The sequence below is a fragment of the Panthera pardus genome, unplaced genomic scaffold, assembly GCF_024362965.1.
Source record: "Panthera pardus isolate Hobbes unplaced genomic scaffold, ASM2436296v1 HiC_scaffold_27, whole genome shotgun sequence".
Taxonomy (NCBI): Eukaryota; Metazoa; Chordata; class Mammalia; order Carnivora; family Felidae; genus Panthera; species Panthera pardus.
The window spans coordinates 119,422,525-119,547,552 of NW_026526843.1; the positions used below are offsets into that span (position 1 = coordinate 119,422,525).

At 47.5% G+C, this 125,028-nt stretch overlaps 4 protein-coding genes across 9 annotated transcripts; 2 read left to right on the forward strand and 2 right to left on the reverse strand.

The window, feature by feature from the left end:
• Window positions 1-10,999: 10,999 nt before the first annotated feature.
• Window positions 11,000-43,450, forward strand: GYG2 (glycogenin 2). Of its 4 annotated transcripts, none has more exons than XM_019431171.2 (11): window positions 11,000-11,271; window positions 12,465-12,620; window positions 17,660-17,801; window positions 25,318-25,492; window positions 26,488-26,650; window positions 27,317-27,443; window positions 29,538-29,760; window positions 30,950-31,078; window positions 37,746-37,850; window positions 38,995-39,102; window positions 41,627-43,450. In XM_019431171.2, the coding sequence occupies exons 2-11, from the start codon at window positions 12,614-12,616 to the stop codon at window positions 41,786-41,788; spliced, it is 1,341 nt and encodes a 446-aa protein (XP_019286716.1). In that variant the 5' UTR covers window positions 11,000-11,271; window positions 12,465-12,613; the 3' UTR covers window positions 41,789-43,450. The 4 variants fall into 4 exon arrangements, with proteins under 4 accessions (XP_019286716.1, XP_053747854.1, XP_053747855.1 ...); XM_053891879.1 differs by lacking the exon at window positions 11,000-11,271 and adding an exon at window positions 11,569-11,674; XM_019431173.2 differs by lacking the exons at window positions 11,000-11,271; window positions 12,465-12,620 and adding an exon at window positions 19,731-20,001 and having other exon boundaries at window positions 17,698-17,801.
• Window positions 43,451-47,280: 3,830 nt separating this feature from the next.
• Window positions 47,281-72,145, reverse strand: ARSD (arylsulfatase D). 3 transcript variants are annotated; one of them, XM_019431155.2, is made up of 10 exons: window positions 71,715-72,145; window positions 69,736-69,885; window positions 63,484-63,605; window positions 59,998-60,120; window positions 57,613-58,036; window positions 56,857-56,993; window positions 55,411-55,545; window positions 53,071-53,233; window positions 51,312-51,433; window positions 47,281-48,548 (listed from the first exon to the last, which is right to left on the reverse strand). In XM_019431155.2, exons 1-10 carry the CDS (start codon window positions 71,756-71,758, stop codon window positions 48,184-48,186), a joined length of 1,785 nt encoding a protein of 594 aa, XP_019286700.2. In that variant the 5' UTR covers window positions 71,759-72,145; the 3' UTR covers window positions 47,281-48,183. The 3 variants fall into 3 exon arrangements, with proteins under 3 accessions (XP_019286700.2, XP_019286701.2, XP_019286702.2); XM_019431156.2 differs by lacking the exon at window positions 71,715-72,145 and adding an exon at window positions 70,319-70,546; XM_019431157.2 differs by lacking the exons at window positions 63,484-63,605; window positions 71,715-72,145 and having other exon boundaries at window positions 69,736-69,848.
• Window positions 72,146-73,014: 869 nt separating this feature from the next.
• ARSL (arylsulfatase L) lies at window positions 73,015-92,009 on the reverse strand. Its single transcript, XM_053891882.1, has 12 exons — window positions 91,834-92,009; window positions 91,466-91,711; window positions 90,420-90,464; window positions 89,082-89,231; window positions 88,192-88,313; window positions 86,862-86,984; window positions 83,910-84,333; window positions 82,350-82,486; window positions 79,162-79,296; window positions 78,289-78,451; window positions 75,981-76,102; window positions 73,015-73,459 (listed from the first exon to the last, which is right to left on the reverse strand). Exons 2-12 carry the CDS (start codon window positions 91,612-91,614, stop codon window positions 73,101-73,103), a joined length of 1,929 nt encoding a protein of 642 aa, XP_053747857.1. The 5' UTR covers window positions 91,615-91,711; window positions 91,834-92,009; the 3' UTR covers window positions 73,015-73,100.
• Window positions 92,010-99,677: 7,668 nt separating this feature from the next.
• Window positions 99,678-119,451, forward strand: ARSH (arylsulfatase family member H). The gene is made up of 10 exons (XM_019431193.2): window positions 99,678-99,761; window positions 101,487-101,636; window positions 102,689-102,810; window positions 103,562-103,687; window positions 105,627-106,050; window positions 107,243-107,379; window positions 111,985-112,119; window positions 114,946-115,108; window positions 116,013-116,134; window positions 118,521-119,451. The coding sequence occupies exons 1-10, from the start codon at window positions 99,739-99,741 to the stop codon at window positions 118,886-118,888; spliced, it is 1,770 nt and encodes a 589-aa protein (XP_019286738.2). The 5' UTR covers window positions 99,678-99,738; the 3' UTR covers window positions 118,889-119,451.
• Window positions 119,452-125,028: the final 5,577 nt, after the last annotated feature.

Genomic DNA, 125,028 nt, shown 5'->3' on the forward strand with positions numbered 1-125,028 from the left:
TACTATATCTATCTATCTAGATATATGTATATCTGTGTATGTCTAGAGATATATATGTATACGTACAATGGAATATAATTCAGCCATAAAAAAAGATGAAATCTTGCCATTTGCAACCACGTGAATGGATCTAGAGTGTATTATGCTAAGAGAAATAAGTCAGAGAAAGAAAGAAATACCATATGATTTCACGCATATGTCAAATTTAAGAAACAAAACCTATTATTTAAATAGAAGTCAGTTAATTCATGGCCAGTGCAAGTTCACTCAGACCCTCGTCTGTCCCCTTGAAAGCAAGAAACAAGTTTCCTGTATGAAAAATACCTTCCCTTACTAACAAGTAACAAGATACCCATATTACCAGAAACTGGGGCTTTAAAGCTGAAAAAGCTGTGTATGCAAACCTTCCTTTTTCTGATCTGCCTCGGCCCAAATTCTGTTCAGAATTCCTTACTACTACAGCCCCTGAAATCTGGGTGTGTGTGTTTGTTTGTTTTTTATCTTGTCCATTTCTCACAAATGTATCATCTTCACCTAAAACGTATAAAAACTGCCTGCGTGGGGCGCCTGGGTGGCGCAGTCGGTTAAGCGTCCGACTTCAGCCAGGTCACGATCTCGCGGTCCGTGAGTTCGAGCCCTGCGTCAGGCTCTGGGCTGATGGCTCGGAGCCTGGAGCCTGTTTCCGATTCTGTGTCTCCCTCTCTCTCTGCCCCTCCCCCATTCATGCTCTGTCTCTCTCTGTCCCAAAAATAAAAAATAAAAAAAAATAAAAAAATAAAAAAAACACGTTAAAAACTGCCTGCGTTGGTCATTTCTTCGGGTATCAATTTCATTGGCCTCTGTGCACACGTAACAAAACTTCGAAGTTTTTTGTTTTTTGGTTTTTGGTTTTTTTCCTCCTCTGGTTAGTCTGTCTCACGTTGATTTAGTTCCTGAACCAGCTGGAACGCCTTGAAGGGTAGAGGAGGAATTTTTCCTTCCCGACACTTTGAAGGACTTCTCTTCTGGAATTCTGACGGGATGGTCCTTGCATACAGGTGCCTTGTCGTGCCTGCATCGGACTTCTGGACGTGCCCAAAATACACCTGCTAAGAGCACTGTGCAAAAGTGACATCTTCCTCATCTCCTTGGCCTCACTGCTGCGAACCACGGTGCGGACGGCTTCCCTGCGGGCTGTGAGGCGAGAGATTCTGCAGCTGTGTCAGGCATTTGGGTGCAGGTGATAATTGCTTTTCGAGACACCAAATGCTGCTGTCCCCAGGCTCCCCAGAGGGTTATGTTTTACATGATGCACTTGCAGACTCCTTAGAGAGTTCAGGGCTTTGTTCAGAGTGGAAGGGACGTTGTGCAGTGCAGAGCCACCGACTTTATGCCATGCGATCAAGTTCCCTCGCAAATGAGACCTTGGGGCTGAGGACAAACGTTGGGGTGCAGAATTCCACGTGGAGATAAGGTAGGTTAGCGGATGACGGCTCCTGTGTTGTCTTGTGATTCTAATGAGCTTTGGTGAAGAGAAAAAGATACATATTTTATGTATATATAATTATATATGCATTATACATATACATTATTATATTTGTTAATAAATTAGTATAGGAAAATATAATATACGGTATATATAATCTATAGATTATAAACACATCATATAAACATATAATTATTACATAATAAACATAATATAGACAGATATATATGTGATTTATAGTATATATTATTGATACATATCATATATAATATGTAATCATATATATCATATATAATTATATGTATTATGTTTATATATATAAACATATATAAACACATATTATATTATAATTATTACATAATAAACATAATATAGACAGATATATATGTGATTTATAATATATATTATTGATACATATATATAATATGTAATCATATATATCATATATAACATATAATTACATATTATGTTTATATATGTTTATATTATAAACATATATAAACATATATTATATTATAATTATTATGTATTAAACATATAATAGAGACAGATATATAGGCGATTTATAATATATATTGATACATATCATATATAATATGTAATCATATATATCATATATAATATACAATTATCTATATTATAATATGTGATATATAGATTTTATATGACATTATATATAATATCTTACATATATAAGATATACACACATGGGATATATAAGATATAGATATCTCCTATTTATATAATATATATAATATAATAATATAATATAATATAGATATACAGATATGGGATATATAATATAATGTATAGAATATATTTTATATTTATATATTTTTAATATATATGTATATGGCTTGTAAAAACATATTTAAGGAGAGCTAGGTCTTAGAGCTTCAGAAATTTCATTTTTTTCTATATATTCTTCCTAGGTCTACAGTCTTAAAAACCTTTTAAAACAACGTGCACAACCATGTCAGGAAATCATCAATAAAAGAGGACGTGTTGGTTATTTGTGTTTGCTAAATTTAACAATAAAAATTCGGAAGGAGTCACAAAAGAGAGACAATGGTATGTATGATTCATGCACCCCCCCCGAGAATCTTTTTTTTAATTTTTTAAATATTTATTTATTTTTGAGAGAGAGGGAGAGAGAGAGACAGACCATGAACGGGGGAGGGGCAGAGAGAGGGAGACACAGAATCCAAAGCAGGTTCCAGGCTCCGAGCTGTCAGCACAGAGCCCGACGCGGGGCTCAAACTCATTAACTGTGTGATCATGTCCTGAGCTGAAGTCAGACGCCCAACTGAACTGAATGAGCCACCGAGGCACCCCCGACCAAGATTCTTTTAAAATGACGTTTTTTGCCACCACAAAGGCCCATCATCGTTTCTTTTATTAATGAATTCAGTTAAGTCCTGCTCTGTTTTATGTATTTTTACACATACACATTTTCCATTTAGAAAATGGGCAATGATAGATTATTTCATCCAGCCAGTGGTGAATCCGTTGGTCAACGGGTAGCCATTTAGAATTCATAAAATAAATGACGTTGTGATGGGGAACAGTGAACGCCAGGACCTATGTGTATTCTATTTCAGTAGGAAAGCGGGCAATGACAGATTATTTCAAAATGTAAGAGTATCAAGGAGTCTTGTGACCAGAAGGCTTGAGAACTTCTGCTAGATTGTCTGAATTTGGATGCTTTTCTGTGGAAGCCACACAAAGCCATCTCGAAATGGATAAAACCATAAAGATATTATCACATAAGAAGACCTAGTGAGGTTTGAGCCTCTGGGGTGGGGTAACTTTAGGGTTCAATAATTTCCTCCCGTGGCCCAGTTGTCCATTTGGTGACCTCAGCTTTTGCAGCCCATTAGCCAGTTTTACTCATGGCACAAGACGGCTGCTGTAGCTCCAGTTGTCACAGCCTGCCTCCCACCAATCTCTAGAGCCCTAATTAAGACCCATTTCTTATCTGCATTCCGGTTTTATCTTTTATCCGTTTATGCTTTTGACTCGGGGCAGGGATGGAGGTTGAAAGTTAACCAGTAGATATAAGTCCTTTGATTATTATTATTTCTTTTTGTATCCACCGGCTTGCAATTATAGTTCTTTAGATATGACCGTGTCCTACAATACGGATATACAATTACAGTCGTTTAATTTGCAATTGCAATCATCGTGTAATAGGCATATTTTTTCTCATCCTTTTGCTTGTTTTTCAAGTTAATTCATTCGGCCTTTGTCTCAAAAGCGCGTTGCACAATCACACTGGTTGGCGGGTTTTTGTTTTTGTTTTTGTAGCTTCTGGGTTAGAAATCTACCCCGACACATAGTGACTATAAAAAAGGAAACCAGAAGAAGAAGAAAGGTCCTTCACGTCTGCAATAATACTTTTTCTGGTGTAGGACGAAAGTCACATTCTTGGGGCGCCTGGGTGGCTCGGTCAGTTAAGCGGTTAAGCTTCAGAGTCTTGACCTCAGCTCAGGTCAGGGTCTCCAGGTTGGGGATAGGAGCCCCGCCTGGATTGGGATCTGATGCCTGGGACTCTCTGTCCCTCTCTCTCTGCCCCTCCCCTGCTCACCGGCTCTGCTTCTCTCTCAAGATAGATAAATAAATTAACTTAAAAAAAAAAAGTTCCATTTTCTCCCCAGGGCTCCGTTGGGGAGAATACAGACTCCCTTGTGCAGTCAGCAACCGCAGCAACCGCCTTATCACAGGAAAGCAGAGGACACCACACCTTCCGCTGGGGGGTTAAAAATGGACCCACCCTCTGGCCAGGAGCCCGGCAGCTCCCCTGGGGTCACTGCCTTTTGTCCTGGTTTCCAGGCCCAAATTCAGGACTGCAAGGGTCCCACGGGGCAGGCAGGGGAGTGGGGCAGGGGGTACTGGGTCTCAGGATACAGGACGGCTGCTGGGGTTCCTGAACCTTCTCCTAAACCTCTCGGGTGATTGGCCATTTCCCGCTGCCTTTCATCCTGGCCCACCCTCTCCTGCCCCCAGGGTCCAGTGGCCCCCTCCCCACCTTCCCCAGGGGTCAGAACAGACCCTGTCCTGGAGCCCCCTCCCACCTCCCCCGGGGGTCAGAACAGACCCTGTCCCAGAGCCCCCTCCCACCTCCCCCAGGGATCAGAGCTGACCCCCTCCTGGGGCCCCCTCCCACTTCCCCCAGGGATCAGAACAGACCCCTTTCCGGAACCCCTCCCACCTCCCCCGGGGGTCAGAACAGACCCTGTCCCGGAGCCCCCTCCCCACCTCCCCCAGGGATCAGAGCTGACCCCCTCCTGGAGCCCCCTCTCACCTCCCCCAGGGATCAGAAAAGGCTCTGTCCCGGAGCCCCCTCCCACCTCCCCCAGGGGTCAGAACAGACCCCCTCCTGGAGCCCCCTCCCACTTCCCCCAGGGGTCCGAACAGACCCCGTCCCGGAGCCCCCTCCCACCCCCCCCAGGGATCAAAGCTGACTCCGTCCTGCAGCCCCCTCCCCCCTCCCCCACAGATCAGAGCTGACCCTGTCCTGGAGCTCCCCATCCGCCTTCCCCAGGGGTCAGAAAAGGCCCCGTCCTGGAGCCCCCTCCCCACCTCTCCCAAGGGTCAGAACAGACCCAGTCCCGTAGCCCCCTCCCACCTCCCACCTCCCCCAGGGATCAGGGTGACCCCCTCCTGGAGCCCCCTCCCAGCCTCTCCCTGCAAGCAGAGCAGACCCCCTCCTAGATGATGCATCTGGAGGGCTTGTGCGCACACAGCACCCCCTGGCCCCCAGACTCAGTTTTCTCTTCCTCAGGGTTCCGGGCCGGGGGAAGCGCTGAGGGTGTGCATTCCTGAGATGTTCCCTGGGTGGGGGTGGGGGGTGCCAGGGGGGAGGGGCTGCTCTTGCTGTCTGGTGGGGGCAGAGCCAGGGCTCCCGTTTGGTGGATGGCTTGGGGGCGGGGTGAAGCCCACCCAGCCCCTGGCCCCGTTTCTGGTCCTCTGAGAGCTGGCTGACACAGCAGAATTCCAGCTTCCCTTTGGGAGCGCTTATGTGCGACTCAGCACAGGGAAAGGTTGGCGCAGGGAGGACAAGAAGCCATCTGCGCGCTCCAGCCGGACCTCCCTGCCCCTCAGGCTCCCAGGGAGAGGGCCCCCCCGGGCCCCCCCTCCCCCGCCCTTAGCTCCTGCCTCTGGGTTGGGAGGCCGGTGGGCGGGTGCCCCTGGCCTGTGCGGGTGGAGGGCAGGACGCAGGGTGGACCCTGCTGTGCGCAGGACGCCCCACCCCAGCGCACGCTGGGCACGTGGAGAAGCCACAGAGGCCCCTGGTAAGTGGCCCGGAGGTCCGTGACGTGCGTGTGAATGGAAAGCTAGAGGCTTGTGCTCCGCTTGGACGGGGATGTGCCTGGGCCGCAGGGGGGGACACTCAGGATAGGCGCCAGGTCAGACTCCACTGCGCACGCAGACCCCCACGGTGCCCACTGAGCCTTCGTTCCGCGCGCACACACCCCTGGGACTAACGCCCACATGATGTGGCGTGACGCGGGGGCGGGGACGCCCCGGTTTCAGGGCCTGGCAGCCGGCTCTGCTTGGTGCGGCCCCAAGCTGGCGTCCACCCAGAAGGCTCTCTTGCCGCAGGACGGACATTCTCAGCCAGGCGTGATTTCGTTCCCGGAGGCCTCGGGGCAAAGTCTGGAGACATTTTCAGTTCTTACAACTGGGTGAGGGGGCTCCTGGCAGATGGTGGGTGGAGACCAGGGAGGGACGCTGGGCAACACGGTGCCCAGGACGCCCCGTGTCAAAGAGACATCCAGCCCCAGACGTCAGCAGTGCTGATGGCAAGAAACCCTGCCTCGGGACAAGAGACTCCATTCGTCTACCCATCTAAATATCCAACCATCCATCATATCTACCTATGTATCTATCCATCCATCATATGTATGTATGCCTGTATGTATGTATCTATCCATTATTTATCGATCAATGCATCGATCCGTCCACCCATCCATCCATCTGTCATCTATCCAACTATATCTATCCATCCAACGTATGTATGTCTGTATGTCTGTATGTCTGTATGTATCTATCTATTATCTATCGATCAATCCATTCATCCATGCATCCATCCATCCATCATATATATTATCTATCTATCTATGTATCCATCCATCCATCCATGCATCCATCCATCCATCTGTCCAATCATCCATGTATCATATCAATGAATGAATGAATCAATCAATCTTATCCATACATCCATCCATCCATTTATCCATCCATCTCTTCTATGTATCTATGTATGTATCTATCTATCCATCCATCCATCATATGTATGTATGTACCTATCTATTATCTATTGATCAATCCATTTCATCCATGCATCATCCGTCATCTATCTACACAACTGTTATCTATCTATCTATCTATCTATCTATCTATCTATCTATCCATCCATATGTATGTATGTATCCATCTATCTGTTATCTATCAATCAATCCATTCATCCATGCATGCATCCATCCATCCACCCACCCACCCACCCACTCATCCATCCATCCATCCATCTGTCCATCCATCTATCCATCCATCTATCCATCCATCCATCCATCATATGTATGTATGTACCTATCTATTATCTATTGATCAATCCATTCATCCATGCATCATCCGTCATCTATCTATACAACTGTTATCTATCTATCTATCTATCTATCCATCCATATGTATGTATGTATCCATCTATCTGTTATCTATCAATCAATCCATTTATCCATGCATCCATCCATCCACCCACCCACCCACTCATCCATCCATCCATCCATCCATCTATCCATCCATCTATCCATCCATCCATCCATCCATCCATCATATGTATGTATGTACCTATCTATTATCTATTGATCAATCCATTCATCCATGCATCATCCATCATCTATCTATACAACTGTTATCTATCTATCTATCTATCTATCTATCTATCTATCCATCCATCATATGTATCTATGTATCCATCTATTATCTATCAATCAATCCATTCATCCATGCATCCATGCATCCATCCACCCACCCACCCACTCATCCATCCATCGATCCGTCCGTCCATCCATCCATCCAATCAATGAATGAATGAATCAATCAATCTTATTCATCCATCTGTCAATCCATTTATCCATTCATCTCTTCTATGTATGTATCTATCCATCTATCCATCATATATATATATGTATATACCTATCTATTATCTATCTATCCATCCATCCATCCATCCATCCATCCATCATATCTATTATCTATCTATCCATCCATGCATCCCTCCCTCCCCTCCTCCCTCCCTATGGCTAACTACCTAGTGCTGATTCTGCCCCTCAGGGGACTGTTGGCCATGTGTGCAGCTGCTTGTGGTGGTCACAACTGAGGGAGGGGAGGGAAGTGCCACTGGCACTTATGGGTGGAGACCAGAGAAGCTTCTGCACACCCTACAGTGCCCAAGATGCCGCACATCAGAGCATGCCCTGCCCCACACGTCACCGGTGCCGGGGGGAAACCCTGCTGGTAGACAGCTTCCAACCCACAGAAAGGGGACAATTTGGGAACCTCACTGCCCCATGTAGTAAAGGAGGCGGGACCCGTCTGGGACATTTGCAAATGGATCTCTTACTGTTGGAGTCCCGTCCCAAGACCCCATGCCTCATAGGAGGGCCTTTGCACACAGCACTCCACACTTTGCTCACTGACAGGCCAGAATGAGGCCCAACAGAATGACCCCGTGGCTCACATGTGTGGGGACACTCGGGAAATAATGGAGCCAGAAGCAAGACCACCACAGAGGCCAGGGAGCCTCCCCCCTGCCCCTGGAAGCGAGGGGGGTGTGGAGGGCCGAGCAGGACTCACACGGGAACTCTTCCCCATGCTGTCCACCTTCCTGAGAACGTTTCTCCTCTTCCCACTGCTAGTCTGGAGGCTGCGGAGATTTCAGAGAACCTTCTAGAGGCTCAGTGAGCCCTGCAGATACCTTTCCAGACCCCAGAAGTGGTCAAGCAGGGGCACACAGCCCGTGGTGGGGGCAGGGAGCTCCATAAGCCCCTCTCCAGTGGCGTCAGACCCACGATACCGTCGTGGCTCACCAGGTGTGCGTTCTGGAGACCGTGAGCATGATGAGGCGTGGCGCTGCCCCCGAGTGTTCCAGATGGCGTTGCCCACTTCCCTCACCGGCTTGCAAGGTCTTAACAGCTCTGGGCCCCTCTGGGCCCTGGGGTGAATAACCCCACCAGCACCTGTGCCCTGAGGCGGATGGTTACCCATCAAGCTGCTGCCTCTGTGGACACGGGCTGCTGGAACCTGGGTCCCTTCCCTTCTCCGTCTCTGCCATTGTTACGCCCAAGGTCCTTCTTTTCCAAGCCCCCTGAGGCCTGCGGCTTTTAAGGATGCAAAGCCCCTGTTCCCCATGCAGTCACTAGTGGGCCACTTATCACAATGGGGAATCATGAAATCCACCAAAGTCCTGTTGTGGGGAGGTGACCTCCTCTGTGACTCTTCTGTCCTCCTCCCCTACCCCAGGTGACTTCGCAAAGCGGGAAGCCCGGTTCTGTCCCTGAACAACAGGCATGTCAACTCCCCCTGCAGATATATGCCCCCTGGACCCCAGAGCCAGAAGGACAATGACAGCTCATTGGATCCAGGAAGGCCACAGAGAATGAAGAGTTCCAGAAGGAACTGCCTGCTCTCTCTGACCACTGGTCCTTAACGCTCTCCCATGGCCCCAGTCACGAGCTGTCTGGTCTCAGGAGTTCTTGGCCCATCTGGCTGCCATTTCCCTCCCTCTGCGACTCTCCATGGCTCACGTGTCTCCTGTCCTAACGCTAACTCCTACCCTGCATTTGTCTGCTGACCCTTCAAGTTGTGCGTCCAAGACGTTCGTCTCTTCAGGGCAGCATTTCTGGGTACCCATGTTCCCCTTTCCCCATCCACCCAGTGATGGTGCGGGAACTCACGCCTTCATGGATACGGGCACCCCTCCCCCAGTGACGGTGCAGGAACTCACGCCTTCATGGATACGGGCACCCCTCCCCCAGCGATGGTGCAGGAGCTCACTCATGCATGGATACGGGCACCCCTCCCCCAGTGACGGTGCAGGAACTCACTCATGCGTGGATACGGGCACCCCTCCCCCAGTGACGGTGCAGGAACTCACGCCTTCATGGATACGGGCACCCCTCCCCCAGCGACGGTGCAGGAGCTCACTCATGCATGGATACGGGCACCCCTCCCCCAGTGACGGTGCAGGAACTCACTCATGCGTGGATACGGGCACCCCTCCCCCAGTGACGGTGCAGGAACTCACGCCTTCATGGATACGGGCACCCCTCCCCCAGCGATGGTGCAGGAACTCACTCATGCATGGATACGGGCACCCCTCCCCCAGTGACAGTGCAGGAACTCACTCATGCGTGGATACGGGCACCCCTCCTCCATCGATAGTGCAAGAACTCACGCCTTCACGGATACGGGCACCCCTCCCCCAGCGATGGTGCAGGAGCTCACTCATGCGTGGATACGGGCACCCCTCCCCCAGTGACGGTGCAGGAACTCACTCATGCGTGGATACGGGCACCCCGCCCCCATCGACGGTGCAGGAACTCACTCATGCGTGGATACGGGCACCCCTCCCCCAGCGACGGTGCAGGAACTCACTCATGCGTGGATACGGGCACCCCGCCCCCAGCGACGGTGCAGGAACTCACTCATGCGTGGATACGGGCACCCCGCCCCCAGCGACGGTGCAGGAACTCACTCATGCGTGGATACGGGCACCCCGCCCCCAGCGACGGTGCAGGAACTCACTCATGCGTGGATACGGGCACCCCGCCCCCAGCGACGGTGCAGGAACTCACTCATGCGTGGATACGGGCACCCCTCCCCCAGCGACGGTGCAGGAACTCACTCATGCGTGGATACGGGCACCCCGCCCCCAGCGACGGTGCAGGAACTCACTCATGCGTGGATACGGGCACCCCGCCCCCAGCGACGGTGCAGGAACTCACTCATGCGTGGATACGGGCACCCCTCCCCCAGCGACGGTGCAGGAACTCACTCATGCGTGGATACGGGCACCCCGCCCCCAGCGACGGTGCAGGAACTCACTCATGCGTGGATACCGGCACCCCGCCCCCAGCGACGGTGCAGGACCTCACTCATGCGTGGATACGGGCACCCCTCCCCCAGCTATAGTGCAGGAGCTCACTCATGCGTGGATACGGGCACCCCTCCCCCATCGATGGTGCAGGAACTCACTCATGCGTGGATACGGGCACCCCTCCCCCAGCTATAGTGCAGGAGCTCACTCATGCGTGGATACGGGCACCCCTCCCCCAGCGACGGTGCAGGAACTCACTCATGCGTGGATATGGGTAGCCTTTTCCCCAGCGACGGCGCAGGAGCTCACTCATGCATGCACTGCACGCACTCCTATACTCATTCATGGATTCCCTCCTCCTTTGACTGAAGCGTGCGTTCAGTTATTCCCTTCGTTCACTCACTCACCGGCGGATAGGCTCGCTCACTGTTGCATCCATGCCTGAGGCCGGTCACTTACATATCCAAGTCTTAGACCCACCCTCTGGCGCTTTGCGGGGTCACAGGCACACCCCTGCGTGCGCAGGTGCGCCCACTCGCGCGCACACTCACAGGTGCCCTGGCCCAGGCGCGCACGGATTCAAGCGCTGAGGCGCCAAGACTTCATTAATCTTGTGGTCCTCTCCCGCCTTCCTGCGCGCGCCCGCTTCGCTCTTCCCTGCGCTCGCCCCGAATTCGGTTAAGATCCAGCGTCGCGGTCCCTGCGGGTAGGTCTCCAGCGTGGCCTCCGCAGGGCAGCTCGCTGGCCTTGAGCCCAGGCCGGCCAGGCCACTGCAAACATTTACTTTGGGGCGGGCTGGTTGAAGGTTAAATGTGCAAACCTCCAAACCTGGGGCTCCAGGATTTGGCAAGGAGGGGGCTTGGGGGTGGGGTGGGGTGGGGTGGGGGCAGGGGCGGGACGGAGGGCTGTCGCGGCTCAGTCTGGCGCTGGCCCGGGGCGGGGGGGGCGGGGTCTGCGGCGGAGGTGGGGACCTGTGCCCCTGCGGCCGAGCGGGGGTGGGGCCTGGCTTCCGGCTAGCGGCCAATCGCGGGGCGCGGGCCGCGGGGCCTCTCAGCGCCTGCCCGGCCAGAGGCTGCCGGAGCGCAGGAGGTGTGGGGGGCGCCCGGAAGGTATGGGGGGGCGGGACTGAGGGGGCTGGGCGGGATCTGGGGAGGGGGCGCTGGGCTGCCGGAGTGCGCAGGAGGTGTGGGGGGCGCGCGGCTGCGGGGGCTGGGCAGGGATCTGGGCAGGGGGCGCCGGGCTGCCGGAGTGCGCAGGAGGTGTGGGGGGCGCGGGGTTGCTGGGTCCTGGGCAGGAGTCCGGGGAGGGTGTCTCCGGGTTGCTGGTGCGCTCGGGACGTGCGGGGGCGTGGAGGCCGCTGGGGCGTGGCGGGGACCGGGCGGGGGACGCTGCGGGGGAGCCGAGGGACGAGGGGCGGGGTGGCGCACGCTGTGGGGGACCCGCAGGGAAGGAGGCGACAGGGGCGCGGGGCCAGGGTGGGGCCGAGGCCTCCGGGCGCTAGTAGGAGGGGCGGGGCGCGGCGGGGCCGCAGGTGACTCGGGAGCTTCGAGGGGTCTAGGGGCCCCCGGAGGGAGCGGGGGGCACGGTGGAGGCTGGAGGGCGGAGGCTGGAGGGAGTGCCGGGCACGGCGGGGACGCTTCTGCCACCCGGGCGGACGGGCTAGGGCCAGAGCGAGCCTGAGGGTGCCCCGGGGCGCAGAGGGGTCGCAGGTGACTCCGGGTCGGGGAAACAGGGTCGAAGGGAGTTTGGCTGGGGGACAGAGGCTGCCCACGAGCACGGACGAGGACGTGCAGGGCACGGGGGTCGTGGAGGGGGCTCGGGTTCAGCAGGGCCCAGGGTCGGGGCGCGCCGGGCTGGGGCTGCAGCTGTGGGTATCTGGAGTGCAGCTGTCGCCTGCAGGCCTGGAGCTCCGCGCGGGTCCCCTGGAGACGACGACGACACCGCCGCCGCCTCTGCTAGGCCCTGCTCCAGCCGGCGGAGTCCACCCGCGCGCCCAGGAGAGCCCAGACGGTCAGCCCCACTGTGCGCCAGGCGACGAGCGCGGAACCATGCCGGGTGAGTCGGAGAAGGCTTTGCGTTTAGCCTCTCTGTTCCTTCTGGCACCTGTGAGATCCATCTGATCTGGAGAGACCCCCGCTGTGCCCCCACAGTCTCCCCAAACCCCTCGCCTCCCCAGTGCTGGGGCTGCCAGATGGGCGGAGTTGGGGTGAGTCTCACCAGCGGGGAGGGGCCATTTATAGCATGGGCAGGGGCCTTGGAGACTCCCGAATTTCCCTCCTGTCAGTCGTTGCCCGGGGAGTTCCAGTGGGCTAGTTTCTTGGCCACAGGATTGCACTGTGTGGGGTTCTCAGCAACCGGGCGACAGATAGCAGGTTCCGGATCATCTCTTCGCACGGCAGCAAGCTTAGGGTGGGTGCACACCTGGGACTTAAGGCTGGGCCTGACCCGGAAGGCTCAGATCCAGCCCTTTGCACGTGGCCTTGGGTTTTGTGGATGTCAAATGTGGACACTTCAGGGAGCCACACAATTAGGTGATTAGCGTGTGACGTTCGCCCCCGAGAAAGATGCCTGTCCTCCTGCTGGCACAAAGCCACCTTCCGTCTTGCACCAGACCAGACGTGACCATGCACGAGCCCATTAGAGAAAGAAAAAAAAAACCACGTTACTTTTTATTCAGAGGTTGGTAAATCTGTGTTTTCCTCTTCTCTGGCCTTAGAAAGGAGACTTGTTGAGCGGGGACGCAGGACCATGGTTCCCTGTGGTTCCCGCTGTTAAGAGTCTGTTCCCAGGAGGAGGAAAACAGGTCCTGTGTTGCAGGGAGAGGCCTGCGTTCCTGCACAGGGGAAACCACCTTCCCGAAGCCTCTGGGGCCTGTGGATAATGGCAGCATTCAGCGAGAGGCGTTGGGACACATCCCGGTCAGCCCTGCAGTGTGCTCCAAGACCCCAACTGTGGATTCCACATTTTCCTTGGGTGGGGGCGGGGGGAACAGAAACCAGCTTTGAGTAAAAGCGGACGGGGCGGAGGAGGGAGCCAGCCGGCTGTGTTATTTCGGAGGGGGGCGGATGGAAGACAGGTCAAGTGGAGGACAGGCCAGGAAGAGACACGGGTAAAAATAAACGGGTTTCTTCCAGACCCATTGGGAAACTCTCAGCTGCCACGTTCGTCCGGCTGAACTCGCTTTTGCAGGAATATCTGTTTTGTTTGTTTTTCTTAAACCCGCATTGGCTGATGCCTTATGGAAACTTGGTCGGTGCTTAAAAGCAGGACTGCGTGGGTGGGTGAATTCTCATCCTTGTCAAGGTGGAGACCCATTGGTCTGCGTTGCTTCCTCTGATGGGGGTCCTCCCCGTGAGTGATTTTGCGCACTCCCGTTAGCGGGATCACGAAGCCGTCCGTCCTGAGCAGAATCAGGCCCGGGTCCTTGTGTCCAACCCGCTCAGTGGTCCCAGCCCCGGCTGTGACTTCTGTAGGAAATCAGCGAACGAACTGCCTGTCCGCAGAGCGTCATTTGGGGTTCCCGGAGACCCCGTGCCTCACGAGGAAGCCGCTGATGTGTCCAATCCCGGTCGTTCTGAAACGTGAGATGGTTGGAAATCTAATTAATTGTTCTGGGCCTGACGGTTGCCTTAGGTACAGGGCAGCCGGGCTCCTGATCATCGAAAAGATCAATGAGTAGGAGTAACCTAGTTGGGTCTTTGTGAGGTCATGCTGTTACTTCCGCTCGGCCAGAATTTGATGTTCTTTTTTGGGTGCTATCCGAGCAAGCTTCGTTGGGGATTTTCTTTTTCTGTGAGGAAGGGTCACTGGGTGATTTCTCTGCTGCGTTTCCCCCGGGCTGGGTGTGCCATTACCGGACTCCTGTGACAAATACTCTCGATGACGTGTCTCAGATAACATACGTGTCTTTTCTCCTGGTCCTGGAGGCTGGGAGTCAGATCCGGGCGGGGCTGAGACTGGTTCTTCCTGTGGCCTCTCTTTTTCGTGTGTAGACCATCTTGTCCCCGTGTCCTCATATGGTCGTCCCTCTGTGCCATTCTGTATCCTAAACTCCTCTTATAAGGATCTCAGTCTTGTGGGATCACGCCCACCCTACTGAGCTCATTTTACCTTACTCTCCTCTTCAAAGACCCCATCTCCAGATATATCCATATTCTGAGGTCCCGGGGGGAAGATTTTGTGTGAATTTGACGGTGTGACGTAATTCAGCTCATAACACCCATCGATTACATCAGGTACATTTATGTCCCTACAAAACGCTGTAAAACCAGTGTGTGCCGTTACCAGTTTTTGGACTCTTTCGTGTTCTGTTCCACCTAGGACCTTATCTCGGGCCAGTTGAGCAACACTTGCCTCTTGTCTGCATGGCCATCCTGTCACAGGGTCATCCGTTCTGGTCCGGGGCTCTCTCTTGTCACCGTGAGGTCTCTGGGGGACCCCAGTCTTTGTTCCCATGTCTCAGACGTCACAGGGGTGTCTCCTCGGCCTTCCAGCACCTCGTGGCAAAACTACCCTCCTTGCTTTTCCCACGACATTGTTTTTTGTTGTCCATATTTCTGTGAGTGCTATCCCTGTCCCTGCAGACTGAACAGCATTCAAAGCCAGTTGTGTAAAAAACAAAACAAAACCAAAACAAACTAGATTCATAGAAAAAGAGATAACTAGATGATGGATGGATGGATGGATGGATGGGCGGATAGATAACAGACAAACAGATATGATGGATGGATGAATAGATAGATAGGTGATTGTAATAAATGGTTGACAGATGACAGGTGGTGCATAATATGTGGTAAGTAAATGATAGATGATGGATATATAGATAGATGGTAGCTGATTGATATGTTGGCGATATAGATAGATGATAGATAAATAGATAACAGATAGAACGGATTGATGGATAGATAGATATAGATGGATAGATAGATATGATGGATCGATGGATGGATAGATGGATGGATTTATTGATGGATGGATGGATGAATGGATGGATGGATAAATAGATGGATAGATAGATATGATGGATAGATAGATATGATGGATAGATGATAGATAGATAGATAGATAGATAGATAGATAGATAGATAGATATGATGGATGGATGGACAAATAGGCAGACACAGAAATAGATAGATGGTTAGAGGGATGGATGGGTGGATAGATATAGATAGATAGTAGATAGATGGATAGAGAGATAGATAGATGATAGTTAGATGGATAGATACATAGATATATATGATGGATGGATTAGATAGATAGATACATGATAGTTGGATGGATAGATACATAGGTATGATGGATGGATAGATAGATAGATAGATATGATGGATGGATGGACAGATAGATAGACACAGAAATAAATGGATAGTTAGAGGGATGGATGGGTGGATAAATATAGATAGATGATAGATAGATAGATAGATAGATAGATAGATAGATAGATAGATAGATATGATGGATGGGTGGATAGATGGATGGATTTATTGATGGATGGATGGATAGATAGATAGATAGATAGATAGATAGATAGATAGATATGATGGATGGATGGACAGATAGATAGATAGACAGACAGACACAGAAATAGATGGATGGTTAGAGGGATGGATGGGTGGATAGATATAGATAGATGATAGATAGATAGATAGATAAGATAGATAGATAGATAGATAGATAGATAGATAGATATGATGGATGGGTGGATAGATGGATGGATTTATGGATGGATGGATGGATAGATAGATAGACAGATAGATAGATAATGATGGATGGACAGATAGATAACAGGTAGGTAGATGGGTATTTCGTGCCTAGAAAGTTGAGTTCTCAAATGTGGGGTAAGACTCAAGCCACAGAGGAGACCATTCGCCCACTCCTCTTAACGCAGCAGCAGCAGCCACGTGCAGACGGGATCCTGTTGTGACAAATGCACCTTGGAATGTAGCCCTATGGCATGTAAAGGTCAGGGAGGCGCCCCAAGAAACAGGCCTCGCTCAGAAGCTTGCCTTTGTCACATTATATTTACTGTGAATGTGAGTCCTTCACGCCCTCCTTTGGGAGCCGCCAGCCCTGCTGGGAGGGGAGGGGAGGGGAGGGCTCCGCTCGGCTCTCTGGCCTTTGAGAACCGAGGTCTGTGTGTTCGGGCCCCACGCTGCGTGCTGCGAATTTTAATTTCTGCAGACAGCACGGAGCCTGCCCAGGATTTCTTTACGCTGTTGTGTCTCTCCTGGCAACGCGCTCTGGGCGGACCAGGAACTAAGTCTGGAAGTCCCAGGAGACACGAACACCGGGAGAGACTATGCACTTGGATTGCAAATGGCCCTCAACGGGATCTGCTGTTACCGTTTCCTCCTGTCCTGTCCACGCGGTGGGAAACCGGGCGTAGCTTTTTTGTGGCGAGTCTCACGGGCATCTAGAATGTAGCTCAGATCATCGGACGGTGGCTGACTCGTTTCCATGTGCTTGGGCTCAGGATCAGATATTTGGAGCATCAGTACCTTGTGATCATATTCTGCTGGGCTGTGTTTCACGGGTGGGGTCTCCTTACACTCCATGGGTGTCTGTGTGATTTTTTTTTTAGTTTTTTTTTTAATATTTACTTATTTTTCAGAAACAGAGAGTGTGTGTGAGCAGGAGAGGGGCAGAGAGAGAGAGAGAGAGAGAGAGAAACACAGAATGGGAAGCAGGTTCCAGGCTCTGAGCTGTCAGCACAGAGCCCCACGCGGGGCTCGAACTCACGAACCGTGAGATCGTGACCTGAGCTAAAGTCGGACGCTCAACCGACTGAGCCCCCCAGACGCCCCTGTGTGTGTTTTGCAATGAAAAGGGACGTCGGGGAGCCCGACTGGGAAGCGTGTGACTCTTGATCTCGGGGGTGTGAGTTCAAGGTCCACGTGGGATGTACAGGCTATTAAAAAAAAATAAAGGAAAACATAAAAAAAAGGAAGGATGTAAGGAAAGTGTTCCCAGGGAACGTTTGAGAAATATCGAGCAGTTTGCGATGATTCAGAGGCAGAGACAGGGCTGACCTCGAACCCGGCCACCTGGGGAGACGCCTCGGGACGTCACTCTGGTGTTTTTGTCCACGTCCACAGTGTTGGACCAGGCGTTTGTGACGCTGGCCACCAATGACACGTACTGCCAGGGCGCTCTGGTGCTGGGACAGTCGCTGAGGACGCAGCGGGCGACCCGGAAGCTGGTGGTTCTCATCACCTCACAGGTGTCCAGCCTGCTCAGGTAAGACGGGGAGATTCTCACGCGCTCGGCCGCTTCCTGCTGCCGTGCAGGGACGCGAGGCCGCCGATGCTCAGGGAGGTGCGGGGGGTCCGGAGCACGGGCCGTCACGGGGGGCGTGTGACTCTGGTACGCGCCAGTTGTGATCCACGTAGGCAGGTCCCCCAAAGGAAGATAGAGATGTCAGTTCGGGAGTCGGGGGATCCTCAGGCGGTTCTGCAGGAGCCTTGGGAGGGCGGAACGGGGCTCTGCTTCCCGATGAGTGCGTACGTGCCCCCGTGTTGCACGCAGATTTCCGGGCGTCTGTCTGTCGTGGTGGTGAGTGCGTGTCTGGGTACGGAGGAGAGCTCTGGGTTTCTCGTGGTGACTCTGGGAGAGAGAGGCTGGGGAGGGTCGGCCAGCAGGCCCAGGGATGTCACAACCAGGCGAGCCACGCGAGGGACGGCTGATCGAGAAGCCTCACGGTGCCTGATGGGTTGGGTGCTGTCGGTGCCCCTCTCTGGCCCCCTGTTAGCAGCACCCCTCGGGCGGGCGTACCAAGCTGGGATCCCAGCCTGCACATCCATGCTGTGCCTGCCACCTGCTCCCCGGGACGAGACACTGGGAGCGGTCGGGAGGTCGGCGGTACGCGAGGGTGGGGTTGAGGGTCCCATGAAGGAGAGCGGGGGTGGTGGGGTGGGGGCATTGCGGGCACACAGCACCAGCCCAGTAGAAACAGGACCCCCACTTGGCCCATGGTCAGCGGGCACAGTGTGTGTACAGGCAGGGACAAGGAAGCAGGTGCAGGAGGCGGGGACAAGGAAGCAGGTGCAGGAGGCGGGGACAAGGAAGCAGGTGCAGGAGGCGGGGACAAGGAAGCAGGTGCAGGTTCCTGCCTCGACGGGCCCCTGACGTGTGTCCTGGGAACAGGGGGCGCCCGTGCAGCGATCTGAATTGAGGCGTTCCACAGTCCGGGACCTTGAGATCGCCACGCAAGGTTTGCCACGGGAGATCGAGGACGATTCCAAGCTCAGATTGATCACGACGCCTTCACGGCCATGGGCGCATGCTTGCGAATGCAGACACATGAGCTCCTCAGACGTCCTGGTTCTGTAGAGCGGGTTGTGCATTCGCACCCGAGCGTGGGGAGGCTCCCGTCTGTGCAGACGCGTGTAGGGGTTGTCACCACACGGTCACGAATGGTGCTCGTTTGCATGGGCAACCCCGCGTTCCTTCTGGGTCATGACTCCAGGAGCAGATCCCATGACTGCCCGTTTTTCCTTTTCTACATTTACTTCTAATAAAGAGAATTCTCTTTTTTCTTCATCTTCCTACTAAAGAGAATTGTCTTGAAGGTGACTGTTGTCAGAACAGACTTGTGTGAATTCAGGGCTCCCGGAGGCACGGTCTGGATGTCTGCAGTTTGGAGGAGATGGTCATTGCGACATGGCGTTAGCATCTTGCATTTTTATCCTTGGCTGTGGGGGCCGTGGGGTGAGGTCAGAGGACGCCTTCCTGGAGGCAGGGGCTGGAGACGGGAGTCAGGCTCTGAGTGACGTTTATTTATTATTGAGAGACAGAGAGAGACAGAGTATGAGCAGGGGAGGGGCGGAGAGAGAGGGAGACACAATCGGAAGCAGGCTTCAGGCTCTGAGCTGTCAGCACAGAGCCTGACGCGGGGCTCGAACCCGTGAACCGTGAGATCATGACCTGGGGCGATAAAGAGAGTCGGACACTTAACTGAGCCACCCAGGTGCCCCTAGTTATCAGGTTTTATTTAAACCCCTGGATAGTTCATGTGTACTCTTATTTAGTATCAGGTGTCTAATATAGTTGTTAAACATGTCCATACAGGATCTGGGGCTCATCGCAACAGGTGCCCTCCTTCGTCCTTGTCACCTGTTCCCCAACCCCCACCCCTCCTCCTCTATCTGATATATTCATTTGATAAAGGATGGGCAGATGGATTGGATCACACGTACAAGGAAGGAAAAGCAGAGGCGATCAGAGGGTTTTTCCGAGTGTCAGGATCCAGGCAAGAGACGCTATCTAATCAAGTGGAGAATTCACACGTTACATAATACCGCTCAAGACCGTGCACCAACGATCCCTATACAAAGCACGTAAAAATAAAACCTATCTGATACACAGGCAAACGGAAAGAACCGTAGGGGGAGAGTCTTTTCATACCGTTTTGCTGGTTTTTAACTCACAAAGCAGACATGTAAGTAAGTTGATCTAATGAATAAAGCATAAGGTATCTCTTAAACGTTACACATTCTATAAACAATGGCCCTTTTTCTCATCTGCCATGGACCACTTAGAAAAATTGATTTTATACTCACGGCACAAGGAGGCATTTAATGTGTTACTTGGCGCAGGAATTGGATGTTATGTCCTTTGACTGTAATGTGACAAACGTAGACATTAAGAGCAAAACACATTTAAAAAACAGCATTACCCTCAGACATTTTATTTTTATTTTTATTTTTTTAAATTTTTTTAACATTTATTTATTTTTGAGACAGAGAGAGACAGAGCATGAACGGGGGAGGGGCAGAGAGAGAGGGAGACATAGAATCGGAAGCAGGCTCCAGGCTCTGAGCCATCAGCCCAGAGCCTGACGCGGGGCTCGAACTCACGGACCGCGAGATCGTGACCTGAGCCGAAGTCGGACGCTCAACCGACTGAGCCACCTAGGCGCCCCCCTCAGACATTTTAAATCAGAAATTCTCTGCTTGGGATTCTGCTTCCTCTCTCTCTCTCTCTCTCTGCCCCTCCCTGGTTGGCGCTCTCTCTGTCTTTTTCAAAATAAATAAATAAACTTAAAAAAAAAAACGGAATCTTAAAAAAGAATGCTAGAAGGCATAGAAAACATTGCTACCCAGTACCTGGGGGTGGGGAACAGAGACTTATCAGTTAGAAGGTCCTGAGACTGGGCAGTTGATCAAGGACGTTCTGTTACGTTGGCCACAAGAAATTCATTTCCATGTGATAGGAACTATCTCAGAACCTAGGGGGGAAAATGAACGTGTTCATTTATTTTAACAAACCGTCCTAAGCTTGAGACCCCAACTTGATTTACAGAGAAAGGCAGTGATCCAGTCCTTTTAATATAAAGTTAAACGTGTACCAGGATAAAATCCAGATGAGGAAGTGTAACATTTTTTAAAGTGTACACAAATCTTAGAAGTCGGTAGATCAGGGTGCCTTGGCTCGGGCACTACTGCCATTTGGGCCTGGATGTCTGTCTGTTGTGGGGTGTCCTGTGCATTGTTGGGTGCTGACCAGCATCTCTGGTCTCCATTCGGGATATGCCGGTAGAGTCACCACCCACGACCCTCCCTGCGGTTGTCAGAAAGACACGTGTCTCCAGACACTGATATGATGGATGGGCCATTCATCCGAAAGCTGGGAAAACCATTCTAAATTAAATCAGAGGCTGAGAGCCAGACCTCTGTTGGTCAGAAATACCATGTGTAAACGTGAAAGATCAAATAAATAAACTAAGGGGCACATTAAGGAGATCTGCGGTGGGGACGAGGCTTGTTGTCTGTGCATGTTCAAGGAAGTCTTACAAACAGGACGCACAGACGGACAGGTGGACGTAACAGGGATGGAGGGTGGGAAGCATCACTATATCTTTGGAGGATATCTATAACCAGAGAGGTTAGTCTTGGTTGGGATTAAGATGGAAAACGTGGGGTACTTCCTGGTTGCCTCCTGTCCCATCAGTTGCCCCGGTGATTGGGGACAGTCATATTTTTTTAGAGAGAACAGTCCTCCAAGAGCCCAAAGCATCCCCATGACTCCCATGTGATTCCCTCCTCTGTTCCCGTCTCCTCGGGGTCGGTACAAGCTGTCCACACTGACTTTCTGGCAGTCTCTGGTCCACCGAAGACGAGCTGTAAAATATTCAGAAATGTTCAGTAACCCTGGGAAGGTCCAGTGTTGGAGAATCATGACACGGTTTGCAGGCGTCGGGAGAGCTGAGGAACGGTGCCCTGTGGTCCAGTAGAAGACAGACAGTGACAGGTGACCGCAAGTGACCAAGGGTGTGAGCATGGGGACCACCACTCTGCTTTTGTCCGCTGTAGGGTCCAAGTGCAGAGTGGAGTCATCTTTCTGCACAGAAACAAACCCAGGAGCACATGCTCGGAGCTTCAAACTAATTGTATTCGTGACACTCAACTCCAAGACCAGGGATTTATTCTGAGAAAACAAGCAGAACTGAACAAAAGAATTCAAGAACGTGACACCACCATCTATTTGTAGCAACACTGAGTGATGCTTTTTTTGCCCTCCACCCTCCTGGCTCCCAGATCTTTACACAACCCTGAGGATGCCATAAATTCCATAAATAACTGGGTTAAAAGCAAGGGGAACTTGGCGTTGAAATAGTACTCTTTCAGACACGTAGGTACTTTCAATACTGTTCAGTGAAGCACACAAAAAAACGTAAGGCACGAGCGTAAAAGCTGGTATGGGATACAACGGATCGACTGGGAAATGCCAACACCTGCCTAATAATGGAAATTTCAAAAAGAAAAAGAACGGATTGTAGGGAGGAACTCCTCTCCTATTTCTGCTTTGAGAAAGGATTTTAGGTTGCGAATGCCCCGTGAGCGTTGAGCACATGAATGAACCCAACAAAGAGCGGAGAAAGGCGCTAAGTGCACTTGAGCATCCGTCAGGTTGAGACAGTGGATGTCTCACATTCTCTGGAGCACAAAGTACTTGTGGAATGGGATTTCTCAGTTCGGCCACATTAATGCAGTTCGAAAGCAAAATAAAGATGTTCCAAATACATAAAAGCTTAATAATTCTACTGCTCAAAGACCTTTTGGGAACATAATGACTTCAGGATGTACTCAACCAGAATGAACTATGAATCCAGGCAGGAACTTGTAATATAAGAAGCATTGCTAAACAAATAACTAAGTAGAACTCGGATTAAATTGTAAATGCATTGTGCATAATTACGAAAATAGTCTGGGATTTACACTCCACAACAAGGTGATTGTGGAGTGCAGTGGGGAGGGACAGAAGTGAACATCAGGTGATGTTCTTGCCTCTTCTGGGGTGAACATACAGATGCCGACTATCTTCACGTTTGGTAGAAAATATATTTTTAAAAGAATTTTAAATGTTTTATTTTTGAGAGAGAGAGAGAGACCGTGCACGAGCTGGGGAGGGGCAGAGAGGGGGAGACGCAGAATCTGAAGCAGGCTCCAGGCTCTGAGCTGTCAGCATAGAGTCTAACATGGGGCTCAAACTCATGAACCATGAGATCATGATCTGAGCTGAAGTTGGATGCTCAACCAACTGAGCCACCAAGGTGCCCCAGAAAATATAAGTTCAAATATGTGTGTTGACAGTCTGAGGAAGACTATAACCACCAGAAGACTATAAAGGGTATGTATGCTTCCCAAGCATTAATGGAAAAATGCATGGAATGGAAAAAAAAATCTAATCCATGCAGTGGAAGGCGGGAAAGGATTACAAAGAAGAAAGTATGATAAATGTAAAAAAAAAAGGGAAAGAATAAAACTGCAGGGCTCAGTAAGAATATGTCAATGATGATACTAAAGGTGAATGGGTTAAAAATCCCTTTTAAGGGAGAGAGACTATCGCCAGGGGAAAATAAACATAAAATCCAGCCATATCCTGGATGTGTACAGGAGGCACCTTCAATAGCAACACAAAATGTGGAAAAGAAAGGATGTGCTTGATATTAGATGATTCTGTTCTCATCCAGGACCCTGCATTAATTATCACATCTGCCCTTGTGACTTCGCATCTATCACATTTTCTTTTTCTTTCCTTACGTGTCATGATCTTGACATTTTCAAATAGTACTGGTCAGTTATATTATAGAATTCCTTTCAGCTTGGGTTTGTCCAGTATTTTCTCGTTAGTAGAGGTTATGCATTTTTGGCAAAAAAAAAAAAAAAAGTCTGCAGGAGTGATGTACCTCTTTTAGGGCATCCTATCAAGGAGTATGTGATGTGGCTGTGTCCTGTTAGGGTGATATTAACCTTGGTCACATGGGTAAGGTTCTGTCTGTGGGATTATGATTTTTGTCTTTGTAATTGATAAATATCTTGGGGAGATACATTCAGACTATGAAAACATGCTGCTGCTTCTCAAAACCTTCACACATTGATTTTAGCATCCATCGGAGAACCTTGTCAACAGCAATTATTACTGCAGTGTTAGCCTAATGGTGATTTTCTTTTCTTTTCTTGTTTACAAATGTTATTTTATTTATTGTGAGAGAGAGGGAGAGAGGGTATGCATACAAGTAAGGGAGAGGCCAGAAAGAGGGAGAGAGAGAGAGAGGCTGAAGCAGGTTCCACGCTGTCAACACAGACCTTGATGCGGGGCTCGATCTCACCATCTGTGAGCCAACATCAAGAGTAGGATGGGGGCGCCTGGGTGGCTCAGTCGGTTAAGCCGCCGACTTCGGCTCAGGTCATGATCTCGCGGTCCGTGGGTTCGAGCCCCGCGTCGGGCTCTGTGCTGACACCTCAGAGCCTGGAGCCTGTTTCAGATTCTGTGTCTCCCTCTCTCTGACCCTCCCCCGTTCACGCTCTGTCTCTCTCTGTCTCAAAAATAAATCAACGTTAAAAAAAATTTTTTTTAATAAAATAAAAAAAAAGAGTAGGATGCTTACCTGAACCACCCAGCCACCCCCAATGGTGATTTTCTGTTTCCCTCATTCCTAATACATTTATTATTTGGAATTCTTCTGCTAGTCCTTCTTTCCCATTTACTTATCTATTAATTAGCATGTTAATACTAATATGAGATTAATATATTTTTGATACTAATATTAATACTAATATTGACCCATGAAGATTCATTTTATACTTTGGGTTTCTTATTTGTTTTCCTGTTCAAAGTGCTTCCAGCTTGGGCATGGGTAACTCTCCTGATTGGCTCCCTGTATCCTTTTGACCTTCCACCATCCTTTTTCTAGCTCTTCCTTAATTCTTTGCATCCCCAAACATTCTGGTCTATGATGGAGTAGAACGTAAGCAAAAAAATAAGTTAATGGAATAGAGGGAAATTTCATTTTGACAAAATGTCTTTCAACATTTGAGTGTTGAACTTGTATGCAACCAACAATGTAGGTTTTGAATACATAAAATACAAGCAAAAAGTAAATACATAAAATGAAAAAAATAAAAAATGATCATAAAACAAAAACTGATAGAGATGGTCTGTATCTGCTCAGCATTCATTCCCACAGCACACACATTTTTCTAAGAGAATTGCCTTCTTAAGGGATGACCAGAATCACTCTAAGACAATTTTGTATAGTTGTCAAACTTTTTAAGTTTGCGTAAGGCTTAAGCATGAGTGGGAAGTATACAAAACTCCATGGCAAAAATAAAGCCTGAACACAAAGATTGCTTGGGGTTTTGGATCCGTGCTCCATTTTGTGAGTAGCAAAGGGGTGTCATCTTGAAGGGATAGCATGTCCTGTGTTGAATATTCCCTTGCTCTCCTAGTATTTGGTGTGGCTCTTTTCCAGGGTTATCCTGTCGAAGGTGTTTGATGAGGTGATCGAGGTGAACCTGATGGACAGTGCAGACTACATCCACCTGGCCTTTCTGAAGAGGCCTGAGCTTGGGGTCACCCTCACCAAGCTTCACTGTTGGACCCTCACCCATTACAGCAAGTGCGTCTTCCTGGATGCAGATACTCTGGTGAGTACGGGGGGGGGGGGACAGCGAGGAACCCCTCAAAGACCCCTTTTAAGTAGCCTGCTGGTTCTTACTGCTGGGTCCCCACCTCCATCTCTGTCACCAGCATTGACATTCAGCGCATCGGAACCAGGTATAACACAGCACTTGCACTGCCGTAGTCCCCGTTCGGGACACTAAGGGACTTGAAGCCACGCTCCTTCCCTAGGAGGGATTTCTAATCACATCGTTTCATCTACACGAAATCGAATAATCAGAAAAAAGTATTTTGCCTTGATTGTATATTGAAGTGCATAGTCCCAATGGGACTGGAACAGCTGGCTTCTGAGGCTGCGGCTCCCTCCCTTTGTCATTTAGGGTAGTGACCCGAAGGGTGGGAACCTATGTTGGCTGCCTTCAAAACCAGCCATTGGAAAGCTAAAGCGTGAGAGGGAGTTGGGATGTCGCCAGTCCATTGTAGGTCGTCTTGGTGGGGCAAAAGCATCTCTATGGGAAGACGGGGAGGTGCCAAGGAAAATAAGACCCGTAGCAGCATGGGAGTAATGTTTTCTTTTTCCAAGCAGAGCACAGTTTAGAAAGGCAATGGGTGTTGGAGGGATTAATCTGGAATTAATAGTTAAGCTCTGGAAGGCAACATCACGTTGACTTGGAAACCTCTCCGTTCACGGGTTTGCAGAGTTTCGTTGGCCACCTTTGCTGGATTAAAGAGGATATTCAGGTGGGCAAGCTCTACGCAGGATTTTAAAAACCTTGACAAAATAATGTCGTCTCAGAGATGGTGTTACTTCAGGCGCCTGAAATGAGCCGGAGAGCAGTCTTACTCATAACGCTCTCCTGTGTCTGTTGTAAGCCTAACAGAAGAGTCGGTCAAAAAACATGCACGGCTTTCCAGTTGCTGGACATAGTCTGCCCGTCCTTAAGTGTCTGTGGCGTTTTCACCTGCATCCCAGAGGTAAGAGACGTGTGGCCATACGGTTTCCCATGCTGTGCTTTGCCAGGTGCTGTCCAATATCGATGAGCTGTTTGACAGGGCGGAGTTTTCCGCAGCCCCGGATCCCGGGTGGCCGGACTGCTTCAACAGCGGCGTCTTTGTCTTCCAACCGTCTCTCGAGACGCACGGCCTCTTGCTGCGACATGCCGTGGACCACGGCAGCTTTGACGGTAAGCGAGGGAAGCCGGACGTGGGTGGAAGAGAACGGGGGTCTTCCCAGGAGCCATATCCCTGCCTCATGCTCACCTTCCCCCAGATATGTGAATGGCAAATCGAAGTGAGTTAAAGACGGGTGTGGAAGAATAGGGCCAGGCAGCGTGTTAGGAATTAGTGAAGTCAGTCAGTAAATACGCAACGTAGAAAAGCATTGAAAACACCCGCAGTGAGTAGGAAGGATGGGTCCCCAATCCTGATCATACAGGAGGTAAGCCTTGGTTGGCCAGCCCCTGGAGTAGAATAAAGTGACCCAACGAGAAGCCGATATTTGGCTGGAACAGGCTTTAATAGAGGGGGAGCATGCTACGACTGTTGTCACGTAAAAGAAAACACGAGACTGATGGAGAGTTGCTACCAGATGGGGTTCATTGTGGGCAAGATGGAGAATTCTGGAGACAACGTGTGAGTTTATTATCAATGGTCTAGGTTATGGGTGGAGAATTTTGGAGACAATATGCGGTGTTAAGATTAACGGTGTGGGCGACCACTCCCTTTTGAGACGAACGGTCGTGTTGTAGTGGGCAGAGAGGAGACACGTAATGGGACCTCGCGGGTGGGTGTGTATATTAAGCCCTTCAAGCGAGTCTTGAATTCTCTCTGAGCGCTGTTCCGTCATCTAGGGGCAGATCAAGGCTTACTGAACAGTTTCTTCAGTAGCTGGTCCACGGCAGACATCCACAAGCACTTACCGTTCATCTACAACTTGAGCAGTAACACGGCATACACCTACAGCCCCGCCTTCAAACGGTAAGTTCTCTGTGTTCTAGATCCTTCTGGAGCAGCTGCTTTCCGGCAACCCTGTCTCTAGAATCTTTATCAGCTTTTGGCATTTGGGTTAAAAAAAATCGGATCCTGGGGCGCCTGGGTGGCTCAGTCAGTTGAGCGTCCGACTTTGGCTCAGGTCATGATCTCGCGGTCCGTGAGTTCGAGCCCCGCGTCGGGCTCCGTGCTGACAGCTGGGAGCCTGGAGCCTGCTTCCGATTCTGTGTCTCCCTCTTTCTCTGACCCTCCCCAATTCATGCTTTGCCTCTCTCTGTCTGTCAAAAATGAATAAACATTAAAAAAAATTAAAAAATATTAGATCCTCCCTCCATTTGCCTTTTGTAATTATAAATTATAGGAAGTCAAGGCAGGGAGTTTTAATGGTAGTGGTTCTCAGAGTGTGGTCCGAGGAACCCCCAAGGGGTTCCCCACAGTTCTTTTTAATGTCTGCAAAGTCAAAATGACTCGAAAAATAATTCTGAGATACATAAAAATAAAATTAAAAAAATAATTCTAAGATGTTATTTTTTTCTTTTCTTCTCACTTTTTCATGAGTGTATAAGAGTTTTACACTCTATGATGTAATAAAAAATGCACTGAAAAACAAAAAAACCAAAAACAGTGTCCTGAATGCACACAGATATAAGAAGCTGGCTGTTTCCTCTTGGGATGGCCCATGAAAATACAGTTATTTTTCATGAAAAAAGTATGAAATGAACATCAACATCTCAGGGGGTGATTGATTTCTAATGAATTGATTAAATCTGTTTTCAGATTCCTCAGTTTTAATTTCCATTGCAATAAATACGTACAGATAGAATCCACGTGAACAAATCTAGGCTTGTGGTCCTCCGTGCACTTTAAGAATTTCAAAAAGTCCTGGGACCAAAATGTTTGAGATTTGCTGCTCTGGGTGATGCTGTTATAAAGAAAAGTGGAAAATCTGAGCAGAATTGTAGGGACAGAATAATTCTAGAGTGTGCATTTTTAACAGGGGCCAGACTGCCTTCAAGGGGCAGAAATTGGTCCTTGGGGAGTGCAAACATCCTATTCTTTTTAATGTATAAACCAGAGATGTGCATACGGAACACGCATTACAGTGCAAATATAGTATTAAAATTTCATGGGAAGACGGATATGGAAAAAAATGTTTTAAAATGTTGAGAGGAGATGGGGCGCCTGGGTGGCTCAGTCCGTTAAGCGTCCAACTCCGACTCAGGTCATGATCTCACCGTTTCCGAGTTCGAGCCCCATGTCGGGCTCTGTGCTGACAGCTCAGAGCCTGGAGCCTGCTTCGGATTCTGTGTCTCCCTCTCTCTCTGCCCCTCCCCCACTCGTGCTCTGTGTCTCTCTCTCTCAAAAATAAATAGACGTCAAAAAATTTTTTTTTATGGGGCGCCTGGGTGGCTCGGTCGGTTAAGCGTCCGACTTCGGCTCGGGTCATGATCTCACGGTCCATGAGTTCAAGCCCCACGTCGGGCTCAGTGCTGACCGCTCAGAGCCTGGAGCCTGTTTCAGATTCTGTGTCTCCCTCTCTCTCTGCCCCTCCCCTGTTCATGCTCTGTCTCTCTGTCTCAAAAATAAATAAACGTTAAAAAAAAATTAAAAAAAAAATTTTTTTTAAATAAAAAAAAGGTTGAGAGGAGAAAATCCACAATCTTGAGAGGAGAGAAGTCACTTTTCTCATCTGGATCCTGTGCCATCCGTTATAAAAGTGATTTTGGTTTTGATCCCTACTGGTTTAAGGAGCTGATGCTTTGGGCTACATCCCCCAGTATCCATGTTTATAAGGTTCTCGACTGATTCTTCTGCTTTGGGGGGAATACCCCAGTGGGTTATGATTATGTTCCTTGGTATGTAGAAAACCAGATACTGCAAATGTGGAGTGTTGAAACCGTTATCTTTAAGGAAAGCTAAGTGTGGGTCCAATTAGTAGGGTTGAGACAGGTGTTTACTTGCTGCTGTCTTTGATGTGTCTCATGGCCGCGTGATGCTTTCCGTGTGTGTGTGTGTGTGTGTGTGTGTGTGTGTGTGGTCACTTCCAAGTGGAAAGTGGAATGCTGTGTGTTTCCTCCTCAGATTCGGCTCGAGTGCAAAGGTCGTGCACTTTCTGGGGCCCACAAAGCCATGGAACTATAAGTACAATCCGCAGACGGGCTCGGTGCTGGAGGACGGCTCCGGGTTGGGGACCCAGCACCAGACGTCCTTCCTCAACCTGTGGTGGACAGTCTACCAGCACAGCGTCCTGCCTCTTTACGAGAGCTTCCGGGATGCGGGAGAGCACGTGGCTCCGGGACACGCCGTAAGCGGGTGACGCCCTCTGGAAACAGGCGTTGGGCACGGGTAGATGCTGTGCGTGACCCAAATGCCCGGTGTACTTTCTAGAAGCTCAGGCTTCTGTTCCCACATGCTGTATTTCATAAAGGATGCTGAACAGACAGACACCCTGTGTGGTTATTGTCCCCCCCGCCTTTGGCGCAGAAGCGTGAATGTTTAATGAGCCAGAGTGTTGCTGAGATTTACAGGATTCGTGCATAAATCATTCCAATTAGCTGCCTGCGTCGGGGAAAGAGCCACTGGGGGATGAGTGGCCGCGGGGGATTGATTACCATGTCTTGCGAGGACACACTTTCCAATTTACATCATCACTTGAAGCACGTGTTGTGACGCGTGGGTGAAGAGTATTTCTGAAACTGTAGATTGGCGCTGATCTGTTTTTTTTTTTAATGTCACGGTGACTCTTAACGCACTACGTAACGATGTGTGTGCAGTCCGCCGACTAGGGGAACGGCAGGTGCCTCGCAAAAGAGTTTTTGGAATTCGGTCTCAGAGAACTTTCTTACCTGATCGTTGCTTACCGGCTCGTTCATTGCGTTGATGGGAAATCACAAAGAACCCGTCGTTCAGTCTTTGCTGCGGGTTCTGTCTGGTGGAACCAAGTGGTTCTTCTCTTTCTGAGGACTCGGGGTCTCGGGTCGTGTCACATGAGCGCATACAAGTTTATCTGCGTTCAGGTTGCCACCGTGCTCCCGCCGGGCGGTGAGCCAGGCGTCAGGTTGTGGGGGAAGGAAAATAAGACGTGGAGTCAGGTGCTTGTGGGAAATACGGCATCCAGAGCAGTGAGGACACAAGTGGTTTTCACGAGAACGGGCAGCTTGCTTGAGAACCACCTGTCACCTGTTTGATCACAGCTGACTTTTGCAGGTGTCTTCGTGGTCAGCAGCCCCTATGGCCCGAGGAGCTCTCTGTCGGCCAGGGTGTGTGGGGGTGCTGGGGTTTGTTTCCAGAGCAGTTAGCTGTCTGCACAGCTGACTCAGAACATTGGGGTCCTGGTTTCCCAGGTCTGTGTGCATTCCCTGGGCAAGGCTATGTTTACCAAGTTGGGGAGCACTGGCCTCGCAGGGCATGGTATGAGTCTTGGGGTCCCCAGGGCAGCTGCAGAGTGGGAAACATAGGAGGAGGACTTAGCTACTGTGTTCATCTTTCTGCAGACTGGCGTCGGGGAGCCGTGTGCAGAATCAGCAGGGTCCAGCCAGCCTTGGCCAGCTGAGGGCCCTTCGGAGGAGACTGTGGTCACAGAGGACGTCCCGCCTTCCCCCAAGGGATGCCGTTCGGAGGACGTGAGTACTCGACGTCCACACGGCTGTGATGGGAGAGTCAGACGCTGGTTCCCCGAGGACACAGAGCTGAGAGCCTGCTTCCAAGGCTCTGGCTTTGGCGTGGGGGGCGGGGGCTCCTGCGTTCATGTAGATCATTGCGCAATTATACGTGGATCATTGCACAGTTTTGTGGGGGGGGGAGGGGTTCTTACGTTCACATGGATCATTGCACAGTTTTACATGGGAGGGGCTTTCTGCATTCACGTGGATCATTGCAGTTTTATGTGGGGGGGCTCCCGCGTTCACGTGCATCATTGCACCCGTGGGTACATCAAATGATTCTCCCCGACCAACACGGGCACGTCCTGACTCTGGGAACCTGAAAATGCTACCTTATCCGGATGAGGACCTCGTGATCAGATGATTCTGAGCAAGGCAGAGACAGAAGACGTGAGCTCCGCTGGCTTTGGAGGAACGTGGCCACAAGCCAGGGCCTCCGGTGTCTCCAAAAGTGGGAGAAAGCCAGGAAACAGACCCTGTGTGGGAGCCGCTGGAAGGAGCTCCAGGCTGCCCACACCTCGATCAGCCCGGAGATACTCGTGGGGGACCTAATCCCAAAGGATTATGGGTAATCCCAAAGGACACCGGTGTTCCTAGACCCCGTATCTCCAAGTGAATACATTGCGATAATATCCGGTGTTGAAAGATTTCTGGATTTAAGTCTTCACGTTGGAAGGCACTTTTATTCCCCTTAAGTTCTCTGTGCTGCACACGGCTTTGGGGGAGCTGTTTCTCAGTGAGAAGAAGCAATGTCTAATTTTTTTTAGCGTGTATTTATTTTTGAGAGAGAGAGAGACAGAGCATGAGTGGGGGAGGGGCACAGAGAGAGGGAGACACAGAATCCGAAGTGGACTCCGGGCTCCGAACCGTCAGCACAGAGCCCGATGAGGGGCTCGAACCCACGAACCATGAGATCGTGACCTGAGTTGAAGTCAGACGCCTCTCCGACCGAGCCACCCCCAGGCGCCTCGGCGAAAAAGCGATGTCTAAAGTTTAGCGGACATTTTTGTGGAAGGCACTCTACAGTTTGTTGCACCTCCATGCCTCCGCGCCCCAGGCTTCCCAGACATCTCCAAACGGCGGGTGCCTGCCATGAGTAACCAGTGTGTGCAGATTGCCGAGGAAGGAGTCTAGAACCATCCACCTGGAGGTAGAACTTGGGTTCCCATTCAAGTGCTCAGGCAGAAGGGAGCCTCCAGACGTGCAGAGGCAGGAAGGGAAGACATCCGACTTGTCTGCTGAAATGTGTCATTATGGCCAGGGAGGGGTCACCTCTGAGGATCCCAGTGGCTCGATTCTCTGATGATGACCTTGTGTCTCTACAAGCGATGAAGTCCTCACACTTTTTTTTTTTTAATTTTTTTAACGTTTTTATTTATTTTTGAGACAGGGAGAGACAGAGCATGAACGGGGGAGGGTCAGAGAGAGGGAGACATAGAATCTGAAACAGGCTCCAGGCTCTGAGCTGTCAACACAGAGCCCGACGCGGGGCTCGAACTCACAGACAGTGAGATCATGACCTGAGCTGAAGTTGGATGCTCAACCGACTGAGCCACCCAGGCGTCCCCAGTCCTCACACTTTTAAAAGGACGGGACGCATCGGTAACTTCCAGTCCTGAAACCAGTATTATGCTCTATGTTAACCAACTAGAACTTAAAAGAAGAACTTGAAAGAAAAAACACCAAAGGAACGCGTGCCTTCGCTGTATCCGAAGTGCTTTATTTTGGAATTCATTACACAGCATCACTGCCACCTACCGGCCATGTATTGAATTGTTGACTCTGGGTCTTTGATCTGGGGAGCTGGAACCCAGTCGAAAAACAAAAAACTATTTTCATAAATTCCTATAAATGTACGAGAGCTGGGTCCTGACCTTGGGATCCCGATGGAAGACAGGAGCCTTTGTAAATATGGCAACCAGTACTGACAACTCGGTATCCGTTTCCAAAAGTTACAGCCGAAGGTCTAATTTTCTTCCCATGTACATTGATGTATTAGGCAAATATACTTGCCATTTATTATTTTCTCAGTCATGTGTTTTGTCCTCCAGTATCTTGGGTGGGGAAATGTAGTGAATGAAAAGACAAGGAATGCCGTTTATTTTTTTGAAGTTATCGGTTGTTTTTATTGTTTGTAGAACATCCTCCTCCCTCCCACCCTCCCTCCCTCCCTCCCTTCAAGCTGAGGGATAACATATGTGTAAAAAATGACACGTGATAAGTATATACCTTGATGCATTTTCAGAGTGAAAAAAATTCTAAATAGCCACAATCCGGACCTGAAAATTCACCCCAAAAGACCCCTTTCACCCTCCCGGTCACTAGAAAATGCTACCCTGACCTTGGCCCACCATTACCACTTACTTGTGAGTGCTCTTGAGCTCCTTATAAATGGGATCCTACAGTATGTTCTTTCTAGTCTGGTCTCCTTCACGCGACATATTTATGAGATCCTTCTGTCTTGCAGAGTGAGTCAGTAGTTCGTTTATTCTGTGGGTTGCATGGTGTCAAATTGTAGGAGGACACGATATATTGATTCTAGCGTTGATGGATACTACCATTTGGGGCGATACAGATAACGCTGCTGGGAACAACGTTGTGCGTGCCTGGCGTTGCCCTTGCACACGCTTTTTTGGTGAGGTGATACTTAGGGGCGGGGTCGTTAGATCAAAGGGTAGGCTTTTATGTACCCTTTTGCGTTAGTAGATTTCTGCCGAGGATTTGGCATGTGGCGGCACCCCTAGTGGGAGTCCTGGTGGCTTCACCTCGTCAGCAACCTTCCAGAGTGCCAGTGAGCACGTGGGGCGTCTCCTTGTGGTTTTAGTGTGCATGTATCAGATGAGGCTGAATTAACATGAGACAATTTTTGGATGCTTATCAAGCTGTGACGCTTTTGGCAATGCTCGTTCAAATATTTTGAACATTTTTTTTCCTCCAGGGTCTCCTGTTTTAAAGTTAGTCTTAACAATGTGTATATATTCCAGATACCAGCTCTTTTCCAGTAGTACGGTAAATACTTTCTCCTACTCGGTTACCTTTTCAGTCCCCAAATGGCATCCTTTGATGCCCAGAAATTCCTAGTTTACCCAGGTTTTAGTATTTCCTTTATGTAGAGTCTGTTTTATTCACCGTTCAGGAAAATCTGTCCCAAAACTAAGGTGATGAAGACGTTGCATGTCTTACAGAATTTGTATTGTGTCTTCTTTTTATATGTAAGTATATAATCCACCTGCAATGGATGTTGGGTAAGGAATGCGCTTGGGGTCAACATTCATTACTATTACATGTGGATCTAGAATGAACTCAGCACAGGTTAACAACAAAGCTGTTATTTCCCCACTGCTTTGTCATGTTGCCTTTGCCATCATTCCTGTGCCCATTTGTGGATGGATCTGTTTTCAGATTCTATATTCTTTTGTGTTATCTTTCCCTTCCTTGCACTAGTAACATACTGCCGTGATGACCATGGCTTTATTTTTTTTTTTAACGTTTATTTATTTTTGAGACAGAGAGAGACAGAGCATGAACAGGGGAGGGTCAGAGAGAGAGGGAGACACAGAATCTGAAACAGGCTCCAGGCTCTGAGCAGTCAGCACAGAGCCCGACACGATGCTGGAACTCACAGACTGTGAGATCATGACCTGAGCCAAAGTCGGACGCTTAACCAACCAAGCCACCCAGGCGCCTCCATGGCTTTAAAATAAGTCTTATTACTGGTCATACAAGTACCTCAACTTTTTTCTTCTTTCCCTGCCTCTTCTAAATTTCCCTGTGAATATTAGGATCAGCTTTACAGTGTCTTGAAAAACAAACAAAAAAGTCTTCTGGAATTTCAGCTGTGATTGCACTGAACCTACAGATCAGTTTTAGAAGGACTGATATCTCCAAAATGTTGAGCCCTCCATTCTGTGGACATAGTATATTTCTAGGTAGATCTTCTTTATTTTATGTCAATATGTTAAATTGTTTGGTAGGGATCTTGGATACATTTTACTAGACTTATTCCTCGTTTTTGGTGTGTTTTGAGGCTACTATAAATGGCATCATTGTAAAAACTAATTTTCTTACTACTTGATGTGGGTGTATAGAAATATGTTTGAGTTTTGAAATCCAGCTACCTTGCTAAATTTTTACACACGAACAGATTCTGCCTCGATTCTTTTGGTCAGTCGACATGCAAAATCACATCATCTGCAAGTGAAAAACTGTATAATAATTTCTTAAATTGTCATTCATACATGTACTATGTACCTTCATTTTAGGCCGTATTTTACTGGATGTGGAATTCTCCCCTGGCAGGTAGTTTCACAAGGGCACCCTAAAAATGTTGTTTCTTAGTCTTCTGACCTCCATGATCTCTTAGCAAGTCCGTCTTCCAGGATCCTGTTTCTGCACTTGAGGGCAGTTTGTCTCTTTGCTCTGGCTGCTTGTAAGATTTGTCTCTTGGGCTTTGGTTATCTGTTTCCTCACGATGGCTCTGGGTTGTTTATTCTTTGTGTTTGTCCTCCTTGGAGTTTGTAGCACTCCTTGACCCTGTGTTCCTTCTGAGCATTCTGTCTTTCTGTGTTCTCCCTCTTTCTCTCCTTCCTTCTCCCCACTCACCTACTCTCTTGTTATTGTAATTAGATCTTTAGTATGAGTTTTTATGATGTTCCTTGTATCTATGACTCACTTCTCTACATTTCCCTCCCATCTGGCTTTCCATGCTTCACTCTACTGGCCTGTTCTCCAGTTAACTGATCTTTTCTTTAGCTGTGTTTAATCATTTGTTAAACCCATATCCTGGACACTTAACTGCAGTTACTGTGAGCTTTTTTTAAGTTTACTTATTTGGGGGGGGGGGGGCTGCAGAAAAAGAGGGGGAGAAAGAGAATCCCAAGCAGGCTCCACGCGGTCAGTGCACAGCCTGACGCGGGGCTTGAACCACGAACCATGAGATCATGACCTGAGCTGAAGCTGCATACTTAACAGACCGAGCCACCCAAGCGCCCCAGTTACTGTGTTTTTAATTCCAGTAAACAGAAAATATTTAATAGGACAGTTTCTGGACTCCTTTGAAATTCTCTAATTTCCCCCTTTATTTCATTTAAAGTATTTTTTAGACTTGATTATTGATTATAGTGCGTGTCTGATAAGTCGTATATGTGGATTTCATGTTCTTGTGTTTTTTTTAAAAATTTTTTTAACGTTTATTTATTTTTGAGACAAAGAGAGACAGAGCATGAACGGGGGAGGGGCAGAGAGAGAGGGAGACACAGAATCAGAAGCAGGCTCCAGGCTCTGAGCCATCAGCCCAGAGCCCAACGTGGGGCTTGAACTCACAGACTGCGAGATCATGACCTGAGCTGAAGTCAGACGCTCAACCGACTGAGCCACCCAGGCGCCCCATGTTCTTGTGGTTTGATTTTGTTCCCTCTTGCTTTTCATTCATTTGATCTTGTTTTGCTCTATGCTAGTTGATTTTGAATAGCCTTCAAGACATTCATTGTACATGGAAAAATTGCTGGGGTCATTGGAAGCTCTGAATCATATTATCCTCATCCAGAGAGCATTGTGTTTTGTTCTGTTTCATCTTTCCTGGCGGGAAGTCTTCATACAGGTGGTGTGCCCACACCCTATGAGGGGTTGAGTTGGTGTGAAATCGGGCTTCTGTGTTTGTAAGAGTCGCTGTTTCTGGCCCTCCTTTTAGTGTGGTCCCATGTGAAAGCCTGTGGCGTTCAGAGGGTCCCTCTTGGATGCCTCATCACTTATGGGGTCCTCAGCCTCATGACACTGCTAAAATGTCTGCCCAGATTCTTCTCGACAGCGTCTTGGTTGCCTCAAGGGGAAACAAAGTAACAGGTGTATTTATAATATGCATCTTACAAGCTCAGCCCAGTCCACCTGCATGATTTTCGCAGTGTTTTTGCACAGAGAGTTGGGCACATACTTGGCGTTCTCTAGTCGCTGTGGCTGACTGATTAGCTTAGTCTTGCAGAAGACTTCAGAGCATTTATGGCCCCCAGCCTGTGGGTGCAAGCTTGCTTCCCGATTGTGAATTGGTCAGGCTTGCCGTGTAACAAACATCCCCAAATGAGGAAAAATCCGTGCCCATGTCCTAGTCAACTGTGGTGACAAAGATATGTGTGGCTCCATGCAGTCACCGAGGGGCCCAGGATCCTCCTCTTATTCCGGTCCAGCGTCTTCTAGGACATCCCTTCTCTGCCGTGACTCCCTGAGGGACAATTAGGATCTCCTGTCGTAGCCAGCCATTGAACACAATGCGTTATGCTGTCTCTCGTGCACCTGGAATGATCTTGGCTGCACACCATCCTTGGAAGAAGTGAGAAAATAGCCACTCAAATCACTTTCGGTCGGGGTTTGTTTTCTGGTGGAACCCCAGTTGAAGTAGGCTTCACCTGACCTGGGAGTGGAGAGGTGGCTCCACGTAGGGGCAAGGAGGCTGGGACGCGTGAGCCCGAGACTGAGGAGTAGACACAGGCATCGGTGAGCCCGGCAGCGTGTGTCCCACACGTCTTCCTTAACGGGCTGCCCTTGTATCATGGATGCAGAAAAAAAGACATTGGGTGTTTCCAGATACCTGCAGGAGGGCTGACCTAATTTGCTTTTCTTTCTTTCTTTATAACAGACGATAGGGTGGCCTGAACTTGAGACTTCCGCTGGAGTGAGGTGTGACCCATTATCACCACCCTCCCCCCAATGTGCAGACTCCACAGAGACCCAGACCACCTCGGTACACCTCATTTATACTCCTTACGCACATCTGTGTCTCCTAGTGTTGTTTTCTCAATGTGTCTGTGTCTGTCGATACCAAAGATTCCCCATGCTTTTCTTCTTCGTCCCATGACCTTTCTGAATGGTTTACCGCACCTCAAATACGTTGTGTGGTGACTAGTCTATAAAGGACCTGGTCATCTGTTCAGATTTTTTTTTTTTCTCCTCCATCTTTCTGTTTCCTGTCGGCCATTTGGTCACTCCATTTTCCTTTAGGAAGCATTAGAAACGACAAAGGTGTAACATCACCATGACATATATTCTCCCATATATATACTTTTTTTAAATAAAAAAATTTGGTACGATTTTGGACCCATGTTTAATATCAGTATTGAAGGATGAGGAGTCCTACCCCTGTTTTTTTCTAAATTTGCCCTCGTGAATCTGGGCTGTCATTTGCTTGCATCATCAGAAGGTTGAACCCAGAGGCTGCTGTGCTGCCCGAGAGGCGAGCTTAGTAAAATGCTCCTGTGGGCATTTGGTATAACCTGTAGTCAACCCTTGGATGACACGGGGTTGAACTGCGTAGGTCCACTTGTACACGGATTTTTTCAGTAAATGCAGTACGGTACCATAAATGTATTTTCTCTTCCTGGAGGATTGTCTTAATCACATTTGCTTTTCTCCAGCTTACATTTTGTAAGAATACAGTATATAATACATAGAACATGCAAAAAAAAAACAAACGTGTTACTCGACTTTGTATATTATTGGTAAGGTTTTTGGTCACTGGTTAACTAGTTGTAGTTACCTTTTGGGGGAGTCCACAGGTATACGTGGATTTTAGACTGTGTGCGGGTCAATGCCCCTAGCCCCGTGTTGCTCGGGGGTGAACTATAATTGAATCCCTGTGTGAAAAATTAGCTTTGGCACATCCCATAAGAACTTGCAGCATCTTGTGTTGTGCGAGAAACGGTGGGTGTCAGGGGAGAAGGTGGGAGTGGTGGAGCCCACGTTTCTAGACTTTGCAGAAGAGGCCATTTAGCACAACGTGTGCCTTTGATTTTATTTTCCCCTGGCAAAGAGTTCTCTGTCCTCGTGGTTAAGGCTGTAGTTGTCCTGAAGCCGTCCGCAGACTAACGATGGCCTGGTTGTGTTTCTAGCGGCCTGCGGATAAAGCAGAAAGTGGCCCGTCTGTGGAAGCCGTGGAACCGAGCCAGGAGCCCCCTGTGGATGTCACCGGGGACCCCAGTCCTCAGGATGCTCTGGAGGTGGTACCCTAATTGTCTTGTCCGGCACTCCTGGTGGATGCCGTCCGCCATGTCTGAGGCCAGCCGTATTCACGCACCAACCGCTACATCAATTTCCAGCCTGACTTTCTTGCAATAAGACTCCCCCAGCCTCTTTGGTGCTTTTGATCCGCGTCCTTGTCCTTTGCAGCACTTGCCTGGGTTGCTTGTGGTCACTTTCTTTTCCGTCCTTAATCACGATGGCCTTTCTCTCTTTTAAACGCCGTTCTGCAAAAGTTCACTGACCCATCGGGGGCTTTGCTGTTTTTCTGTATGGCGAGCGTGGGAATGAATGCTGAGGGAGCCATTGTCTCGAAGGAAGCAGATAAAAGCAGAAAATTCTGGGGGTGAGCCTTCTGATCCAAATGGCCCATGTACTGCTTTCCTTCCTCTTCCAGAACGTTCTGTTCTTAAATTTTCTTCTTTCTGTGCGTATGTTTAGTGAAAGCAATTGCTAATTTTTTTTTTTTTTTCTAACAGCCATTGAATGACATCTTTTGGTCTTTAAGGAGTAGTTAACACAGCGGAAGGGACGAGGGAACCCTCTGGGGTCCCCTTTATAAGGACACTCGTCGCATTCATGGGGACTCCACCCTTATGACCTGACCACCTCCCAAAGGCCCCGCGTCTTCATACCCTCCTATTGGGGGTTGATAGGAATTTGGGGGAACAAAGATATCTAGTTTATAGCAATATTTGGAATCTGGCTGACCATATAATACGGAGGACAGTCGGCACAAAGCCTGTACTAGCCGTTAGCGCTGGAGAAAACGTGAACGCCCTGTCTCGCTCTATGTGAAGGTAGTAAATGCCAAATACACTACTTTCAACCGCATTCTAGAGTGGTTGTTGATGGCGTCTCTTCAGTTCTGCTGGGCAGGATGTGGAATGTGAGCCTATTCAGCTCCGGGAGTACGGCTTTGAAGCTCTGTGATTCAGACGAATAGTGTTTAGAGGGGAACGTGGTTCGGGAGCGCTGCTCGGAGGACCTTATGTAACAGCTCAGCCGGGTGGTGGGTTTGGGACCGTAGGTGAGTCCACTGCCTTCTCTGAGCAGGGAATGGGGGTGGAAATTAGACCTAGGAGTGTTCTGCAAGAGTCCGTGATTAGTGCCTGGCTTCACTGGGGCGCATTCACTTTCTCGGACGATGCTCAGTATCTTGTATCCTTCCGTGTGTCACAGAATCAGGGGACTTTCTGGTTTTCTCAGATACGCACCTTCTCTGGTTATCACGGGCGATGCAGTCAGCACACCGTTTTGTGCTGGCATAGTGTGACATGTGTGCTATGGGTCCTGTTATTTCCAGAAAGCTTTAGTTCCCAGAGATGCACCGGGACCAAATCCAAGGGCTCACAGAGAAAAGAAGGTATTCTGGAAAAGACCTTTTTTTTTCTTTCCCACTCTTGCCGTTTCCTTGACCAGTAGGATGGCCTGAACACGACACACGGGGACAAGGGCAGAAAACAGAACGTTTTCCGTACAAACTCTTTAAAAACACGGTTGCAAATGGAGTACAGAGTACCATAGCCCACTGACATCGACATCCTCTTTTTTTATAAAATATTTATTTATTTTGAGAGAGACAGAGACAGTGCAAGCAGGAGAGGGGCGGGGAGAGAATCCCAAGCAGCCTCTGCGCTGTCAGCCCAGAGCCCGACTTGGGAGCTCAAACTCACGACCGATGAGATCATGACCTGAGCTGAGATCAACAGTTGGACACTTAACAGACCGAACCACCCAGGCCCCCCCAGCGGCATCTAAATTCGAATTTAGCCATCTGGCATCTAATATCATCCCGTTGACACATAGTGTCTGGTGAATACCCGAGTCACCTTTAGCGTCTGTGTGTGTGTGTGTGTGTGTGTGTGTGTGTGTGTGTGTTATTACCACATGCATATTTGTAGACATCTTTTCTAATTCTTGGTAAGAAATTTTCAAAGCAAACATATTTGCTAGTTTTGTTGACCCATTTGAGTGCCACACAAAAGGGGTGTGTGCGTATGTGTTTGCACACGTGTGTATCTATAAGGTGTCTCAGTTTTTTGCTCTAAGAAGGTAGAAACCCTACCGTTTGCGAGCAGAAAACCACTGGGATTATTATTTCGATGGCTTTGCCAGGCCGTCCAAACTACTATAGGCTTTATTCACATATGGTGAACATCCTCTTGATTTCACGTAGTTTGATTGTATACAAGTGATTCAAAACATTGAGGTTTGCGGTGGGCAGAAGCCTTAAATCAGTACAGGTGTGTGTCTCAAAAGGTTCAGTGGCTAGAAATTGAAACACCTCTTACGAAAAAGTGAACCCAAGTACAGTGATACTTTATAAGACTTCACAAAACGTGGCCAGCAAAACCATCTTCTTCTAAGAGTATGGTGTGAAACGCAGCACGTATTTGGTCCCAGAGAGCGGAGATTCATTCGTAGAACCCGTCGCTGAAGCGGATGGCATGTTGTGCCGCTGATGGCTCCAAAGACCGCCTCCTGTCTCTTTGTCTTCCCCAGGTTGACCTGGCCGTCTCCGTTTTCGAGATTTCCATCGAAGAGAAGGTCAAGGCCCCGAGTCCCGAGGAGGAAAGGAGACACTGGGAGGAGGGACGCATCGATTACATGGGGAAGGACGCATTCGCCCGCATCCAGGAGAAGCTGGACCGGTTTCTGCAGTAACCTGACCGGTTGTGTTGCTCCTTGTGTGGTTATAGACGGTGCTGTTGCATGGTCCCGTTGCGTGGACATCTCCTTCCGGCCCTTCAGAGGGAACAGGTGTTCAACTATGTGCCTCTGTTTGGGGCCGACCAGCCTGAGTGCCTCAAAAAAATAACGTAGACCATCCAAAACCCAGCTTGAAGCCCTCCCCGCCACCCCCGCCACCCCCGCCGATCCTAGCTCTCCATGCCTTCTTGGCTGCCCCCCACTTTCAGCAGTGGGAGCAGCAATAAACTTCTGGTAGACCCTTATCCGTGCTCCCTGGTCTTGCCCCAAGGAGCTCCGAGATGCCGCCTTGGGCAGGTGCTACCGTATCTATCCCACATAGCGTTAGACGTCACTGCGCGTTGCCTTCTGCCCCGAAGCTAATGACACCGGTATACCCGTTCAGGAACCCTCGAGGATGGAAAGTCCTTTCCTTGAGGATTAGGTAGACGTTCAGACATCTTGAGGGTGAGTCTCACGTAGACTTTGCAGAGCGCGTCTGAGAAACACTACAGCTGTTTCTCTTCTGCAAAACCCGACTGGACCGCCACGTGCCGTTGACTGACGCCCAATTTGGGAGACGCTGGAGATGATGTGGAAGGAAGATTCTAGCTGGCTTGCGGCAGGGAGCGTCGTCTCAGTTTGGAAGAACCAAGGGTTTAGTCCAGGTGGTTCTGGCGACACGTTGCTCACGCTAAGAGAATCTCCAGAGGTTCTTTTCCTTGTTTAGAGGCAGATCCATTTGTGGTGTGTCCCGCGTGACTGCTCGTTGCCGGATGTCACTACCTCAGCCTGAATAACGGGTCAGGTCAGCACGTTCCCAAACCATTTGAACACCGCTGTTTTGGGGACAGTTGTCAGTTTTTTTGAGACTGGAAGTTTCTTCCAGGAGAAATCCTCATCTTCAGAAGTGTCCTAATTTTGTGAATTCATGCCGCGTGTTGGAACAGCTCACAGGGTCGCTGCTTGTGGCCGCCACGATCATAATGAACGACGGGCATCGCTGAGCTAAAGAGAGGTAAATGTGACGTTTTAAAAGTTAGAATGGTTTGTCTTGCACGTACTGTGGAGCACCGAAGGGTCTGGTAGACCAGTTTGAACCACGTGGTGATGGTTATGTCATAACCCGGTGGGTGTGTTTGACCAGAGTTTCCATCCTGTCAAGCAGGTGAGCCCTTGGCTAGGGGAATCTGGGCACGTCCGTGACATCAGTTGTGGTGACAGCTTTTGCACGATGTGAGTGACGGAGGGTTTGCTTCCTTCAGCTCTGGGAGGCAGTCTTGGCCGACATCACACACAGGATGCCCCCGGGGCTAATTGAAGATAGCCATTGGGATATAGCCTTAGAGGGACTGGGTTGGGACGGTACTCAGCCGTCAGAGTAACACGGGACAGTTATTCTGGGGAAAGACTGGTGCTCTGTGCTGTGGTGTTGGGTTACAAAGAACAGGAGCCCAAGTCTGACACACTTCAGGAGGAGCCCAGGTGATGAATATTTGAGTCTGGCGTAGCCTCTGTGGGGAAGAGAACTCCTGTTTCTGGACAGTGGTGCATTGGCTTAAGACACACGCTCGACGAAGACTTCTGTTACGCATTCTGGTCTGCTCACGCATTTCAATTAAAAATTTAAAACAGCAATATGGTGTCCCTTCTGGTGTGTGTGTGCGCGTGTTGTGAGCAGCAGAATCATATTTTATATGTAACAGCGGGAAAGGATGTGGTTGCCTTTGTGTTGTACCAATTTAAATCACCAATTTTGTTTTTTTTTGTTTTTTTTTTTCAGAATTGCTAGTAGCGGTAAAATGCATATAACTATTTACTTCTCAGTGTGTGAAATTCCCTAAGGTCTGTCTATGGAAGCTGCCCATTTTCCTAGCATTGCTTCTCAATGTCACATATTCATTAATTTATTTAATTTATCCATCCGTCCATCCACAGACCCATGCATCCACCCACCCATTCACCTACCAATCCATCCATCCATCCATCCATCCATCCATCCATCCATCCACTCATCTGCCCATCGATCCATCCATCCATCCATCCATCCATCCATCCATCCATCTATCCATCCATCCATCCACCCACCCATCCATCCATCTACCCACCTACCCATCCATCCATCCATCCATCCATCCATCCATCCATCCATCCACCCACCCATCCATCCATGTACCCACCTACCCATCCATCCATCCATCCATCCATCCATCTGCCCATCGATCCATCCACCCACCCATCCATCCATCCATCCACCCACCCATCCATCCATCCACCCACCCATCCATCCATCTACCCACCTACCCATCCATCCATCCATCCATCCATCCACCCACCCATCCATCCATCTACCCACCTATCCATCCATCCATCTGCCCATCGATCGATCCATCCATCCATCCATCCATCCATCCATCCATCTATCCATCCATCCATCCACCCACCCATCCATCCATCTACCCACCTACCCATCCATCCATCCATCCATCCATCCATCCATCCACCCACCCATCCATCCATGTACCCACCTACCCATCCATCCATCCATCCATCCATCCATCCATCCATCCATCTGCCCATCGATCCATCCACCCACCCATCCATCCATCCATCTATCCATCCATCCATCCATCCACCCACCCATCCATCCATCTACCCACCTACCCATCCATCCATCCATCCATCCACCCACCCATCCATCCATCTACCCACCTACGCATCCATCCATCCATCCATCCACCCACCCATCCATCCATCTACCCACCTATCCATCCATCCATCCATCCATCCATCCATCCATCCATCTGCCTATCGATCCATCCACCCACCCATCCATCCATCCATCTATCCATCCATCCATCCATCCACCCACCCATCCATCCATCTACCCACCTACCCATCCATCCATCTATCCATCCATCCCCTTATCCACCCACCCACCTACCCATTCATCCTTCCTTCCTTCCTTCCTTCCTTCCTTCCTTCCTTCCTTCCTCCCTCCCCTCCCTCCCTCCCTCCCTCCCTCCCTCCCTCCCTTCCTTCCTTCCTGGTTATTGAGTTCTCTGTATGGCAGGCACTGTGACATGTGCTTATTCAATAAATGAGAAGTTCAAAAACATTCGGAGACTTCTACAAAACATCCACGTAAGAGGTATAATACAATGTATACCTGAATAAAGCCAGTGCCCGAATCTGTGCTATGTAATGTCGGGACTACACAATTGTATATGCTGAGACCCCAAGAGATGTGATGTGACGTATACCATCACAAGTATTTTGGTACTTAGAAGGAGGGTTGGCTGTGTGTGTGTGTGTGTGTGTGTGTGTGTGTGTGTGTGTTTACATTTTATGGTTCTATTATTACGGAGTTGTATTCATTTGGAAATGCTTCCCTTCCACCAGTGGCTTATCTCTTCTTTTGTTCATCTCTTTGAAGCACACGGGCTTTGAATTCTGCTAAAAGCTCAGGCTTTAGGTGTCTTATCTAAAACGTCTCTTCTAAGGGAAGATGATAAAGATCTTCCCTTGAGGTTTTTTTTTTTTTTTTTTTTTCTTTTTTTTTCCTGAAGGTTTGGCAGATTTCTCTTTCACATGTGGGTCTCTGGCGGATTTGTGAGTCCATTGAGAGATAAAGTGTCTAAATGTGTGGACGCCCCATTGGCTGTTTTTTACAGGCAGAGCTTGCATAAAGGTGAGGGGGAGGGACGGCCAGCCCTGGGGGTTCAGCAACAGCCTGTGCAAAGAGCCTCATTTGCTATGTCTGCAGACTGAGCAGCTGGGCGTGTGGGAGCAAACATTCGAGGGAGAGGTGTGTCTGGCCTCCGGGGCACTGACTTAATCCACAGCCGGTCTAACCGGTTAGGCCAGTGGCCAAGGTTTCACTGTAAATCAACAGACAGGAACCTTGGAGATTAAGACGGGGCCTGTTCTGTCTCTCCAGGGCCCCAACCCCCACCGGAGGGCATCCCGCGGATCTCCGTCTTGGGGCTGAGGGTCGGTGGGCGGCTCCCTTCCCCAGGGGTTCTTTCCCGCGTCCCTCCCGCCCCCCTCCCTGCTGCACTGACTTGACTTCTCTTATCTGACTTGGTTTTGCATCCAGTAAGATAACGCAGATCTGCAGTGACTGATGTTTTGTGCTCTGACTCACTAGAAGCCGACGAGAAAGTCATAAAGGATGGAAAAAAAAAGAAAAGAAAAGAAAAGCCCGGGGCGGGGGGTGGGGTGGGGGGTTCTTGCAGAAATTTCAGATGTTCAGAAGCCACCTGGAAACTCTACATTTGCTGAATCAGTAATTGGGCAATGAAATGATGTTTCGAACACCCTGGTCACGTCCGTAAAGATGGGCCACCCGATAGGCTGACGAGATTAACCCTGAATTTCCCCGGGGCAAGTAAGCGCCCACTTGAAAGCCCAATTTCTCAGTTCCCAGAGTTGTTCCTTGTTTTTAAGCTACTTTTTAAGTTTATTTGAGACAGAGAGGGAGAGACAGAGAGAGCAGGGTAGGGGCAGAGAGAGAGGGAGACAAGAAGCAGAGTATCCCAAGCAGGCTCCACAGTCAGCACAGAGCCCAACACGGGGCTCGAACTCACCACGTGTGAGCTCATGACCTGAGCCGAAATCCAGATTCCCAACCACTGAGCCGCACAAGCACCCCTTCTGTGGATGGGGAGGTGGAGGCTGGGGTTAGGAATTCTGCAGAATCTCCTTCACAAGGGCTGACTCAGCTGGGAGGAATACCCTTCCTCCTGCAGCTGAGAATGTCGATGTGCTGCCCGGAGCTGCGGCAGCTATATTGAGGCCCTGAGGTAGAGGCTAGGACGGTTAGAGACTAGGTGTGAGCCTGCCGGCCCTGGGTTGCTCCCCTCTCTCGTTTATGACATTTATTCCCAGGGTGTGTTACTAGCAGCCCCAAAATAATCTCTGAGAAGAGTAGGCAACATACTTTTATCTCCCATATTGAAAGGCTGTCCCCGGAGGCAACGCAATCCCAAATAGGCTGTACGATTAATGGCTACAGAAATCGGACACTGGTTCTTTGATAACCCCCGAGCTTTGGAAAACGATTAGGACTGGGGTGGGGGGGGCATGATTGGGTGTCCACTGGGATTGTCTTGTTTCGCAGATGAGAAAGTGGACACGCACTCCCTGCCCACGACATCCTCCTCGAGAAAGGGAAACCGAGCTCTGCTTTTCGCTGTGCCCCTTCTGGGTCCCCCGGCCAAGTGCTGGCCTTTTGGGGAGCTTGTGAACATTTATCGTCCAAGGGCGCCTGGGGGGGCTCAGCCGGTTGAGCATCTGACTTCGGCTCAGGTCATGATCTCACAGTTTGTGAGTTCAACCCCCGTGTTGGGCTCTGTACTAACAGCTCAGAGCCGGGAGCCTGCTTCTGATTCTGTGTCTCCCCCTCTCTCTGCCCCTCCCCTGCTCATGCTCGGTCTCTCTCTCTCACAAATAAATAAACATTAAAAAAAATTTAAGCATCTATTTCCCAGCTTTCTTGGGGTAGAAGTGACACATCAAATTGTATGTATTGACGGAGGACAGCATGACGATTCAATGCACGTGTCCATCATGAAATGAGTGCCCCAGTCTCGTTCATGAGCCCAGCTGCCACCTGCAGTCGTGATCGCCCCCTGTGTGCGCGGTGAGGACACCAGACATCTGCTCTCTGCAGAGTTCAAGTATATACCACTGTATTAGGAGCTATAATCTACGTGGACCGTGAGGCGGGCACAAGGTAGACCTCTTACAACTGGAAGCTCATGCCCTCCGACCACCCCCCTCCCCACCTCCCCCAGACCCTGGCAGCCAGTCTTACGCTCTTTTGTAAATCATACTTCATACTCTTGTGAATCAGGCTTTACCAATGAAGGAAACAAAAGCTCAAAAAAAGAGCATCAGAGACAAGGTCAAGGAGATCCGCTGGTTGCAACTTAGCGGCAGAAAGTCTAAAATAATCACCTCATTCGATAACTGTTTCTGACTCATCTGGGAACCGTTTCTCTGTTCTGTTCCCACATAGTGATAAAACGATGTGATCGGCTTTAAAAACTCTGCACCCCGGCTGTTCGGGGCTGCACTCTTATCAAGAGTGTTGGTCCCCATCGGTCAGCCTTGCCTCTCATTGTAATAAACTTTGTTGTGACTGTCACTGGTGCCCGTAGTGTTCTGTTTCAGGAGTCGTGTGGATGCAACACCGCGATCACTAGACTGTAGGGCATGTATGCTTTTAACTCTTTGAAGAACCGCCTTCCTGTTGTCCAGGGTGGCTGCACCAGTCTGCATTCCCAGCAACGGTGCACGAGCGCTCCTTTCTCTGCACCCCGTCGCCAACCTGTGTTGGATGACGGTCACCGTGGCCGAGGGTGAGGTCACGCCTCGCTGGGGTCTCCGTCCTGCGTGCACGCGCATAAGGGGAAGGTTCCGCAGCACGGCTGCAGCCACGGCTTCCAGACGATGTTGCCCAGGGAAAACTGGGGGGGCACAGGACTCAGGGTCCTCCTGTGCTGTTCCAACGCCTCCTGCACCCGCGCCAGCACCGCGTGGTACCGGGGCTCCGAGCCAGGGGGCAGGGGCCGCGTCTCCGAAGGGTCCCTGGACAGGTCGAAGAGCAGAGGCGGGCTGTGCTGGGTCACGCCGTCCCCGGAGCAGGGGCACACGCCTTGGCCGTGGCAGGCCCCCGCCCCCTTGGGGTGGAATCGCGGTGTCATATAGTGAACCTTCCAGAGTCTTCCGCCTAAAGGCAAACAGGGAGGCGGTCAGGGCAGGACGAGCCAGCAGAGCCAAGAGCCAGCCCTGGGGACGTCTTCCACGTCCCGTTCAAATGGAGAGGAGAGAATAAGCAGCGGGTGCTCTTGCAAGTTTGAAAAGACGTCACGTCCTCGTGTGTGTGCGCGTGTGTGTGTGGGTGCACACGTGTGTGCATGGTGTGCTCCAGGCACACCCAGGCCAAGGGACTCATCCCAGAGTGCTCAGCGACACACTGAGAGAACCGTGACAACAACATGGCAGAACAGTCAGGGGTGAGGCACAACTAACCACAGCACCTGGGGTGAATTTCACGCGTCATCGCGGCCAGCCTACAGCACCCAGACAGACACGTGGTCAAACACTAGCCTACGTGTCAGTGCGGCGGGGACTTTCTTGGGTTGTTTTTTTTTAGAGGAGATGAACAGTTCCATTAGTACACTACCCTCCATACTGTGGGTGGGCCTCACCCAATCAGTTGAAGGCCATAGGAGCGAGCAGACAAAGGGCCCCTAAAGAGGAAGGAATTCTGTCCAGAGCAGAAATTCTGCCTCAATTTCCAGCCTCTGGGCTCAAGATGGCAGCATGCATGCTCTCCAGGCTGCTGGCCGCCCCTGAAGATTTCAGACCTGCCGCTCCCCATGGCTGCATGAGACAATTCTTTAAAATCTCTCCCTGTTTCCATGCATTCATCCATCCATCCATCCACCCTCCATCCATCCATCCATCTACTACCTATCATATCTATGTCACTAGCTCTTAATCAATCTATCCTGTCATCCGTCCACAATCTGTCATCTAATCATGCATCCATCCTCTATCATTTATCTACAAATCCATCCATCCATATCTCCATCCATGCACCTGTCTGTCCACCCATACATCCATCCACCCATCCATGTATCCATCTGTCCACCCATCCATCCATCCATCCATCCGTCTATCCATCCATCCATCTGTCCATCCATCTGTCCATTCATCCATCCATCCATCCGTCTGTGCATCCATCTACCATCCATCCATCTGTCAATCCAACCATCCACCCTCCATCCATCCATCCATCTCTCCATCCATCCACTCATCTGTCTGTCAATCCTTCTACCACCCATCCATATCTGTCTTTATCTTCTGTTTCTATCATCCATCTATCATTTATCTGTCATCTATCCATCTATCCATCATCCGTCTATCACCTGTCTACCCTTCCATCCATCTGTCCACCCACCCATCCACCATCTATCCATCCATCCATCCATCCATCTGTTCATCCATCCACCGAACCATCCATCCATCCATCCATCCATCCATCCATCTATCCATTCATCCATCTGTCCATCCATCCATCCATCCATCCATCCATCATATCTATCTGTCCATCCATCCATCCATCCATCCACCCATCCATCCATCCATCCACCCACCTATCTGTCCATCCATCCATCCATACATCGATCCATCCACCTATCTACCCATCCATCCATCCATCCATCCACCCATCCATCCATCCATCCATCTACCTCCCTATCCATCCACCCATCCATCCATCATCCATCCCTCCATCCATCATTCCCCTATATTCATCCATCCATCCATCCATCCATCTAACCATCCACCCACCCACCCACCTACCATCCATCCATTCATCCATCCACCCACCTATCTATCTGTCCATCCATCCATCGATCCATCCACCCACCCCCCTACCCACCTTTTCATTCATCCAACCTCCACCCATCAATCTTTCCATCCATCCTTCTATCCATCTACCTACCTACCTACCCCTCCATCCATGCATCCATCCACCCACCCATCCATCCACTCATCTGTCTGTCAATCCATCTACCATCCATCCATATCTGTCTTTATCTTCTGTTTCTATCATCCATCTATCATTTATCTGTCATCTATCCATCTATCCATCATCCGTCTATCACCTGTCTACCCTTCCATCCATCTGTCCACCCACCCATCCACCATCTATCCATCCATCCATCCATCCATCTATCCATCTGTTCATCCACCATCCATCCATCCATCCATCTGTTCATCCATCCACCGAACCATCCATCCATCCATCCATCCATCCATCCATCTATCCATTCATCCATCTGTCCATCCATTCATCCATCTACTCTATATCCACCCACGTATCCGTCCATCCATCTGTCCGTCCATCTGTCCATTCATCTATCTGTCCATCCATCTGTCTGTGCATCCATCTACCATCCATCCATCTGTCCATCCACCCATCCACCCTCCATCCATCCATCCATCCATTTGTCCATCCATCTACAATCCATCCATATCTGTCTTTATCTTCTATTTCTATCATCCACCCATCATTTATCTGTCATCTATCCATCTATCCATCATCTGTCTATCACCTGTCTACCCTTCCACCCATCTGTCCACCCTCCATCCACCCTCCTCCCATCCATCCATCCATCCATCCATCCATCCACATCTGTCTTTATCTTCTATTTCTATCATCCATCCATCTATCTACCTATCATCCATCTATCTCATTAGCTATTAGTCAATGTGTCCTATCATCCATCCATCACTTATCTGTCATCTACCCATCTACCCATCATCTGTCTATCACCTGTCTACCCTTCCATCCATCCATCCATCCATCCATCCACAGTCCATCCGTCTGTCCATTCATCCCACACACTCTTGGTTCTGTCTCTCAGGGGAACCCTGACTAATGCAAGCCCCCTCCTGCCACAGGAGAAGGGTGTGTACTCACTGTCTTTCTCGTGCCAGCGTGCTGCGTGCAGATACTTCCCGCAGTAATGAAACAGGAATTCGTGTGCTGAGTGCTCGGCAGTCCCTTGCAACAAGGGCACCAGGCTACGGCCATCGATCACCCTGATTCAGTGAAGAGACACAGGAAGGAATCAGACCAAGGTTGTTCGTGCAGTGTTGCACCTGCAAATGAAACGCCAAGCTTGGAGGGGGCCCCCGCTGAGGGCAAGGGAGACGAGCCATCTCCCCAGTATCGTGCAGATGGCAGGTTGCTGAGCGGGATGCATACTGTTTTTAGACACAAAGTCACTAAGTCGTGGGGTCACTTCTTCCACACAAAGTCATCTTAAATTCTGGCTAGACTGCCCAGGCCCCTGATTTGAGTGTTAATGCAGCAGAATCATAACATAACATATTATGTTATGATTTAAAATCATAACATAACATAAACATGTTATGTTATGATTTTAAATCATAACAGATTCCAAGACATGTTGTCACATGTCTATAGGAGCTGGGTAGGGAAGCCAGTAACGGCCACGTGACCTGAAGTGTCTTCCTTACAAACAACTTATATTTTTAAAAAGTCCTTAATCTGGGAGCACCTGGGTGGCTCAGCCAGTTAAGCGACTGACTTCGGCTCAGGTCATGATCTCGCGGTTCATGAGTTCGAGACCCGCGTCAGGCTCTGTGCTGACAGCTCAGAGCCTGGAGCCTGCTTCAGATTCTTTGTCTCCCTCTCTTTCTGCCCCTCCTGCACTCACACTCTGTCTCTGTCTCTCTCTCTCAAAAATAAATATTAACAACAAAAAAAGTCCTTAATCTGAACTGAATGTAAAAATGGAGTTATTTTCCCTTTTATTTTAATTGTACCCTAGTTGTGATGGTTCTATCTTCTATATCTACTTGGCTGGGTTATGGCGCCCAGGGATTTGGTGAGACACCAGCCTAAGGGTTACCATGAAAGCGTTTTTTTAGATACGGTTAACATCCACAGTCAGTGGACTTAGAGCAATGCAGAGCATCCTTGATAGTGAGGGTGGGCCCCACCCAATCAGTTGAAGGAGAGTTTCAAGAAGGGAAGGATGCGTTCAGAATCTTGCCAAGAGCAAAGCCTGAGGTTTCCCAGAGAAGATGAAATTCCGCCTCAAGACTACGACACGGAAAATCTGGCTGCATTTCCAGCCTGCTGGCCCGACATGAGGATTTCAGTTGAACAGCCTCCACAGTTGCCTGAGCCAATTCCTTAAAATCAAAGTCTTACTTGATAAACCCACAGACACATACCTGCACATATTGTATTGGTTTTGCCCTTTTATTCAGAAGTGTTTATTTGTCGTCTTAAAATCAAATCATTGTGAAAAGATTTACTTTTTTGTTTTTACCCTGTATTAGCGTGAGACTTTGGTAATGTGCAGATATCGAGGTCACAGCCTCATCCGCCTATGGGCAAGACTGCCTTTTCAGGAAATCATAGGGGGATGTTTTCCAACGGACTGACTTCTACTGCTTTAATCTCCCGATTGTTACAGTTATCAAATTCTACCCACTCGGCAAAACCGGTCAATGGACCCAATAGTGTATTTAATCATGTTTTCGCGAGTATGGTTATTTTGTGTTGTTAGGCTGACCCCTACCTTTGAGGACGTGAGAACCTTTTAAATGTTCTCACGTTGTGGTCGTTTTTCTCCCCCACGTGTGAAATAGTGCAAGGGTAGCTGTCAGGAACTGGGGAACAGAGGGTCTCATTGCACGTGTACCTGTCCTGGGGCACGTGGCCGCCCCCCAGCTCGACCACGGTGGGGAAGACATCCATCAGACTGGTGGGCTCGTGGATCACTCGGCCAGCTGGCAGCACCCCAGGCCACCGGAAGATCCCCGGGACGCGGATGCCGCCTTCCCAGCCCCCCATCCCTTTGCCACCTGTAAGGAAGTGCCATTAGGGTGGTCCAGGAGACGGTCTCATCCACACACACACCTGGGCACACCTAGTGTTTCCCTGGACACCTACGCCCATCAACGCACTCCGCGGCAGGCTGCGTTCCCCATAAATGGTTGTGGCAATAATTCCAGAACCTCGTCACTCCCCCACAGGCACGTGGAGTCTGTGCACTCTCTCCTTGTGATTCAGGGTGTCTTTGTGACCGCCAGAAAAAACGGGGTGTGCGATGCATGGCATCAGGGGCATAATGGCCCTGGAGTTTCACACTGTGTACGGCTGGTGACCCCTATCTCATTCCATCCTTTTTCCTTCCGGAAGGACTGGGAACTGGGTCTGGGACCACCGTCCCTCCCCCACCTCTCCTCCTTTCCCACCTGCTCACCACACCATCCACCTGTTCCTTTACCCCTTGCCTGGTTCTTCCTCATTTCTGGCGTGCCTGGCAATGAGCTGGGACCCAGCTTGGCTCTTGGGGAAACACGCGCAACTACGGAGCATTAGGGAACATGCTTACGTTGCCTAGGAACTCTGCATAGGGGAGTTAAAGCAATCTTGTGTTACAGAAGGAGAGTTTTACGAAGGGAAGGATGCGTTCAGAATCTCACTAAATAAAGGCTTCTTTGCCACAGTTCAGATTATAATGTGTTTCCTTTCATTTTCTGTCGCCGTGTGACGAGTGACTGAAAATCAGCGGCTTCACTCCTGTGTATCTGGTCCCGGTTCTGTATGCTGGGTTGGCGGGTATTCTGTTCCCGGTCCCACGGTCGGAATTCAAGGTTTCGGCGGTTTGTAGAACATACTACCGGGAACAGTGAGAATCTACTGTAAATGAACCTGCTACATCTTGGACATGTATACGGTCGATCAGAAGAAAAATCCATTTGCAAGGGATAGGAACCTATAAAGTCAACCCTCATTAGCCCCCGGAGTGGTGTTCTACAGAGCCGTCAAAAACATCCCATGAGCAAATACGAAACCCCAGCTCCCAGGAGTAATACAGGGCTCGGTTCCAGGGAGACTCTATATTTTCATCAGTCAGTTGGTATATTTCTGTGCGTTTGGCTTAAACACACCTTACTGAATAGATACTGTGATTCATTGACATTGATGTCACAGCCAACAGCATTAGAACGCATGTCTCGACCAAGCGGATCTAACACACTGATTTTCTCCATGAGGCACATCACAGGCTTCTTGCCCTCGGACACAGGGCACAGCCTTCAGCGCTATGGTTGGGAGCCATTTGAAGCAGCAAAGTCGCCAACAAAAAGCAAACAAAACCGCAAAAACGTGGCCACGAAAGAGACCTGTGTTCATAGTCTGAGAGACGAAATATAGGCACACGGTCGCCTCATCCAACCTTAACTGGGAATGTGTGTGTCAGGTGACCAGTATTTTCATTGCTCTTTCAATGACCACAAATTCATCATAAGTATTGATTTGGGGGCTACAGATAAATTTTAGCAAGCAGGAGAATTCATAAATATGGAATCCATGAATCACGTGGAGCGATTGTGTCAGACTTTAAAAAAAGTTATGATGGGCTAAGTATCGCATAATATAGTCAAATACAAGGATGCATATAATTAGGGTTATAGTTACTGTACTGTCTTTTATTTAGGATGGCATTTGTTTTGTCTTAATCATTTATTTGTATATCTCGCACTTCTACTAAAATGTAAACTCTTCATGGGAAGGTCAGGTGTCTTTTTTTCTCTCTCTTGGCATCTGGTAAAATTTGGTGAATAGCTGCTACTCAAGAAATCCCCCTTTGAAAGCACACACTCTTGGGGTGCCCGGGGGGCTCAGTTGGTTGAGCATCTGAATCTTGACTTTGGCTCAGGTCATGATCCCAGGGTTGTGGGATTGAGCCCTGTGTTGGGCTCTATGCGCTGAGCGTGGAGCCTGCTTAGGATTCTCTCTCCCTCTGCCCCTCCCCTACTCACACTCTTTCTCTCACTTTCTCTAAAATAAAAAAATAAAAAAATAAAAATACAATGAGAGAAAGAAAGAAAGAAAGAAAGAAAGAAAGAAAGAAGAAAGAAAGAAAGTGAGTACACACTCTTTCCCCCTTCTGCTTCTTCTCCAGTCTCCACTGCTGGAGTCATTTGGTGGACCACGTATCTGCCTTTTCAGCCCCGATCTCCACTGGTCTCACCTCTGAATATTCCATTCCATCCCCCCAGCTGGCCGCGTTCGTCTCTTGCCTCCAAATGTCCTCCGTGATCAGAGGTAAAATACGTGAATGTCGTGTTTTTCAGACCGTTTTCTTCAATGGCCTGAAGGATTTCACCTTTAGGAAAAATAGAACATTTCAGGACAGAGCCAGTAATCCATCATCAGTGAATTCAACCCAAATTTCCCCATTCTTGCTAGAAAGCCCCCCAAAGTGGATTCTGCAGTCACCATAGACCATCATAATGCACGTTGTCAGAAAGGGTCAATGCCTATGAGATTATTCTGATGCCACAGGATTCAGAATCTTGCTTACAAAGGTATCACCAATGCAGAGAACATAATAAACACCCAAAGTCATAGAGTGTTCTGAACACGCATGGTTGGCACGCATACACGTGTCCATGATGAGTGCATGGGGGTGGCAACGTGGTGAGAAAAGGTTTGATGGGAGTCCCCTGTTGGGACACAAGGAAGCCAGACCTGTGAGCATCTATCTGTGGGTGTTGACACAGGGAGCCCAAGGCTCGGGAGTGCAGAGCCACGTACAAGCCATGTGCACATTTTATCCATGGAGACCGAACGTGCATCTAAAGCACTGAAAATGAAGATTTTAGAGCACATTGGCATGCGTAACAGTGGAAATGCAGAGTTTTAAAACATATTGTAATCCACCCTCCCATTTTGGGGTTGTTTGCCTCTTAACTTGGTGTACCACATCACTATGTTTCTCCCAGGACATCCCTCAGAGCCTGCAAGGATTTAGATGTCTACGTCTTTCTGAGAATCTCTATACAGTTGACACTAAGTGTGATACGCCATGTATCGGCTACACTCCCAAGTGAAAACAAATAGAATCTACAGTCTCACTGGATCTGTCCGGACTTTCTCGAGGCCACAGGAGGAAAGCTGTGTTGGTCTGTTGTCCTGAACAACAGTGTTCTTGCTTCACTTTCGGTAATGTCTCACGATGGCTTTAAATAACGCACTTCATGGAAGGATGATTTTGTGCAGAAGCAGACTGAGGAATCAGAAGTGCGGAAGGAGCACGTGAATGATATGGGGACGTTTCTCTCTCTTCTTTGCCTTTTTCATTATTCTTTTTAAAAATTCTTTTTTGATGTTCATTCATTTTTGAGAGATGGAGAGAGACAGAGTGTGAGTGGGGGAGGGGCAGAGGGAGAGGGAGACACAGAATCCGAAGCGGGCTCCAGGCTCTGAGCTATCAGCACAGAGCCCAATGCAGAGCTTGAACTCACAAACCATGAGATCATGACCTGAGATGAAGTCAGATGCTTAACTGACTGAGCCACCCAGATGACCCGTTATTCTTTATTGCAACCGGGTTAACAGTGAGATGGCCCATGTGTTTTCCAAACTTGAGCAGTGACTCCAAGAGTGAATGAGGCTCAGGTGTGCATTGACTTACCTACCAGCCAATCCATCTCCTCAACGTTGTCGCCATATAAGCCGTGCTGGCTTTTCCCGAGAAACTGTTTTGTGGTGACCAGGGGGATGTGCACATGTAGCAAGGACACAAAGAGGAGGAATGGCCCGTGCTTATTTCTGAAAGCAGAGAAACACCCTTCAGACACGATGGAACCTATTTCGACATTATTCGATCCACCTGAGCCCCTGAAAACCATCTCCCCATTGAGGCTGGTTGAGGAAATCCCAAAGATGATAAAAAGACTCAGGTGCTCTGACAAGTCACCTCTTCTTTCAAATGTGGTGTTTTTGGTGCTCCTGGGTGGCTCAGTCGGTTAAGCGTCTGACTCTTTTTTTTTTTAATTTTTTTTTCAACGTTTTTTATTTATTTTTGGGACAGAGAGAGACAGAGCATGAACGGGGGAGGGGCAGAGAGAGGGAGACACAGAATCGGAAACAGGCTCCAGGCTCCGAGCCATCAGCCCAGAGCCTGACACGGGGCTCGAACTCACGGACCGCGAGATCGTGACCTGGCTGAAGTCGGACGCTTAACCGACTGCACCACCCAGGCGCCCCAAGCGTCTGACTCTTGATTTCAGCTCGGGTCATGATCTCATGGTTCATGGGTTCGAGCCCCACGTCAGACTCTGGGCTGACAGTGCGGACCCTGCTTGGTATTCTCTCTTTCTCTCCCTCCTTCTCTCAAAATAAATAAATAAACTTAAAACAATAAAATCAAAGGTGATGGTTTTATTACCTTTCAATATAGGAAACTGCCTCCTGTAGCATGAGATGCGCAGTTCTTTCCAAAACCATGGGCTGCTCTGTGACGTCATGGTTTCTCATCAGGATACAGTTCCAACGACGCACAAACCCGAAGCTGGCATACCAGGAGACAAAAAAGAGGAAGACGAGGCTGGCCGCACCCAGGACGGCTTTCCAGGGCACGGAGATTAACCCGCAAATCTTGCCAAGAGCAACGGTCAGCACTCCCAATGCCGCCACCTGGGTGTAAAACCACAGCCTCCCTCTCGTGCTGGCGTCCACTTCCGGGGGCCTGCCTGGGTCACAGTCATTCACAAGCGTGAAAGGCATGCCATAGAAATAGTCAAATCCGTGGTTCAGTGGGTGGTGGCAGTGGTCAGTGCGGGATTCACAATTTACGCCCTGGTGCCATTTCCCTGAAAATGAGAGCAGGGCCTTAGAGAAGAACATACAAATAAGGTGCTCCGTCTGATACGAATCACCTTCTCAATAATTTGGATGTTCTGATGAAAAAAGATGGTATGCAACCAGCAAAACTTGAACGAGAAAAGCAACATAATAGGAGCGCCTGGGTGGCTCAGTCGGTTAAGTGTCCGACTTTGGCTCAGGTCACGATCTCATGGTTCATGTGTTTGAGCCCCACGTTGGGCTCTGTGCTGACAGCTCGGAGCCCGGAACCAGCTTCGGATTCTACGTCTCCCTCTCTCTCTGACCCTCCCCTACTCGTGCTCTGTCTCGGTCTCTCTCTCTTTCTCAAAAATAAACATTAAAAAAAAATTTTTTTTAAAGAAAGGCACACAATAGAAATTCAAAATAGAAAGGGAAGAAATGAACTCATTCGATATTGGGGTATTTTTAAATGGGTGCGTTACACTTTGCAAACAGTAATGAACATTACAAATACTCATGACGGTTATCAAGAGATTAAAGGTTTAAGATTTTCCGGACTGTGTGGAAGTATAAGTTTGTCACCCTGGACTATCCTATTAAATAACTCACATAATATCATTTACTGCTATTTCTTACTTAGAAGACAGCCGCTTGATAACAGGAGTTGGTTCTTGCAAAATCTCGAGACCGAGTAGAAGTAACCATCTCACTCCACCAACCAGTAAGCAAGAAATGCTTATAATAGATTTTTTCCCAAAGGCAAGAACTTTTGACAACAATATCATTGAGATGGAACGTGAGTAAGCCCGTATATCAAATTCCAGCAGGATATGCAAGAATTGGGTTCTCTATGGGCACTTTAAAAAAAAAAAAGTTTAACATTTATTCATTTTGAGAGACAGAGGGAAACAGAGCATGAGCAGGGGAGGGGCAGAGAGAGAGGGAGACAATCCAAAGTAGGCTCCAGGCTCTGAGCTGTCAGCACAGAGCCTGACGTGGGGCTCAAACTCACGAACCGCGAGATCATGACCTAAGCTCAACTCAGACGCTTAGCCGACTGAGCCACCCAAGCGCCCGTCTATGGGCACTTTCTATTTCATTTACTCCAGACCTTCAACCACCTTAAATTTAGCTACAAAACAGGATAGAAAAGGCTGCAAAGTACTATTTGCCATAATTTCCAAGCGCACAGGGTACACCGGGTCCTTGCCCTGTTGCTCCCTCCCGTGACTCACAAAGTGTCTTCAGAACCTATAGGAATGGGTTCTAACTCCAAGCCCGGGTATCTTCCTTTATTCCCCTGCTTTCATTTAAGGCAGCAAAACAGTTCGAACAGGGTGAGGGTGGTGGAGACGAAGAGTGTCCAGGAGGGTCTCCACCTCTCATGCTGTCAAGAACAGCCTTCTCTAAATATAGATGGCACGTGTGCACCAGAAGAGGCACAGAAGGAACCGGTACACAGGTCTGCAATTCTAGTCAACACAAAATAAATCTACTTTTCCAGTTCTGGGGTCAGGGACACTGATCCAATGGTGGTGAGTTGCTAATGGAAAGTTCTAGTCAATTTGGGTCGCTAAGAAGTTTTGCTCCATTTCTTGGGAGTGAAAAGAGAAAGCTGATAGTGTGGATGTGCAACGAGTCCTTGAAAATGTCCCCGAAGATGTGATATGCTATGTTCTGAATGTCTGTGTCGCCCCCAGATTGCTACATGGAGACCAGAAAAGTCATGGGTGCCGGGAAGCAGGTGCCTATGAGAACAGCCCCGAATGTAGAAGCTGGGGATGGAGGAAAGAGGGCCACCTCCCAAGAGATTGAGTGAAAAACTGCCTGTCAATAACAGAAGTTCCAACGGTGTGGCAAACCCAAGAGAGATCAGAAGGGTCCAGCCCCCGATTTTGGTTCTGACACACGACTTTTTTTTTCCCGCCTTGTAGGGAAACAGGCTCTCTTGATGGTTGGTCTTCCTGTTCACTAACGATATGAGTACCTATGAGGCCGGTCGCATAACCTTGTTGCTGCAGGATTCTTGCAAACGTGGTTTCATTCTCGGGGAGTCCACCCGATCCCCCGTTCCACTGGAGGGCGCGGTACCCATCATGGGCTTCCATGCCTGTGGAACAGAGCAGACAGCAAGTGCTCACTCTCCCTTGACTACAGCAGGGCTTCTCACCTGGGGAGGAGCCTGGCCCACACCAGTGGACTCGTCGCCGTGCCTGGGCTTGGCCTGGGTGTCACAATTGTGGGAGGGGTGATACTGGCATCTGGTGGGTGGAAAATACCCTACGGTGCCCAGGACGCCCCCACCACAGAGAATTATCTTGCCCCAAAGTCAGCAGTCCTGAGATTGAGAAACCCTGCCTTACCATGAGAGATTCAGTTTATCTATCTATCCATCTATCATCTATCTGTGTATCTATCCACCATTTATTGATCCATCTATCCATCCATCATATCTATCTATCTATCTATCTATCTATTATCTATTATCTATCATCCATCCATCATATCTCTCTATCCATCCATCATATCTATGTATCTATCTATCTATCTATCCATCCATCATATCTATCTATCTATCTATCTATCTATTATCTATCATCCATCCATCATATCTCTCTATCCATCCATCATATCTATCTATCTATCTATCTACCTACCTACCTATCCATCCATCTATCATCTGTGTATCTATCCATCACTTATCCATCCATCCATATCCATCATTTATCCATCCATCCATATCCATCACTTATCCATCCATCCATCCATCCATCCATCCATCTATCATCTATCTGTGTATCTATCCATCACTTATCCATCCATCATATCTATCTATCTATCTATCTATCTATCTATTCACCCATCCTTCCATCCATCCATTCATCTGTTTCTGTTTCTGTCATCTATCAATCCATCTATCTACTCATCCATCCATTTGTCCATCTGTCTGTCTATCTGTATCATCTATCTACCTTACTCTCCATCTATCAATCTATTATCTATCTATCTATCTATCTATCTATCTATCTATCTATTTATCTATCTATCTATCATCTGTCCATTCATCATATCTATTTACCCATCATACTTATCTATCTATCTATCTATCCATCCATCATCTATCTATCAATGTATGTATCTATTATCTATCATCCATCCATCCATCCTATCTTATGTATCTACCTATCATATCTATCTATCCATCTTATCTATCTATCCATCCATCCCTATTTCTATCTATCTATATATCTATCTATCCATCACACTTATCTATCTATCTATCTATCTATCTATCTATCTAGTATCTATCATCCATCCATCATATCTATCTATCTATCCATCCATCATATCTATCTATCTATCTATCTATCTATCTATCTATCTATCTATTTATCTATCATCTGTCCATTCATCATATCTATCTATCCATCCTATCTATCTATCTATCTATCTATCCATCCATCACTCTTATCTATCTATCTATCTATCTATCTATCTATCTATTATCTATCATCCATCCATCATATCTCTCTATCCATCCATCCATCATATCTATCTATCTATCTATCTATCATCCATCCATCCTATCTATCCATCTATCTTGCCTATCTACCTATCCTATCTACCCATCTTATCTGTCTATCCATCCATCCATCCATCCTTATTTCACTCTCTCTATCTATCTATCCATCTATCCATTCATCATATCTATCTATCTATCTATCTATCCATTCATTATATCTATCCATTCATCATATCTATCTATCTGTCTATCCATCATATCTATGTTTCTATCTTTCTATCTATCCATCATATCTATCTATCTATCTATCTATCCATCCATCCATCCATCATATTTATCTATCTATCCATCACCCAACATATATTCTATCTATCCATCCATCCATCCACCCATCCATACATCATATCTATCTATCTATCTATCTATCTATCTATCTATCTATCTATCATCTTTCCATGATCTATGTCAGTGTTTCCAACCAAAGACAATTCTGCCCCCCAGAGAATACTTGGCAATGCCTGAAGGTATTTTTGGTTGTCACAATTTGGTGGGGAAAGTGGGTGCTACTAGCTTCTAGCATGTGGAGACCCGACCCCTAATCACACAGAATGTGACTATGTTTGAAGATAAGGTTTTAAAGAGGTAAAATGAAGTCAGTAGAGTGGGCCCTGATCCCATAGGACTGGTGTCCTTTTAAGAAAAGAAGATGAGAACACAGACACGCACAGAGGGACGACCACATGAGGACACAGGGAGAACATGGTGTCTGCACGCTGAGAAGAGAGGCCTCAGGAGGAAGCAGCCTCAGCCCCACCTGCTTTTTGGACTCCCAGCCTCCAGGACTGGAGAGAAAATTCATCTCTTTTGTTTAGGCTGCCACACCTGTGGCGTTCCATGTGGCATCTCAAACAGCCTAATACAACAATATTCCAATACGTGAATATACCAGGTTATTAACCCACTCTTCTGCTGGTGAACTGTCTCCGTGTTTGCATCTTACAAACAGTGCTGCTGTGAACGTTCTCATTCCATCTTTTGTAGAACATGTCTGTGTGTCCATATTGGGCACATACTCAGGAACTGCTGGGTCACAGGGTACGCATGCATTTAGCTTAAGCAGACACTGGGAATCAAATCAGGGCCCCTTCCTACATCCTTGAAGTTCATCACACCAACCTCTTCCTTGTCCTTTTCTGACCCTGACCCTCTTGCTTCCCCCTTATAAGGACCTTTGTCATGACACTGGACACCTGGATAATCTAAGATAGATTTCCCATCTCAAGATCCTTGATTTAATCCTATCTCCAAAGTCCCCTTTGCCATGTAAAGGAACATTCGTCACTTCTGGGATTTACAATGTGGGATCTTTGGAGACCCTCATTCAGCCCCCTATACACTCACCCAGAGCCTGTCTGAAATCATGACTCCACATCAAGATTGACTAAAATATTTTTTTTTTTAATTTTTTTTTTTCAACGTTTTTAATTTATTTTTGGGACAGAGAGAGACAGAGCATGAACGGGGGAGGGGCAGAGAGAGAAGGAAACACAGAATCGGAAACAGGCTCCAGGCTCCGAGCCATCAGCCCAGAGCCTGACGCGGGGCTCGAACTCACGGACCGCGAGATCGTGACCTGGCTGAAGTCGGACGCTTAACCGACTGCGCCACCCAGGCGCCCCTAGATTGACTAAAATATTTAGACAACTAAGCACAATGTCAAACATAGTCAACTACCCTTGGAGAGTTTCAGCCTTTGAATTCCCAGTCAACCCAATCATTGCATGACTATATAAAACACAGTATTCTTCATGTAATTACAAGGTGATGCCTCTGCAGATTATATTTGCACCGTTTCCCCTGGATCTCAAGCATCGCTAATAATATTGAAGATGAGAAATGAGTGGCGGTAGGTAGACATACCGCTTTCTCGATTGTCCCAACAACACCGACCTGATCTGAAGGAGTGTCTCCCTGTGAGGAAGGAAGATCTGCTCGGGGTGCACAGGGGGGCGGCTGCCAAGTGCTGGGTGAGCCTCACGCCTTCCTCTGCAAGCCGGTCGATATTGGGTGTCCTGAGCAAACCACACAGACAATCACTGTCAGGACGGGGACATGCATTCAGCTTATGGGGATCCATGCACTGGAAGGTACTGGCAGAGTGCATTTCTATAGGTTTTAGAAGTAGTTGCATATGGTGTCTTGCAGAGGCAGATGGACTCACCCCCAAAACAACCAGCATGAGCACATGCACTGAGTACTGCTTGCTATAAAAGATGCGGGGCCCTTGTCCTGGGGTCCTCAGCTGGAACCCAACCCACTGCCTGTATATCCAACATCTGAGCCCACTGTGTCACCAGAGGGTCTTGGGGGTCAGGAACAAGCTTCCCCTGATACCCATTGCTGCTCTGTGAGCATGCTCTGTTCCACATACAGGAAATGGTCTTCCCAATCGAATGGGGACAAAGTGCCCCTTTCCTGCCTAGACCACCAAGTTTTTGCGCAGATGGGTTATAAATAGCAGAGAGCAAGTGGATTAGAGAGAGAGAGGACGACATGAAGACCAAGGTCCACTGGCTGGAACAGAATCTGCAAAAGCCAATACCTAAAACTTCCTTATGGGCAAGTGGTCCAAAAGCCAATGACCTCTAGGTGAAAGGGACCTTTGGACAGTATTGGAGGCATGGGTGGAGGACTTCCTAGCTGAGATGAAGATTATTGGTGGAGGATTCTGGGAGTCGAGTGTGGTCCACAACCATTATCTACAGGGGAGAAGAGCCTCTAAAGTTCCCTGTTCACCCAACGCTACAGGAGGATCAGGCTGAAGTGACTGTGGCTTTGTTGAGGGGGAATGGGCAGCCCCGGGCTGAGTCATGGCACTAATGGGCGCTATTTTCTTGTACATAAGGCACACCCCAAGCCCTGTGACACTGACTGCTTGCTAGTGGGGGGTTCCAGGTGTCCCAGAGTGTCTGTGTCCATAGGTTGTATGGACAGAGGATAGAAACAAGATGAGCTGTGAAGGAACAAGAGGTCAACTGAAGGACCTCTCTGAGTTGGTGGGCGTCCCAAAGTCCTACTTTTGCTTTTGTTTCGGTCCCTTTGATTGAACATGGTACATGTTGTCTGAAAAAAAAAAAACATGAAAAATTAAATGTATTCGTCAAAACCCTCAAAGCCACTGAAGCATAAAGGTAAGGGCAGGAGGATCGTTTTCAAAAGATGTTCGTTGTTAAGGTGTAAACTTCTGAGCTGGTATAGTAATATAATCGTATGATGATTTTGGGGGTCATTACAGTGAAAAGCTGCATTTTTGGACACCCTGTGTTATCTTTAGCCCTGGCGATTTCTCGGCCAATGGAGCGATCTCCCCGTTTGCGTGGAGACAAGCAAAGTTTGCAGGTTGAACCCCTCACCCTTGGTCATGGAGCTAGAAAGTGCCAAAGGAGGGCTTAATGCCAAATCTGTTTGACTTAAAAAAAAAATCCAGAGTGTGCCGTACTGGGCATTGTGACTCAAGCATCTTAGATATCGGGGGTCACATCTTGTATGAGTCACGGATTATCTGATCGTTTACAACCACCCAGCCACTTTGTGACCGTGGCAGCCTTTTTCCTGATCGCTTTGTTCCTGTTCGAAGCCAAGGAGTGCCCCTCACCCTCTTGTGTGTAAGCTGATACCTGAGCTCCATCAGCTGTGACTTCCAGGCCCTCCCTGCCTTCCCAGAAACCACAGGGGAAGCTCAGACACCTGCTCCTCAGGGCAACTGCTGGGGCCCTGCCAAGCCTCTGTTTCCAAAGAACAGCTGTGTCAATGTCATTCAAGATAGTTCTGGCTGCTTTTGACTCATATTTTAATTGCAACCAACTGAGATATAACTGTTGTTGTTAAAAAGCACCCATTCTGTACTCATGCTGGTTGTTTTCAATAACCCAATTATAGAAATTTACTTTTCTTTCTTTTTTTTTTTTTTTTTGGCTCAGCTATGAACATGATTTGCAAGGGGCTTATAGGATTCTACCAATTAAATATAATTTTGTTAGCATTGACCTATTTTTCACAGTTGGCAAAAAGTTCTCTCCAGTTTGATATCCCAAAGTCCAACTATGTATATATTATCTACAAATTTATGTATCATTTATCTATCCATCCTTCATCCATCTTTCCATCCATCTATCCATCCATCCACCAATTTTCCATCCATCCATCCATCCATCCATCCATTCATCCTTCTATCCACCTGATGAGGGAGCATAAGGCTGAGACTCGGCACACAGCTCCCTGCCCGGGTGGGACATGTGTGACGTTCCTCAGACACCCCTTGATGCTCAAAAACAAAGTAAAGGAAAGAAAACAAATGGTTAACTGATCGAGATCACAGTCATGCAAGACAGGAGTCTTGATCAATTTAAAAATGTCTTAGTACATTACAAGAAAAAGGCAACCCTATCAATAGCCTCATCTCCAGAACCCTATAGACTGTTTCCTGGAGTCCCAATATCACCCTCCCCTCCATCATGATGTAGGGAACAAAGGCAAGAAGGAAATGGTAGATATAATGACATTTCCTTATAACCTACAGCCCATTGACAGATACTTGAGGTAAGTACAGAGTAGAACATTTCTCCAGGAAACCCCTACCTCCCAATGTTAACGCCTTACTAGAGGAAAAACCACCTTAACTTGACAATAGCAAGGTCTCAGCTATCTTAGGAGTCCTCTTTAGCATATCAAAGTCCTTCTGGAGGCCTCCCTTCTGCTTTTACCTCCCCCACCTCCATAGTATATAACCAGTCACTCTTCACAACCCCAGTACACCTCTTTCTGTGGGTCCTGTCCTGTGCTTTAATAAAGTCACATTTTTGCACCAAAGATGTCTCAAGAATTCTTTGTTAGCCATTGGCTCCGGACCCCACCATCACTCCAGAATCCCATAACATCTCTCCCTCCCTCCATCCACCTTTCCTTCCATCCATCCATCCATCCATGTATCCACCCACCCATCCATCCCTCCATCCATCCAGCCAGCCATCTGTCCATCCATCCATCTATCCATCCATCTATCCATCACATCCAGCCAGCCAGCCAGCCAGCCATTCAGTCCGTCCATCCATCCATCCATCCATCCATCCCATCCAGCCAGCCAGCTATTCAGTCTCTCCATCCATCCATCCATCCACTAATTTTCCATCCATCCATCCATCCATCCATCCAACCTTCCTTCCATCCATCAATCATTTGTCTGTCTATCTCTTTTCTATCAAGTATTTATCTCTTACACATGTCTTTATGTTGTGGAACAGAATGTAAAACACTACAGGTTTCAACCTCAGCATGGAAATCTTCTCCTGCAGAATGTCATTCCTTCACTTGTTAAAAGATAACCTTAAAACAGGAAAAATGCTTATATATATGTGTGTGTATATATGTATATAAAAGTTGATTGCCAAATACAGTCTTACAGTATTACTCTCAAACGCCTTTCATTTTTTACACATCCTTTTTCTTTTAACTAGGTATTCCGAAGCCGGGGTGGGGTCACAGAGCCAGTCCTGGGACTCCCTCTTCTGTCCTGACCTCCTGTGCCCCCTCAGTGCCTACACACTCATTACACACCTCGTGGGTTCTCAACGTCCCTTTCTCACGAGGCCAAGTATCTGGGATATTGCGTTGCCACCACTGAGTGTCCAGTGTTTCAAACAGGCAGAAGTGAGTCTGGACGCACCTCTCTACGGGGTCCTCAAGGTCTGCTCCGTCCATCAGAGATACCTCGTAGTTTCATGGTTTAGAACAAAGTTCAGCCCACTATGGCCAAATCTGGCCCTAGCTCTGTTCTTAGGGGTCCCCGTGGAGCTAAGAACTTTTTAAGATGTGTCACGAGTTGGAAAAAATGAAAAGGGAAGAAGGGAGGGTGTGAAACACAGATCCGGTGTGGCCCACACAAGGTACCGGAGTGCTGTGTGGCTGACCCCTGATTTAGAACGCGAGCATCTTCTAGCGTATTTAGACACGCGCACCGAACGCCGAGGCGGCTGGAAAGAATGATATGGGGCTGATTTACTACCGGAGGGAGAATGGCCTTGTGCCAGATGGGTTGGAGGGATTTCATCGCAAATCACTGAACGATGTAGTGAAGGAATGGAACCACGTCGCCGTGAACCCAATGACAGTTTCTCTACATCATGTGGTTCTTACACAAAAGTTAAGTGTTCTAGGGGCGCCGGGGTGGCTCCATTGGTTCAGACGGACCTGGAGGGGCACGGCCCCCATGTCTGCAAGAGAACATCTTTGTGGGCGAATCCCAGGGTCTGGGTACTTTTGTTAATTAGTTTCTTTTTTTTTAAATATATTTTTAAGTTTATTCATTTTGAGAGAGAGAGAGTGTGTAAGCAATGGAGGAGTCCAACGCAAGACTCGAACTCACCAACTGGGAGATGACCACCTGAGCCGCAATCAAGAGTCGGATGCTTAACGGACTGAACCGACCAATTTCTTCATGGCGGTTTTCTGAGGCCCAAACCCGCAGGCCACAGAAGGTCCCGAGGGGTAGGGATGCATCGTATGAATTCTGGGGGCCACGATTCAGTCCATCACGGGAGGCGGGGGGGACGATGGTTAAGAGAAAGCAAAGGGTTCCCTGGAGGCATGAAACTGTCCTAAACTGGTTCGTGCCGATGGATGCCCATCTCTGAAGATCCGGAAGCCAATGAATTGTCCACGTTGGGTGGCTGAATCGTCTGCCCTGCGCGGGCTCCGCGTGGGAAAGAAGAAGCATGAACACAGGGGTTTCTCCTGGTGCTGGACAGGCAGCTCGGAAAGAGGGTGGCCCCGGTCTGTGTAGGTCAGCCCTAAGGTGGGCACCTACTGCAAGGCGGACGTGTGTGAATCTGCGGGTGGCGGTCGTCCTCAAGGAAATGCTCACGGAAGGAGTGAGATGCTTTCTTCCCTTTTGTCCTTCTGCACGGAGCCAAGCAGGCAAACGTGCCCCTGGGAGCACGCACACCCTGCCGTGGATGAACCACAGCCCCGGGGCAGATCGGCCCAGTCCTAATCCCCAGTGTTTATTTGGGAATAGGAATTTACCCTGGAGTGGGGACTTGAGAGATGTAACTAGTTAAGGATCTGAGATGAGCTCATCCTGGATGAAGGTGGGCCCTGAATCCAATGACAGGTGTCCTTGTAAGAGTCAGAAGAGAGACACAGACACAGAGGAGAAGCTGTGTGAAGGTGGAGGCAGAGACGGGAGGGACGTGGCCACGAGCCCAGGGATGCCTGGAGCCCCAGAAGCTGGAAGAGGCAGGAAGGACCCTCCCCTGAAGCCTTGAGACAGAGTGTGGTCCTGCCCCCCTGGATCTCAGGGGCCCTGCCCTGCCTGGATCTCAGTGGCCCTTCCCTGCCTGGATCTCAGCGGCCCTGCCCCTCCTGGATCTCAGCGGCCCTGCCCTGCCTGGATCTCAGTGGCCCTGCCCTGCCTGGGTCTCAGCGGCCCTGCCCCTCCTGGATATCAGTGGCCCTGCCCTGCTTGGGTCTCAGTGGCCCTGCCCTGCCTGGATCTCAGTGGCCCTGCCCTGCCTGGGTCTCAGTGGCCCTGCCCTGCCTGGATCTCAGTGGCCCTTCCCTGCCTGGATCTCAGTGGCCCTTCCCTGCCTGGATCTCAGTGGCCCTTCCCTGCCTGGATCTCAGTGGCCCTGCCCTGCCTGGGTCTCAGAGGCCCTGCCCTGCCTGGGTCTCAGTGGCCTTGCCCTGCCTGGATCTCAGCGACCCTTCCCTGCCTGGATCTCAACAGCCCTGCCCTGCTTGGATCTCAGGGGTCCGGCCCTGCCTGGATCTCAGCAGCCCTGCCCTGCCTGGATCTCAGCAGCCCTGCCCTTCCTGGATCTCAGCAGTCCTGCCTTGCCTGGGTCTCCACAGTCCTGTCCTGCCTGGATCTCAGCAGTCTGGTCTCCCGGATGGAGAGAGAATACAGTCCTGTTGTCTAAAGTTCCTCCTTTAGGAAGGAGGCAGCCCTAGGACAGGAATACACCCACTCACCCAAGTGCCGTGTTGTTTGAAAAGTTTGGGATCCTGCTTCCCTGTGTAAAAGCAATTTTTCAGTGTTCAGATCTGATGCTCTAAGGAATCACCACTATAGGCAGATTTTAAATACATCATTTGGCCAAATACACCCCCCACCACACAGGCAAACACAACAGCTGGACTGGGTACCTCAGGGTATTGTTTCCATAGCAACCAAGATCCCCAATGCCAAGATCATCTGCCATTATCAGTAGAATGTTGGGTTTAGAGGCATTTGCTGCTTGGAACCCCGAAGTCCTCAGAAGCAAACTGAGACCGAGTAGAACCCACCAAGAGTCCCTGGAGACAGAAACAAAAGGCGAAAATTAGGGGTTGGGACTGGGAGGGTTAGGGGAGTGACATTTCAAAGCAGGCTGCTGGGGAGGCTCGAGCATCTCCACCAAATTAGGATTCATCCCAAGGGCCTGCATCTGGGCCCTGGGTTCCTTTCCTCCTTGCTTTGTAACTCCCACCCCCAGAACACTTGAACTCGCTGGGGTCTGGTTGTGAAAGTTAGGGTCTGCCCGAGTGAGGTTTCTTCCCGTGAATTAACCCAGGCCCGTCCTGCCGACCCCTTGGTAATGAGGCCACTTCTGTGAGGTTCTTTCTGAAGGACTTGCGTTCAGGGCCTCGCCTTCCAGCCTTTCAGGGTGCCAAGCGGGCCCGGGTGCGCCAGGCGTCCCACAAGCGACCCCGCAGGAGGGAGAGGGTCTAGGCAGCCGGGGCAACTTACATTTCAAAAGGCAGAATGTGGGATTACAAGCACCCCAGGCGCGACAGGGAGATGATGGGACCCAGTAGTTACAACACGGATTTGAAACGCATGGCGCCGGGGAGGCCGGGGCGCACCGCTGACCCCGCGTGGAAGGGACCTGGAGCGTCCCCGACGCGGATCCCGGACCCTGCCCGCCCCAGAACCGCGGGGGGCGCCTGGGGGCCGGGGGCGCCCTGATCCCCATTCCTGGCTCCTGGCTGGCAGCTGGAGCGAGCGCCGGGGTCCCCGGCAGGGCCCCCAGGGCTGTCTGGTCCCTGCATTGCGCTCCGGTGCGCCCGCAGTCCGGGGAGGGAACAAGGGGGCAGAGGGAGCGCGACCGGACGCAGGCGGAGCAGGGAAGGGGCGGGCCCGGCGCGTCTTAGAGGGCGGCGTGGTGGTGGTGGCGGGGGGGGGGGGGGGGGGACACACGGTAGCGCGCGGGCTGGGGACCCGCGAGGACTGGGCCTGTGTCGCGTTGGGGGTGGGGACACGGGTGCGCGCGGGCTGGGGACCCGCGAGGACTGGGCCTGTGTCGCGTTGGGGGTGGGGACACGGGTGCGCGCGGGCTGGGGACCCGCGAGGACTGGGCCTGTGTCGCGTTGGGGGTGGGGACAGACGCCTGCGCGAGGGCTGGGGACGGGGCGGGACCGAGCAGGAGGGAGGAAGCGGCGCCCTGAGCGGGGCGGGGACTGGGGTTTGGACCGGACGTGTGTCCGAGGGGGGAGGGTGCCGCCGTGCTGGGGCGGGGGGCGGGAACGGAACAGGGTGGGGGATGGGCCGTGGCCTGGGGTGCCAAGGGGCTGTGCTCGGTGGGGACGCCGCCCGGCTGTTGGGGGGGTAAGAGACCCAAGGGGGGTGGGTGGGACCTGTCTCTGCCGTTTGGGGACATGGCCGCGCTCCGGGGGTAGGGGAGGGCTTTGGGGGAGAAGGGGGGTACTCGGGGCCCAGGGGGGTGTCCCAGGCAGTGGGGCTGGGGGACACGGCCGCGCTCCGGGGTTAGAAGAGGGCTTTGGGGGGGAAGGGGGGTACTCGGGGCCCAGGGGGGTGTCCCAGGCAGTGGGGGTGGGGGCACGGCCGGCCGCGCTCTGTCGGGGCGTGGCCTGTGGGACCCTCTGGGTGTTCCCTAGCCTCTCGAGGCCCCTCCCTCCCCTCCCCTCCCCTCCCGGCGTCTTGTGGCCTCCCCCCGACCCCCCAATAAGGCTGGCTCTCGGGTCCAGCAGCCGACAGCCGGCGAGAGGGGCCTCCAGCTGCGTTTTGGAGGCGTACCCCCGTCCGGCCCGCCCGCCCGGCCCCGGACTCGCGCTCGCCCAGGTGCACCCCCTCCCCAGCGCCCCCATCTCCGCCCCGAGTGGCCGCGTCCCCGGGCCCCGCGCACCTGGCAGCGGGCGCGGCGCGTCCCCTCCGAGCCCCGGGTCCCATGGCCGCGCGCGGGCCGGGCGCGCAGGACCTTGTCCCCAGCCTGCCCCTGCGGGGACCCGCCCCGGCAGCTGAGTCCTCCGGGGTGCAGGGTCGCGCCCCGCCCCAACCCGCTTGATCCGCAGGCGCCCGGGGGCCTCCGGGAATTGATCTCGGAAACAGGTTTTCCGGGATCCCGGCCGCCTCCGGGCGGACACTCCCCGGAGACTGGGGTGCAGGAGGGGAGGGGATGGTTCCTCCTGGCTGGGCCTGGGCACGGGGAGCCTCCAGCAGGCCTCGGCCAGCGACCCCCGCTTTCCAGCGAGTTCCGGAAAGGTCTGGGGACTGACGTGCGGGCAGGCAGGCAGGCAGGATGTGAATGCCAGGGTCCTGGACGCAGACTCCTACTCTGTGTCCAAGTTTTGGGGGTGGGGGGGGGGTGTGGAGAATGTGAGCGGGGCTACTTAGTTCCCGTGTTATCCTTCCAGCTCAGTTCTGCATTTGGGGCCGATAGGAATTGGGAATGAACGTTCCCCGCTAGCTTGGGAGTGGGCCTAGTTTGCCCTACTGCCCGCGCCTTGCTGGGGGGCTTCCGGCCTGCAGAGCTTTGAAAGAATACATTTCTGTGGTTTAAGCTGCGTCCTCCGTGGTTCCTCGCAGATGCTGGGCTCAGGGGAGGGTCACAGGCGGGGACTAGGTGTCTGTGTGTGTGCACCCACAGGTAGTTGCGCTCGGAGTCTGGAGTAAAGGCCCCGTCCTGCCGGTGTCCCGTCCTGGGCAGGTGCGGTGCAAAGCCAGCCAGCAAGGGAGGTTGGTCATCGCGCAGTGACCTTCCAACACGGGGCCGAAGGACGTGCAATTCTCAGCACAGCCCCCAATTTCTGGGTGTCCCTAAATCACTGGGGCATTTGTTCACCAAGAATAATGATCCGCCTGTGCCCTTTGAACTGGCCCGACTCCCACGTTTTCGGGGTCGTTGATTATATTGGGCGCGCACCTGCTCTTTGCCTGAAAATCTGTTTGGCACGGACCTCCTTTCCGCTGGGACTCGAGCTCTTGATGGGGCCAGAGTGGCCTCGTCTGGGTGACACTGAGGTCTGTGGGTGAAAGTCCCTGGGGTGGGGGTGGGGGGCTCTGCTCCTCCCCACTTCGTTGTGGGTGGTCTGAACACCCCCCCACCCCCCCATGGCTCCTTCTAGCTAGTGGTGACTGCACCCGGCTGCCTCTTCCTTATAACTTCCTGTTTTGAGACGCAAAACTAGGCTGCCCTCACAAATGGATAACTTAACCCGCTAGGGGAGGTTTAATTCCACCAGCAAAGACCTGCAGGGATCTGGAAGGGGGACCTGGTTCTCCCTGGAGGCGCTTATGCTTGGCCGTTTTCCCGATCACACCAGCAGAGGGGAAACGGGCCACAGCACGGCTGCAGCCAGGGTTTCCAGATGTTTCCCAGCGCGTCCAGCTGCATTGGGACTGGCCTGAGCGTCCGGCGATGCTCCTCCACGGCGCGTGAGATCGTGTCCATCACCCGGTAAAAGGCGGGCTCGGTGTCCGGCGTGAGGGCGTGCGCCTCGGAGGGGTCTCTGGACAGGTCGAAGAGCAGAGGTGGGTCGTGATGGGCCACTTGGTCCCCGAAGCACGGGCAGACCCCTCTCCCGTAGCAGGCGCCAGCTCCATATGGGTGGAACACTGGGGTCGTGTAGTGGACTTTCCACAGTCTTCCTCCTGAGGGAAGGACACGAATCTCAGAGGGTTGACCTGGAGAAGGAGGATGAGTTGAGGTGGAGACAGAGGACGGGTGTTGGGAGAAGCCCAAGTGTCTGATGCAATGAATGGAGGGGCAGATTGGGCAACTCAATAAAGCTACAAAGGAGTGAGTTCCTTGTGTGGTAGGTAGTTCCAGGCAGGATGCTCAGAGGCTTACAAGGGCACTAGCTGCTCTCATGAAGCTTGCTCCAGGGCGCTGGGCAGCTAGGGAAAGGAAAGGAGGGAGGGAGGGAGGGAGGAAGAAAGGAGGGGGCAAGCTATAGCAACCAACCTTCCTCTCTGGGAGGGCACCCATCCTAGTTCTGCCTCAGGAAGGGATTTTGAAAGAATAGAAGGAGGGACTGGGGAGGTCGCTGCACTGGCCTCCTGCCCAGAGTTGGGTTGTGCCAGCTGCACAGCCTGTCCTCCCGGCTTCCTGCTGCTCTGGGAGGGAGGCCCCCACGCGTGTATCCCGACAGTGAGTCGAGAAGCCATGTGTAACCCAGGGCGGGGGCAGTAGACAGGGGGCGTATTCCCAACGTTCAAGCCTCTTCAACAGCACCCTCCCTCACTGGCTTCCCAGAATCACCCACTGTCTACTGACCTTGAAAAAACATTGAGATATTCGCCCAGTTACTGTGAGATGAGAGGTCATTAACGGGCAGCCACAATGTAAAAGAACAAACTTGAGCCTGGACGTAGATTACAATAATATGGAAAATAATGGATGAAAAGGGAGGGACGTTTAAAGAAAACAGTCTAGGGGCACCTGGGTGGTTTAATCAGTTAAGTGTCTGACTTCAGCGCTCATGATCTCACGGTCATGGATTTGAACCCGTCATTGGGTTTGCTGCTGTCACTGCAGAGCCCTCTTCAGATCCTGCCCCCCTCTCTCTCTGCCCTACTCCTGCTCACTCTCTCTCTCTCTCTTTCTCAAAAATAAATAAATATTTTAAAACTGTGTATGTTATAGGGGGCACCTGGGTGGCTCAGTCAGTTAGGCGTCCAACTTTGGCTCACGTCACAAACTCACAGTTCACGAGTTGGAGCCCCGTGTCGGGCTCTGGACTGACAGCTTGGAGCCTAGAGCCTGTTTCAGATTATGTTTCTTCTTGTCTCTCTGTCCCTCCTCCGCTCACACTCTGTCTCTCTCTCCAAAAAATGCTAAACACTAAAACACTAAACACTAAACAACAACAACAAAAAATCTATGGTAACTTCCTCAAATAAGGGAGATCCCAAGAGGTATTCCTTCACCCTTGATTCAAATGGCTGGAGACTTCTAGAGGATGGTTTTGAGGAATGGAAAGATAACAGTTAAATCACAAGAAGGATACAGTCCTTCCCAAACAGTGGAGGAAGAAAAGAAACACAAAACCTATGCAGTCATAAAGTCACAAATCCAATCAATCCATAGGGCAAATCCAAAGGAGAGGAGAAAATGTCAAGGCACAGAAGAGTAATAGAAGGGAAATAGAAATGAAGAAAAGTAACTCAAATGAATGAAACCCTGTTACCAGAAGACAAAGGTGGCAGCAGAAATCAATTGTGTGTAAAATTCAAAACTAACAGTTCTACAGTAAATGCAAGAGCTGAATTAAACAAAAAATTTCTAACAATGGAAAACCTTTAGCAATGCCACTTAAGTGATGATGGAGATCAGATGCATAGAAATATGGAGGCAATTAAAATACAATGAAATTAGTAGGGATGGGAACAATGTGCTTGATGAAATCAATATTTTTTAAACAAAAAGACTAAGTAGAGGGGCATAATGTGACTCAGTCAGGAAAATCTGATATTGTAAAGATAACCAACCTTCTCTCAGAGTCAGTTTATACATGGGATGCAGAGCCAAATCATAGTCCCATCGGATTAAAAAAAAAAATCTTGCAGTGGATCCTGAGTGGCTCAGCTGGTTGAGCATCCAACTTCAGCTCAGGTCATGATCGCATGGTTCGTGAGTTCGAGCCCCACACCGGGTTTGCTGCTGTTAATGCAGAGCCCACTTTGGATCCTCTGTCCGCTCCCCTGCTTGCACTCTCTCTCAAAAATAAATAGTTATAAAAAAAATAAACAGTAAAAAAAAGCCCTTGCAAATGATTTTAGACTTCTTTTAAAAGGCCAGTTGGGCCAAAATAGCCCAGGAAGTTTTGAAATGCAAAAATTATTTGGTATGCATGTTGCTGCTTATATCATAAACTTGTGATTCTTACGAGGATGAAATCATGTCGTTGAGATAAGGTGGTTGGGACAGGTGGAGACCAATGTAGGTTAAGAGCACAGGTTTCAAAGATGAGAGGCAGACTAGAACACCTGTGTTCTGGAAGGCCAAATGAAATCCCCTAAACAATGGTACTATGGTGATAAGGTGACTGACCGCTTGCATCCGGAAGCTGTGAGGGGAAAATACTGTCAAGAGAGGGATAATAAGGGCTCGTGTGAAGCAGAGCCATGGGAGTACAGGCCAAGACATGACTCCGTGTTCCAGAGAACTCACCGTCACGTTGGTGCCAGCGGGCTGCGTGCAGAAAATTCTCGCAGTAATGCAGCAGGAATTCGTGATCCGAGTGCTGTGCTGTCCCCAGCAGCAAGGGCAGCATGTCCCGGCCATCAATCACCCTGCAGACGAGGAGCACAGGGACTCAGGGGTGCAGCAAGGATGCACGGAAGGCATGCTCGAGCCTTAGCAAGTTTAGGGAAGCACTGGGACAGGTGCCTCCATTCTTTGTCTGCCAACATCACCTTTGGCTAAAGTATCCCCAAGGATCCAGCTATTACCAGACCGACCTTGTTAGGAATGCAAACGTAAGCCGAAGGTTCTGTGACCTGACTCTTTGGTTTTATACTGTACTGGGTTCTAAGCCATTGCAGCCTACGGTGCATTCATCAAGACTGGGTACCATTTCCTTGCCTGCCACTCGTCCTGCTTTTGTGTTCCCTCCCCTAGCCCCACCTGTTGGGTTTTCCTCCCTCTTCCCTTCCTTGTCTTCTCCGGTTTCCAAGGTGTGACTCCATCCCACTCAGGACGAGGTCTTCTAGGGACTCCGGTTCCATTTTCTCCACACTTTGTAGGAGACAGCTGAAACCCACTACTTGTGATTTGCAGGGATGGCCCTGAGCATTTGATGTCCTAGTGACGGGGTCCACTGCTTCAGGGTGGGAAACAGGTCTGTGTTTCTTTGGGACTTGCCCACCAGCGGTAAAGTTTCGTGGATGTATCGGGCCATTAACTTTCCCCATACTTGAAGGTAATCAAATGACTTTATGGACAACTGCAGCGATCTTTCTTGATTTTTCTTAATTGTCTTGATTACTTTTCAGAATCTTGTGGGTCATATGTAAATCACCGATACTGAGGATAGGTTTTGACAGATGCCCATGGAAAGGGGATCTTTTTCTCTAGTTTCATTAATGTTCTTCATCGTGTTTATATACACATAAACATATATATATCTTTATATATATTCTTATACACACACACACATATATATAATATATAGTATTGGTTTTGTACATGTGTGTATCCTTATATATATCCATATATACACACACATATAATATATAACATTGGTTTTGTGTGTATATATACACACACACATATATACACATAAATACATGTGTATATCCTTATATATCCATATATATACACACATATATATAACATAAATATATGCATTATATGGCTGCATTTCTTTTTTCATCTAGTGAAACACATTTGCAATATACATGTCAAATTTTTATTTTTAAAGCAAATGATAAATTAGAAATTAATTTAAAGATTAGCACCCAGTTAGAAAAAAAAAAAAAAATCAACCAGAGATATGATATTCAATGCAAGAAAAAACAGAAGAATGTTGACTAAAGGTATGAAATACTCAACCTCTCCAGGGATAAAATGGTGGAAATTATAATACACACATATATGTATATTTGTATACACACATATGAGTAATTTTATATAAATTACCTGTACAAAATTTACATTTATCTTAGCTCTGTTATGTTTTAAAGTAGACATCTCGCATATGTCTGCTTGTGGTTCCTAAGGAAAATTTTGACAAAATACACGAAGAGATTTATCTGTAAACGGCCATACGCTTTGACTCAGGAATTCACCTTCTAGGGGATTCTTAATAAGGAGGTAATCATGCCAGACAATAACATGATAAGACAGTATTTTTTTTAAAACAAGGCTAAAAATTATAAGGGGATGGTTGAAAGAAAATACCATGAAGGCATTAAATTTTTTGTCTGTTCAGAAAGATGTCTAAATATATATGTTTTTACATGAATATGCATAAAATATGGAAAATGTATCTAAATCATAGATAGATCGACATGATATATATCAATTTATAATTGTATGAGAATCATATATTTCTTATATTTTTGCATCATTATGATTATATGATTATATACATAATTAATTAGATTATGAAATAATATTATTTTCTATTTCCCCAAAAAGTCTCTATAATTTTTAAGACAAAACAATTGGAATCTGTACAAAATCTCTACCACACTACATGAAAAGTAATTTCCCACGATGAATTGTTAGATTTTTTCAATGGCCACCATAATAACATGGCTCCACTTATGAATCAGGAGAAGGGAAATAAACATTCTGTGTATCAAATGAAGCGGACAGCTGATCCTAATAGCTCATAACGGGGGGCCTGGAGTGTTTTCCCAGAAACTGATATCACGGGCATGTCACGCAATGCAGAAGTGACAATGACATTTCACATACACGTTTGTCTGCATGCAAAACTGAGCTGCTTGAGTTTCCTTGGGCTGTTAGGTACCTGTCCTGGGGCACCTCACCGCCCCCCAGCTGGACCACGGTGGGGAAAACATCCATCAGGCTGGTGGGCTCGTGGATCACTCGGCCGACCGGCAGCACCCCAGGCCACCGGAAGATCCCCGGGACGCGGATCCCGCCTTCCCAGCCCCCCATCCCTTTGCCACCTGTGTGTAAACACGAACAGAAAAGAATGTGATCGGGCCGTATTTTTTTGGCAGTGTGTTTTACAATCCTTGGGGTACATCTGATAATGATGTGTCTGTGGTTGATAGCATTCTAGTTTGCATATGATGTGGCCACCACGGGTACCCACCCTCCTTGGATGCATTGCCTAATTCCTGAGTCCCTCCCTCAATCAATGGGTAATCAAACTGTGGCCCCTCCACACAGTGGAAGCTTAGCCATAAAAAGGAACACGGCACTGACACGTGCCACGATGTGGGCGGACCTGGGAGAGGCATCGTGCTCGCTGAAAGAAGCCAGTTGTCAAGGACCACGTACTGCACGATTCCATTTACATGAACTGGTTAGAAGAGGCAGAGAAAGAGTTGGCGGTTGCCAGGGGCTGGGCACAGGGAGGACCCGGGAATGACTGCACATGGGTACTGAGTTTCTTTCTGAGGAATTGACCGTGTTTTGCGATTGAGCGGTGGTGATGTTTTCATAATTCTGTGATTCTACCGAAACCACAGCGTTGTGCAAAAGAAAAAAAAAAAAATCAAGTTTCAGTATGACAAATTATACTTTCTACCCTGAATAGAAAGGCAGAGTCTCTGGTGACTCTCTTGACATGCATGGCCCCATTCCAAGGGAAGGGTGGGGAACTGTAGGGTGGAGATAAAGACCAGACACAAGGATCTGGGACTCTCCCTACCTTTATAGATTCCATTCGACCCGCCATACTGGTTGTTTTGGAGTCGAGACTCTAAAGATCCCCCATGATCCGACGTAAAATAAACCAGGGTGCTGTTGGTCAAGCCTTCCGTGTCCAAAGTATCAAGGATCTTCCCTGCAAAGAATAGATGGCATGTGAGCCAGTCAAACGGGAAGGCCGTCTTAAAACAAAGTCTTCCGTGCGTGGTGGAGTATTTTGGAGCTCTCCATGAGAATAAGCCTTTAGTGTTAGCACATGAATGGGAGCGAATGCCAGTGTAGTCATGCTATTCTGAGCATCACCGACCCAAGGTTCATATACACCCTCGGATGCACCCCATTCTGTTTCCAACATGCTTCAGGCAAGCTACACAGAATATATTGCATAGGAAGAAAAATAGCAAAAATTTAAAAAGGAGGCAAAAGAAGATTATGGAGTCAACCATGCTTCCATTAAACAAAAATGAAAAACGAAAAACAGGGGACACCTGGATGGCTCAGTCGCTTAAGCATCCAACTTCAGCTCAGGTCATGTTCTCACGGTTCATGGGTTCGAGCCCTACGTCTGGCTCTGTGCTGACAGCTTGGAACCTGGAGCCTGCTTCGGATTCTGTGTCTCCCTCTATTTCTCTGCCCCTCCCCTGCTCAAGCTGTGTCTCTGTCTCTCAAAAAATGAATAAACTTTAAAAAAAAACTAAACACACACACACACACACACACACACACACACACACACACAGGAGAGAAAGAAAAAAGGAAAGAGACCAAGAGGGTCTAAGAAGCAGGCCGACAATGGCATTGGAGATATATGTCCATTAATGGAGAATAGTTTACCAGTGTGGCTCAAAGTTTCTCACAGTTACCTCAACAGGAAATCTTATTTCTTCCTAACAATAGACAGAACTTCCAACTTGCTTTGTCATGAGCACGGGGTGTCATGGAGGTTGACTATGGTCCCAAAGAGATCCCATTATTGGCTTTTCCTTTTACCTTATCATCTGTTTCTTTATATTTAACCAGTATCTCTTTTGGGTTGGGTTTTGCTTTTTCATACAGTCTGATGATCTCTGCATTTTAATTGGTTGGAGAGAGCGCAATCATGTAGCTTTAAATGAACCATGTCGCTATTTTTGTTTCTTTTTTTCTTTTTTTCACTCATTGTTCAGCCGTCTCTTTGTGTTCAGTTGCTTTGTTTTGGACAAAGATATTTAAATTTGTGGCTCTATTGAACCCCCCTCCTTTGATGGATAGATTTTATTTTTAGAATGGCTTTGGGTTTTATAGAGAAGTTGAGTCATATCAATGAGGGATACTGATAAACTGTTTTGTTTTTTTAAGTTTATTTATTTTGGGAGAGAGAGAAAGAGTGCCTGATTGACCACGTGCAGGGGAGGGGCAGAGAGAGGGAGAGAGAGAGAATCCCAAGCAGGCTCCACGCTATCAGCACAGAGCCCGACAAGGGGCTCAGACTCAACCAAATGTGAGATGATGGTGTGAACTGAGATCAAGAGTCAGATGTTTAACTGACTGGGCCATCCAGGCTCCCCTGATAAACGATTATTAACTGAAGTCTCCAGTTTAAACCATGGTTCACTCTTGGTGTTGTACATTCTAAAGCTTTTGATAAAGTGCATAATGCCATGTATGTGGCATTATAGTAACTGACAAAATAGTTTCTCTGTCCTAAAAATCCCTTGTCCTCCGCCTCTCTACGTGAGGACAATTATTTTCACTTAAAAAATGATCTTACCGGGGCGCCTGGGTGGTTCAGTCAGTTAAGCGGCCGACTTCGGCTCAGGTCATGATCTCGCGGTCCGTGAGTTCGAGCCCCACATCGGGCTCTGTGCTGATGGCTCAGAGCCTGGAACCTGTTTCAGATTCTGTGTCTCCCTCTCTCTCTGCCCCTCCCCTGCTTGTGCGCTCTCTCTCTCTCTCTCTCAAAAATAAATAAACGTTAAAAAAATTTTTTTAGGGGCGCCTGGGTGGCTCAGTCCATTGAGTGACCAACTTCGGCTCAGGTCATGATCTCACGGTTTGTGAGTTTGAGCCCCTCATCGGGCTCTGTGCTGACAGCTTGGAGCCTGGAGACTGCTTCAGATTCTGTGTCTCCCTCTATTTCTCTGGCCCTCCCCCCGTTCATGCTCTGTCTCTCTCCGTCTCAAAAATAAATAAATGTTTAAGATTTTTTTTTTAAATGATCATACTGTGGTTTGGTTGTGTTTGAAATTGGAGCACAGAGGCACTAAGGCTATAGAAAAGATTCCTTAAATGTATCTTGGGTTCCTTATCTTGATGGACTTAGGGGGTTCTTAGCTCTGTACTGTAGAATTTCAGATTCTATCACTCAGTAAGTGTTCGAGTACATACACCTGCACATGCATTCATTTAGCAGATTTTCCCCCAACCGTGAATGGTGAATTCCATTTTCAACACTCAATATCCAGGGTGCCTGGGTGGCTCAGTTGGTTGGCCATCCGACTCTGGATTTTCCAGTCATTTTTCATCTTTTCCACACAAGGACCGTAGTGGTAATGGTGAATGAGTTCGCCCTGAAGAAAATGGCATCACAAAGTCCCACGGGGGGACGCGATGTGACATCAATCTTTGCCTACAGGTCTCACAACCGTCACTGTTTTCTCCAACAGTTCATTCAAGTCATACATTTTCCTCCAAGGTGATGTTTTCGGCAAATTTCTTAAAGTACGTTTTCTCCTAAAATCTGATTCCCATCATTCTGCATCTCTTGGCCCTCTCTGTCCACCGGCGCGTCAGCCCGAGGGGACCCAAATCCTCGTGTGAGGAGCAGGGAAGTGTGTGTGTGTGTGTGTGTGTGTGTGTGTGTATCCATGTACTCATGGGACAAATGTGCCCTTTCTGTCATTCCGGGCATCATTCCAAACGCAGGGGATGCACTGGGAGAACAGGGCAAGACAATCCTACCCCATGGGGATTTTAAGCTCTGTTCTCCTGGGGGAAAATCCAACATCAACCCACCTAAGACAGTGTGACGAGAAGAAACAAAGCCATCAGAGAGATGAAAAGGCTACAATCGCTCGCAGCCTTCTTGTGCAATGAGATCGCACTGTTCACACTGCCTCTTCCGTCTGTAGTCTGCATTCATCTCCTTTCCTGCTGCTGTTTCCGGAGAAGCAACCATCCAGTCTGCACGGGGAAAAGGCACTTACTTACCCAGCATCCAGTCCATCTCTTCCGTGTTATCCCCGTACAGCCCGTGGACACTCTTCCCGCGGAACTTCTCGGTGGTGATCAGAGGGGTGTGCACGTGTAGAAAGGACACAAAGAGGAGGAAAGGTGTTTGCTTGTTTCTGAGAATAAATAACACGACTGGGTTTACTTTTACGTAAAGCAGAGACCGAGGCCCTAGAAGACGCAAAATAGGGATCTAGATCGTCATATCCTTAAAGAAGTCTACCTGCTAGTGTTTAATGTGATGGCGTCACCCTTCTAAAGTCTGTTGAGGGGCGCCTGGCGGGCTCAGTTGGTTGAGCGTCTGACTCTGGCTCAGGTCATGATCTCACGGTTTCTGACTTCGAGTCCAACATCGGGCTCTGTGCTGACAGCTCAGAGCCCACTTTGGATCCTCTCTCTTGCTTTCTCTCTTCCCCTCCCTTGCTGGTTCTCTCTCTCTCAAAAAGAAATGAAGAAACTTAAAAAATGGCACAGATATGACACGTATTTTTTTTCCTGGTTTTTAGCAGTTTATAGGTGTATGTGCCTCTGGATCTGAAGGTAAGACAATTCCAGGTGGCTGGAGTTTACTTAATTCAGTTATTTATTTCATTCAATTATGTCGGTATAGGTTCCCACCTCAATCCTTAGTGTATAGGATAAAGTGATATTGCATATTTGGCTTTCTTTTTTTTTTTAAGTTTTATTGTTAAGTAATCTCTATATACAACGTGGGGCTCAAACTCACAACCCCATGATCAAGAGTCCCATGCTCTACAGACAGAGACACCTGGGCTTCCCTAGCTCACTTTATTGTAAGAACACAGCATAGGATACATATAGCACACAAACAATGTGTTGATCGACACTTCATGTGATCAGTAAAACTTCCAGTCAACAATAGGCTATTAACAGTTACGTTTTGGGAGAGTCAAAGTTATTCGTGATTTTCCTCAGCACATGGTGTGGGCGTCTCAAAAGCCCCACGTTGTTCAAGGTCAACTGTACTGTCAACATCATTTCAGACTCACGTTAGGCACTTCCATGAAAAGAATGTTCTGGAACATGATCACAACCTCATCACCACCAAGTGAACTGGGGTTCACCAGGGGTCCCCCTGCCCCCACTTTACTGGAACACCCTTGGGGAGCATAGAAACCACCTCTGTTTGGCATAGCTTTTCATCAAGTCCCTCTGGGCTCTGACACAGTAAGTTCCTTGTTACTCAAACTCACATTTAGCATAGAGTTACCAAGAGGACAATGTAGTTCTGATGATAGAGCTTTAAAAATATTTAGAATTTATTGTAAATCTACGGGTGTTTCAGTTTGTTTTGTTAGTTAAATACGGCCGGTGGTGATCAGCGGGTGCTTACGCAATGCGACTGACTCAAGTGGGGCTCAACTGAACATCATCTATGACACAGTTTACCAAAAACGTCTTTCTGGGCTATGGTGATTTCACTGGTCTTATCCTCATTATAGAAAAAGACTTTTCAAAATGCATTTTCACCATGGACCAGAGCCCTAGGATGAAGCCAACCCTTCCTTGGATGCTCACCTTTGGATGAAGGATGAGACCTCTTTGAGAATAAGAGACGTCGTCCTTGGAAAGTGCATGGGTTGCTCAGTGATGGTGTGGTTTCTCATCAGAAAGCAGTCTGCGTGAACAATCAGGGCTCCCAGGAAATACGAGGTCGTGAAGAGTAACATGGCAGCCATGGTTGACCAGATGACTGGAGTCCATGAGCCTGACGTCAGGTGGGTGAGTTTCCCAGCGGTGAGCGTGAGGGCAGCCAAGGCCATGATTTGGAAGCAGACGTTGAGTTTCCGCTCCATACCTGCACGCTTCTCTGACAGCTCCCAGCGGATGCAGTCTCCCATCATGGAAAACGGCATTCCGTAGAAATGGTCGAATCCGTGGTTGAGAGGGTGGTGGCAGTGATCGTTGGAAGATTCACAGTTGAGACCCAGGTGCCATTTCCCTGAAAGGCAAAATAGTTGGGTCATTGGTTAGTGGGTACCGTGTGCTCGCCACATTCCAGGCACTCTGCTGGGAGCGGAAAAAGGGCAGGACAGCAGACGGGTGTGAGTAGTGCTCACTGTGATTTGAAGCACAACCTGGACCCGGACCTCATGTGGCAGCGTTAGGGCCGTATTGTTCCCTAGGCTGCTGTGACGAATTACCATAAACGTGGTTGCTTAAAACAACGGGAATTTGTGCCGTCGTAGTTCTGAGGCCAGAAGCCCGAAATCAAGGGGTGACAGGGTTGTGCTCCACCTGTAGGCTCCACAGGAGCATCTTTCCTGCCTCTTATGTCTTCTGGAGGCTCCAAGTGTTCCTTGACTTGTGGTCATATCCCTTCCATCTCTGCCTCTGGCCATACTGCCTTCTCCCCTTCTGTGTCATCTATCTCTCTACATCTCTCTCTAAAGGACCCTTGTCCTTGCACATAAGACCCACGTGGGTCATCCAGAACAATCTTGTCTTCTCAAGATCCTTATTTTATTATTTATTTTATTTTTTCATTTGTGAACATAACTGTGATGTTTATTTCATTTATTTTTTAAATTTACATCCAAGTTAGTTAGCATATGGCACAACAGTGATTTCAGGAGTAGATTCCTTAGTGCCCCTTCCCCATTTTTAGCCCATCCCCCCTCCCACACCCCCTTCAGTAACCCTCTGTTTGTTCTCCATATTTAAGAGCCTCTTCTGTTTTGTCCCCCTCCCTGTTTTTATATTATTTTTGTTTCCCTTCCTTTATGTTCATCTATTTTGTCTCTTAAAGTCCTCATATGAGTGAAGTCATATGATATTTCTTTCTCTGACTGACTAATTTCGCTTTAGTTCCATCCAGGTAGTTGCAAATGGCAAGATTTCATTCTTTCTGATTGCTGAGTAATACTCTATTGTATAAATATACTACATATCTTTCTCCATTCATCCATCGATGGCCATTTGGGCTCTCTCCATACTTTGGCTATTGTTGACAGCGCTGCTATAAACATGGGGATGCCTGTGCCCCTTCGAAACTAGGATACACCTGTATCCCTTGGATAAATGCCTAGTGGTGCAATTGCTGGGTCGTAGGGTGGTTCTATTTTTAGTTTTTTGAGGAACCTCCATACTGTTTTCCAGAGGGGCTGCACCAGCTGCATTCCCACCAACAATGCAAAAGAGATCCTCTCTCTCCGCATCCTCGCCAACACCTGTTGTCGCCTGAGTTGTTAATGTTAGCCGTTCTGACAGGTGTGAGGTGATATCAAGATCCTCAACTTAATCACATCTGCAAAGACCCTTTTTCCATAGAAAGTAATATTTTCAGCCTCCAGCATGTAGGACATGATCTCTGGTGAGCATTATTCAATCTACTGTGGCTGAATTTGCAAAGGTCTCTGGTAGGTCAATAAGGAAGGCACAGGATGCTCAGATTGCTCTAGAAAATGCAATCTGGGGGCGCCTGGTTGGCTCGGTCGGTTAAGCATTCGACTTCGGCTCAGGTCACGATCTCGCGGTCCGGGAGTTCGAGCCCCGCGTCGGGCTCTGTGCTGACAGCTCAGAGCCTGGAGCCTGTTTCAGATTCTGTGTCTCCCTCTCTCTGACCCTCCCCCGTTCATGCTCTGTCTCTCTCTGTCTCAAAAATAAATAAACGTTAAAAAAAAAAAAAGAAAATGCAATCTGCTGTAGTCAGTGGGGAAAAGATTTCTTGACTTTGGGATTGTCCCTCTCTTTGTTAAAGCACTGAAATGATGGTCAGGGTCATGGTGGACATTAGGTTCTACAGAACACAACTGTCAAGTTCAACCAATGACAGGTGTTTAGCTTCTCTACTGTCACTACTAGGGTATTGACAAAGAGGCCTGTGTATCTTCCCACCACCCCAAGTGGTGCCTCCCATCCAGAAAACCTCATCAATTTTCCAAGGAATGTTCCATGTTGGTAGACTTCTGTCCCCAAAACAACAAAGAGCCTATCAGATTTGATGGTCAGCGTATCAGGTGGTCTTGCTTTTTTTTGATCAATAAATGGCACTGTTAATAAAAATTATCAGTATAAGATGATAACGATAGTGACAGCTTGGTCCCCTCTCAAGAAACTGCTGTCCCTGATTGTACTTACACATGACATGGTTTGTTGACATACAGAAAAGTAAGCATGGTATTTATGGAAGCAGAGAGGGAATGTACTAAGAGGCACATTTCTAAGCGGAATTTAGGGGGAAATTGTTGGTCATTTGGTGACATTAGAAAAGAGTTTTCTAATTTTTTTGTGACAGTGCATCAGCAAATAGTATGACATGCTAGATGTTTCATTAAGCGGACATTTCTTGAGCATGTACTTTGCACGAAGCAACCTGCAGGTATTAAGGTCGTTCCTGCATGCACGGAGGGAGCTTTCTGTCCGGTGGACGATCCCAGTGTGTCATGACTACGTAATTTGCAAGCTTTATGGTTGAATATCCTCTTCATATAAAAGCAATGTGATTAATACTTTAAAAACTGCACATACCTATTAGCCCAGTGGCATAGCCTCTGTCCTTTAATATTTTTGCAAACGTTGTCTCGTTGGTCGGGAGCCCTCCAGATACTCCCGTCCACTGAAGAACACGATAACCATTACTGGAAACCATACCTTTGAGGAATCATTTTCAAAGAAATGTTACCATCACACATCGACATTTGCCATTATGGTTAATTTTTCATGTAAAACAGGCAGTGAAAAATTAATTGAACAATTAGCAAAAACACTTAACTGTGCTTCTGTGTGAAGGTTATACACACAAAGAGGATGAAAGGACACAGGAAGGGGAATTAAAATTGGTTTTATAATTTCACCAAACTCTTGATATAACCCAGGGGTTCTCAAACTTGTCTGCACTTTGGAATCATCTGAGAAGCTTCAAACTATTCTGAAACCTGGTCGTCAATCCAGAGAGCTTGATTTCAGTTGGTTGGGGGTAGAATTTGGGGTGGGTTGCAAGACGCCCTAGATGATTCAAATGTGCCAGCAAGGTAGGGAGCCACGGCTATAATTCCTACCAGCCCTGACATACCCAAGGCATGGACGCGAGTGTTCCAAAAGGTAGGTTAAACATTTTTCTGAAGTTCTGAAGTATACAGTTGAAAACCACTGACTTAGAAGGTGCTCTATGCCCCCTAGACCATTTTCACCAATGCAGCTCAGTCTTACTAGGGAAGAACCACCTGGTTCAAAGAGTGAACATAGTTCCCACTGATCACCTTTTGGGGACCTGGAGAATTCTGTCTGAGATTTTCCAAACCTTTGAGAATGCATCTGACTCCGCAGGAGACTAGGGGAACATACGTAGTTCTCGGCCATAACAAAGACAGGTGGGGTGTTTCAGCTTAAGTTGGCCAGGATTCCTTCTTCCCTGGGACATGAGAAGGTGCCAGAGACCCATATACAGGAGGGTCTGTGACAGTTCATTTGATATGTCACATGGCCAGGCCAGTGTCCAGTTATTCAAACATCAGCCTGTTACTTCAGATGGTGCTGTGAAGGCCTTTCAAGATACGGTTGACGTGTACAATCAATTTGCTTTAACCAAAGGGGAAAACCCTTGATATGGACCTTCTTCGTCCTTAGGGTCCAAGAACATCACACAGACTTCCAACTTTTTGTCTATTCCCTACCGAAACGCCCCATCTGAGTCACGTCATTATCAATGGGGCTCTATATCTGATGGTAAAACTATGGCGATATCAGATTATTCTCTCCCCACGATACCAGTGGACCCATGCTTTAATACCTGCGTTAGAGGAGTTACAGGGAACACGCTCTTCTCCAGAGCCATGGTGAGACATGAGGGAGAACAGACCTGATCGGAGAGGGTATCTGCCCGTTAAGAAAGCAGCCCTGCTTGGGGTACACACTGACGCGGCCGCGAGGTGCTGGGTGAGCATCACACCATCTCGTGCGAGGCGGTCAATATTTGGAGTCCTGCAGAAGAAACACGAACGGTTTTGTTGCTGAACAAAGACACACATGGGTTTTTTGTCTCCAAGAACTGCTACATATTTCATAGGAAAATCAGCCCATCATCATTTAGCACAGCAAGGTGTTCTTGGGAGTGGCCAAAAGGCAGTGGCCAGAACTTTGGACGTCACGTGAACCATGAGAGGACCTGAAAATTCGACCTCATGGCAGCCGCACGCTGTCGTTGGGACTCGAGGGTGGGATTCAGATGACCCTTCCTGGTGTTGGCTGAGTTCAGTGCCCAAGGGCAGTTAGAATGTGACCCAGGTGATGGAGTGAGGTCATTCTACGTGAGACGGGCTAGCGATGACAGGTGAGTGTGGTGAGGTATGTTGGGGTGACGGGGGCATGGATTTGTGTGACCGAAGCAGGGCTTTCCAGAGGGGAGCACGGGAAAAGTCATGCATGGTTGGGTAGGCTTGACTTGATGGACGGAAGTGGAGGGTGAGGAAGCCCTGGTGTTTGACTTAGACGCAACACCAATGAATCTTTGGACACTGTCCCTCATGGACTGTGCTGATAGAAACCACGTTTCAAAGTGAAATGAGGAGTCACACGTAGGAGGCATCTGAGCTGGGGTTAGCGCTGGTGAGGGCAGAACGAGGGGCGAGGGGGCGTGGCACGGACGTGTGCGGAATCCGGTCAAGGTCCGGACTGCACACGTCAAAGGTTTGACCCCCTGTCAGTGGGGTTTTCATCGAGACGCCAGAGGACCCGTTCTCAGATCCTTGCCTGATGGTGTCGTTGCCATAGCAGCCAATGTCGCCAATGCCGAAATCGTCTGCCATCAGAAGAAGGATGTTTGGACGCGAACCAGATAGATCCCTGCTGGCGGAGGGCGTCACCCTCAGAAGTGCGCCCACTGTCACAGCTAGCCAGGTCCTGCAAGACAAGGCACCAATGAAAGCTTAACGCTGCTTTCCAGTTAAATAGTGACGTTTGTAGGGGCGTCACTAGGGGACTTGGATATTGCATCGTGCTGTGGAAGGGTTTGACTACATTTCTCAGGTATTTGAGTTTTGTTTTAAAGTTGAAAACAATTCACCTTCTGGATGGTTTTTTTATTTTTTTTTAAATTTATATATTTATTTTGATAGAGCATTATGGAGAGGAAGAGAGAGAGAAGGATGGTTTTTTATTTTTTATTTTTTTTAATTTGTATATTTATTTTGATAGAGAGAGCATTATGGAGAGGAAGAGAGAGAGAGGGAGAGACGGAATCCCAAGCAGGTTCTGCACTGTCCACACAAGCCTGAGGTGGGGCTTGAACTCCTGAACGGTGAGATCAAGACCTGAGCTGAGATCGAGAGTCGGACGCTCAACTGACTGAGCCACCCAGGTGGCCCTTGATGATTTTATCTGAAGTGTAAACATTTTGTCTTTGGAAGCCCTGGGGTCTGTTATTAGGACTCATACCATGACTGAGGAAAGTCCTTTTTTGTGGCTTGGATCAGGTCCCCAGAACAGCTACAACTCTCTGCCTTTGCCTCTTTCTCGTTTTTCTTTAAACAAGTAAACTGTGTTGAACTTGGGTCTCTGCGGCCCGTTGGTGGGAACTGGGCCACTGAGTCAGGGCCCAAGTCAGGGCAAAAGCTCACCAATGCCATCTGGTGATTCTGAGTCTTTGAAAAGTTGCCGTATATTGTAGCATGAATGTGGAACTACCAAAGACTGGCACGGGGCAGGGGGGGTGGTGCCTTTCCTACCACTATCGCCACCATAACCGGGGCCTCTGTGGGGGCCCTCCTGTTTCTGGAAGTCTCTGTGGGCAGGTGCATATACAGAGGGACAAGCGTGTGCCCATCCCCGGGGCCATGAAATCAACATGGGATCTGAGTCTCCAAAGAAGATTTGCGGTATGGGCATCCCGGAAAACCAGACGACGCGGTTTGGGAAAAGTGGAATAGAATTCCTTCGAGTGGCTCCCAGATTGCAGAGTGTGGGACAGCGATATAAACCCCAATTACTAGGTGTGCCAGAGCGCTCCATCAGTGCGTCCTGAGCGAGGGGGCGTCAAGAAAGGTAGAGACGCAAACAGAAGACTGGCGACTGCACGTGTTTCTACCTTACCAAGCGTGCTCCAGACGTAACATGTTCTCTTTCCGCTCGTATTTCCTGTAAGAAACAAGGACGTATGTAATAACGATGTTCAACACGTAAGATAGTACCTACCTATCGAACGGGAAACTTTGATTCGCTCGGATCGTGTCAAGAAAACCTTAAAACAGCTACCGAAAACTCGTAAGAATGGTCTTCTCTGTCAGAAAGGCTTTAAGGAAGCTGAACGCTGTGTTAAGAATGTGCACCGTGCATCTGTCATGGGCAGGACGATAAATACTTGGGGCTTTTCTGCCCACGTTGCTGCTACCCCCACTCTGCCTTTGGAACGTGACTGGGTGTCACGGACTTCCACTGAAACAACGTTTACAGATCCGGTCAGCTTTGTTCGCCCCACGAACCGTAGATGCCCGGTCTTTTCATTTATTCGTTTGTTTTTAATGTTTATTTGTTTTTGAAAGAGAGAAAGACACAGAGTGTGAGTGGGGGAGGGGCCGAGAGGGAGACACAGGATCGGAAGCAGGCTCCAGGCTCCGAGGTGTCATCACAGAGCCCAACATGGGGCTCGAACTCAGAGATGGTGAGATCATGACCTGAGCCAAAGTCGGACGCTCAACCGACTGAGCCACCTAAGAGCCCCTCTCAATTTTTTTTTTTTAAAGGACACAGAGAAAGAAAAACCCTTCAATGCAGTGTCTTCTCCGGGTGGGAAGAAATTGCACGCAGCTTCCCGGCTGTCCTCCAGACCCCAGACAGCAAGCCTGCCTTCCCGGCTCTGCCTGGATCTGCTCCCAAAACCAGCTCGCTTTCCGATCTCCGGGATCCCAGCCACGTCCACAGGCTCTGAGACCCGTTCACAATCCCGTCTCCATGCTTCCCCACCTCTGCATGATTTTTCTGGTTCCTTTCAATCTGGTTCCTTTTTGCAATCACCCCAGCGGTGTGTGTGTGTGTGTGTCTGAGAGAGAGAGAGAGAGAGAGAGAGAGAGAGAGAGAGAGATGGGGTGGGGGGGGACCAGTCAGTGATACTTTCACGCTTCTGTGGGCTTCCCAGTTACCTGGCTGGCTGTGCTCTGTCGGGGCCGGGCCGCCTGGACCTCAGGGATCGGCTGGCGGTGCAGCAGGGGGCACGGCTGGTCCTGCGGGACTGTCCTGAGGTGGCCGCCAGTGCCCAGGCCTCCTCGGCCGGCCGGCCGGCCGCACGCATGTGCACAGCGTCTCAGTCCGTTCAAAGCCACAGCAAGGATGTGGAGGAGAAGCAAGTTCGGTTGTGCAGAGAGAGTGGCCGGGCCGTGGCCAGCGGCCTGTTGGTACAGGAGACTTTCTGTTACTCATTAGAACACGCAAGGCGCCAGGGGGGCAGCGCACAAGGCTCCCGCGGGGGCCGGTGACTCATTCGTTCCCCAGCGGGTGGCAACCTCCTGACCTCTGTCCACAGCTCAGGGCTCTGTGCTGGGTCTCCCTCCAAAGCGGCCAACCGGTTGCCTTGAAAATGCCTCTCCCCAGCTGCTCGCAGCCCGCGCCCCTTCCCCTGCAGCCTGCGTCTGCCTCCGCAAGGAAAAGGGGGAACAGAAAATAGGTGTGCCTTGCGGGCCAGCAGCATCACAGGCCAGGAACTTCGCAGCCGCCGAGGCGGATGCCCGCGCTGGGGAGCTGCTCTGGGGTTTGAGGCCATTGCTCTTGTTTGTGTCTGTTCTTTTCTACTCACCGGGGAGCCGGCTTCCTCCTGCCGGAGGCACAGCCGTCACACCAAAGACTTCCTTTCAAAGGCTTTCCTGAATCAGACCTTGCTGTGCATTCCCAGGCGTGCCGTCCCATCAACACGTCCCCCCTCAAAGCCCCTTGTGTGGGTTCACCCCCACCCCCACCCCACCCGGGGGCCTGAGCCTTGCAGACTTTCCACTGGGGGCTCCCGCCTGGCAGATAACAGCAGTCTTAATGGCTCCAGGCGTCCAACATTCTTTGTGAACTTAACAAAGGACAGGAACAAGGTTCCGCCCCCCGGGGATGCGGGTGATGGAGGAGGGCAGCGGGACTCCTTGTGTTTTGTGGACTGTTTGCTTTACTTTAGTTTTTTTAACCCGACTAAGAGGAGACACATCTTGGAATTTCCACGTGACCTGTGGTGCACCCCACCTCGCTCCCCGTTGAGGGGTAAGACCAGAGGCCAGTAACACCTCCCGCTGCCCAGGTTGTGACCGCCCCAAACGCCTGCAGACGTTGCTGAATGTGGCCTGGCACCAAGATGGCTCTTGCTGAGGACCCCCCAGTGATCCAGCACTTTGCAGAAGGCTTCCTGGCGCTACTGACCTTCCGCTGCCCTGTCACAGTCCTGCTGGGCAGGTCGCACACTGAAGCTGTCAACCCGGACTTACAGCCTCTCCCCGTTTCTCCCCTTGGCTACTTTTTCCAGTGCACGCCCCGGAACGGGATCCTTGCGTGTTTTTGGTCTGGAGTCATTTGGGGCTCTGAGGTGACGTGTCACTGTGTGGGTACAGAGTGTTCCCAAATTCCTACCAGGATCCCTTCTGATGGGGACTGTACCCCCTGCCCTCCGGGCCCTCGGGCTTCCTCTGTTGTATTTGCATTGATGCTGCAGGGAACTGGAGTGAGCTGTATTGTGTTCTCTTCCCCAACAGCCCAGGCGTCAGTTACAGGCGAGACGCGCTGCCCTGGGAGAAGGTCTGTGGGCAGAGAGGGCCCTGCGGGGGAGGGGGGGAGGGGACGGCGTGCAGGATCCCAGGACTGGAATGTCTTTGAAGTATGACCTCCTTGCAACGCTGGCTCCTTGGTTGTGTCTCCAGAAATTAAGGAGCTCTGGCTGAAGATCCCTTCCCAGGGATGATGTGCCTGTCTTGCCCACGGTAATGCTCGCGTGAACATCACTGCTTGTCTGGCTCCCGTACCCCGTTTTCACAGACATAATAAGACTGTAAAACAGGGTACAATCAAATGAGAAAAAAAATCTTGTGATAGAAGCAATTGTACCTATCTATCTATCCATCCATCATCTATCTATCTGTCCATCAATCATCTATATATCCATCCATCCATCTATTATCTATCTATCTATCTATCTATCTACTTTCTATCTATGTAATCTCTATCTATCCATCCATCTATCATGTATCTATCCATCAATCATTATCTATGTATCCATCCATCCATATATCCTGCCATCCATACATCTATCCATCTATCCTTCCATCATATCTATCTATCTATCTCCATTCATCCATCCATCCATTCATCCATCCATCCATCATATCTATATCCGTGTATCTATGTGTCTATGTATCTATCTATCTATCTATCATCTATTAATCATCCATCCATCCATCATCTATATCTATCTATTATCTCTGTCTATCTATGTATCTATCCATCCTTCCATCATCTATATCTATTATCTCTGTATCTATCTATCATCTATCTATCTATCTATCATCTATCAATCATCCATCCATCCATCATCTATATCTATCTATTATCTGTCTATCTATGTATCTATCCATCCATCTATCCATCCATCATCTATATCTATCTATTATGTCTGTTTCTGTCTCTATCTATCTATCTATCTATCTATCTATCTATCTATCATGCATCCATCCAGTGTATGTATCTATCTATGTATCTACTTGTGTATCTATCTATGCATGTATCTATCCATCTATTATCTATCCCCTATCCATCCACCTATAAATCCATCTAATATCTATCTATCTATCTATCTATCTATCTATCATCTGTCCCATCTATGTATCTATCTATCCATGTATCTCTTCATCTATTATCTATCACCTACCTATCCATGCATCTATTATCTATCATCTATCTATCTATCTATCCATCCATCCATCTGTATATCTATGTATCTATTCATCCCTGTATCTATCTACCTATCTCTATCTTCCCTCGAAGCATTTCTTCTATCATCTATTGTTCTTGGAGTGTGTAACTGAATATTGCATGCTGCCTCAGTGCCATTATGTCTCCAGGTATCAACGCAGCTAATGACCCTCACCTTCCTCAGAGGTGCGAGTTGCGGCCACACATGATGCAGTGTTGGTAAGACACATGTAGACCACAAGACAGAAGCTACTCTTGAAAGTTGGCGTCAGAACTGAAGATGGTGAAATTCTTGTACATCTACCCTCTCGTCGCTATTTTGAAAGTCTAACTGGAATCCTTGGTGGAGATTTTGGTTTTTTTAAATTATGCTGGCAGAAAACGTATTCGACTTAATTAAGTCTCCTTAATTATACATGAGTATTTGGTGGCAGTTGAAAGCTGAGATAAAATATTCCTTTGGTAAATAAGTATGTAACAGCTGCCAGGTAGGTTATATTTAAATATAAAGATAATTGACAGACTGGAGCAGGGCACAACCTTGGTACTTAATAAACGTTTAATTATAATAACGAGCGCAGTCTCTTGGAACCGTGGCAGGAGGCTGGACGCACAGGACCCGTGTCCACAAATGTAGGAATTGGAGAAACCCCTTGTTTCAAGTAAGTAAAATATGTTAAGTTCATATAATTAATGTAAAAGACGTTACGTTAAACTAATTCCAGTTTGGCGCGCTGAAATTTTTAACGGTCAACAAGGTTGAGCATGAAGGGTTGAGTGTTAGTTGTATTAAATCATCTCTCTCTGTCTCTCTCTCTCTCTCTGTTTTTTATGTTTTCTAGGATTTTATATAACCGGGAGTGTGAAATATTATATATTCTTTTTTGTGGCTTTTTTTTTTTACTCAGCCTAATCACTTGGAGATCCCTCCCTGGTGTTGCCTGTGTTATTGACAGTTTGCTCCTTATGGTGGCCGGATGGTATTCTATAGGATTCTAGATATCCCAGAATTGATTTACCCACTCACCTGTGAGGGGATATCTGTATAAAATTGTATTTTCTGGAGTGGATGTTAAGTGTTTAAGAGTATTTATGGTGTTTCCAGGAAGACAAGTAGGGAGTGTAATCAGAGGTCTTGGAGGTGGGTGACCTTTGCTTGGTAGTAAAATGGTAAAATCTCTACGAGTAAGTTTGTAAACTTTAAATTTTGCTCTTTCTTTCTTTCTTTCTTTCTTTCTTTCTTTCTTTCCTTTTGTTTCTTACCCTCTCCCCCCTCCTTCCCAATCTCTTCCTTCCTTCCTTCCTTCCTTCCTTCCTTCCTTCCTTTCTCCCTTTTCTTTCTTTCTTTCTTTCTTTCTTTCTTTCTTTCTTTCTCCTTCCTTCCTTCACTCCTTCCCTCCTTCACTCTCTCCCTTCCTTCCTCCTTCCCTCTTCTTTCTTTCTTTCTTTCTTTCTTTCTTTCTTTCTTCTTTCCTTGTTTCTTTCTTTCCTTGTTTCTTTCTTTCTTTCTCTCTTTCAACTATGTGTTATCCTCCTTGAATGGGATAATGTACCATTGCAGTGAATGAACAAACACTAAAATATTGAAAACCACAGGTGGACCCATACCATAAGAGTTTTGCCAATTTAGAAACCAGGCTTCTGGTCTCTGAATTTACTTCATAATGGTGTCATTGAATGTTTTATTAGTGGAGTTTTTCTTAGCTGAAAGCAAGTAATGAGTTTTTCTCATCCTGTGAAAAACGTGGGTTTTTTGTATGAGTTGTTAGTGGGGAAAAAAATAACAGACGTATTTAAATTTTTTTCTTACTGTTGCGTATTCCTTGTTATATTTTATCATAATGATGTTGCCAGAGTCACTGAAGATCAGGCAGGTTGGAGGAAGTTTGGGGATTGATGCGAATGTTTTTAGAAGTCTCTCGGATGCGTGAGGAGACCCAAGGTGATAAAGCCATACTCCACGTGTTCAATTCTTTCCAGAAGGACTCAGTAAAACAAAGCCCTCACAAAACCGTCGACTTCAGTTTTCAGTCTCATATATAAACTAGGGAAAACATAGAAGAGAATCACAGATGGTCTAGTCTCAATCCACAGCTCTGGATGAGAAAATCGGAATCTTGAAGGATGAATCAATAGCTTTCGATACCATGCGAGAATGATCTCCGATCAGGCTGCTTCAGTGCAGCCTGCCACGGAGACAGGACCGAGTCATGCCCCTGGGGGACACTGGGCGATGTCTGGGAGTAACTTCAGTCGTCATGTGTGGAGTGGGGGTTCTCATAGCAGGTGGCCGGTGGAGACCAGAGACACCGCTCCTCCCCTCCACGCGAGAGCCACCCAGCCCCCGATGATGCTCTCAGTGCTGACACTGAGAGATCGTGATCCGTGGGGACTTCTTTATGCATCTCTGCGTTGCCTGCCTCGACTCTCTCCGCTGCAGGGCTTGGCTCTGAGCACAGGGCAAAGAAAGGACTGGCTCCGATGCCTGGAAGGTCTTGGCTAGTGGGTCTTAATTAGAGAGAGTGTTTTAATTAGGCTGCAGTTGACTTTATTGGTTGACCCTAAGCTACAGCCCCACTCCTGGAGCCCACTGTATCCGCGGAAGAGTGGCACAAATCATATGATTATCCCCGTCCTCCAAAGCGTGAGGCCATGACACCCAGGTGGCATCTGTGTGCCCCTGGATGAAAGGTCCCGTCAAAGTAATTAGTGTTTTGATGTCAGCTGGGGTTGACGAATGCCTCGCAGGATGCTCCAGCTTTACCATCAAAAAACCCTAAAGGATCGACGCGTACATCCTCTCTATTTTAAGGAAAAGAGCACAGAATTCCGCACTAAGAGTGTATGGCGGGTTGATTAGCGATGTCACCGCAGCACGATTTCAGCCGGCTTCAGCATGGCATATTTGAAAGCAGTGTGATGGGGCGCTTGGGTGGCTCAGTCGGTTAAGCGTCCGACTTCCGCTCAGGTCATGATCTCGCGTGATCTCGCGTGATCTCGCGTGATCTCGCGTGATCTCGCGTGATCTCGCGTGATCTCGCGTGATCTCACGTGAGTTCGAGCGCCCCGTGGGGCTCTGGGCTGACAGCTCGGAGCCTGGAGCCTGTTTCGGATTCTGTGTCTCGCTCTCCCTCTCTCTCTGCCCCTCCCCTGCTCGTGCTCTGTCTCTGTTTCCCTCAAAAACAAATACACATTAAAACAAAATCTTAGGGGGCGCCTGGGTGGCTCAGTCGGTTGAGCGTCCGACTTCGGCTAAGGTCACGATCTCGCGTGATCTCACGTGATCTCTCGTGAGTTCGAGCCCTGCGTCAGGCTCTGTGCTGATGGCTCAGAGCCTGGAGCCTGCTTCCGATTCTGTGTCTCCCTCTCTCTCTCTCTGCCCCTCCCCCATTCATGCTCTGTCTCTCTCTGTCTCAAAAATAAACAAACGTTAAAAAAATTAAAAATAAATAAATAAATAAATAAAAGCAGTGTTGCCCTGAACACCCTCACTCCTGGGTGTTGCGCGCTGGCCGAGCATTTGTCCAGAGTTAGAAATCACAATATTTTTTTAATCTACTATTTAATGGCCACGTACCCCCACAGAAGCTTCCACTGGCAGCACAAGTGTCCGCTGTTGACCCTGGAGAAATTACTGGAGGTTTGATAGCTATACGGCCTGGTGATGCTTAAAACGTACCTGTTCCGGTCGCCAAAGAGGCTAAGCCTACAGCGATGTGCTCGTTAATCGTGTCTGTGTGCTGTGAGTTGCCTGTGGACAACCTATGTCTGATTTTTACGGTACCTTTATCCCTTGTCTGATCTATTTATAGAAAATATTGCAAGTGTTTTCTCCTTCTCTGAACATGCCAGTTTTGCTTTGCTGATGGTGTCTCTTGGCACAGGGAAGTTTTCTGGTCCCCCCCCCCCCCACTCCCCTACAATTACTTCTATTTCTCTCCTCGGGCTGGTGTAACAAATGGTCACAAACTAAGGGCAGGGCTGCTGAGACCCAGGCAGGGAAGGATCACTGAGATCCAGGCAGGGCTGTGCTTCCTCCAGAGGCTCCAGGGGAGGGTCCTTCCTGCCTCTTCCAGCTTCTGGGGCTCCAGGCGTCCCTGGACTTGTGGCCGCCTCCCTCCCGTCTCTGCCTCAGCCTTCACATGGCTTCTCTTCTGTGTCTGTCTCCTCTTGTCTCTTACAAGGACACCTGCCCTTGGATTTAGGACCACCCTGCTCCAGGATGAGCTCATCTCAGATCCTTCCCTTACTCCCATCTGCAAAGACCCTATTCCCATATAAAGCCCCACCCGAAGGTTCATCCTTATCAGTACCTGATAACCTCTCTCTCAGTAAGGTATTGATTGGGTACCATGGGTCAGAGAAAACGGGCCACCGCTGAAAGGTGGGGTGTGAGCCTCACCAAATGCCCCAGGAGAGTCAGCTTCTAGAACTGTGTCACTTGAGATCGCCACTGGAGGTCTAAGATGAGAAGGTGAGAACTGCACACACACACACACACACACACACACACACACACACGATGGAGAGGCAGAGACCATCCAAATGGGACCTCTCCAATTCACTGGCCTTCGTGAAAGTGTTCAAAACTCTCTCACCGCAGCTCCTTCTCCCATAAAACAAAAGTGTCATTAACCCTTCAAGGCAAGCAGGGTGAAATATTTTAAGGAGCCAATGGGAACATGTGTGTGGAAATGCCTTGGGGATGAGGAAACCCTGTAAACTCTATGGTGGGGTCATTAACCACGATTATATATCATTTTCCTTGGGGGTGGCCCATCAGCCTACAAAACCTCACCCACCTGGAGCCATCTGAGGGTCTTTGGCGGGGGGGGGGTGGGGGGTGGACACAGGACTCTACCAGTCTTTGGACTCTTATAAAATCATCATAATTACAGTGGCTAAACGTGCCTTCTTAACCTCAATGAGTTTGGCCAATGCGGCCACGGGTTCACGGTGTTGATCACTGTGCTTTTTAAGGTAGGCATTGATTAGGCACCTTGGGCAGAAAAATGTTCTTTCCTTTTTTTTTAAAAAAAAAATGTGTATTTATTTTTGAGAGAGTGCGTGTGGGGAGAGGGGCAAAGAGAGAGGGAGACAGAGGATCGGAAGCAGGCTCTGTGCTAACTGCAGTGACCCCTACAAGGGGCTCAAACTCACAAATGGTGAGATCACGAGCTGAGCTGAAGCTGCACACTCAACCGACTGAGCCCCTGAGGTGCCCTGAAAAATGTCAGTCAGTGGGTTGATGACTTATTTGTTCTACTGACTCTGGAATGAAGGGTTTTTGTGGCCAGATCATCGTTTGTCGGGAGTCTGCCATGACAAGTGTCCAGGAATGACTGGGTCATGCATGGTGTTTCTCACATTCTCTATGGTCAAACGCGACTTGTTTCCAATTAGGTATAAAGAATCGAGGGGGTGACCGCGTTCACGGGTGGGCTCGTCTGCCCATGAGAGAGATATCGCTGTTGCAGCCATGATGTGGCCATTCCATAAGTGGTAAGTATGCGACCTCGCCAACTGTCACTGTCCTTTGTATCCAGACGGAAGGGTTCGATGTCCCAGTGTTGTTCACCCTGGCTGATGTTAGCTCTGCTTCGTCTGCTTGACATGTGATGAGGGTCATGAGGGGTGTGCCGGGGGCTATGGGTTGATGGCATCCTACAGGGTGGCTTTTCTGAGGAATGCCTACCTTAACGATGACAGCATGGAGATGGGGGTTGTAGAAGGGCCAAAGTCACAGATTGTTGTAGGGATTTTAAGGACGTCCATGGAGGAGCGAGGGGTGGGGGGTGGGCAGAGAGAGGAAGCCATGACAGAGTAGCAGAGCACCATTTGCTGAGGCTTGTCAATCATGGCCCAATGGGAGGCCGTTGGAATTCTCTAGGGAGCATAGCAACCAGCTTTGTATATTGATAGGGTCGCTGTGCTTGGCTGCATTTTGGTGCAGCCCAAGTGGCAAAACCGGGAAGGGCCAGGCAGGCCATTCAGGAGAGTCTTCGGATATCTGAGTGAGAGACACCATGATTGGTGTGCCATGATTGCTCTGAAAATGGATGGAGGCCAGTGGATTTAAGATATTCTTTTTTGAGGTAGAACGAACAGGAGGTAAAATGGGTCAGATGGAAACTCCGGGGTTGGGGAACCAGCTTCTTGCACCGGAGAATGGTCCTCATCTCAGCTTGTGGGGATTTTGGTCAAAGGCTGTTTGTGCTTTTCTGCCCATAGGGTACCATTCAGCAGTGACAAATGGGTGATTCTACGGCCTAACGCTCAGTAGGATATAGAAGTAGGTTACATTTCCCCTTTCGGGTGTCAAAAGGATTCCCGATGCTATTTTAAATATATATTTTAATATTTTAAAAAGGACAGGTCAACGTTGAGAAAAAAAAGCAAAAGGCTTGACTAGCTGGTGGCTAGCCTCTGATTTTCCATTTTGAGTTTTTATTTAAATCAATCAAACTATTAGGCCTTGCACTCATGGTTAATCGCTATTAAGTCTTTTTTTTTTAAGTTTTGTTTATTTATTTTGAGAGAGAGAGAGAGAGCATGAGTGAGTGTGGGGGAGAGGGGCAGAGAGAGAGAGAGAATCTGAAGCAGGCTCCATACTGTCAGCACTGAGCACAACGTGGGGCTCGATCCTGTGACCCTGGGATCGTGACCTGAGCCGAAATCAAGAGTGGGACTCCCAATAGACCGAGCCACCCCCGTGCTCCTGCACTGTTGGTCTTCTTTGAGGGTTTCCTATCACAAAACCCTGTGTAACATGATAAGAATTTAAATATCACCAGACATATAAAACTAATTTGAACGTGAGAGTATGTTAACACAAAACATGAGTTTTAGGATGCTTGGGTGGCTCTGTAGTTGAGCGTCCGACTTCGGCCCAGGTCACGATCTCGCGGTTCATGAGTTCGAGCCCCGTGTCGGGCTCTGTGCTGACGGCTCGGAGCCTGGAGCCTGCTTCGGATTCTGTGTCTCCCTCTCTCTCTGTCCCTCCCCCACTCACGCTCTGTCTGTCTCTCTGTCTCAAAAATAAATAAATGTTAAAAAAAAAAACCCACATGACTTTAAAACACAAAAGTTGTGGCCTCTGAGCAAGCCCACTCAGGTCCTTGATGTAGTTGGAATGGGTGAGGAGTCACGGTGTTTCATATTTTCAGTTGCCCGATAGGCAGACGCAGTTGACTGTCCTCTGTTTGTCACATCCCCAAACGCCTCCAGGACCTGCTGGCTGTCCGTGCACCTCTGGTGCCTGTTTGGGGGCCTGAGCTCAGCGCTGGTGACGAGGAATTCGAGGCCCAATATTGTGCTCCTGATGGCGGATGACCTTGGGGTGGGAGATGTCTGTTGCTACGGCAATAACACAGTGAGGTAAGGAGGCCGCCCGTCCCCAGATGGTGACGCCCTGGTCCCTCGACTGCTAGTTGCCCATCTGCTTTCTGTCTCTCAGGATTGGTTTCTTCTGGAAATTTCACATCTGTGGAGTCCTATCACCCATGACTGTCCCTACCACATATGACCGCGGTATAACGGATATAGCATCCCGTCCCAGGGCCACCATAACAGACAGCACATCCCGTGTGGCCGTCAACAGCACGCGTTGATATTATTTGTCCTTGCAACGTGGGTCATGGACCAGTCCTGTATTTTAAGCATGGTTTTGGTCTTCTTAAGGGCAATTTGGGGCCACACGAGCACTGTTCTCTAGTCACCTCCTCCAGTCGTGGTTACGACGGCAGATACTGTCCGGGATTCTTGTGACTGTCAACCAGGCGGTGACTCTCTCCACACAAAGTACTGGGAGGTACACACAGATCGTCCCCAACACCGACGCTGAGGCTCTTTGGGCGTATCTGAGACCCTCCCCGATCACACCGCTGTGCGGTTGTGTCAGTAGTACGTCATCAAGACTGGGGACGTGCTTTCGTCATGGGAGAGCCTATAGTCTACTGTTCTCCCGAAAGATTTTGGAGACCTTAAAACATCAGACGACCAAAGCGGGCAACAAGGGACCATCCAAAATGTCACAATTCGGTTATTTTTTTTAACTCACCTTTTCCTAGAAGAATTACAGTAAAATTTAATGTGATCCAAGTTACCCCTTCATTTTGGGAATATAATATAACCAAACGGGCTAAGTTTTGCATGGACAGGCCAATGCGCCCTGGGAGGTAATAGTTAAATTGTACGCGCACTTGTGCCTGGAGACATATTCTTGTAAACTCTGTTTTCGTGTTCCTTCTGGGCATCGATGCGTCCCAGCAGGTGGATGGATAGAAGGTTAAAGAGCGTGTGTTTTATAAGTTTTGGTGGGAACAGAGTCAGTGGGACTCACGCCAGAGTGGATGGCTTCGAATGTCCCGTGCTTTGCTGAGAACGCGAAACACAGGTGCTGAAGCATCCGTCTGTCTGTCCGCCCGCAGCACACCGAATATCGACCGCCTGGCGAGTGAGGGCGTGCGGCTCACCCAGCACCTGGCGGCTGCGTCCGTGTGCACCCCGAGTAGGACTGCCTTCCTGACCGGCCGGTACCCCGTCAGATCAGGTGCAGGAACTCAACAGTCTTGTCTTTCTCTCGTGCTTCCTTCTTATTTATTGTTCGTTCCTCCTCGTAAGGATTCTCGAGATCGGTCATTTATGGGATTAAGAATCTCCGTGCAAATGGGGGTCATGTTTTTATACCTGCAGAGTTTACACAGCCGAGGGTCTTGACAAGTGCCTCCCAGGCTGCCCCACTGTGCGCACCCAGTGGCCGGGTTTGGCGAGCAGTGTCCCAGCTCCTTGTCCAAGTTTTGGACTCAGCAAGAACATAGCCCACCTTTTATGATGGAGAAGTTCCCAATGTTTCTTACCCCTAACTTTCAGCAAAATAGTTTAGGAAAGGTGCCGGGCTGAAAATAAAGCCAAGACCGAGATTTTGAACAAAGGGATGTAGTGTCCACCCGTCTTCATAAGAGTAATAGTGGGGACCTTCATGAGATGTTTTCACCACTGAGATTGGCAGAAATCAAGGCTCTCGTTTTTTTTTAAAGCCTTTTTTTTTAAAGTTTATTTATTGATTTTGAAAGAGAGAGAGAGCAGGAGGGTCAGAGAGAGACGTCACCAGAGTCACATGCACAGTTACATTTGAACCTCGAACAATCAGTGGATAAATTTTCAGCACAGATACGCCCTGCGCAATGTTCGGGGCACATGTCTGTACTGAACAGTCCTGCACAGTTAACGTGAGATTCCGGGTTTCTCGTGTCACCACGCGGCCTGTGTACGTCAGCTGCTCTCTGCTTCTGTGAGTTTAGGGATGGCGTCTCCCTTCAACCTGAACCGCGTCCTTACCTGGCTTGGAGGCTCGGGCGGTCTGCCCACCAACGAAACCACGTTCGCCAAGCTGCTACAACATCGGGGCTATCGCACGGGACTCATAGGTACGGGCTGTGGACACATGGGGCTCAGCCCTCCCGGGGGACGTCCGCTGGGTGCACGCCAGCTGCCTTCTGGGTGGCAGGAGACACGCGGGGAAGGAGTCGGATGCACGATTACTCAGGACCTTTCCGGAGTCCAGAGCAGGGTATTGGGGGAGTCAGCGGCAGGAACGACAGCTTGTAGATTCCTATCCCTAAGAAGGGATATTCTGTGTGTGTGTTGGGGGGGAGATGCTAGTTTTATGACATCATTAGTAGCCGGGAAGTGAGTGCTTTCTTATTTATTTTTTTATTTGAAAGGTTATTTATTTATTTGGAGAAAGAGAGAGAGAGAGTTGGCGGGGGGGGAGGAACACACAAAGAGAGAGAGATTCCCAAGCAGGTTCCACGCTGTCTGCACCGGGTGCAACACAGGGCTCGAACTCACAAACTGTGAGATCATGACCTGAGCCGAAGGCAGGAGTCCGATGCTTAGCCCACTGGGCCACCCAGGCGCCTGAGTGAGTGCATTTTTAAATATGTCCTGTTCAACCAAAAGCACGAATGCTGACCAAGTTACTACGTTTGACCTTTGAACGATGAGGCTCTTACGGGCACCAACCCCCCCTCACAGCTGATAATCCACATACAGCTTCTAACTCCCCTCCCCTCCAATCCCCCGCACCAAACTTAACTACTAATAGGTTGCTATTGACCGGAAGCCTTACCGATAACACAAACAATTGATGAACACATATTTGTAAGTTATATATAGTATATATTGTGTTCTTACAACAGAGTAAGCTAAAGAGAAGATATTTCCAAGTTGTAGATAGTATATATTGTACTCTTACAACAAAGTGTATACTGTACTCTTACAACAAAGTATATACTGTACTCTTACAACAAAGTATATACTGTACTCTTACAACAAAGTATATACTGTACTCTTACAACAAAGTAAGGTAAAGACAAGAAATTGGGGCTAGGAAATGTGTTTATACGGGTTGTTTGATATCTTACGCCCTCTTGGGGAGACCCATGACACTGTGACAGCATCCCATCTAGTTTTTTTTCCGTGGAATTTCCATCCAGTGCATTTTTCCCCCACCAAGAGATGAGCCAACAAGATGCCGCCTGCTCCCTGTACCCAGTCTCTTCAGGCTTCTTCGAGGATCTCGGCTGCCCTCGCTTGAAGCAGTCAAATAAAAAAAAAGAATGACCCTGGTTCCCCCGTATGTGACCTGTAGCGCAACCATCCCTCAATGAACCCCAATGGGCACCGTGTGGACGGAGATCTTGTACGCCATCTTTCAGGAATATTCTAGGACACGGCCAAACCTGAGTTCCCATTCAGCTCTGTCGTTTTTAATTAACATGACCTGAGGCCTGTTAATACGAGGGTGAATGTCTCCCTGGCAGTAAGGGGTCTGGAGTGGGTTAAGTACAATCACGTGCGTAAATGAATGAGCATATGTGAGCCATGTAGTAGGTGCTCAATAAAAGGAATGGGGACCATCACCTGAGTCCTTTTCCTCGTGGCTCCCTTATGATCCTTACTCAGGGCTCTTGGACCAGATCTTTGTGTAGAATTCTGGTTCCCTTTCGGGGGCATGGAACAAAGGAGTCAGATAACAGCATGTGCGGGCAAACCTACAACGAGCAGCTCGGAGGAGGGCAGAAAACACCCAGCACATGCGATCTGGCTTTCCGGCTCCTTCCAGACCCCTGGGAAGGGTCTGATGGAGAGGGTGGCTGTGCTCTGCCCACTAATTGTTGCCTCTGCCCCCAGCAGGGACTCCCGTCCCGGCAGCACGCGGACGGTTTTCTGTGGCCCTGTTTTCGTGCGCAAGGGGCGGGTGGTAGGGACCGCTGCGGAGTTGGTGAGAAATACGGGAACCCATGCGTTCTGCAGACGGACGGGTGTTCCTGGCGCCCCGGTGACGCGGTGTGTCCCCTGCAGGCAAATGGCACCAGGGCCTGAGCTGCGCCTCTCGGAACGACCACTGTTACCACCCGCTCAACCACGGCTTCGACTACTTCTACGGGCTGCCCTTTGGGTTGCTCAGCGACTGCCAGGCGTCCAGGACCCCCGAGCTGCACCGCTGGCTGCGTATAAAGCTGTGGATGTCCACGGCGGTCCTCGGCCTCGTGCCCGTCCTGCTGCTCGTCCCCAAATACGCCCGCTGGTTCCCCGTGCCCTGGAAGGTCCTCCTGGCCCTGGGCCTGCTGGCCTTCCTCTTCTTCGTGGCCTGGTACTCCAGCTACGGGTTCACGAGACGGTGGAACTGTATCCTGATGAGAAATCATGACATCGTCCAGCAGCCCTTGCGCGAGGGGCGGGTAACCTCCCTCCTGCTCAAGGAGGCCCTCGCCTTTATCGACAGGTACGCGGCCCCTGCCGGCCGGACTTCCTGCTTGGGGCTCTGGTTTGCACGGCAGAGACGTTGGCTTTGTCTTGGGGACACGGGCCTGTGCGTGTGCGCACGTGTGTCTGTGACGTTTGCAACGGACCAGACTCTCTCCTTAGAATAAGATTGAGGGGCGCCCGGGCGGCTCAGTCGCGGGAGCCCCCCCGCCTTTGGCTCAGGTCATGATCTCACAGTCGATGGGTTTGTGCCCCACATCTGGTTCTGTACTGAGAGCACAGAGCCTGCTTGGGATTCTCTCTCTCTCTCTCTCTCTCTCTCTCTCTCTCTGCTCCTCCCCTGCTCTCTCTCTCTCTCTCTGAAACTAAACTTTAAAAATTAAAAAAATAATAATAATAAAATTGAGAGTTAAATTTCCTGCCAAGTTCAAACACCAAAATGGCCAAGAGCTATATTTCGCTCGCTCTTGTTCATGCAAAACTGCTTCGATACGGATTGGTGTCTAAATGGATTCGAGCTTTGGGACGGCTTCTGAATTTGCTTCTTCTCAGAAACAGCCTGGAAATGCCTCCCTGTCCGTGAAAGATGGGGCCGTGATTCAATTTCTAGATACGTCGTCTCAGGTTTTATATGTTCGGTACAAGCTCCCTTCTAGATGGGGAATGGGGGTCTAGATGGGAGACGAGATTAACCCCTGACAACGGAGCCTCCTTCACTCCTATGCCTGCATGACCCCCACGTTCGTTCTTTGCCGTAACACAGCGGTCAGAACGTAGTCACTCAGCCCAGCTTTCACTCAGCCCCAGGGCTGTACTGGGGAGAACGCACCCCGTGTCTATGCACTTCACCCTGTATAATGCCCGCTTGTAAGAGTATGTGAAGGGGCAATTTGAAATGGCTACATGTGACGTTAAAATGCAGAACACAACAAACAACATGGACTGGCATCCTCTCTTGCGACCTGTGATTCTCTGCCAGCAGCCTCATGGCTCAAAGTTAATGCCAAAGCTCCAGCCATCACGCCTATGTTCCAGACAGCAACTGGGGAGAAAGAGGAGGAGGACGAGGAGGGAGTGAAGAACTGTCAGAATACTCACTCGCACAACCTCCATCCACGGTTGCAAGACCTTTCCACCTGTGCAGCGTCATAGCCAAGTGAAGGAAACGCCTTTGTCTGTGCCGATAACTCAGTTAATGTTCCACCCGTTAGGTATAAACGCGGCCCCTTCCTCCTCTTCGTGTCTTTTCTGCACGTGCACACCCCACTGATCACCAAAGAGAAGTTTGTGGGGCACAGTAAATACGGGCTCTATGGAGACAACGTCGAAGAAATGGACTGGATGGTGGGTGAGTATTGACGAAGACGGGGTTTCTGGGAACGGGCGGGCCCTTGCATGTCTTGGGGCCGCCGAGAAGTGTTTGCTCCCGTGAACCGAATTCAAATCTGGCCGTAGGTGCAGCAGAATCAGTGAGTATTCCCCCAAGAAAACGGTCACGATGACGAATATGGGGTTTTCTGTCTGGAAAACAGAGACGAAATTAGTAAAGTTACTAAAGGATACTGTCCTTCCCCGTTATTTATAACCTGTTATTCTTATTAGTTATAAACTAATTCTTACTGGTTCATTTTACGAGAAGTGCTTAGAAATGTAGGAGGGAATTCTAAACCCAAGCCATTCCATTCAAAGCTATACGATCAATACACAGAATAAGACAAATGGAATGAAAGACAAGGAGGGTATTTTGATTTTTTTTGCATTTATTTATGTATTTATTTTATTTTTGAGACACAGAGAGAGACAGGGTGTGAGCAGGGGAAGGGCGGAGAGAGAGAGGGAGAGCCAGAATCGGAAGCAGGCTCCAGGCTCTGAGCTGTCAGCACAGAGCCTGACACGGGGCCCGAACTCATGAACCTTGAGATCATGATCTGAGCCAAAGTTGGATGCTTAACCACCTGAGCCACGCTGGCGCCCCTAGGGTATTGTACTTTTGAAACACAGTACAATTTTCTCCCCCTCTCCTTGAAGCTTGAAATCTATTCTGTGCAGACTGCCTACACTGATATTCACAGAGTTTGAAATGTGTTTTAAAATATATTCAAAGTTCCTTAAATACAAAAATGTTAGTCTTACATATAGAATATGTATATATTCATTTAATATCTATTAACATTTAATATTAATTTCTATTTAATATTTATTCCATATCTATTTATATTTAATACCTATTTCATATCTATTTAACTTAATATTGATTTAACTTAGTATTCATTAATTTAGTATCTATTCAATTTATATTTAATATCTATTAATTTTATACTTAATGTATTTAATATCTATTTAATATCTATTAATATTAAATTATATATTTAATATCTATTAAATATATAATATATATCTATTAATATATAATATATCCATTAATATTTATTTAATATCTATTAATATCTGTTACTCTTTAATAGCTGTTAATATTAATATCTATTTAATATCTATTAATATTTATTAATATTAATTTATATCGATATTTATTAATATTAATATCTATTAATTTATTAATATCTATTAATATCTATTTATTTAGTACCTATGAATATTAAATCAACTATGCAATTAACTTAAGTGTTCAATATCTAATATCTATTTAATAGTCATTATTTATGAATATCTATTTATTTAATATCTATTTAATATCTATCAATATTAATACATTTGATGTATTTAATATCTATGAATCAACAGTATATCATTATGTTAATAAAATCTATCCATGCAAGTCAAATATTAATGTGCATATATGTATGGATACATGATTTATATATGTCTCTGTGCATAGTACAATATATATATATATTTTAAATTTCCTGGCAGATGTACACAAACACTGAAACTTATTGAAAGTTGCTACAAGTAAAGCCAAGCTGTAGGCTGATAACTTAGTGTCATTGCAACATTGTGATTTATTTCCTTGAAGTGTTTTATCCTTCAGGATAATCTCCTTTGCAAACAAGGCACTTGTATCTTAAGTCCAAGACCAGTTTTACCCGAAGGGGCAGAGTTTGCCACTAACAGATAATTAAGTTTCTTCTGCCGTCTATGTTAACTCCGAGTTACAGGTTCCTTGTAAACGTTATCAATTGCATTTAGTTCCGGGGCTCATCCGATGTATGTGGGAGAAATGCCGAGTAAGCATTTCCCTGCAGGACACCTGCCAAATACATTGCTGTATTTTTCCCTTCAGGGATTAAAACAGATTTTTTTTTTAATGTTTATTTTTGAGAGAGACAGAGGGAGTGTGAGCGGGGGAGGGGCCGAGAGAGAGGGAGACACAGAATGGGAAGCAGGCTCCAGGCTCTGAGTTGTCAGACCCCTATGTGGGGCTCAAACCCACGCACGGTGAGATCATGACCTGAGCCAAAGTTGGATGCTTCACCGAGGGAGCCACCCAAGCACCCCTCCCTTCAAGGCTTTTGAAAAGCGCACCAAAAACAACGGCAGGTCAAAAACCAGAGAGGCGTCTTGTGTGTGTGTGTGTGTGTGTGTGTGTGTGTGTCTAGTTGGCAATATGATGATACAACTTAAGATCATTTCGTAAGTTATTAACTTTCTCAAGAAGCCATAACAATGTTACAGAGTGACATAGAGAGTGAATGTCCTAAAATGTCCAGGGTTCGGGAACATTTTAGACTCTGTATTCAAGCAAACTTGACCTTAAAAAAATATTTCAGACGGTGTATTTTTGCAGTCTTTCCTCATATTTTGTCTTATATTTATGATTATGCTGTTGCCATTTGCACATACATATGGACACAGACATCTCTACGTTTTACACCTTGCATACACATAGGCTTACATGGATACAGTTCCAAAAAATAGCAGCATTCGCATCGGTGTCATTTACTTTGTATGCTAAACACGAGAGCCAGCTGCAGGGCTTTCAGGGGCGCCTGGGTGGCTCAGTCGGTGAAGCATCCGACTTCGGCTCAGGTCATGATCTCGTGGTCCGTGAGTTCAAGCCCGCGTCGGGCTCTGTGCCGACAGCTCAGAGCCTGGAGCCTGTTTCAGATTCTGTGTCTCCCTCTCTGTGACCCTCCCCCGTTCATGCTCTGTCTCTCTCTGTCTCAAAAATAAATAAACGTTAAAAAAAATTAAAAACAATAAACAAAATCAGGGCTTTCAAATATATTGATTTCTAGCTACAAGGTTTCTATAAAAAAAAAAAAAAGGCCAATGTGGCTTCAGAAACAAACCGCTTTTCAACAACGAAACAGAAAGGTTAACGAGTTTATGCTTCAAGGAGTTTTCTTTGCAGTTAGCCACGTTGTCTTTACATGTTTGAGTAGAACAGGAATGTGGCCGGGGAAGGGGCTCCTGTGTGACCCACAGAAGCCCAGGGCTGATGTCCAGCTGGGATCACAAATTAAGTCAACATCCTGTGGAGTGTGGCTTTCCATCTGTTTGTTTCAAACACTCGTTTGTCTTAAGAGAGTGTCCACACTTAACACACAATGTTTGCTGAGTCTGGGAAGATGTTAATTGTTGTCGGAGGCTTAGGACCTGCGGGTCGGGTGCCACCTTCAGAGAGCCGTGGGGACAGTACATCCTGGTGGGGGGTGGGGGGACAGTGCTGCTCTCTGGCACAAGGGTACGACTTTGCTTATTTATTCCTGCAAATGTCAGTGTTTCATCTGTTATCTCTTTTGTATTAGTGATTGTAAGGCTCTTCTAACTGCCAGACTTCATATTTACTGCCTATTAAAACTTTTGTCTTGGCTGTTTGATCTTTGAGCGATGATAGTATTCATATGTTCTCATACACTCTATGTGTATACGTAATGTATTTATAGAATATAATGTGTGTGCTATCATTACATAATTTCTAAAATAAATATATTTTCCTGTATATTATATATTACATATATTTCTTAAGGTATTATATAGCATACTTCTTATATTACATGTTTTATTTGATATATCATATATTATACTTAATATATGTTATATAAAATCATTTATTGTGTACTAAATGATATATTAAATGTATATAAAATTGCACAGTACAGAAAACATTATCCATCAATATTACATAAATAACTAATATATAATACTATCATATAATATATAGTTATCAAACATTATACAATATTTTAATATATATGTTACTTACATTATATATTATATACATTGTATAGTTACTAATATATCATTATATAAAATATTATATGCTTAATATAACATTTTAATATATTTTAAATCATAACTTTTATAGCTATACATATTTCCTCATATTTATATATCATATATTATATACCATTGGATGAACTTTATAATATAAAAAGCATATAGGATTATAATACATAAATTATATTTTCATATATTTACATACAGATAATACGTTTATCGTATAGTATATATTGTGGATTACAATTTATTATAATTTAAAATATTATGATATCTGAAGCATCTTTTATATTTATTAAATATATTTATTATTATATTATAAGTTATTATATAATATATATTATAATATATATTATACATATAATAATAAGTTATTATTATATAATAAGTTATTCCTATTATAAATTTACTATTTATTATATATTTATATGGAATATATATTTATATACATATATAACATATTACATATAATGTCAAGTATATGTAATAAGTAATTATAAATATATAAAGCCCAATTTTATGTTACATGCTACTTAGCATATATATTCTATGCTATATAGCATATATTTATGTATCCACTCTTAGTATCCTTACATATGCTACCCATGTACTAGAGTATATAACAGTGATTTATTATATATTATTACAACCTATACAATAAAATAACCCTTAGTTACACTGTTACGCTAACAAGTGCCTGATAATAAGCACCTCATGGAGATGACCGTGGTCACACTGAAAGTTGAGAGCTTCCTGTCCGCACCTGCACCAGGTAGGATCCTGGAGGCCCTGGACCGGGAGCGCCTGTCCAATCACACGCTGGTGTACTTCACGTCGGACAACGGGGGTCGCCTGGAGGTGCAGGAAGGCGGGGCCCAGCTGGGCGGCTCCAACGGCGTCTACAAAGGTGATGTGCGGAGAATCCGCATGTTTTAGTTTAATGCCCGAGTAGCGTCTACTTAGCTTTGCATGCACGCGTGTTCATTTGCGAACTCGGTTTGGAGATCTTTGTGTGAGTTATACTCTCATGTGAAACTAGATGGGAAAAGATGCAAGTTTGGGGGCTATTTCTGGGAATTTAAGACAGAAGTGCCTGAAGTAAGGAAAGCCTCTTGAGTGGAAATGCACAGGGCCTCTGTGACTATGGAAAGCTGGTCTCTCAGGCTTGCGGTCTAGGCATTTGGAGCTTGATGACTGTGGGATGGGGCGACCTGGACCCTGTAGGGCATTGAATAGTGTCTCTAGTTCCCACGCAGCACATGCCAGGGACCCTTAACACTCCTCTCCCCAGCAAAATAGTGACAACCAAACGCGTCTCCAGACATTACCCAGTGTCCTCCAGGGCCAAAGTCCTCTCTAGCTGAGAATGACTTACTCTAGAATAATACTCACTTGAGTACCTAAATTCAGGTCTTAATGAGATAAAATTGATCATGTTATCAGTAGGCTTCAAACACTGTGAAACAAAGAGGAAAGGAATTAATGATCTAGCACGGGGGCCTTCCTCCTCATTGAGGGAGTTCTTTTGCCTGTCTTTGATGTGTGCCATGCTGGGTTATTCAGTAGCTCTCCTGAGCCTGCCCTTACAGATCTGCAAAGCGGGGCCAACAAAAAGAAGAGTCTTGGTGTTTGCTACTCCTCTCCTACCACTCTGAACCCCAATCAAAACAAAGTGAAAGCGTGTCCAAGTTGTCATCATTACAAAAATCAGAGCTTTAGGATTTCCTTGTACTTTATGAAACAATTTAGGATAGATAGGTAGATGATTGATAGATATATGGAGAGATACATGGATGGATGGATGGATGGATGGATGGATAGATAGATAGATGTTGGATGGATGGATGGATAGATGGATGGATGAATGGATGGATAGACAGATAGACATTTATGATGGATGGATAGATGGATGGATGGATGGATGGATGGATGAATGTATGGTTGGATGCATGGATAGATAGATAGATAGATAGATAGATAGATAGATGTTGGATGGATGGATGGATGGATGGATGGATGGATGGTTGGATGCATGGATAGATAGATAGATAGATGTTGGATTGATGGATGGATGGATGGATAGATAGATGTTGGATCGATGGATGGATGGATAGATGGATGGATGGATAGATGGATGGATGAATGGATGGATAGACAGACAGACAGATATGATGGATGGATGGATGGATGGATGGATGGATGGATGGATGGATGAATGGATGGATGGTTGGATGGATTGATGGTTGGATAGATAGATAGATAGATAGATAGATAGATAGATAGATGGTTGGATGGATGGTTGGATGCATGGATAGATAGATAGATGTTGGATGGATGGTTGGATGCATGGATAGATAGATAGATGTTGGATGGATGGATGGATGGATGGATGGATAGATGGATGGATGAATGGATGGATAGACAGACAGACAGATATGATGGATGGATGGATGGATGGATGGATGGATGGATGGATGGATGATTGGATGCATGGATAGATAGATAGATAGATAGATAGATAGATAGATAGATAGATGTTGGATGGATGGATGGATGGTTGGATGGATTGATGGTTGAATGCATGGATAGATAGATAGATAGATAGACAAGATATATGGGTAGATGATACATTGACAGATCAATAGATTGATCAGTCGGTTGATTGATAGATATTAGATAGAAGATAGATAGGACAGATACATTATACATTGTAACTGACAACAAGTGACCTCCTAAAAGTATCCACCTTTTCTGGCAGGTCATGTTAACTTGCTGTAGGCATACTGTTAATTAGCATAGACTAAATTGGTGACAATCCTAGGGAAAAAGTTATGTAGTAAAAGTAAGTCACTCTATATGTGCCATCAAGTGAGATGTCACTATTAAATTATATTCACATTGCTTGTGTGTGTGTGTGTGGGGGGGGTTGTGTGTGCACAAGACCATCACTCTGAAAAGTACCTTCTGATACCTCTGAAAGAGACATGGCTGAATTGTTGTCGAGCAGTTTTACCTTCGGAACCAGTGTCCGGCTCACCAGGAGGGGCTGAGTCCATTTGGCACACAAATTTGGGTGTCTTGGGCAGACAATTAATTTTGTTGTAGCTGCCTTACACAGTTGCCGGCCATTAAATATGACCATGTATGTGTCAAGGTGGGTTTATGTTTGCTTTTTTTGTTCATTGTTTATCCATATATAAAACAAACATAAATTCAGTTCAGAGAACTGGTTAAGTTTTCCATAAAGAATGGTGCTGTAGACTGGGGGTGGGGGTGGGGGTTTTGAACACTGACAAGACCAGTATCTTGGACCCTAAATGTTTTCCCATTTAATGTTTTCCCCAATTCTACATAGAGAGACACTGTCTTGTGTTTTCTTTGTAATTTGTACCGTCAGAGTAACATACATGGAAAAGGTGTTCCATGAATGTTTCATGTTTGTTCTACTTTGGAAGAATTTCCTTTCACCCAGCCCAGAGAACCTCATTTTTTTTCTCTTAAAGCTTACAGAATGTTCTCTTTTCTCATAGTATTGAAACTCCATGGCAATCATTGTCATCACAAAATAATAGCACTGTATTAGATCAGCACTTGCTTCACAAGTGGAGTTTCAACTGCTTGGAAACAAGAATTTGGCAAGTGACAGAAAACATTCCATCTAGACGTAATTTCCAACTGAGTGGAGAAATATGATCGACTTGAATTCACCCTTGGCTTTCATCTTTGGTTTTAGGTGGCAAAGGAATGGGCGGATGGGAGGGGGGCATTCGTGTCCCAGGAATATTCCGGTGGCCGACGGTCCTGGAGGCTGGGAAAGTGATTGACGAACCAACAAGCCTAATGGACATTTATCCGACACTGTCTTATGTAGGTGGAGGGATATTGCCCCAGGACAGGTATGGAAACGGTATTTGCGCCTAACCTTGGCAGATATATTTGACAGGCACTTGGATGTGTTAGAAAATGTTCTATGTGTATGTGTGGTATATCACTTAATTTTCAATATTCCGTTAAGATGGGCAGACATCTTTCTCCCCTTAGTGGGTGGTGGGTGGATGGATGTTTCCCGATTAGGACACGTTCTACTTTGTCTCTCCTACACGTATGCAGACACAGGCTTGGCTGTCCTCATGGGTGGGGTGGACTCTCATTCACTTTTATATCCACCACATCGTCCAGAACATTAAGCAGATATTTATTAGGTGAATGACTGAATACAAGTGCATTTGTGTCAACGTATGAATGAGGCTGTACTTATCTATGGGCTTTAAGATGAAGAGACGTGGTCCATGCTCTAGTGGTTTAATTCCGTGTGTGGGGACTGGTATCTGCTCATCTGAGGGGGGGATGCTCTTGAATCAAATGAGTGTCAGGAGCTCAATTTTCTAATCCATGACGCTCATTCATACTGTCTTCCAAGTATCAGAATAGTATCTCCAGCCACTCACCTCTCCCACTGTCTTGGAAACTGTGTGACATTTCCTCCTTTTTCTTTTGTGGTTGTTGTTGTTACTGGTATATAATGGGTGAAGATGTGTAGTGAAGCTTAAAGTCCTTTCTTCTTCTTCTTCTTCTTCTTCTTCTTCTTCTTCTTCTTCTTCTTCTCCATCTCCTTCTTCTCCTCCTCCACCTTCTCCTTCTTCTTCTTCGTCTTTCTCTTCATCTTTGTCCTTCCCCTCCTCCTTCCCTTCCTCTCCTTCTCCTTCCCCTTCTCCTTCCCCTTCTCTTCCTCTTGTCTTAAGATGTGTGACAAAACCGTGCCCCTCTCACCGCATTCTGCATTTCTCCTTCTCTCCAAAGAGTGATTGATGGCCGGAATCTAATGCCCTTGCTGGAAGGCAGGGTATCCCACTCGGACCATGAGTTCCTCTTCCACTACTGTGGGGTCTACCTGCACACAGCCAGGTGGCATCAGAAGGACTGTAAGTATGGAGATGGCAGGAGTGTGGGGACACAATAACACAGCCCCGTTTCCTTTCCCTCTTGGGGGAAGTTGTACCATGTACAAACAGCACCCAGCTGTTTGAGGTTCTTTTTCCTTGGGGAAGTTAATTATAAGCGGCCATTGTACTGCGGTAGGATTTTACAGGTGTATGTAAACTCATGTGCACGAATATGCCAGAGACAGAGAGAGAATATGAATGCTCACAACTAAGGACAGTGAAGTAATTAGCAACAAGGAGTAAGCTCTGCAGTGTAAGCCACACGACTGTCCTGTCCCCCTCCAATGAACTGTCTCTGCCTTACATTCATGCTAGATGATTCATGAAAACAAATGTAAATTAACAAAAGATACTCATTTCCTTACATCTGTAGGAAAAGCTCTATCAAAGGCAGTTGGATAAAGTTCCAGAATCCTTACGTGATGGGAATTAACTTAATCTGCAGAAAAGAAAAAAATTTTCTCCCACGAGACCTATCACTTGTGGTGTGATCCATTCTTCATGTCAGTGTGGACTAATCGCACACATAAAACAAGAACAAACTGACAAAAACCTCTTTCTTCTAGCTTCTCTATACTTAGGGACATGTTCAATGGTGAGTAACGAAAGAAAAACAGCCCCTCCCCGCCAACAGCAAAACTTCCTAAACTTAATGATGGAGGGTTAAACAAATAGAATTTTACTTATATTTTCATAATCAAGATTTCAGAAGTTGGAAGCACAGAGGTGGTACAATGTTCAACACCATCTGGGGGAAGGGTAAAGTCAGGTGATTGATTAGGAAAGCATATCTTTTCTGTAAAACCTCACTCACAGACTTCTATGAAAGTTTCATTGACCGGACGCTGAGAAATGCTTATGATGTTTTCTGTCTAAAATCGATCTCTGGAAATAGAACTGCCAACCACTGATACAGGAAGAAAGAAAGGAAAGAATGAAAGATAAAAGAAAGAAAGACAGACAGATGGAGAAGGAATAGAACAAAGAATGTTTGACCTTGCCAGATGACCTTTGTCAATTTCAGAACAGTTGGTTGAGAGTCCAGCTCTTGATTTTGGCACAGGTCATGATCTCTGGGTTGTGGGATCAAGCCCCACATCAGGCTCTGCACTGAGCATGGAGCCTGTTTGAGATTTCCTCTCTCCCTCTACCCCTCCCCCCACTCATGTTCTTGCTCTTTCTCAAATAAAAAGAGGAGAAAGAAAAGAAAAGAAAAGAAAAGAAAAGAAAAGAAAAGAGCAAAGAAAAAAGAAAAGAGAAAAGAAAAGAAAAGAAAAGAGAAAAGAAAAAAGAAAAGAAAAGAAAAGAAGAGAAGAGAAGAGAGAAGAGAAGAGAAGAGAAGAGAAGAGAAGAGAAGAGAAAAGATAAGAAAAGAGAAAAGAAAAGAAAAGAAAAGAAAAGAGAGGTACCTGGGTTGTTCAGTCAATTAAGCATCCAACTTCCTCTCAGGTCATGATCTTGTTGTCCATGAGTTCAAGCCCCGCATCAGGCTCTGTGCTGATAGCTCAGATACTGGATCCTGCTTCGGATTCTGTGTCTCCCTCTCTCTCTGCTCCTCCCCTGCTCACGCTCTGTCTCTCTCACTCTCAAAACTGAATAAATGTTAAACAAATTTTTTAAATAAAAAAGACAAGAATAAAAGAAAAGAAAAGAAAAGACAAGACAAGACAAGACAAGACAAGACAAGACAAGAAAAGAGAGGTACCTGGGTTGTTCAGTCAATTAAGCATCCAACTTCCGCTCAGGTCATGATCTCGTGGTCCATGAGTTCAAGCCCCGCATCAGGCTCTGTGCTGATAGCTCAGATACTGGATCCTGCTTCGGATTCTGTGTCTCCCTCTCTCTCTGCTCCTCCCCTGCTCACGCTCTGTCTCTCTCACTCTCAAAACTGAATAAATGTTAAACAAATTTTTTAAATAAAAAAAGACAAGAATAAAAGAAAAGAAAAGAAAAGAAAAGAAAAGACAAGACAAGACAAGAGGAAAGGAAAGACAAGACAAGACAAGACAAGACCAGACAAGACAAGACAAGACAAAACAAGACAAGAAAAAAGAAAAGGAAACTTTCCATTTTGCCTATGGCAAGTCAGAGCAAAGTAGTGATCAGACTCACAACTTCTGGAATTATAGCAGCCATCCAGGTAATAACTATTATTTCCACATGCCCTTGTGATAAGGTAAAAAGTTTTCAAACTTGCAGCAAAGTTATGTGTTGTTCTCACAGTTGAGGAAATGCTACAATTGCTAAGTAACTCTGTGCACAGGATGATTGATTTTTGGCGAAAGCATTTGAGAAATAGGTTTCCATGGAACGAGTCCTAAAATGATAACAACTGTGGCACTTTCAACGGAACTCTGTTTTCCAGGTGCAACGGTGTGGAAGGTCCATTACGTGACTCCCAAATTCTCCCCCGACGGAGCTGATGCCTGCTATGGAAGTGGAATATGTTCATGTTCTGGAGATGTCACCTACCATGATCCTCCACTGCTCTTTGACATCTCAAGAGACCCTTCTGAGGCCCGGCCTCTTAGCCCTGACAATGAAGCCTTATTTGGCTCAGTGGTCAAGAAAATCGAGGCGGCCATAAAAGAGCATCGCCGGACTCTCACACCTGTCCCACAGCAGTTCTCTGTGTTCAACACCATTTGGAAACCGTGGCTGCAGCCCTGCTGTGGGACTTTCCCTTTTTGTGGCTGTGACAAAGAAGATGACATCCTCTCTACGGCTTGGTGAGCAGCAAGGGGCCACTTGTTACCAACCACCAACACACTGTTACAGACTTCATGGAAGCAGCTCTCAGCTGATTCCTCCCTTCCTTGTGGGATGAATAATTATGCCCTCCGCCATTTTTTTTAACCCTCAGACTTCAGTTCTTTCTTCAAGTCACATCCGGGAGCTCGACGAAGCAAAAATGGATCTGGACACCAGCGCCCCCGGAGTAGAGAACTTGTGTCATATCTTTATATAATTGTGTCATTGTTCAAGCAGAAAGGTAGAGCTAGGAAACCTTCTGCAGATTCTTATGGATCCGTGGCGCTTAGGAGATGGTGAGAAATGGTAGGACGGATGGCATCCTTTTTACGTAGTTGTGGTAGAAACTTCTACTTGGGGATCTTAAGTCCAGATGACTTATTTTTGCAATCAGTCATTTCGTTTCAGCCTGAAGCAGATGGTGTTCATGATAGTGGAAGTGGTCCCACACTACTTTTCAATTCTTGACTTCCGGTCTTTTCTTCTTCTCTTCCTGCTTACAAAATAAATGCCCGCCTACAGGTGTTGGTTCTGATTCCTGGCAACTTTTGATTACAGAGGATGTGTTGTGTCTTGGTGTGTTCCTGTGTGAATTGGGGGGAAACCAGTGTCTATCGCATGGAGTGGCTGTGAACATCGCATGCATTAATTCACCTGAAATCACCTTCTGTACAGTGAGCACTAAATCGGTGTTATTGTTATGAATGTTGTAATTGTTGTCAACTGCAATTCATCATGTTCCCTAAAGTACAGAATAGGAAGAGTAGAGAAGAGGCCATATGTAAAATGGAAAAAAAAATGGATGGAAAAGTTTTTAATTGATGAAAGGTATTCAGGCATCACATGCAGAGAACAATTCTAAACAGGATAAACAAAAATAAATTCACACCTTGAAGAATCATGAGAAAACTGCAGATTACAAAGGACCAAGAAAAGATCTGTAAATCAATCAGATTTCCTGTAAAATACAAAGTATTCAAACAAAACTAGATTTGCTAATGGCCCCAAGGGAAGCTATAAGAGAACAGAATAATCTCCTCAAAGTATTATTTGAAAATGATGCTGAAAGTTTTAAAACACCAACAGCCAATATTATGGATTTTTTTATCCCTTTATTTAACTCGGTTTTCCTGTATTTTGAAGCTCTCTGGTACTAGAAGCCTTTAAAAACAATTGTTTTCCTGATTAATCGAATCTTTGACCAATAGGCAAATTACCTCCTCACATCTGGTAATGCTCTGTATCTTGAAGTCCAGTTAAGCTGAAATAAACATAGCTTTAATGTTAAAACTTAATTACATTAAAAATTGTTTAGTATTTAAATGATGTACTTTTCCTCATCAGTTTAACCAATGTGTGGCTTTATATTTAAAGTGCTTCTCGGGGCGCCTGGGTGCCTCAGTCAGTTAGGTGTCTTACTTCAGCTCAGGTCATGATCTCACGGTGTGTGAGTTTGAGCACCACGTCGGGCTCTGTGCTGACAGCTCAGAGCCTGGAGCCTGCTTCCAATTCTGTGTCTCCCTCTCTCTCTGCCCCTCCCCTGCTCATGCTCTCTCTCTCTCTCTCTCTCTCTCAAAATAAAACAAACATTAAAAAATTAAAAACTTAAAATAAAGTGCTTCTCATTGTGTGTCAACTAATCCCAAATAAAAAAATTAATTAATTAAGAAAATAAAGTGCCTCTCTTTTAAACATCATATAATTGGGTCTTGCTTTTTTTTTTAAATCCATTTTGATAATCTCTGGTATTAATTGGAATGTTTTGTCCATTAACATTTAGTGTAATTATTGATATGCTTGGGTTTGCATCTTCCAATTCTGTTTGTGCCATCTGTTGCTACACTTCTGTCTTTTTTGGGTTACTCGATTATTTTATTTTCTTTTAGAATATTCTTTTGAGGTGCCTGGGTGGCTCAGTCGGTTGAGCATCCAACTTTGGCTCAGGTCATGATCTCACAGTTCGTGAGTTCGAGCTCGGTGAGCTGTGCTGACAGCTCAAAGCCTGGAGCCTGCTTCGGAATCTGTGTCTCCCTCTCTCTCTGCCCCTCCCCTGCTCTCTCTCTCTCTCTCTCAAAAATAAAGAAACATTAAAAAATTAGAATATTCTTTTATCTTTGGTCTTTCTTATATTCCTCTTTTGCATTTTTTAGTGAAGGATCTAGAAATTCTAATATATGTGTTGAGCTTATGGTCTAATGAGAGTTAATCTCATCACTTCCCATAAAATGGAGAAACTTTGCTACTCCATATATCTATTTGCCAGCACTCCATCATTCTTTATGCTCTGGGTGTTGTATTACAACTATGTGTATGATGTAGCCCCCAGTAGTGTAATTATTTGCTTTAAACCCAACGTATATTTTAAAGAAATCAAGAGAAAAAAGTAGTCTTCTTTGCTTAGCTCAATATTGACTATTTCTCATGTTCTTTGTCTCTTTCTGGGGACTTGTGTTTTCATTAGGCATCATTACCCTTCAGACTAAAGATATTTTTTTAGTATTTTTTTTTTTTGTAGTGTAGGTCTTTAGATGTTGGGTTCTCTTAGCTTTAACTTTTTCCTTAAGGTCCATCTAAAACTGTTATTTCATTTTGATTTTTGACAGGTATTTTCACAGGTTCCAGATTTATCTGTTGATTTTTATTTTATTTTAGCCCTTTAAATACATCAATCCCCATGTCTCCTTTTTTTCACAAGCATGTGACAGTCATTTGAATTGATGTTCCTTTGGATCTCATGTATCATTTTTCTCAGGCTGCTTTCAAGATTTTCCTTCTACATTTGGCTTTTAGCATTTTGTTTATGATGTGCCTAGACATGTTTTTCTTCATATTTATCCTATGTCAGTTCTCCTGAGCTTCCTGAATCTGTAAATTGTTTGTCTTTCAAAACATTTTGAGTATTTTCTAATTTATTCAAATAATGCTTCCACCTTTTTCTCTCTCCTTCTCTCTGGTGACTCCAAATTAGACTTTTTTGAGATTGTTCTGTAAGACTTCCTTTACAGTTTTTTCTTTCTGATCTGAAAATTGGATAATTTCTGCTGATATGTTTTCAAATTATTGACTGTCTCCCCCTTGTGCTCTATTTAGTTTTTAGGCATTTTCAGTATAGAAGTTGTATAGCTTGATTCTAGAGTTTACATTTAGTTCATTACATTTAGACTTACCAACCTTGTTTTTGTTATGAACGTATTTTTCGTTACGTCATTAGGCATAAAGATAACAGTTGCTTTAAGGCCTTTAAAACCAAGGACTTTAAAACCAAGATGGATGGTTTTAAACCAACCATCTTTAAACCATCCATCTTTAAAACCAAGATGGTTTTAACCAACTTGGGGTTGATTTCTGTTGATATTTTTGTTTCTTTTATTCTTGGGAGTGGCTCACGTCCTCCTGACTGTAGGTAGACTGAGTGATTCGGGATTCTATCTTGGACATTGTGAGTGGTAAAGTGAGGATTCTGGTGTCTCTTATATTCATTGAAAGAGTGTTGATGTTTTTGTTTTCTCAGGGAATTAACGTGTTTGGGCTCAAATCAAGAGCTCGGGCTACTAGGTAACGGCTCAGCTGCCAGTCTTTTCCCCATGTTTTCTCTTTAACTGGGCATTTTGTGTTTGCTCTGGATGTGTGTGGTTCTGACATCAGACACAGATCTGGGCAGCACTCATATGCAGTGTTTACGGAGATCCCATTCAAGCCCTTTCTTTTCTTTCTGTCATGTTCACCTTCCTTTACATGCATTTTGGATATTTTGGGCTCTAGCCTCCAATCCTACCCGAGCTTTAGCTGCCCCTGGTACTCTCAGATTAGAAGTTTTGAAACCTGGGAAACCTCACCCTTTGATGGTCCCTCCTTCCACATGTTGACTCTCATCCTGAACCCGCCTTGCTGTGTTCACTCTCCAGATCCTTCACTACTTAATGTGTTGGGTTTGGGTTTTTTTTTTTTGCATTTAGAATAGAGATTATAGCTGTGATCTCTGGGAAGACAGGTCTGTCAGGAGCTAGTTCATGCGTTCTTGACGTAGAAGTCAGAGCAATGGTTTTGAGTCAATGGTTTTGGGGATCAGACATTGCAATAATTCAGTTCAACCATCTTCAGGGACACGATTATGCTTTTGTGACTCAGTTTCATGGGTGAATCCTGGATATTTTAAGTGTCTATGAGCTAATAAGAGTACATAGGTTCTTTCTCCTAAGGATATTTGCACAAGTGGAACAAGAGTATTATTTCTTGCTTAAGAGAAGTGAGTTCACAAACCTTACTGAGTAAACTGAGCCCCAAGGCCAAACTCATCCCATCTCTGAGGACAGTCACCTGCTGGCATCCTTGTAATCTCACCAAAAAATTTAGGTATTCATCCCTCCTCACTAAAGGTTAATAATAGGCATCATGAATTGATTTATGATGTAAATCTCACACAACTACTATTACCATTAAAGTGACCACAGGAATTTCGCATTCATCGAGTATGGGATTTTACCTCTTGGACTCACAGAGTTACTTAGAATCATCACTGTGTTTTAGGGAAGAATACATAATTGTTTCTTTATCATAGAATTATCTCCATGTCCCCAGTAATTAGGAAGGTATCTTTTTCTTCTGTAGCCTCGTGGTGATTTTCTGGGGCCAGACACACATTCAGTGCTTAAATACAGGGTAGATTCAAAGGCTGCAATGTTCCGCCTCCATGAGGCATCTAAATTAGTCAGACTTGTAGAAACATGGAAGTATAATGGAAGTTGCCAGAGGCTTGGGGAGAAACGCATAGGGAGGTGCTGTTCAACACGTATAAACATTCAGGTTTTCAAGATAAATAAATTCTGTAACATCGTGTCTGTAGTTAACAGTATTATTTAGTGCAGGTAAAAACTCAACAGGATAGATCTACATGATGTGCTCTTACGACCGTAGGAAAATCCTAAATGAAAGAATTTTCAAAACGAAAAATAAAGATGAATCAACGACTACGTTGTCTGAACTTTCTTGTAAACACAACCACTCATGTATAAAATGGGTATCATGCTTGCACATCACGGTCACATCAGTGACAGTGAGGCTTGTCTGACATCTAAGGAACAGCATAGAGTTGTAAACTCTATGTCCCAAAGTTTCCAAATTACTGGATTCCTCACAGCTTGTGTGTGTGATAGTCTAGAGCGGGAGACAGTTTAACACATGGGTTGGGATCCTCAACATGCGTGGGGCAACACTTTTAACTAGCCAGATGGGAACAGATTGTGGTGAAAGACAGGAGTAGAATTACACATCTTCTGACCCAAGCTTTCTTGGATGCTGTGTTCATGTCATCAGCATCGATTTGTTTGTCTTCTTATGGAACTGAGTCCTTTCCATATTTTTATCAGAGTTTTTTTTTCTATCTTCTGAACTTTGGTCATTAGGCTTTCTGGTAAACATTGTATTTGTAACAGCCATTAACTACTTCCATTCCATTGAGAGAGTAACAGAAATCCTATCTTTCATTGATAGAAGAACAGATAAACAAATTGCCTAGGATGGAATAGTACTCAACAGTGAACAAGAAGAGAACACAGATGTATAACTCCCATAGATGAATTTCAAGCACAGTATCCTCGAATTAAGGAATAAAGCACCAAAAGAGTATGTACAGTAGTATAGTATCTTCTATTTATGTGAAACTGTAGAAAACGGCAATGTAATGTAACGTTGCAGAAAGCAAAATCCATGGATGCCTGGGTCTTGGATTTGGCCGTGGGCAGATAGATTTTCATGGCAGTTCCGTGAGTGTAACATTAACAACATTTTTTTCCTTGTCACGTGTCATTGGTCTTGACATTTAATTAACCTGCATCCATTTTATATTGTGTAAATTATTACACAATAATGTTGATAATTTAAAACTGTTCCTTCTAAAATATTTATGAATTGACCCATAACTTTTTTTTAAATTTTTTTTATTATTTTTTTTAATATTTCTGAGACAGAGACAGAGCATGAGCAGGGGAGGGACAGAGAGAGATGGAGACACAGAATCCAAAGCAGGCTCCAGCCTCTGAGCTGTCAGCACAGAGTCCAATGCGGGGCTCGAACTCACAAACAGTGAGATCATGACCTGAGCCGAAGTCAGTCGCTCAACCAAC

Coding starts and splice junctions, on each gene's coding strand:
- GYG2 (XM_019431171.2), top strand. Junction 26,651..27,316: donor GGACCACGGCAGCTTTGACG/GTAAGCGAGGGA, acceptor TCCGTCATCTAG/GGGCAGATCAAGGCTTACTG. Junction 37,851..38,994: donor CAGAGACCCAGACCACCTCG/GTACACCTCATT, acceptor TTGTGTTTCTAG/CGGCCTGCGGATAAAGCAGA.
- ARSH (XM_019431193.2), top strand. CDS start 99,739: ATGATGTGGCCATTCCATAAGTG. Junction 106,051..107,242: donor GCCCTCGCCTTTATCGACAG/GTACGCGGCCCC, acceptor TCCACCCGTTAG/GTATAAACGCGGCCCCTTCC. Junction 115,109..116,012: donor GGGATATTGCCCCAGGACAG/GTATGGAAACGG, acceptor TTCTCTCCAAAG/AGTGATTGATGGCCGGAATC.
- ARSD (XM_019431155.2), bottom strand. CDS start 71,758: ATGGGACCCGGGGCTCGGAGGGGACGCGCCGCGCCCGCTGCCAG. Junction 63,606..69,735: donor TATGGAAACAATACCCTGAG/GTACCCAGTCCA, acceptor TGGTTTGCTCAG/GACACCCAATATCGACCGGC. Junction 51,434..53,070: donor GGCCACGTGCCCCAGGACAG/GTACACGTGCAA, acceptor TCACTGAATCAG/GGTGATCGATGGCCGTAGCC.
- ARSL (XM_053891882.1), bottom strand. CDS start 91,614: ATGCGTGCGGCCGGCCGGCCGGCCGAGGAGGCCTGGGCACTGGCGGCC. Junction 88,314..89,081: donor TATGGCAACGACACCATCAG/GCAAGGATCTGA, acceptor TTTCTTCTGCAG/GACTCCAAATATTGACCGCC. Junction 84,334..86,861: donor CTATGCCACTGGGCTAATAG/GTATGTGCAGTT, acceptor TTTGCCTTTCAG/GGAAATGGCACCTGGGTCTC.